The sequence below is a fragment of the Somniosus microcephalus genome, chromosome 8 (assembly GCF_052327205.1).
Source record: "Somniosus microcephalus isolate GS21.2 chromosome 8, FLI_Smic_1.0, whole genome shotgun sequence".
In the NCBI taxonomy this organism is placed as follows: Eukaryota; Metazoa; Chordata; class Chondrichthyes; order Squaliformes; family Somniosidae; genus Somniosus; species Somniosus microcephalus.
This window is the reverse complement of record NC_140994.1, coordinates 190743340-190887518: the sequence shown is the minus strand read 5'-3', so window position 1 is coordinate 190887518 and position 144179 is coordinate 190743340. Positions and strand designations below refer to the sequence as shown.

Sequence of the window (144179 nt, the reverse complement as noted above, 5' to 3'; positions counted from 1 at the left end):
TGCCAATGGATTTGCAGGATCATGCGGAGGCAGCGTTGGTGGTACCTCTCCAGTGCTTTGAGGTGCCTGCTGTACATGGTCCATGTCTCTAAGGCATACAGCAGGGCGGGTATCACTACTGCTCTGTAGACCATGAGGTTGGTGCTGGGTTTGAGGTCCTGGTCGTCAAACACTCTCTTCCTCAGGCGACTGAAGGCTGCACTGGCACACTGAAGGCGGTGTTGGACTTCGTTGTCAACGTCTGCCCTTGTTGACAGTAGACTCCCGAGGTATGGAAAGTGGTCCACGTTGTCCAAGACCTTGTCGTGGATTTTGATAATCGAGGGCCAGTACTGTGTGGCGGGAGCAGGTTGGTAGAGGACCTTTGTCTTACGGATATTTAGTGTAAGGCCCATGCTCTCGTACCCTTCGGTGAAGGTGTTGACAATGGTTTGGAGTTCAACCTCCGAGTGTGCGCCAACGCAAGCATCATCGGCATACTGTAATTCGACGACAGAGGATGGGATGACCTTGGATCTGGACTGGAGGCAACGGAGGTTGAACAGTTTCCCGTTTGTTCTGTAAATTAGTTCCACTCCAGCGGGGAGCTTAATGAGGGTGAGATGGAGCATTGCAACAAGGAAGATCGAGAAGAGCATTGGTGCAATGACACAGCCTTGCTTGACCCCGGTCCGTACATGAATTGGGTCTGTGGTGGAACCGTTGGTCAGGATCACGGCTTGCATGTTGTCATGAAGCAGGCGGAAGATGGTGACAAACTTTTGAGGGCAGCTGAATTTGAGGAGGACACTCCATAATCCCTCATGGTTGATGCTGTCGAAGGCCTTTGTGATGTCAAAGAAAGCCATGTACAGGGGTTGATGCTGTTCCCTGCATTTCTCTTGTAATTGACGCGCGGTGAAGATCATGTCCATTGTACGCCTTAGTGGACGGAATCCACATTGTGACTCTGGGAGGAGCTCTTCAGCCACTGGGAGAAGGCGATTGAGGAGGATTCTTGCGATGACTTTCCCTGTGGCAGACAGCAGGGAAACTCTTCTGTAATTACCGCAATTGGACTTGTCACCTTTCTTGAAGATGATCACAATTACGGCATCTCTGAGATCCCCTGGCATGCTCTCCTCCTTCCAGATAAGAGAAATGAGTTCATGAATTCGCGCCAGTAATGCTTCTCTGCCATGCTTTAGTGCCTCGGCAGGGATTCCATCTGCTCCTGAGGCCTTGTTGTTCTTCAGTTGTCGGATGGCCTTTTCAACCGCTTGCCAGGCTGGGGTTGTGCTGAGGTGGTGGCAGGTAGCATGCTGCGGGATGGAGTTGAGGACACTCGCATCGAAGACAGAGTCTCGGTTAAGGAGATCTTTGATGTGTTCCTTCCAGCGGGCACTGACTGCCTCCCTGTCTTTGATGAGTACCTCTCCGTTCTTGGCCCGCAGTGGGGTAGGACCGTGGGTGTTTGGGCTGTAGGTGGTCTTGACTGCGCTAAAGAATCCATGCATGTCGTGGTTGTCGGCTAGCTGCTGGATCTCCTGTCTATAACACACTCACTAATGCATCACTCTCTCTATAACACTCGCAATAATGCATCACTCTCTTAGTAACCCAGCCCTCTCTATAACGCTCTCACTAATACATTAATTCCTTCGTAACACTCACACTCATGCAACTCTCTATCGCATAGGCTTCTATAACACTCACTAATGCATCCCTCCTGTAATACTCACGCTGTAACACTCTACAATACAACTCTATTTATAACATTCTAACACATCTTTTCCTATATAACAGTCTATAACACAGTCCTGCCTGTAATGCTTTCTGTAACATTTTTTAATCCTCTTTCCCTAATAAACTATATAATACACACTCTCTATAACAAAGTGCTTACTATACACACTCCTCACTTTATTACTTTCCTTATGACACATTTAGGGTGATTTCATGTGGAGCATAAATCAGGCAGGTGCTGACTGGATGTACACAGTGTTCACTGAGAGGAGTTAGCATGGATCCAAACTATGCGCTTTCCAATAGACAGCTCGCCAATTTGGAGGTGGGGCAGCCGAATTTGAAGGATCTGCAGCAGCAAATTAAAGGAGTGGGGTAGAAGCATCAGGAATGACAGGAAGCACCACTTTACAGCAGCAGCTAACATTTATGCAGAACCCACAGCAGTAAAGATATTAATTGTGGAAGCCTTTAAGGCTTAAAACCCACAAGTGACTGCAGTACAAATGTGTGCAAAACCTGTATGCAGCGTTCTGTGACTGCAACTGAGAACCCCTATCTCCCAACTTGTACCAACCAATGATTGGTGGGCAGGAGCAAGAACTGGCGGTAGCAACGTGAGATTAGAGGAAAATTGGTGTCAGGGAACCATTTGACCCCGATTAGTATATACTGATGAGCCTCCCACCTGTCTTCAGTGGGCATTATGGCTGCCTGGATTCAGGCCTACCCGAATTTGGTGGTAAGTTGCCGCTTCTGTTGTGCGCGTTATTTTGGTCCCTCTGCTGCCCTGTTTTTAAGTGCAAATGGAGTGATAAGGACACAAAACCACAACTACACCCTGTGGCAAAACATTCAATGCTCCAGCAAGTCTCTGTGTAAAGAAATTTCTCCTGATCTCACTCTCTTATTGACAATTTTAAATTGATAACCCCCTTATCACTGACTTTGTAACCAGAGGAAATTGTCTTACCCTATTAGCCCTATTAAAACCCTTCATAATTTCAAAAACTTCTATTACATTTACTCCAAGCCTTCTCTGCTCCAATGGAAATAGTCCCAGTATCTCAAGTTTCTCCTCATAGCTATAGTTTTCTATCTCTGACATCGCCCTGACGAACTATGCTGTAAGCTTTACTGAGCTTTACAGCCCTTTCTACGATGGAGCACCGAAAACAGTACTCTAACTGTGACCTAACCATTGCCTTATACAAATTTATTATTTCTTTAATGTTGTACTCTATGCTGTCTTTGTAAAACACAAAACGCAACTGGCACTTTTTTTAATGGCTTTATCGACTTGCACTCGCACTTTCAGGATATTCGTAGAACCACATATCCATGGGTCCACAATGCCGTTGATTGCCCATATAATCAGGGCATTCACACAATGGAGTGCAGCCAACAGAGGGAGATCCACACAACAGTCTCCTGTTGACTGTACTCTTGCATATAAAAGCACCTTCTCTAAAGGGTATGAATGATGGCAGTGCTTCAGATTAATACTTAATGATAAAATAAATAAATCAGCATTTTGAGTAAATCCCTGAAATTGGTGAAAAGCATGATTTAACTATATTGCTTATCTGAATATACTTATCTCTTGGTGCGTGCACAGGCTGCAGATAGCTTTGGGAGAAGGTAATTTCAGGAGAACAAAGGGACAGAGCAGAATGGGTTTTAAGAGCATATTCATATGTATGGAGGGCAACAGCAAGAGGCCATGAAATTTTTCTTTGCTTTAAATGTAAGGCGTTAGCAGTGTTCTGTGTGTACATTAGCCCGCAGTTGTGATTCAGAGGGCTCTGGCTGGAATGCAGGGCTTGGAGATTACAAGCTGTCCCTCCTGTTTAAATAGACCTTCTGTTCACCGTGAACATAATCAGAGGTTTTAGTGGTTGAAAACTAGTATCTGTGACCAACCAATCCACCCTCCAGCTGAATGGTAGGATCTATGAGTTCCCCTCCACTACAAGCAAAATGATTGATGCTGTTTTTTTTGTTTATATGCATATATATTAGAAGTTATCCATTTGGTGCCCCATTAAACAGGGCCAAAAAATAGCAGGAAGCAGCTGGTATGCGCAATCCTCCATAAGCTAAATTCTTTATTTTTGTGCTTATAGAGATGAGGGATAGTGATGCTGGAAAATGTAACTCTTCCGATTTCAGGCATCCAATTTCAGCATCAAGCACTCACAGGCCAGCCATAGCATAGCTAGAAGCAGAGGAAAGTTCTGTTTATTCTTCCCCAACAATGTGCTCCAGCCCCAACCTCAGACGAGCGCTTTCTACTGTACCAGTATGACATTTTTTTTTGCCATGTCCCATGCCAGTCATTCAGCAGCCTCTATGAGTGAGACTGCCAATTTGAGCCTAATTGGGGAGGGCTTTGTGTTGTCGGCCCATGCCCATTGCAGAACTGGAATGAGGCTGCCCAAATTAATTTCACATACACACCTGAGTTCTTAATCTCAGCTGAGCCACTATGAGGAGATACTAACTAGAGTTCAGCTAATTTCCCACAGGAAGTGAAAAATCAGGGGCAGGGTCACCAGCGGGATTCATGTACCTACTGGTGGAATCATAGAATCATAGAGGCAGAGGGCATGGCTGAGGTACTAAATGAGTACTTTGCATCTGTCTTCACCAAGGAAGAAGATGCTGCCAAAGTCATAGAGGAGGTAGTGGAGATATTGGCCCTGAAATTAGGATCGGGAGCTTGCCGCACGTGCAAGCCCCCGATGTGCACTCACCCTGCGCGCCGACATCTGAAGCCCGGGCCTGCTTGCATTTCCTGTCACTGGCCCGGTTCCGATGTCGGCACGATGTACTTACCTGATCCAGCGGCGTAGTTAGTGCGATGTGCCGGCTGGGATCAGGTGAGCACTGTGCAGCCAATCAGGGGAGGGGAAACTCATTCATGAGTTTGACAGTAAGAACTGTCAAACTCACGAAAAGTATGGGCTGCCAAAACACTACTTAAACTTTAAATAAAATTTAAAAAAACATCCCACTGATTATATTAACTATAAATAAGTTTTAAAAAATGTTTTAAACAATTAATCAATTTTTTGAAAAAAATAAATTTTTAAAAAATAGGGTCTAAAACTAAACTTACCTTACTGTAAATTCTTGAAAAATAACAAACCTGTGGAAAAAAAAATTCTAAATTGTACTAAAAGCCCACTTACCTGTAAAACTAAGTACTTACGTCTGGTTTTTCCACGCGTAAAAACCGGAGGCCTTTAGACTCGGGCAACTCTGGGGGGGAAAAAAAGGAATTTCACTGCGCACGCGCTGCCTGTGCAGTTGCACGCGTTCTGCCTCTTAACCCCTTGGGTCAGAGGACAGGAAATGCCGGTTTTCAGCGCATGCGCTGTGCATGCTGAAAACCGGCAATTCCTCCGGTCACACGCGTGAGTATCCCATCCGTACTCACGCATTTTGACAGGAATTACTGGGCCAATGGATGAGATAAAAATTGATAAAGAGGAGGTACTAGAAAGGCTGTCTGTACTTAAAGTAGATAAGTCACCAGTACCAGATGGGATGCATCCTAGAATGTGGAGGGAGGTTAAGGAGGAAATCATGGAGGTACTGGCCATAATCTTCCAATCCTCCTTTTATACGGGGGTGGTGCCAGAGGACTGGAGAATTGCAAATGTTACACCATTGTTCAAAAAGGGTGTAAGGATAAACCCAGCAACTACAGGCCAGTCAGATTAACCTCGGTAGCGGGGAAGCTTTTAGAAACGACAATCAGGGACAAGGTTAAGAGTCACTTGGATAAGTGTGGATTAATTAAGGAAAGCCAGCATGGATTTGTTAAAGGCAAATCATGTTTAACTAACTTAATCGAGTTTTTTGATGAGGTAACAGAAAGGGTTGATGAGGGCAATGCGGTTGACGTGGTGTATATGGATTTCCAAAAGACATTTGATAAAGTGCCACATAATAGGCTTGCCAGCAAAGTTGAAGCCCATGGAATAAAAGGGACAGCAGCAGCATGGATATGAAATTGGCTAAGTGATAGGAAAGAGTGAGTAGTGGTGAATGGTTGTTTTTCGGACTGGAGGAAGGTATACAGTGGTGTTCCCCAGGGGTCGGTACTAGGACCACTGCTTTTCTTGATATATATTAATGACTTGGACTTGGGAGTACACTAAACTTGGAAGTATAGTGAACAGTGAGGAGGACACTGATAGACTTCGAGAAGACGTAGGCAGGCTGGTGAAATGGGCGGACACGTGGCAGGTGAAATTTAACGCAGAAAAGTGCGAAGTGATACATTTTGGTAGGAAGAATGATGAGAGACAATATAAACTAAAGGGTACAATCCTAAGGGGGGTGCATGAGTAGAGAGACCTGGGGGGTATATGTGCACACATCATTGAAGGTGGCAGGGCAGGTTGAGAAAGCGGTTAAAAAAGCATACAAGATCCTAGGTCTCATAAATAGAGGCATAGAGTACAAAAGCAAGGAAGTTATGATGAACCTTTATAAAACATTGGTTCAGCCTCAACTGGAGTATTGTGTCCAATTCTAGGCACCACACTTTAAAGAGGATGTGAAGGCCATAGGGAGGGTGCAGAAAAGATTTACGAGAATGATTCCAGGGATGAGAGACTTCAGTTACATAGATAGACTAGAGATGATGGGGTTGTTCTCCTTAAAGCAGGGAAGGTTGAGAGGCGATTTGATAGAGGTATTCAAAATCATGAGGGGTCTGGACAGAGTAGATAGCGAGAAACTGTTCCCATTGGCAGAAGGGTTGAGAACCAGAGGACACAGATTTAAGGTGATTGGCAAAAGAACCAAAGGCAACATGAGGGAAAACCTTTTTATGCAGCGAGTGGTTAGGGTCTGGAATGCAGTGCCTGAAAGGGTGGTGGAGGCAGACTCAATTGTGGCTTTCAAAAGGGAATTGGATAAGTACCTGAAGGAAAAAGAATTGCAGGGCTTTCCAAAGAGCAGGAGAGTGGGACTAGCTGAAGTGCTCTTGCAGAGAGTCGGCATAGGCTCGACTGGCTGAATGGCCTCCTTCTGTGCTGTAACCATTCTATGATGCTAGACCTCTACCCACTTCCACATCTCGGCCTTGAGATTCCAAAATTCTATAACTAAATCTGTGATCAGCAGGAGGCGGAAAACCCAGCTCCTTCCACGTCTCCACCATTAGATATTAGTGTTAAATCTGCTGTTTGCAGGACTCATCAATGAATCTTCACAGTAAAGTGGCTGAATCTGACATTGATTGTGCAAATACAGTCTTAAAAATATGTTTCACAGGCCAATCATGAGGAATGGTATGCTGTGAAGGGAGTATCAGTCTGAACTAGAGTAAGGGTGGTGATCAGTGGCCAAGGTTAAGATTGTGGGTTACAATCTTTATAGAACAACAATGAATGATCCGAATGTCCTTTTCACATTCCATAGCTTCTTAAGCAATTAGTTATATTGCGATATAGGTGTTTTACATTGACAGAGTGCCATTGACTACAGGCATGTGCTAATCCTGCAATTGACAGAATTCTTTAATATACTAGCAGATCTCTTGTCAAGTTGCTCATAGTGAGTCAGATGTTATGCTGTTGCTAGGGCGGGCGGGGGTTGTGGAGGTGTAGAAGTGTATATCTGCACTGAAAGAATTCAGAAAGAAATTTATAAAAGATTTTCTCAGAGATAGTGCAGTAAATGTTTTTGGTCAGCTGTGGCTCAGTGGTAGCACTCTGAGTCAGAAGATTGTGGGTTCATTTCCCACTCTCAGGTGAACGTAAAAGATCCCATGGGACTATTCTGAAGCAAAGCAGGGGAGTTCTCCCCAGTGTCCCAGCCTATATTTATCCCTCAACCAACAGCACTAAAACAGATTATCTGGTCATTATCACAGGGCTGTTTGTGGGACTTTGCTGTGCGCATATTGGCTCTCGCGTTTCCTACATTACAACAGTAACTACACTTCTAAAGTACTTCATTGACTGTAAAGTGATTTGGGACGTCCTAAGGTTGTGAAAGGTGTAATATAAATGCTTCTTTCTATCTAAATTATAGTGTAATCCTTATTTTGCAGGCAGTTAAATAAATTTGTTCCTGTTGTGTCTGTGTGTTGATAGAGACACTGAAGACAGGAGTTGGTTCATAGGTGTTTACTAAGCAAAGTCTGGAGGGAAAACTAACGGATATAACACAATATACAGGCCTATATAGCCCGAGTGGCCATTACCGGCATTACAGCACACATGGGGCTCTTAAAGGCACATACACTACAATTCCTCCCCTTTTAGCTAACCAGTACATAATATTTTAAGTAATTATTAATTACATGTTATAAGAAAAATAATATACACATTGCTGCAGTTAATTAATTATAAGTCAGTCTCTCTGGAGGCTTCCTGACTCGGTCCGGATAACGCCTCGGTGGTGTAGTAGTTTCTGGTGGTGTAGTAGGTTCTTTTGGCAAGGCTGATTCGGCTTGGGCAGCACGGTGGCATAGTGGTTAGCACTGTTGCCTCACAGCGCCAGGGACCCGGGTTCAAATCCGGCCTCGGGCGACTGTCTGTGTGGAGTTTGCACATTCTCCCCATGTTTGCGTGGGTTTCCTCCGGGTGCTCCGGTTTCCTCCCACAGTACAAAGATGTGCGGGTTAGGTTGATTGGCAATGATAAATTGACCCTTAGTGTTAGGGGGATTAAATACGTGGGGATAGGGTGGGATATGTGTTGGTGTAGGGGTTACGGGGATCGGGTGGGATATGTGTCGGTGCAGGCTCGATGGGCCGAAATGGCCTCTATCTGCACTGTGGGGTTTCTGTGATTCTGTGATTCTGTGAATGCCAGTGTTGGGTTCATCGGGTTCCAGTATCACCGGATCGGAGGTAGATATGGGTATCTCTACTTCATCGTTAGGCATATAGAGTTGTGGTGTAGGTTGTCCCTTTTCGGATGACTCTATGATTTGGTCAGCATGGCACCTTATTATGCTTTCTCCGATGTCCACGGTATACATCAGTGGTCCTAGTCATGTGCAGATAGTTCCAGGTTGCCATTTCTCGGTACGGTAGTCCCGGGCCAAAACTTGTTGACCTATCTGGAAGGTTCTAGTTGGCCTTTCATTCATGCCTTGAAATTGCCGGTTCTCCACGTCCCTTCTGATGTTGGGCTTGATCAAATCCAGCCGGCATCTTAGGCTTCTATTGAAGAACATCATGGCGGGAGTTTGGTTGGTAACCATATGTGTTGCATTCCTGTATGCGAACAAGAAGTTATCCACCTTGTGCTGAAGTTTTATGTCTTCATTACCCATGGCCTTTATGGCCTTCTTGAAGGTCTGGACAAACCTTTCAGCCAATCCATTGGTGGCGGGATGGTATGGGGTGGATGTGTAATGCTTAACCCCATTGTTTTTTAAGAACTTCCTGAATTCTTCGGACACAAATTGCGGTCCATTATCAGAACAGATCTGTTCCGGCAGCCCATTCCTGGCAAATATGGTCCTTAATACTGTGATGGTTTTTTCCATGGTGGTGGAGGACATCTTTATTACCTCCGGCCACTTGGAGTGTGCATCAACCGCGATTAAGAACATTGAGTCCATAAATGGACCAGCAAAGTCGATGTGTACCCTTTGCCAGGGAGATGAGGGCCACTCCCATGGATGTAGAGGAGCTTGGGGTGGAGCGTTTTGGACCTTCTGGCATCCTAGGCAGCTCTTGGTCATTTCTTCTATGTCTCCATCGATACCTGGCCACCATACAAACGCTCTGGCTAGGTTCTTCATTTTCACTCCACCCAGATGCCCCTCGTGAAGCTCCTTTAGCACTTTATCCTGGAGTTTGGGTGGAATCACTACTCTGGATCCACACATCAAGGTTCCTCGGCATACTGACAGCTGTTCTCTTCTTTGCGAGAATGCTGGCAACAGTGGTTCGCCATGTGCTGGCCATCCCTTCACCGTTAAGTCGTCGACTCGTGAGAGAGTCGGGTCATTTCTCGTTTCCTTTTCAATGGCAGAATTTGTTACTGGTAGACATTCCACTATGGTTGAGTGGAACATCTCCACTGGGTCTACTGTAGGTGCCTCTTCTACCGTTGGCAACGGTAGGCGCGATAAACCGTCAGCATTCCCATGCTGTTTTGATCCTTTGTATTCTATGTTGTATTGGTGTGCCCCTAGAAAAAGGGACCACCTCTGTAGCCTTTGCGCTGTCATAATGGGAACAACCTTTTTAGGGTTGAATATGGAGATGAGGGGTTGATGGTCAGTCAACAAGGTAAATTTTTGTCCGTGTAGGTAATGGTTGAATTTCTTCACTCCCCATACCAGGCTGAGTGCTTCCCTGTCGATTTGGGCATAGTTACGCTCAGCTGAGTTCAATGAGCGTGACGCAAAAGCTGTCGGCCGTTCCGAGCCATCAGGGAATTTATGCGATAATACTGCTCCTATGCCGTAAGGGGATGCATCGCACGCCAGTCTGATTGGCAGTGATGGGTTGTAATGAGCCAAAACTTCTTTGCATGTGATTAAGTCTTTGCATTTATGGAAGGCACGTTTACAGTCTTCGCTCCATTTCCAAATTACTCCTGTTTGTAGCAGTTCATTAAGAGGGTGTAGAAGAGTTGATAAGTTCGGTAAAAATTTATGATAGTAATTTATTAATCCCAGGAACGACCTTAATTGTGAAACATTTTCAGGTGCTGGGGCTTTTATGACCACTTCAATTTTTTCAGGTGACTTATGCAACCCTTCCTTATTTATTATGTGGCCACAATATGATATTTGATTTCGGAAAAATTCGCACTTGGGGCGATTTGCTCGTAGGCCCTGTTCTCTCAGCCTAGTGAGCACCTGCTCCAAATTGGCAAGGTGCTCGTTGTCGTTTTCTCCTGTTACAAAGATGTCGTCTAGGTAGCATTGAGTACCCGGAATCCCTTGGAGGACTTGCTCCATAGCTCTTTGCCAGATAGCTGGAGCGGATGCTACTCCGAAAACCAGTCGATTGTACTGGTACAGACCTTTGTGTGTATTTATCGTGAGATATTTTTTAGAGGCCTCTTCAACCTCCATCTGTAGATATGCCTGTGCCAAGTCAATTTTGGTGAAACGTTTCCCTCCGGATAGTGAGGCGAAAATATCTTCTATCCTCGGAAGAGGATACTGTACCGTGTGAAGGACCGGGTTTACAGTCACCTTGAAGTCTCCACAGATGCAAATTTTTCTCTGTTCTTCAGATTTATTATTATTGAATGCTTTCTTCATGACTGGAACGATGGGTGTTGCCCACTCGCTCCAATCTATTTTGGATAATACGCCTGCATTTTCCAAATTCTCCAGCTCTGCCTCGACTGCTGGACGAATTGCGTATGGCACTGGTCTTGCTTTAAAAAACTTGGGAATTGCTGCATCTTCCACTTTTATTGAGGCGGTGATGCCTTTCAAGGTTCCTAGTTTCTCTTGAAACACTTCTTTGGCGTTGGCCAAGATGTCTTTTAATCGTTCAATATGACGTCATCATCGTTTTTTTTCTTACTGGTCACCGTCAGTGCCTGAATGGAGTGCCAGTCTAAACGTATTTTCCTGATCTATTCACGTCCTAACAGCGGTGGGCCACCATCTTGTAGAATGTATAAATACAACTTTTGTATTTCCTTGCCGTTGTATACAACAGGCACCCTTATTTTTCCTTTGGGGTATACTTTCTGCCCCGTATATGTTTTTAAGATAATGGATGTGTCTGTTAAAGGTATATGCGGAAATAGCCTCTCGTAATCCCGTCGATTTATTACGGTCAGAGCTGATCCTGTATCTAGCTCCATTTTAACTGGGGACCCTGCTATCGTGAGGGTAACACAAATGGTCTGGTAATCATCTTTGGCAAGTACATTATGTAATTTGAGACAGCTTAGTCTCTTGTTTTCGGAGTCGCTATCGCTCTTCTGGTCTTCGGAGCTACTGTCCGTCATCATTTGTACCTTTCTGTACTTTATTGATTTTTTTTTTCCTGTCTGTGGATTTATTTTGTCCAGATCGGCATACCCGTGCAATGTGTCCAATCTTTCCGCATTGCCTGCATGCTTTGTCATGGGTGGATCTGCCGCAGCGATAACATCTCTCGAAACCCTGTGTCATTTCATGGGTGCCGAAGTCCTGTGTCTTTTGTTGTATTTCTGCAGCTCCTCTTGCGGCTGCTTCGTATGATACAGCCATACTGAAAGCCTTGTCCAATGTTAAATCTTTTTCAGAAAGCAGCCTTTTCTGTGTTCCTTCACTTAGGAGACCGCAGACGAATTTGTCTCGAAGATAATCTGATAGTCCTGCCCCGAATTGGCAGTGTTTTGATAGCTTTCTTAATTCGGTGAGGTAATCAGCGTTACTTTCATTCTTGTGTTGATTTCTCTTGAAGTATTTGAATCGTTCCGCTATCAGCAGCGGTGTTGGGTTTAAGTGCTCCTGTAGGGTATCAACAATTTCTTTAAAATCCTTGTCCTTTGGTTTGGCTGGAGTGATTAAATTTCGTAACAGCCCGTATGTCTTTGCACCCATTAGATTCAGCAGTACTGAAGCTTTTTTTTCATCTTCTATTCCATTTGCAGTGCAATATACCTCCACTCTTTCCACATATGTGGTCCAATCCTCTATCTCGCTATCAAAAGCATCAATATTGCCAGACTTAGGCATCTTAGAAAAGATATGGCGCTTCCCGCGCTTTTCTTTCTTTTCTGCAGAAAAGATATGGCGCTTCCCGCGCTTTCCCGCCGCTGCTGCCGATGACAACGCTGTTTCCCGCGGTTTCCGTTCTTTTTTTATTTATTTATTTACAGTTGGAGACTCGTTCCCGCCGCACTTTCTCTCTAGGTCTGAACGCCGACCTTTTTGCAGCGCCGGCCGTCTCCCGAGTGCTCCCTCCCCATCTGTTACTGCTTGCCTCCGCTTTCGCTGCTTGGCCCAGCTGTAAAAACCAGCCGCTGGAGCCCCAGCCTGATGCCCAGGAAGGATTAGCGCAGTACCTGCCACCAGCTTGGCCAGCTGGTGAAACCACAGCTTTTTTCACTTTCTTGATTCTTCTGGACGCCAGAGGAATCGATGTCCTTGAGGTGCTGCCGAATTGCAGGTAAGTCCGTTTCCACTTCGTCGCCACTGTTGTGTCTGTGTGTTGATAGAGACACTGAAGACAGGAGTTGGTTCATAGGTGTTTACTAAGCAAAGTCTGGAGGGAAAACTAACGGATATAACACAATATACAGGCTTATATAGCCCGAGTGGCCATTACCGGCATTACAGCACACATGGGGCTCTTAAAGGCACATACACTACAGTTCCCTCACAAATGACAGTTACGTAAATAAATAAATCTCTGCATGTAATATAGGGAGTAATTTTTTACCTTAACTATCCATCTGGTTATGGGTGTTTTTTTATAGAAAGAAAGACTTGCATTTATATAGTGCCTTTCACAACCTCAGGACGTCCTAAAGCACTTTACAACCAATGAAGTACTTTTCAAGTAACAACAGAAAATGCTGGAAAAACTCAGCAGGCCAGGCAACATCCGTGGAGAGAAAATAGAGTCGACGTTTCGGGTCTAACCCTTTTTCAAAACTGGAAAGGAAATGAAATAGATCGAAAGGCAGGGCTGGGAGAGAACAAAAGAAGTGAAGAGACATTAAGAGGTATTCAAAACGAGACGAGATGGTGATAGGACTAGTGGAGACAAAAGACAGCTCTAGATTAGGTGTGAAATGTTCTGGCAGAATAAGAGACAGCTGCCATGTGGGAGAGAATAAAAAAGGGGGGGGAGGAAAGGGCCAAAACAAAGATGTGGATAAAATATAAGCAAAAATGTAATGGGGGCCGAGGTTATGATCTGAAATTGTTGAACTCGATGTTGAGTCCGGAAGGCTGTAAAGTGCCTAATCGGAAGATGAGTACTTTTGAAGTGTAGTCACTGTTGTAATGTAGGAAACGTGGCAGCCAATTTGTTCATAGCAAGCTCCCACAAAAATGTGATAACGACTAGATAGTCTGTTTTTTAGCTATATTGATTGAGGGATAAATATTGGCCAGGACACCAGGGATAACTCCCCTGCTCTTCTTTGAAATAGGCATGTGGTATCTTTTATGTCCACCTGAGAGAGCAGATTTAACATCTCATCTGAAAGACGGCACCTCAGACAGTGCAGCACTCCCTCATACTGCACTGGCGTGTCAGCCTAGATTTTTGTGCTCAAGTCTCTGGAATGAGACCTGAACCCACAACCTTCTGACTCAGATACGAGAGTGCTACCAATTGAGCCAGAGTTCTGCAGTGGCATTTAGTGTTACTAAAAGTTTCTGCTTAAAGAAACCTGCTGAAATTCAGAACTTGTATTCAGAACATCCTTCCAAACCTGAACAAGGGTACAGTCCTTCCAGAATTTCCATTGTTTATATTCATCCTTTTAATTTTTTTTGAGTTCTGAGTTAAATATAAATGAAAGATAGACAGCTGATGGAAACATTTAGAGTACATAACTAAATATACAAAATAAACAAATTACAAAATGCACAGTTTCATTTGTCATGCATGTAATCTGCTAAATACACAAAATGGGCTGGGAAACCGGGTCCTTCCCCATCTCCCAACCAGCATTTTCATGTGGTAGGCAAGAAAGGAGCAGATAGTGGCGGTCCTGGCAGGGACTATTGAGGGAAATTCAGGTCAAGTGAAATTCAGGACAGTGAAGCAGTAGTAGGTCTCACTGTCCAATTTTGCACCTTTTTCCCAATGATGTCCCACCTGTTTCTGGGAGAATAGAAGAGGAAAATGCACATCGGGAAGTTTGCTAGACAAAATGTGCGCTTGAACAAGAATTTTGTGTGTGTACATATATATAAAAAATTGTATATACATACATATATATACACACGCACACATTCCTATACATATATACACACACACACACACACACACACACACACACACACACACACACACAACATATGGTGAGGCTCTCTGCTGAGAAATTGAAGTCAGAATTTTATCCGTATAATCTCCAGGATGAATTTTGCAATGACAGTGCATATCAGAAAATTGCAGAGGTTTGGTGTGGAAGTCTGCAAAATTGACCCTTCTATCTACTCAAGAAATGTCCCAACACGGATACCATCTAGCCTCCAATTGAAACTAAAACCAATGGGAATTACAGGAATGTTGGGCTTCATTAGGAGTGGCAGCAGGAAGGAAAGTAAATAGGGAAGAGTGGCACATTGTGAGTTGCTCTACCCTAGTTACTTTTCTTCCTGTCAACAGTCCTAATCAAGCCGAAAGACCATTTTATTTATACAATAAAGGAGGATATTACATTGGCTACCAGCATTCTCTTAAGAATGGCTAGGTGAGTCTTCACTTAAAAACAATATTAGAGACCTTTGAGCTTCACGTTGACCCAGCAGATAAACAATAACGTGTCATTCAATAACAAATTCCTTGCAGTCCTGTTTCTAAATAATGTCAGTTGGTAACAGTACAAACATTCACGGTCAGCAGACACCCCAGTCAACAGAACTGCAGCTGCTTGTGAAATGCAATGAGTAAAACTGGAACGTTCTTGAAAGTTTGCATACAAAAATAGGTTAAAGCTGAACCTGGCTATAGCCCAGTCCTGCAAAGGGCATAAATTCTGACTTACCTGCAACAAAAAATGAGGATGAGCAGCAGGGAATAAATTTGTTCCTCATCAACTGTGATAATGATGATGAAGCCTGCACCACACAGGAGTTCCTGGAGCATGATCCTGCCCCATGTTTGTTGAGTCTGAGTGTCCCAGATATGCTTATTCTAAATCACTGGACACAGACAACAAGAATAACTTAAACAGGTCTTTACTAATCGAAGGTCAGGGCTGAGCTGCTTAGCAAATTACTACACAGAGTTTATATACCGGTGTGGTCACCACTGGTACTACAATATACAGTAGCCAAGAGAAAGTAGTCCATCTCTTAAGGTAGTCTCTTAAGGTGGTACAGGTTACATACACCACAATTCCTCCCTTTTTAGCTTAACAGTGTACATCCCAATTTAAACATAACATGGATAACATATATACAACTTCATGCAAAACTGTTCAAAGATTCAGTCTCTGAGGAGGCCTCCTGATCCGAGTTGGATAACGCCTTTCAGGGGTCTCTGATTCTCGTTGCTGGGGTGACTCATCTAGTTGATCTCTTATGGATTGGACATCATCAGGTACATTGGCGTCTGAGGTAGATGCTTCAGGTTCACTAACTTCTTCCACTGGTGTCTCTGTCGTAGTCATGGGTTTGACCCTTGTTCTCGATTCTACAAGTTGGTCAGCATGACGTCGTATTACATTTTCACCAATATCCACCGTGTACATCAGGGGTCCTTGTCTGGCACGAATTGTTCCAGATTGCCATTTCTCATTCTTATAGTCCCGGGCTAACACTGGTTGTCCTATTTCGAAACTCCGAGTGGTCTTGTTATTTATATGCTGGAACTGTTTGTTTTCGACTTCCCTCCGCACATTTAGTTTTAACAAGTCCAACCTGGACCGCAACCTCCTGTTATAGAACATCATGGCAGGGCTTTGATTTGTCACTGCATGAGTGGCGTTTCGATATGCCATTAGGAAATTGTCCACCTTGTGTTGTAGTGGAATCTGGTCTTCGCTCATGGCCTTTATCGCCTTTTTGAACGTTTGTACAAATCTCTCGGCCAACCCATTTGTAGCCGGATGATATGGGGCAGAGGTATAATGTTTCACCCCATTCTTCTTCATGAATTTCTGGAATTCTTCTGACACAAACTGCGGTCTGTTGTCTGAACATATTTGTTCTGGCAATCCATTTCTTGCGAATATCGTTCTTAGAACTGCGATCGTCTTTTCCGAGGTAGTGGTCGCCATCTTAATCACTTCTGGCCATTTAGAATGTGTGTCTACCGCAATTAAAAACATGGAGTCCATGAATGGACCTGCGAAGTCAATATGTACACGTTGCCATGGGGTTGAAGGCCATTCCCATGGATGCAGTGGTGCAATTGGAGGTGCATTTTGAACTTTTTGGCACCCTGAGCAGCTTTTAGTCAGATCCTCTATTTGTTGGTCGATACCTGGTCACCACACATAAGCCCTAGCAAGGCTTTTCATCTTGACTCCCCCCAGATGACCTTCATGCAGTTCCTTTAGAACTCTCTCCCTTAATTTAGGAGGAATAATCACCCTTGTTCCATACATCAATGTTCCTTGACAGACGGACAGCTGTTCTCGTCTGGCTGAGAATGCCGGTAACAGTGGTTCACCATGAGCTGGCCATCCCTTCACTGTCAATTCGTAGACCCGAGACAGTGTCGGGTCGTTCCTGGTTTCTCTCTCAATACTTGCATTGGTGACTGGTAAACATTCGATGATGGTCGAGTGAAATAACTCAACAGGGTCAACTGTCGGTGCCTCTTCCACTGTAGGTAGTGGCAGGCGCGACAGCCCATCAGCATTACCATGTTGCTTTGTACCTTTGAATTCGATCTGATATTGATGTGCCCCTAGGAAAAGGGACCATCTCTGGAGCCTCTGCGCTGTCATCACCGAAACACCCTTCTTAGGGTTAAAAATGGAAACCAACGGCTGGTGGTCTGTCAGCAGTGTAAACTTTTGCCCTTGCAGGTAATGATTAAATTTTTTTACTCCCCACACAAGGCTGAGAGCCTCCCTATCTATCTGAGCATAGTTGCGCTCAGCGGAGGTCAATGATCTGGATGCGAACGCGACTGGTCTTTCCAAGCCATTTGGCAACTTATGTGAGAGCACTGCCCCAATACCATATGAAGAAGCATCACAAGCTAAACGAATAGGCAGCGTTGGGTTAAAGTGAGCCAACACTTCCTTAGAGGTGATCAATGCCTTGCTTTTGTGAAAGGCCCGCTTACAGTCCTCGCTCCACTTCCATGGCACTCCCTTCTGCAAAAGAGCGTTCAGCGGGTGTAGCACCGTGGATAAATTTGGCAGAAACTTATGGTAATAGTTAATCAACCCTAGGAACGACCTCAACTGGGATACATTTTCCGGAGCGGGAGCCTTCACAACAGCTTTGATCTTGTCAGGTGACTTGTGAAGCCCCTCCTGGTCAATGACGTGACCACAGTACGAGATTTGCTTCTGAAAGAACTCACATTTCTGGCGATTAACTCGAAGTCCATATTCTTTCAATCTGGTGAGCACCTGTTCCAAATTTGTAAGGTGTTCCTCATCATCATCTCCTGTAATCAGAATGTCGTCCAGGTAGCATTGTGTGCCTGGAATTCCCTGTAATACCTGCTCCATGGCCCTTTGCCAAATTGCTGGAGCCGATGCCACTCCAAAAACCAGTCTATTATACCGATATAAGCCCTTATGCGTGTTGATCGTGAGATACTGGCATGACGCTTCATCAACTTCCATCTGTAAGTACGCCTGCGCCAGGTCTATCTTGGTGAAGTGTTTCCCGCCAGACAACGAAGCGAAGATATCCTCAATCCATGGAAGCGGATATTGCACCGTGTGAAGCACCGGATTAACAGTGATCTTGAAATCGCCACAGATGCGAACCTTCCCCGGTTCCCCCAGCTTGTTACTCGATGAACGCTTCATGACGGGTACAATGGGCGTAGCCCATTCACTCCAGTCCACCTTTGACAGTACTCCGGAACGTTCTAGTCCCTCCAGCTCAGCTTCCACAGCAGGTCGTGTCGCATAAGGTACCGGTCTAGCTTTGAAAAATTTCGGGTTTGCATGTTCTTCAACCTTGATGTTTGCCGTAATTCCTTTCAGTGTTCCCAGTCCGTGCTGGAACACCTCTTTAGCATCGTCCAATATTCTGGACAGTCGTTTAGGTTTGACATTGTCCTTTTTACCGGAATCTACAGTTAGTGCTTTTAAGGAATGCCAGTCCATATTTATTCTCCTGATCCATTCCCGTCCCAGTAGTGGTGGCCCTCCCTCAGGTAACACATATAAGTCCATTCCTCGGCTTTCTTTACCCTTGTGGACCACCTTTACCTTTATCTTTCCGATGGGGTATACTCTTTGCCCCGTGTATGTTTTCAATACAATCTCCGTATCCCTTAGGGGAATGTATGGCAATAACCTTTTGTAATCTTGCTTATTCATGACCGTCAATGCCGTTCCAGTGTCCAATTCCATCTTCACTTGGACTCCTGCTATCTGAAGTGTGACCCAGATAGTTTGGTGGTCTGCTGTGTTACCCACATTATGTATTCTTAGACAACCCAGTTCCTTACTGCTGGAGTCTGAATCCGTCTTCTGTTCATCCGAACTGTTCTCTGTCACCTTGTGTACCTTTTTGCACTTTTCCTGCGGTGACTTTTTGTTGCTGGTCTTCTTTCCTGACCGGCATACTTTAGCTATGTGACCTAGCCTGCCACATTTTCTGCATTCCTGATTTTTGAACCAGCACTGGTTCTGATCGTGCGTTGTCCTTCCGCAACGATAACACTTTACTGCACCCAATGCCATTCGATTGGTGCTGAGTTCCGATGACCTTAGCTGCATTTCCGCGGTGCCTCTTGCTGCGGCCTTGTGCGATGCTGCAATGGTGACAGCTTTATCAAGCGTAAGGTCCTTTTCCTCTAGCAGTCGCTTTTGAGTTCCTTCTTTTAGTAATCCACACACGAATTTATCTCTCAGAGCGTCTGCTAGTCCTGTACCAAACTGACAGTACTTTGATAGCTTGCGCAGTTCAATTAAGAATTCAGCGTTGCTTTCCTCTTTCAGCTGCGTTCTTCTGTAAAATTTAAATCATTCCGCTATCAGCAGCGGCATGGGGTTTAAATGTTCTTGCAGGATAGTAACAATATTCGCGAAAGTCTGATCCGCCGGTTTATCTGGTGTTACAAGGTGCCTCAATAACCCATACGTCTTCGCACCCATTGAGTTTAATAAGGTTATTGCTTTCTTATCATCTGGTACCTCATTTGCTGTACAATAAACTCCAATGCGTTCTACATACGTGGCCCAATCTTCAACATCGCTATCAAAAGCAGTGATGTTACCGTGTTTAGGCATCCTTGAGAGTTTCTTTAAATATTTTATTTTCCCAAAATGGCGGCTTCCCGCGCTTGTCTTCTTCCCCCGCCTACTAAAATGGCGGCTTCCCGCACTTGGTGGCTTTTCCCGCGCTTGTCTTCTTCCCCCGCCGACTACAATGGCGGCTTCCCGCGCTGGTCTTCTTCCCCCGCTGGCTACAATGGCGATTACCGCGCTGTTGCCGTTCTCGCCTCCCAGCGGTTCTTAATTTCCCCGACGCTGCTTTTGTTCCCCCGCGGTTTTCGTGGGCATTAACGCTTCCCTTGTTGCTGCGCCTCTCGGCCCCGATTGCAGCCCGGCCCTTTACACCGGCTGCGGTCGAGTTCTCCGCCCTTTTTCCTTCGGTTTCCCTCCCCTTCTCCACTGACAACGCGGCCGACTTTCTGCCTGTGTCGCTAGATCGGCTTACCCACCACCGTGGTAGAAGGATGATCACTGCCTGTCGCTGATGGAGGACTTCGTGGTCAGTAATTTCAACCCGGGTTCTCGATGCCTCCCGTGCGATGCGGTGCTTAGCAGGCTGATGAGGGCGGATGCCTCTTCTCGACGCCCGTTCTGAGGACGAAGCTGCCTTGGATGCAAAACTGCCGCAGGGTAAGATCGGACTCGTCGCCACTGTTGAGTCTGAGTGTCCCAGATATGCTTATTCTAAATCACTGGACACAGACAACAAGAATAACTTAAACAGGTCTTTACTAATCGAAGGTCAGGGCTGAACTGCTTAACAAATTACTACACAGAGTTTATATACCGGTGTGGTCACCACCGGTACTACAATATACAGTAGCCAAGAGAAAGTAGTCCATCTCTTAAGGTAGTCTCTTAAGGTGGTACAGGTTACATACACCACAATGTTCTTCCATCCCAAACCCCTCAATGTTATCAACAGTGTCACTCACTTTCTCACTCCTACTTACCAGCTCAGATGCTTTCATGGGGGGTGGGGGAGGAGGGGGGAGAGGGAATTAGATAGTGATAGTAAGATTGTGACACTGGGTGATTCACAGAGCACAAGGGAGCTGGAGGAATGGGAAGTGGGTGAAGATGTGCCAACTTCCCAGCGGTGGCTGAATAGAAGGCTGTCCATGGATTCGGAGTCGTGGGACCCAGAACTTCTATGAAAAGAAGGATATTCAAGGAACACTATAACTATGTGCAGGCTCTGAGGTCCATCTCCAAGGATTTACGGCAACTGACAGGCGTGGCTCTTGAGGCTACAGCTCTCATTTGTGACAACATCAGGGAAGCTTCTTATTCATTGAGGACATCAATGGAGCATGTGGTAGCCTCATTGTGATCTTCAGCAGATCCAGACCTAGGGACCAGTGCACCTCCACGGTCCACCGCCACAGCAGCACAGATTGAAGCTCTGGTGGCAATAGGGGGCAGAATAGGCAACAGCCTGCAAACCCATTTCCATACTATGGCAGCTGCGATGCATGCTACTGTTTCTCAGGACTTTCAAGATGATAGCTACCATCAGATCAGCAATCCCGCTGATCAGTGGAGACACAGATCCTGTACCCAGTGAATGATGATGGTTGGTGTACACCTGCCCGATACTGTTCTCAGGACAGCAGCACATATCAGGCCTCCAGCATATCCACGCAGCACCGCACCCCCCCCCCACCCCCGCCCCCGCCCCAGCCTGACACCCCAGAGCACCACATCAGTGTAAATAAGGAGGCAACACTGGGCTGCCCAGGAATAAAATCCAGAGCTGCAGCCAGCAGCGTCTCCTTGCCAGGAGCCAGCTACCATGATGGGAAGACCATCTCTGTTCCATGACCCTTTTGTCGAACATGAGCAGCCAGCCATCTCTCACAATAAGGGCCCTCACCTTGTACCCATGAGAGAAACATAGAAAAATAGGAGCAGGGGTAGGCCATTCGGCCCTTCGAGCCTGCTCCGCCATTCAATATGATCATAGTTGATCCTCTATCTCAATACCATATTACCGCTCTCTCCCCATACCCCTTAATGCCTTTTGTGTCTAGAAATCTATCTATCTCCTTCTTAAATATATTCAGTGACTTGGCCTCCACAGCCTTCTGTGGTAGAGAATTCCACAGGTTCACCACCCTCTGAATGAAGACATTTTTCCTCATCTCAGCCCTAAATGTCCTACCCCGTATCCTGAAACTGTGACCCCTCGTTCCAGACCCCCCAGCCAGAGGAAACATTCTCCCTGCAGCCAGTCTGTCTAGCCCGGTCAGAATTTTATATGTTTCAATGAGATCCTCTCTTATTCTTTTAACCTCTAGTAATACAGGCTTAGTCGACTCAATCTCTCCTCATACGACAGTCCTACCATCCCAGGAATCAGTTTGGTGCACCTTCGCTGCACTCCCTCTATGGTAAGTATATCCTTTCTTAGGTAAGGAGACCAAAACTGCACACAGTACTCCAGGTGTGGTCTCACCAAGGCCCTGTATAACTGTAGTAAGACATCCTAGCTCCTGTACTCAAATCCTCTTCCAATGAAGGCCAACATACCATTTGCCTTCTTAACTGCTTGCTGTTTGCTTTCAGTGACTGGTGTACAAGGACACCCAGGTCCCTCTGTACATCAACATTTCCCAGTCTATCATCATTTAAATAATACGCTGCCTTTCTATTTTTCCTACTGAAGTGGATAACTTCACATTTATCCACGTAATTTACTGCATCTGCCATGTATTTGCCCACTCACTCAACTTGTCTAAATTGCCTTGAAGCCTCTTTGCATCCTCCTCACAACTCACAATCCCACCTAGTTTCGTGTCGTCAGCAAACTTGGAAATATTACTTTTGGTTCCCTCATCCAAGAGGTGCTAGAATAGGTGAAAGGAAAGCACATGTAGCCACCCAGAGAAAGCACTGTGTTACGAGTAGTTAGGCGTGTCTTCATTTTTGGAATTTGCTGCAATACAATAAATGTGCACTTACGTCACAAAGCATTGTGTGTGCCATTTATTCTATCCTGCACCATGGGAAAGTAAGCAACCCCATAAAACTGGGTAACCCTGCCTCACTGCTGCCTTGCTGTGATGTCAAATGTGATGAATTCCCCAGTCACCTGATCATGATCAAAGCATTCCTGTAATGCAACCTGGCTGATATTAGAGATTGCCCTGAGCCTGTGCCATAAAGGTTGAGTGTTATGGTCACCTACATGACCGCAGAGCTCTGGCTCAGTTAATAGCACTCTCACCTCTGAGTGAGAAGGTTGTGGGTTCAGAGTCCCACTCCAGAGACTTGAGGCCAGAAATCTAGGCTGACACTCAAGTGCAGTACTGAGGGAGTGTTGCACTGTCAGAGGTGCCATCTTTCGGATGAGATATTAAACCGAGGCCCCATCTGCTCTCTCAGGTGAACGTAAAAGATGCCATGGCTCTATTTTGAAGATGAGCAGGGGAGTTATCTCCAATGTCCTGGCCAATATTTATCCCTCAACCAACATCACTAAAATAGATTATCTGGTCATTATCACATTGCTGTTTGTGGGACATTGCTGTGCGCAAACTGGCTGCCACTTTTCCTACATTACAACAGTGACTACATTTCAAAAAATACTTCATTGGCTGTAAAGTGCTTTGGGACGTCCAGCGGTTGTGAAAGCCGCTATATAAATGCAAGTCTTTCTTTTCTTTTCAGAGAGAGCACTGTGGACAGATGAGTGTGGCTCCAAGTCCTGACCCAGTAGGTGACAGAGCTGCCCTATATCCTCTTTGGTGAAACGCATTCTTCTTGTACACATCTCCTCATTTAAGTTCTTTGCATGATCTGTGTTCCCTGTATATTGAGTAGAGTGGATTGGGAAAATAGATTAAAGGGTAAGACGATACATGATCAGTGGTGTACATTTAAGGAGTTATTTTACAACTTCCAAAAAAATATATATTCCACTGAGAAGAAAAGGGTGTAAAAGAAAAGACAGCCATCCGTGGCTAAGTAAAGAAATTAAGGATAGTATTCGACTAAAAACAAGGGCATATAAGGTAGCCAAATCTAGTGGGAGGATAGAGGATTGGGAAAACTTTAAAAGACAGCAAAAAATAACAAAAAGATTGATTAAGAAAGGGAAGATAGATTATGAAAGTAAATTAGCAAAAAATATAAAAACAGATAGTAAGAGTTTTTATAGTTATATAAAAAGAAAAAGGGTGGCTAAAGTAAATGTTGGTCCCTTAGAGGATGAGACCGGGAAATTAATGGTGGGAAATATGGAGATGGCAAAAACACAATGAATATTTTGTATCAGTCTTTACAGTAGAAGACACTAAGAATATCCCAACACTGGACAAACAGGGGGCTAAAGGGGGGGAGGAGCTAAACACGATCAAAATCACTAAGGAAGTGGTACTCGGTAAAATAATGGGACTCAAGGCGGATAAATCACCTGGACCTGATGGCTTACATCCTAGGGTCTTGAGGGAAGTGGCGGTAGGGATTGTGGATGCATTGGTAATAATTTTCCAAAACTCCCTGGACTCGGCAAAGGTCCCGGCAGACTGGAAAACTGCTAATGTAACACCCTTATTTAAAAAGGGCAGTAGACAGAAGGCTGGAAACTATAGACCGGTTAGCCTAACATCTGTGGTAGGTAAAATTTTGGAGTCCATTATTAAGGAGACAGTAACAGGACATTTGGATAATCATAATTTAATAGGACAAAGTCAGCATGGTTTTATGAAGGGGAAGTCATGTTTGACAAATTTGCTGGAGTTCTTTGAGGAAGTAACGTATAGGGTGGATAAAGGGGAACCAGTGGACGTAGTGTATTTAGACTTCCAAAAGGCATTTGACAAGGTGCCACACAAAAGATTATTGCTTAAGATAAAAAATCACGGGATTGGGGATAATATTCTGGCATGGATAGAGGATTGGCTATCTAACAGAAGGCAGAGAGTTGGGATAAATGGTTCATTCTCAGACTGGCAATCAGTAACTAGTGGTGTTCCGCAGGGGTCAGTGCTGGGTCCCCAACTCTTTACAATCTATATTAACGATTTGGAGGAGGGGACCGAGTGTAACATATCAAAGTTTGCAGATGATACTAAGATGGGAGGGAAAGTAGTGAGTGAGGAGGACATAAAAAACCTGCAAGGGGACATAGACAGGCTAAGTAAGTGGGCAGAGATTTGGCAGATGGAATACAATACTGGAAAGTGTGAGGTTATGCTGTTTGGCAGGAAAAATCGTAGAGCAAGTTATTATCTTAATGGCAAGAAACTGGAAAGTACTGAAGTACAAAGGGATCTGGGGGTCCTGGTGCACGAAACTCAAAAGGTTAGTATGCAGGTGCAGCAAGTGATTAAGAAGGCCAATGGAATGTTGGCTTTCATTGCTAGGGGGATAGAATATAAAAATAGGGAGGTATTGCTTCAGTTGTACAAGGTATTGGTGAGACCGCACCTGGAATACTGCGTACAGTTTTGGTGTCCATACTTAAGAAAGGACATACTTGCTCTCGAGTCAGTACAAAGAAGGTTCACTCGGTTAATCCCGGGGATGAGGGGATGGACATATGAGGAGAGGTTGAGTAGATTGGGACTCTACTCATTGGAGTTCAGAAGAATGAGAGGCGATCTTATTGAAACATATAAGATTGTGAAGGGGTTGGATCGGGTGGATGCGGGGAGGATGTTCCCGATGATGGGTGAAACTAGAACTAGGGGGCATAGTCTTAGAATAAGGGGCTGCTCTTTCAAAACTGAGATGAGGAGGAACTACTTCACTCAGAGGGTGGTAGGTCCATGGAATATGCTGCCCCAAAAAGCTGTAGAAGCTACATCATTACATAAATTTAAAACAGAAATAGACAGTTTCCTAGAAGTAAAGGGAATTAAGGGTTACGGGGAGCGGGCAGGAATTTGGACATGAGTCTAGGTTTGGATCGGTCATGGCCCTGTGGGTAGCGGAGCGGGCCCAGGGGCCGTGTAGCCTGATCCTGCTCCTATTTCGTGTGTCTAATTCTGTTAGATTCAGGAGATGGTTCTGTGATAGTGGATTGGCGGTTAGGATCAGATCAGCCATGATCTTATTGAATGGCGGAGCAGGCTCGAGGGGCCGATTGGCCTACTCCTGCTCCTATTTCTTATGTTCTTATGTTCTTATGTTCTTATATTCTATAGGAGGGGGAGCCATATCTGGTGGGGTCCATCCTCCTTAAATGCTGCCTGACTCTCCTTTGCTCCATCCTATTGCTACTGCTCCCCCTCCTCCATGATAACGGCATACAAGGGAATGCCCATAGGGAATGCCATACCTGCCCCTAAGAAGCCCTCACTTTTTGGAGGGGGTGAATATCTCCCAGTGGTATCACACTGTCAGAAGCAGTGAGAGCAAGGCCAGGTCTATGTAGGCAGAATCCAAAAGAAAATTGCTGCAGAATTCATTCCTAGTGGCAGAAATCACTACTAAAACTCTCCATACACTTCTGACTCAGAAACTCCTTACCTTCACCTGCTTCAGCTGATCCTGACAACCTGAGCCTAACCTACCCTGAATGTTATCAAATGTAATAGTGGGAAACTCAAAACCGCAGCACCACGGGCCCTTGTTATAATATAGGTAAATGAGCTCAGCTGGGACTCCACGGATGGATTGCGGGTAGAGCCAAAAAGCCTGAGGGAATTCAGGGAGACATTTTGTGGCGGCAAACCAGTGTAATCAGCCTCCGCCCCATTTTGATGCCAAAAACAGTGGAAGTTCTATAACAACTTGTTTCCAATTTTGTTCTGAGGAAGAGTTCAGCACCTGAATCATCGACTGACTCTATTCCCCCAACAGATACTGCCTGACCTGTGCTCCCTCGACAGATACTGCCTGACCTACTAAGTGTCTCCTGCGTTTTCTGTTTTTGTTTCAATTTTGCTACACCTACAAACCACAGTGCACTTTGCGCCTCTCCCCCCCCCGCCCCCCACCCCCCCAACCACCATTTTTTTTCTTGGATGGTCTTTGATTCTGGCTGAGGTGAGAGTCTGACATGACAGCATTAACATCCTGACGCCATGATGCATTGTTACACCAGTTTGGAGGAGGAAGAGCTGAGGAGGAATACCAGCATTGGCAGAGTGTTGGCAGCAATCGCCCAACTGGCTTTCTTATCCAACACAGGTGTTAAAAGGGAGGCAAGATATTGTAACAAAACAATAAGACATTCATATTTCATTCAAAGAAGTATATGAACTAAAATCTCTTCTTTGGTTGTGGATACTTTCAAATTTTGCTTTATTATTTTTTTCAAATTAGAGAGGAACTGAGTGCTGGAGTTGCTCAGTGATAAAATTGTGTCTTTAATTGGGGATGGCTTGCATGGTGGATTGTTTGGCAGCTACAAGACTCTAATCATGGAATGGCATAAAGGGTTTGTGTCCATGTTGCTCCACATCCTGATCTCAGCCACATAAAGGGATAGAGAATGAATGGGCTGGCTTTACCTAGCATTCCTTTGAGCCATTGGTTTGAGAGTAGCAGTGCAGAAGGACTGTGAGCAGGGCTCCCACCCATCGTTAGGTATGGGAAGATCCAGACAAAAGAAAGATGAGAAAATACTTTTTTGTTCAAGAGCTGTCTTAAATTAATGAGCTATAAAAAGAGCAAAGTCTTTTTTGTAGGTGAAGAATAAAGACCCCTGTGGAGGAAAAAGGTTACCACAACTCTCAAATGAAGGGCTAAATTTTATTTTTGAGGTGTGCATTGCTGCACTGTATCTCACAGTATGCCAAGGGCCTAACTTTTTTTGTTTGATACTGCTTGGGAAGTTTTACTATGTTAAAGGCGCTATATAAATGCAAGTTGGTGTTGTTTTGCATATTCTCTGTGTACTGATTTTTATGCCAGAATAAATTAAATTTCCAACAAGCTGCTACGATGGCTTTGTTTGATCAGCGTGCACTGAGCCATGTAGACGAGGAGAATTTTGTGCTGCTGTTAGCTGATCTCAACTAGGGTGGCCTAGGAGTTGCGGTAATGGTTTTGGTGCCCTTGGGCTTTGGGAGAGGAAAATCAGAAGGGTTCCATCCCAGATCAGGTTTGGCACCCAATAATCAAACGGCTTGTCGACGCTTGCTGTCGCAGCTCATGGATGAAGAATAGGCACTTCAGGGAGGCATTGCAGGGCAACCAGCACAGTGGAACAGTAACCTAAATGAATCAGCACCTTCTGGGAGGTATTGGAGAGCAGCCAGCACAGGAACTGGCACCTACAGGAGAGGAGGAGTGAAAATTGGAGGAAAAAGATAATACAAATTGCCAAATCAATACCTGTGATCAAGGTTCTGTTAAGAGTGGGAACTCAACCAGATTGTCAGTAAGAGGGGGCAGGGCTCAAGGAGGAGTGGGGCATGGGAAGGGTTTCCACATCGTCCAAACCAGCTTCTTGGCAAGAAGAGTAATGTGTGTGAGAGAAAAATGACAAAAAAGATTATTTATATTTTTTTAAAATGTCAACTTTCACTCACAGCTCCCCTTGAATACGAAAGATATGTGAAGAATTCCCTCTTTGTCAGTCTCTTTACTTGGAGGGTCCTAGTGTTTTATAAATGACTATGTACTGTAGCAGAAAGCAGTTGTCATTGTTGCAGCGAGGAGCCTGCATTGAAAAGGGTTAATCCTATTCTCCACAGATAGGACAAACGCTACCTTTTCTCCTTCTAGTGTGTGAAAGGATTTTAGTGCAGAGCTGGGGGGTAGGGGGAGGTGCCAGGGGATTGGAGCCACCCCCTCTCTTTCAGCTCTCTTTAAGAGCTATTGTTACCTCAGAGTGAGTGAGAGATAGAACCTTCCAGCAAACAGTGGGTGTAACGCGAGAGCTGCTAATTGAGATTTCTAATGCTGCTGACCCCTTCAGGGCACAGGCTTTGGCAATACTGACTCAGTCAGACAGTGTGCGGAGAGAAAGCTGAGAGAAAAGGCTGGGGAGCTGTGAGCTCTGCAGCTACCTCCTGTGTACAGTGCGAGTGCAAACTGAGCGCTTCTCTCTGGGAAAAGCAGTCCCATTACAGGAGCAGGACAGCTTTGTGCTATAGAGTTAGACTTAAAACCTTTTTCTTCTGTAATCCAAGTGCGTAAACAACCTTCTTCCCGCCTCGAACTTTGTGTTGTTTACTTTGGATTTAACTGTGTAGCACATTTGTGACCGCCAGAGTATGAAGTCTGAAGGCTGTAAAGGAGCTGCTATCAGGTGAAGCCGACTCCTGATTGTGCCAAAGGTTCACAAGTTGCAGCAGAATTATTTTTGTTGTAGCAATTATATTTCACAGGAATTGCTGGGACTGCCAAAGAGGAGTGAACTTTTCTGGGATCAGCCAGCTGGCATTAAGTAGAAGGAACCTTTCCTGGAGAGTTGGAGACAGGGATTGTAAACTATTATTGGAGCTCAGGTTCAATCCTTCAGCTCAAACTCTTCTTGGTGACTTTGTGCCCATCTCTTTTTGCAACGGTGACACCAGTCTCCCATTGGTGTAGATGACTCTCTTTTGATGTGTTTGAGACTGTGACTCAGACTGACTGGTGTACAGATACTTGACGAATTCCTGGAAGCCTCTTTCTTGTCAGCGTGTCCTGAGGGGAAGAACAATTGGTGGGGTTTACTTGTGTGTGAATTCCCTGCATCGTCACGCAAGCACCTTGATGGAGTGAGACATTGTATGGATCAACCAACCGTTCTAACCAAGGTCTGAGATACTGCTTCTACAGTTCGTAATTTTCCTGGGACTGCTCTGAAGATTCTCAAAGAGGTAGGTCTCCAGCAGTAAGCAAGCAGTGGTGATGATACATGTATATGCGTGTGTATATAATATATATTTGTGTGTGTGTGTGCGTATATATACGTGCGTGTGTTTGTAAATAAATCTGTGCAGGCAGAAGCCTCATGAATGCAGTGTTATAAACACCAGAATGCACACTCTCCTGCAACAGATTGTGACCAGCCAGCTGTGCTGTGGGTATATAATTCTCAGGGGTGCACTGGCCATATGGGAAATCGAAAGATTTGCCGAGTGCTTCTGTGAATGATTCCATAACTCTGCATTTTCGCCGTCCCCACTTTTTCCGTAAAAATTCAAAGAATCCCTTGTTTCGGGGGAGCCAGACCGCCCGTTAGTTCATTATTTCTTCTCTTTAGATAGAACACTTGGGAGAAATGTATTAATATTATGCCGTGGTTATCTGGTTTTGGGCACTCAGATGGTATTGAAATGGAATGAGAATGTCCGCAATTATACCGAATCCATGGGGTCCTCAAATTTGTAGGGCGCTTACGAGGAATTCCCCTGATGCATCACACAACAACACGATGGAACAGTGGAGATCATTGCACGGTGCATTAAGGGGCATGTCATCTAGGTCTTAAACCATTGGAAGGGCCACACCTGAGAAGACATCTTGACTGTTTTCTCTATTTGTAGCAATGTGGTTTTATTTATTACTTACAGCTACATGAAGATTCAAGATCAAAATAATGAAAGCAGTGAGGTACACTGCTTTCCTACAACCTGGTTGGTTTAGTATACAGCAGGGTAAAACAATCGGAATCCTGAAGAGATGACAGCATAAGATTTTGGCTGCTGTGAAAGTTTCCAGTGAAGTTGATCTTAAATTTAATTCTACAATAAATGTTGATTCTGGGAATAAGCGTGATTGCAATTAAGAATCCCTTCCAAACAGAACAAAATTGTTCACCCTACTGTCATCAGAATTAGTTTTTCAAGAAGTGTGCAGTCATTAACAAGAATGTATTTGTGGTATTTCTACCAGACCCTTTTCATTGATTCATTCTACTACTCAATGTTAATTGAAATTAACTTGCAGTGTTTTACATTGTAAAATGAGTTCCTATCTAGTCTTCTGCATGAAGGTGTCAGTGTGAAACAGCACGCTCTACCCAGGACAGCTGCTGTTGTTGGGGCTTGTATCTGAATGTTATCATTCACAGTGTTAAGCTTTCAAAACAGAAAAAAAGATGGGGAAAAGCTAGTATTATGTGTATTTACTGTAATTTCACAGAAGTAATACTTCCTGGTTGCACTTTCCTATCTAGCTTTCCCCTAGTTATTTTTATCAAACTGTAAATCCCACTATCCCACTTCTTATATGGGTCTCATTAGAAAATATTGCTTATATGCATCTGTCCCCATCACCTGCACTAATGCCCCCCTGTAATCTTACACAGAGATGCACTAATTCACAATCACCAGCTTGCATACACATTTATTGTCTTACCCATTCCCACCCTAATTCATAAGGACACAAATCTCGCTCCTTTCCAATCTCTACTTTAAGTCTTTACTTGTAGTGAGACTCTGAACCTTCCTACTTTCTGCCGGAGAGTTCTAAATGAGCTCTCAGAAATATCCTGCTCCCCTGCTCAGGAACTGTTGGTGTAGTTTTATAAAAGTCATTGCCTTGCATTGATAAGGAAATCCATATGGTCGGAATGAATTCAATGAGATTTGATCTTTTGGAATTCAGTGAGGAGATGGTTATAAATCAAAAAGTTCAAACTCATTCAGACTACTTTCAGAAAATCAACTTCCTTAGAGGAAGTGGATAGTTCCCGTCAGATGCCAGTAGGCTCCAGTTAGAGCTCGACATGAATGATGCTTTTTCCAATGCATATTAATTACTCTTTAAAGGTGCCTCCAGTGGAGAGGCAAGTACAGCAGAGCCCTCTTATCAATGTGAATGTGAGTGATTGTAGCGGGAGAGGTTGTTACTTGCAAGGTTAGTTTGTGCTGTTCCTAAATGAAATCAGTGCAATAAATAATCAAGCAGAGATATGCACTCATGGTTTTACAAGAAACCTCCTAATGTCTATTAAAATGCACCCAATGTATTGGAAAAGCAATTTTGTAGAAGGTGGGGAGGTGAGAGGCTGTGCTGTCGAAGGTTGGTGTATTCCCTCACTTCATGTTCCCCCTCACACCTAGCCTGGAGTACTTTTACTTAAAGTAAATGAAGGGGCTCCCTCAATAGCTCAGCTCATTAAGGTAGTGTGTATGTGGAACATATAGACCAGGAACGTCACAGTTTTGATTCCTCATCTCGGGTAGTGCAATAGATAATGTTTGGCTTCTGCGCCCCTGGGTTAAGGACAGGAAAATCTTCCAGGGTTCCTGCTCCTGATCCCCATCCCCTGACCCCAGACCGAAGTGTACATTTGTGGACATTGGGAAAATAACAATCTGGCAAGGTACTCAAGGGTAACCGGTACTTGTGAAACTGGGCTGAGAAAGGACTTCAGGAGGGGAGGTGAGAGAGTTTGAAGAAAAGAGGCATTTTTTTGAAGTGCCAGCTAATGTTGGTCTACATTGTGCTGACTGCGGGGAATAGATCAGTGCTGACCATGTTCCTCTTGCTATCTTTTTACAAAACGCATTGCAAATATCTTGGAATTATCAAAATTAAATTTGATTCCATGACTCAGAATGCTCAGTGAGTGAGTTGATGTTTAACACTTTTTAAATGTGTTCTAAGATTGTCTGTAATCTGGGTATCTGGCCTGCAATGACGGACTTTTAATCCAGCTCAAAGGCAATGCAATCACGCTGGTTTGTTTTACTTTGTTTGTACATTTCCTTTACAATGGGGGAATGTGGTTTGAGTGATAACAGAGAGAGATACCTAGACCTAAAAGATGATTGAGTACTTGTAATACTGCAGGTGTATGGTACAAGGGAATCTTCCCAGGCAGTTTTTTGAAGGAACAATGTGATCGTAAGCTTTAGTCCCAAGGTTGCTTGGCACTGGCAGGTTTAATCAGCATTCAATCAAGCTAGTGGATGGTATGCTTGATGTTAATGGTTTACGTATAGGTGCATGTGGGTTTAATGGTCACAAGATAATTACAGATGAGGATGGCAATTTTGCCCATCATAATTTATCCATCCAGAGAAATCCTAACATCACCCCATTGCAGTATCCAATTGTTTCCTGAATGATTCCAGGGATTTTGCCTCCCCTACTCTATTTGAAAGTTTATTCCACATGTTGATCATTATGCATGTGAAGAAGAATTTCCTTATATCAGTCCTAAAATTACTTTTTACTAGTTTGAAGCTGTGTGTCCTCTAGTAATACTCCTGCAGTTTAATTTAAAGTAATATTCCAGTTTATCTTTACTTGGGATATCTCTGTTTGGAGAGGGCATATTGCTCATACCTTCCCTGGGAATACTTGGAGAAAGTGTTAATTCAGAATATTTATGTGCTCATCCTCATAGTATAACCTATCTTACTGCACTGTATGCACAGCTCGCCCTGGCTGATTGTGGACAGGAAGGGGACTCTAGAATGCTCATTCCGTGTGCTAATCTGGCCCTATCTATTCTTTTCATTGTGTATGAGCCTGGGTTCTGTCTATTTTGCTCACTATCTGTGCCACTCTGGAGTCTGGTTGTCCCACTCTCTGTGCTAGTCTGGGTCTATCTGTTCCACGCACTCTGTACCTGTCAGGGTCTCTCTTTCCTACTCTATGTACCAGTCTGCCCCTATCTATCTGACTCACTCTGTGTGCTAATATGGGGCTTATCTGCCTTTCTCACTGTGTAGGAGTCTGGGGCCTGTCTATCTTGCTCACTCTGTGTGTCAATCTGAGTCTGCATATGTGCCAGTCTGGGTCTGTCTATCCTGCTCACTCTGTGTGCCAGTCTGGGTCTGTCTATCCTGCTCACTCTGTGTGCCTGGGTCTGTCTATCCTGCTCACTCTGTGTGACAGTCTGGGTCTGTCTATCCTGCTCACTCTGTGTGCCTGGGTCTGTCTATCCTGCTCACTCTGTGTGCCAGTCTGGGTCTGTCTATCCTGCTCACTCTGTGTGACAGTCTGGGTCTGTCTATTCTGCTCACTCTGTGTGCCTGGGTCTGTCTATCCTGCTCACTCTGTGTGCCAGTCTGGGTCTGTCTATCCTGCTCACTGTGTGTGCCAGTCTGGGTCTGTCTATCCTGCTCACTCTGTGTGCCAGTCTGGGTCTGTCTATCCTGCTCACTGTGTGTGCCAGTTTGGGTCTGTCTATCCTGCTCACTCTGTGTGCCTGGGTCTGTCTATCCTGCTCACTCTGTGTGCCAGTCTGGGTCTGTCTATCCTGCTCACTCTGTGTGTCAGTTTGGGTCTGTCTATCCTGCTCACTCTGTGTGACAGTCTGGGTCTGTCTATTCTGCTCACTCTGTGTGCCTGGGTCTGTCTATCCTGCTCACTCTGTGTGCCAGTCTGGGTCTGTCTATCCTGCTCACTCTGTGTGACAGTCTGGGTCTGTCTATCCTGCTCACTCTGTGTGCCAGTCTGGGTCTGTCTATCCTGCTCACTCTGTGTGCCTGGGTCTGTCTATCCTGCTCACTCTGTGTGACAGTCTGGGTCTGTCTATCCTGCTCACTCTGTGTGACAGTCTGGGTCTGTCTATCCTGCTCACTCTGTGTGCCAGTCTGGGTCTGTCTATCCTGCTCACTCTGTGTGCCAGTCTGGGTCTGTCTATCCTGCTCACTCTGTGTGCCAGTCTGGGTCTGTCTATCCTGCTCACTCTGTGTGCCTGGGTCTGTCTATCCTGCTCACTCTGTGTGACAGTCTGGGTCTGTCTATCCTGCTCACTCTGTGTGCCTGGGTTTGTTTATCCTGCTCACTCTTGTGTGCCAGTCTGGGTCTGTCTATCCTGCTCACTGTGTGTGCCAGTCTGGGTCTGTCTATCCTGCTCACTGTGTGTGCCAGTCTGGGTCTGTCTATCCTGCTTACTCTGTGTGCCAGTCTGGGTCTGTCTATCCTGCTCACTCTGTGTGCCAGTCTGGGTCTGTCTATCCTGCTTACTCTGTGTGCCAGTCTGGGTCTGTCTATCCTGCTCACTCTGTGTGCCAGTTTGGGTCTGTCTATCCTGCTCACTGTGTGCCAGTCTGGGTCTGTCTATCCTGCTCACTCTGTGTGCCAGTCTGGGTCTGTCTATCCTGCTCACTCTGTGTGCCAGTCTGGGTCTGTCTATCCTGCTTACTCTGTGTGCCAGTCTGGGTCTGTCTATCCTGCTCACTCTGTGTGCCAGTCTGGGTCTGTCTATCCTGCTCACTGTGTGTGCCAGTCTGGGTCTGTCTATCCTGCTTACTCTGTGTGCCAGTCTGGGTCTGTCTATCCTGCTCACTCTGTGTGCCAGTTTGGGTCTGTCTATCCTGCTCACTGTGTGTGCCAGTCTGGGTCTGTCTATCCTGCTCACTCTGTGTGCCAGTCTGGGTCTGTCTATCCTGCTCACTCTGTGTGACAGTCTGGGTCTGTCTATCCTGCTCACTCTGTGTGCCAGTCTGGGTCTGTCTATCCTGCTCACTCTGTGTGCCAGTCTGGGTCTGTCTATCCTGCTCACTCTGTGTGCCAGTTTGGGTCTGTCTATCCTGCTCACTCTGTGTGCCAGTCTGGGTCTGTCTATCCTGCTCACTCTGTGTGCCAGTCTGGGTCTGTCTATCCTGCTTACTCTGTGTGCCAGTCTGGGTCTGTCTATCCTGCTCACTCTGTGTGCCTGGGTCTGTCTATCCTGCTCACTCTGTGTGCCTGGGTCTGTCTATCCTGCTTACTCTGTGTGCCAGTTTGGGTCTGTCTATCCTGCTCACTCTGTGTGCCAGTCTGGGTCTGTCTATCCTGCTCACTCTGTGTGCCAGTTTGGGTCTGTCTATTCTGCTCACTCTGTGTGCCAGTCTGGGTCTGTCTATCCTGCTCACTGTGTGTGCCAGTCTGGGTCTGTCTATCCTGCTTACTCTGTGTGCCAGTCTGGGTCTGTCTATCCTGCTCACTCTGTGTGCCAGTTTGGGTCTGTCTATCCTGCTCACTGTGTGTGCCAGTCTGGGTCTGTCTATCCTGCTCACTCTGTGTGCCAGTCTGGGTCTGTCTATCCTGCTCACTCTGTGTGACAGTCTGGGTCTGTCTATCCTGCTCACTCTGTGTGCCAGTCTGGGTCTGTCTATCCTGCTCACTCTGTGTGCCAGTCTGGGTCTGTCTATCCTGCTCACTCTGTGTGCCAGTTTGGGTCTGTCTATCCTGCTCACTCTGTGTGCCAGTCTGGGTCTGTCTATCCTGCTCACTCTGTGTGCCAGTCTGGGTCTGTCTATCCTGCTTACTCTGTGTGCCAGTCTGGGTCTGTCTATCCTGCTCACTCTGTGTGCCTGGGTCTGTCTATCCTGCTCACTCTGTGTGCCTGGGTCTGTCTATCCTGCTTACTCTGTGTGCCAGTTTGGGTCTGTCTATCCTGCTCACTCTGTGTGCCAGTCTGGGTCTGTCTATCCTGCTCACTCTGTGTGCCAGTTTGGGTCTGTCTATTCTGCTCACTCTGTGTGCCAGTCTGGGTCTGTCTATCCTGCTTACTCTGTGTGCCAGTCTGGGTCTGTCTATCCTGCTCACTCTGTGTGACAGTCTGGGTCTGTCTATCCTGCTCACTCTGTGTGCCAGTCTGGGTCTGTCTATCCTGCTTACTCTGTGTGCCAGTCTGGGGTCTGTCTGTACCACCTACTCTTTGTGCCACTTCAGGGAGAAGGAACATTGTAGGAGGGCAACTACATATCCCCACATTGATGTTCTTTGGTTTGGCTGAGACGAGGTACCAATTCATCAATATCAAAGGGACCTGACCCACATGATCAGAGGAGTGAGTTTTTGGGTGTAAAGCACCAGTTTCACATTCTGTTATTTTACGTATTTCCCATCAGTTTTCTTTCCACCTCTCTTGAAGATGTTGACTCCTGGTATTGGTACTCTCCAGTAGCTTGTCCAAGTAGTCATTAATCATGTCTGAGACTCGATGTTAGTACTAGCAGACTATACAACTGTGGGAGGCATCACAGTCAAACTCAACCCTTGTCTTCACCCGACATGCACTCCAGAAGTTGGTCAAAATTTTCTTTTCTTCACTCAGACATACGGAGACTAATTGTAGCTCTGTTACTAGGCTGAAAATCAATTCTAGGATCTTTCTAATCTGTGTGATTCACTTAATAAACTCACTGAACTATCAGGGGAGCCTACAGATAAGTTCACTGAATACCAAAGTCCATGCCCACATCACTGTGGCACATGTTTGGTAAGGAAAAAGGAGAGTACAGAACACGCTACTAGCGGTTACGACAGGGAACCAGCTCGGAATGCCCTGTGGATTTTATCTCTAATTATTCAGAGAACAGCTTGCACAAGCTGACAAAAAGGGCTCTGTCTTATTCCACTTGACACTTGACAAATGCTAGACAAATGACAAACATAAGAGATAAACAACGAGTGTTGAGGTATCGGAGCCACAGGCTTCGGGGTTTCAGGAGGGGTTGGTGGTAGTTTGTGGATGGGTGTATGAAGGGCGTGGGGGAGAGGCGGGTGGAGGGATTGTGCTCTGAATCATGTTGGAAAGTAAGAGGCTTCTTTGTCAACACTGTGATAACAGCAGAATGAACAGATGGCCCTTGATGGCCAGACAAGTGAGAGCGGACGATAGAAGAATTACTCCCCTGTCTTGAGCAAAGCTCTTTCGGATCCTGACTTTAAAACAACAGGAAGAGAGAGTGAGAGAAAGACGGACACGCTCTTTTTGGTGGACAGAGGGCCCGCTGTTAGTTAAGATTGGCTGCTTTCACAACTGTTTGCTGTTGTACTCCCAAGTTAAAGAAACTAATCAAGCATACAGCATCTTTTCCTGTGATCTTGAGTCGGTGGTGGGCGGGTGGGGGGGATGTTGTCCCTTTCAAAACCAGGGCTGACTCCTTGAAGCCACTACAATGTCCAGTGAGTGAACATTGTATATGATATAGGGCCTTGTTAATAGGGGGAGGTGGCATCCATTTAATGAGCTGCATTAGCTCAGCCACCTGTGCAGTCCCTACTTTTGTACAGTGTCCCTTTTTCTCCAGTTTCCTCCCCCAGCTTCAGAGTCATGAGTTCCATGGGCGATAGTCACCCTACAATACCTTGCCCATGAGCCTCGGTAGTAAGTTCCAACAAGCTATTCAACTGTGTGGAGCATCGCAGCCGAACCAACATTTTTCTTAATTCAATATCAACATAAATGCACTTCCAAGAAAGAGTTGCTGGATAGTGGTCAGACATAGAAATCCAGGTTGGCTTTTCCTCTTCACAGCCAAGGACCAGTTATTGCTCCTGTTGCCCAGGCTGAGATTACCTAATTTAATTAATACAGACCAGGAAGTGAACTTCGGACCTTCCTGGTGTGTGCGGCTGAGTTCCACATTGGCCAATGTATTTGCCCACTAAACCATGAGGGGACTAACAGTGCCTTGTTAACAATAGGAGCATGCATTTAAAGAGTCCCTTTAAAACATCAATAAACAGAATGCTTTTCTGTCCAGGGTGAGGATCGATGGGGCTTTTGTCATGACCATGTAAAATGCTGTGTCCATGGACTTAAGGAACAGAATGGTGTCAGTGTACATTGCACTAGATTTTCCGACTTGAATTCAGTAATTAATTCTCCATGCCGACCCACGAGGTGAGAGCCACGGTACGTAGTACAGTACTGTATTTCATGCACATTTGCTAAATGCAAGAGTGTGAGCACGCCTCAGGATTAAGAGATTGCATGCAGGTATGTTTCATTGGACTTTCCAGACTGTTATCAATGCCAGGATTCACAGCTGAATTGGTAAATAGCTATGTATGTTTAGAGGACCCTGAGCAGCAAGCTCTGACCTCGTTGAACAGCAAGGGAACCAATTTTCCAAGTGATACAAGCTTATTTTAGCTCATTTTAATTTTGCTGGGGTTTTTTTTTAGAAGAGAATGGTGATAAAACATACAAGTCAGATTGGGAATGCGTGGGAACATTACGATTGTAGCACAGACTGGCAAAAGAGACACAAATAAAAATGTTCCTTTTCACATAATAATGATCAACCCTTGGAATGAACTTTTCGGTAGGTTACTGTAGGCAAAACAATTGGAATCTTAAGAAATAGATGGGTGCTTTGATGGGGAGAATGTAGGGTCTTTCTGAATGGATGAGCTAGGATGGGTCAACTAGACTTCCTTATCCATGTTAATCAGGTGATCCTACGCGCAGTAGGGTAGGACATAAGTTATAATGCAGAAATGTCCTTACTCTTGAGTTGAAAGTATGTTAAATATCTAGTACAGACTACAAAGGTCTTGTCACATGAAAAAAGCCACTATCAAAAGAGAAACAGGAGCTGAGAGAAATTGAGGGGTAGATTTTCAGCTTCACCGCCTGGGCAGTAATCCGGCAGGGTGGATCACACACCCTTTATAGAATCCCCCCATGCCCGCAATCTTCATCTTATTGATTTCAATGGAATAAAAATCAAGTGGGTTCTATAAAGGGTAGGTGATCTGCCCGCCACATTATCACCCAGGGCAGTGAAGATGAAAATCTACCCCTGAGGGTCAGTAATCGAGGTTTTGTTTAGCTTTGTACATCCTGCACTGGAGATGAATGCAGTGTTCACTGACGTCTACAAGATAAGGAACAGTTTGTGACAAAGTTGTGTGCAGTGTCAGACACACTTACTGATAATTTCCCCTATTTAGACTAGTCAGTGGTAATCTCATGTAGACACCAGTAATAAGAGAGAAGGGAGCTGAGCTTGAGAAGCCTTGATATCTTCTCAGGTATTCATAGAGACAAAGTCTGATCCCAATGAGATAAGCATGGGCCATGAAACAACACAAATTATTTCCTTCTCTTTCTTCTTCTTCCCCCATCCCGCCACCACCGCACCCCCCCCCCCACCCCCACCGCCAATTCAGTAGACAACCAGAGATCATGAATATAAACCTACTACTGTATAAGCCTACCAGGACCAGTTGGACAGACCCATCACTAAAACACTGCAGATGGGAGGCTCAACTGTTTCAGTCTGCGTGGTGTGCAAAGTAATGCTGCATTCACCTCCAAGGTACTTGGTGGAAATACCATGTTCACGGAGAGAGCTATTTATTTGGTACTGATCATTTTACGTTCTTTTCCAGCAGGCTGTCAGCAATTGAAGAACTGATCCAAAGACCCCCGCCAATGAGTGCACAGAACAGCTGAGATACAAAGAGTTGGGGGCCCCTCCATCCCCCAACACCACCAATGAGTGTCCAGAGCAGCTGAGATACGAAGATTTGGAGGGTTTATCATTCCTTTGATTTTCAACCAAAAGAAGAGGAATGAGCCACGCGCTGTACAAGCTGTGTCTCTACTTGTTCACCTTCATTACGCTCACTGTGTCGAGGCCCACGGTTTCGCAATTGGAAGAGAAGACCACTAAGCCAGGTAAGACCAATAGAATGGTATTCATTTAATATTAGATGGCAATGTAGATCAGGCTAATTCTCCATCAGAGCTCTCCCAATGGCTCAATGGGTAAATACACTATGTGGTATCGTACTAAGCCTTATAGACTGGGAAGGATTAATCTTAGTTAATTCTGACTTAAACTAGTTCTGGATCAAATAATGCTCCTTTACTGGCTGGTGAACTGGACTTCACTCCTGTACTGGCTGAGGTACGGTGGGTTGCTGTGGCCAGTGCCAACTCTCCGACACTTTCTCCTACCTCCACCTGGACCATGACCCCACTACCGAACATCAAGCCGCCGTTTCCAAGACTGTCACTGACCTCATCTCCTCTGGAGATCTTCCCCCCACGGCCGCCAACCTCATAGTTCTCCAATAACAACAGAAAATGCTGGAAAAACTCAGCAGGCCAGGCAACATCCGTGGAGAGAAAATAGAGTCGACGTTTCGGGTCTAACCCTTTTTCAAAACTGGAAAGGAAATGAAATAGATCAAAAGGCAGGCCTGGGAGAGAACAAAAGAAGTGAAGAGACATTAAGAGGTATTCAAAACGAGTTCCCCAACCCCGCACAGCCCGCTTCTACCTCCTTCCCAAGATCCACAAACAGGACTGCCCTGGTAGACCCATCATTTCAGCCTGTTCTTGCCCCACGGAACTTATCTCTTCCTATCCTCAATTCTATTTTTTCTCCCCTTGTCCAGCCTCTTCCCACCTACATCCGCGACTCTTCTGACGCCCTCTGCCACTTTAACAGTTTCCAGTTTCCCGGCCCCAAACGCCTCCTTTCCACTATGGACGTACAGTCCTTCTACACCTCCATCCCCCGCCAGGATGGCCTGAGGGCGCTCCGCTTCTTCCTTGAACAGAGGCCCAACCAGTCCCCATCCACCACCACCCTCCTCCGCCTGGCTGAACTTGTTCTCACATTGAACAACTTCTCCTTTGACTCCACTCATTTCCTCCAAATCAAAGGTGTTGCTATGGGTACCCGCATGGGTATGCCTGCCTTTTCGTGGGATATGTGGAACTCTCTTTGTTCCAGTCCTACTCGGATCTCCTCCCTCACCTCTTTTTCCGGTACATTGATGACTGTATCGGTGCCGTCTCCTGCTCTCGCCCTGAACTAGAAAATTTCATTCACTTTGCTTCCAATTTCCACCCTTCCCTCACCTTCACATGGTCCATCTCCGACTCTTCCCTTCCCTTCCTCGACTTCTCCATCTCCACATCTGGGGATAGGTTATTGACTAACATTCACTACAAGCCCACTGACTCCCACAGCTACCTCGATGCCCTCCGCCACTTTAACAGTTTCCAGTTTCCCGTCCCCAACTGCCTCCTTTTCACTATGGACTATTCACTATCCCACCCCGCCTCCTGTAAGGACTCTATTCCATTCTCCCAGTTTCTCCGTCTCCGCCGCATCTGCTCTGACGATGCCACCTTCCATACCAGTGCTTCCGACATGTCTTCCTTTTTCCTCACCCGAGGATTCCCCTCTACTGTGGTTGACATGGCCCTTGACTGTGCCCGTTCTATCTCCCGCACTTCTGCCCTCACCCCTGCCCTTCCCTCCCGGAACCAAGATAGAGTTCCCATTGTCCTCACCTTTCACCCCACCAGCCTCCACATTCAACGGATCATCCTCCGCCATTTCCGCCACTTCCAGCGTGATCCCACCACCAAATGCATCTTCCCTTCACCTCCCCTTTCAGCATTCCGTAGGGACCGCTCCCTCCGCAACACCCTAGTCCACTCCTCTACCACCCCCAGCACCCCTTCCCTTTCACCCGGCACCTTCCCGTGCAAGCGCAGGAGATGCAACACATGCCCTTAAACCTCCCCCCTTCCCACTGTCCAGGGCCCCAAACACCCCTTCCAGGTGAAACAGCGATTTATTTGTACTTCCTGCAATTTAGTATACTATATTCGCTGCTCACGATGTGGTCTCCTCTACATTGGGGAGACCAAACGCAGATTGGGTGACCGCTTTGCGGAACACCTCCGTTCAGTCAGTAAAGGGGACCCCAAGCTCCCGGTGGCCTGTCACTTTAATTCACTGCCCCATTCCCACTCAGACCTCACCGCCCTCGGCCTCTTGCATTGTTCCACGGAAGCTCAGCGTAAGCTCGAGGAACAGCACCTCATCTTTCGATTAGGCACTCTACAGCCCTCTGGGCTCAACATAGAGTTCAACAATTTCAGATCATAACCTTGGGCCCTATCATCACACATATATATATTTTCCCTTTTTTTTTAATCCACACTTTCGTCTGGGCTTTTTTCTTCCCTCCCACATGGCAACTGTCCTTCATTCTGCCAGGGCCATTCACACTTCATCGAGAGCCATCCTTTGTTCCTTGAATATCTCTTAAAGTCTCTCAATGTCTCTTAATCTCTCCTGCTTTCTATCCTATCTCTGACCTTCCCTTTTGTTCTTTCATCCCCTCCCCCTTTTCCCAGCCCCCACTTGCTTTAAAATCTATCCCTTTTCCTGCTTTTTTTCCAGTTCTGACGAAGGGTCTTCGACCTGAAACGTTAACTCTGTTTCTGTCTCCACGGATGCTGCCTTGGCCTTCGCTGAGTTTTTCCAGCGTTTTCTGTTGTTATTTCGGATTTCCAGCACCCGCAGTATTTTGCTATCGTATCGACGTTATATCATAATGTGAGTCATTACCTCAGGAAGGAGGGGCAAGAAAAGGAAACTGATCTGTGAGATTTTAACAAATGTTCTCTGTTCATTATAGAACTGCAACATATTAATCGAGCAGTTCGACAAGATATGAGCACATTGAGAGACTGCACCCAGAGAGAAAGGAACTCTCATCAATATTTTTTTCTTTCTCTCCTTTTGCCACCAGTTGTCTCCCCTCCCCACCTCTTTTCCTAAAAGTGCTGACTCCTCGTTGGGGTACGGCTTCATGGACACCAGTCACCTTTCAATAACTTGCCCAAGTGTTCATTCTTCATGTGTGAGTGAGTACTGGTGACCTATTTTACCATGGGGAGCACCACAGCTGTGCACTATTCTGTCCTCGCCTGCCTTCTACACATTTGCATTTCCAACCATTGGTGCTGGCTACCAATCAGGAATGGGAACCCTGTTTGATTTCACCTCCATAACCAATGGGCCAATTGTAGCACCACCACCTCCACTCTGACTTAAATAAACAAAACCAGCACAGACCAAGGATGAAACTCAAGGGTTAAAGGGTGAATATAAGCATGTAGTTCAGGATCTGCTATTCGAGATTCCCGTTCTGTGCTGATTTAGCTACTCCTGCTCTGTCTAGCTCAGCTATTTACAACCTTAACCAGGTGAATTATTAGAAGAGCCCCTTCTTAACATATTACAAAATATTAATTAATAAATAAAAATTAATATAAAAAAACACTCGGATCCTCTAAGTCCTGAATCTCATAAATGAAATGGATTGGTTAGGAGACAGCCATTTTAAGGTTGCTAAGGGAGCAGCGTGTGGTTTGTAACATGTAAATGTTTCTCGGCGAGCCAAGGGTTAAAGGAGGAATATCAAGACGTGGTGCGGTTACTGAGGGATTTGCTGCGTGAGATCTCATTAGCCTGTCTCACATGCTGCCCCCAAAGTCTCGACCCAGAGAGAGGCCTTTGTCCACAGAAATGCGCACTGTAATCTAGCCTGCTTTTGAGTGGTGGCCCAGTTATTGTCCCTGGGAACTGTGTACATTTGTGTATAAAGAGCACCCGCTCAGGCTCGATTCTGTGTGTCACTCTATCCTTCAGTGTTCCGGGCTATAATGTGAGATTGGTGGCCCCAGGCCAAAACCTAATGAAGGAAAGGGGTGGCAGGGGTGGGGGTGCTGGGGGTGGGGGCAATTGGCGGTGGGGGAAGGGAAGAGAAGCGGGCCTGCTACTCTGGAAAGGACAATCCAACCCCCGCCCCACTGCAGTCTGTGGCACCAGAAACAGAAGCTGTCAGTTTATTATGAATGGAGTGAGCGTCTCACACATAGCAGCCTAGACGAGGCGTGGAGTTCACACGGCCTGCAAGCAACTCTGCTCTGCTCCTCTTGAATGGAGGGCGAAGGAGCTTGGCTAATTTTCAGGAATATTTAATTGTTGCAGAAATGGAAGCCAATTAAGGGATGCTTGTTTAATGAATAGCTGGCTCTTGGTTGCAGAAGGGGTATCTCTGTCTCCTTCTACAGCTGCCCACCCCCCCCCCCCCCCGCCCCACAACACACACACACACACTTAGGCACACTGTTTTTTAAAAATTGTATAAAACTCAAAAGTACAATTTCTTCATATCGGTGAAAGTTTCAACACTGCACCTTCCAAATATGCTTTCATCTTAAATCTGTTCTACGGCATAAATGTCAGTAGGCAGTCTAGCCATTTTGTTATGCAGATTACGTTGGATTAAGCTAATTTATACCATTTACGTCGCTTGCACATTGTGTCCTAATTAGTAAAAGTACCACCAAACTGCGTCTAACGGTTAAACGTGCATGAAAACTATTTATGTTCTTATAGTCCAAATAGAATTTATTCATCTGTAAAATATGTAGTTTATCATCCTCATGAAGCGACCCACACACCTCACCAGTGACTTTTGTTGCTTACCAGTTAAATGATCCCTTTGCCTAAGGAATGTGTCCTACAGAGACCAGCTGAGCAGTCAGGCCCTCAGTTATTGTCAGCCATGCATAGTTTGTTCAACCAACAGAAAACAAGGTTCAATTTCAAATCCAGTCAGTCGAGACCCACTGAGTGACAATACCAGCAGCAGTTATGGGAGAAAGGTGTACCTGTGATACTAGATCTCTAACCGTGTCAGTATGTAACTGGTATTAGACCCACACACATGTCAATATGGGAGACTTGTGCATAACTGATGCTACATCCATACCTGTGTCAGTCTGAGTAAGTTGTAACTAAATGATACTACATGTATACCTGTGTCAGCATGCAGGAGTGCATAACTGATACTAGACTTGTACCCAAGTCAATATGGGAGAGTTGTACATAATTGATATTAGACCCATACCTGTGTCAGTATGGGAGAGTTGTACATTAAAGAAAGAAAGAATGATTTGCATTTATACAGTGGTTGTCTTTCACGACCTCAGCACGATCCAAGTGTTTTACAACAACAACAACTTGCATTTATATAGTGCCTTTAATGTAATGTCCCAAGGCGCTCATAGGAGCGTTATAAAACAACATTTGACACTGAGCCACATAAGGAGGTATTAGGACAGGTGAGGTCGTTTTTAAGGAACGGCTTAGAATCATAGAATGGTTACAGCACAGAAGGAGGCCATTTGGCCCGTCGAGCCCGTGCCGGCTCTCTGCAAGAGCACTTCAGCTAGTCCCACTCCCCTGTCCTTTCCCTGTAGCCCTGCAATTTTTTTCCTTCAGGTACTTATCCAATTCCCTTTTGAAAGCCACAATTGAATCTGCCTCCACCACCCTTTCAGGCAGTGCATTCCAGATCCTAACTACTCGCTGCGTAAAGAAGTTTTTCCTCATGTCGCCTTTGGTTCTTCTGCCAATCACCTTAAATCTGTGTCCTCTGGTTCTCGACCCTTCCGCCAATGGGAACAGTTTCTCTCTATCTACTGTGTCTAGATCCCTCATGATTTTGAACACCTCTATCAAATCTATTCTCAACCTTCTCAACAACCCCAGCTTCTCCAGTCTATCCATGTAACAGAAGTCCCTCATCCCTGGAACCATTCTTGTGAATCTTTTTTGCACCCTCTCTAAGGCCTTCACATCCTTCCTAAAGTGCAGTGCCCAAAATTGGACAAAATACTCCAGTTGAGGCTGAACCAGTGTTTTATAAAGGTTCATTATAACTTCCTTGCTTTTGTACTCTATGGGCAGGATTTTCATTGGGCCGTGGAGGCGGGATTGGAGGCATGTGGGGGGTTAAAATCTCGAAATCGGGGGGCACAAACCCATCCCGCCCACAACCCGCCTCCATGCCAGTTTCAAAGGAGGCGGATACCCGACCTGTGCTGGGACCCGCCTCCCCGAGGCGGGAAGGGGATTAGTGCCAATTAACTGCCTATTAACAGGTAGTTAACAGGCAGTTTTTAGCCTAATCCCTATTTTTATTGCTGAAGTGTGGGATTCCCGACGGCTCCAAACCACGCCAAGTTAGCGAGGCGGGCAGTTGGGCTAAAGGACTTGCAGGGTTCCAGATGTCCGGTGTTCAGGTGAGTGATGGGTGCATGAGTGAAGAGGTAAGTGTGTTTGGTGTGTGTAAAGTGTTTAAAGAAGCTCTACTTTACAGCCTTCCTTGCTTCGGGTCTCGGGAGTCCCTCATCTCACTGGCACAGAAAGCAGAATGGCCGCGAGGTGTCAAAAGTTGCAGCATTCAGCTTTCTGTTCTGGAGAGATCTCTAAATCAGCCTGAGAGGAAGGAATTAACTTGGAGTACAGATTGTCAGTGTTTGACAGCTTCAAAGAGCTGTGAAACGCGATAGTTCATCTGTCAAAAGTTCTTGACAGATAAAATGTCAATCTGTGACGTCACCTGTTGCCGGGTGGCCCTTAATTGGCCTGCTGAGCCAGCTGGGCGGGCTCAACAAGGTCAATCAAGTGAAAATCGAGTGGGTTGGCCACAACTCAATGGAGGCGGGACTACAACCCCGAAAGTTGTAGTCCTGCCTCCTACACACCTCCAGAATCAAAATCCAGCCCTATGCCTCTATTTATGAAGCCCAGGATCCCGTATGCTTTTTAACTGCTTTCTCAACCTGCCCTGCAACCTTCAACGATTTGTGCACATATACCCCCAGGTCTCTCTGTTCATGCACCCACTTTAGGATCCTACCCTTTAGTTTATATTGCCTCTCCTTGTTCTTCCTACCAAAATGTATCACTTCGCAATTTTCTGCGTTAAATTTCATCTGCCACGTGTCTGCCCATTTCACCAGCCTGTCTATGTCCTCTTGAAGTCTATCACTATCCTCCTCACTGTTCACTATACTTCTAAGTTTTTGTGTCATCTGCAAATTTTGAAATTATGCCCTGCACACCCAAGTCCAAGTCATTAATATATATCAAGAAAAGCAGTGGTCCTAGTACCGACCCCTGGGGAACACCACTGTGTACCTTCCTCCAGTCCGATAAACAACCTTTCTCCACTACACTCTGTTTCCTGTCACTTAGCCAATTTTGTATCCATGCTACCACTGTCCCTTTTATTCCATGGGCTTCAAAATTGCTGGCAAGCCTATTATGTGGCACTTTATCAAACGCCTTTTGGAAGTCCATGTACACCACGTCAACCGCATTGAAACATAGAAACATAGAAGAAAGGAGCAGGAGTAGGCCATTCGGCCCCTCGAGCCTGCTTCGCCATTCAATGAGATCATGGCTGATCATCCAAATTCAGTACCCTGTCCCTGCCTTCTCCCCCTATCCCTTGATCCCTTTAGCCTTAAGAAATATATCTAACTCCTTCTTGAATATATTTAATGAATTGGCCTCAACTGCCTTCTGTGGTAGAGAATTCCACAGGTTCACCACTCTCTGGGTGAATAAATTCCTCCTCATCTCTGTCCTAAATGGCTTACCCCTTATCCTTAGACTGTGACCCCTGGTTCTGGACTCCCCGGCCATCGGGAACATCCTTCCTGCATCTAGTCTGTCTAGTCCTGATAGAATTTTATAAGTTTCAATGAGATCCCCTCTCATTCTTCTAAACTCCAGCGAGTATAAGCCCAATTGACCCAATCTCTCCTCATACGTCATTCCTGCCATCCCAGGTATCAGTCTGGTGAATCTTCACTGCACTCCCTCCATGGCAAGAACATCCTTCCTCAGGTAAGGCGACCAAAACTGCACACAATACTCAAGGTGTGGTCTCACCAAGGCCCTGTACAACTGCAGCAAGATATCCGTGTTCCTGGACTCGAACCCTCTCGCTACGAAGGCCAACATACCATTTGCCTTCTTAACCGCCTGCTGCACCTGCATGCTTACCTTCAGCCACTGGTGCACAAGGATACCCAGGTCTCATTGCACTTCCCCTTCTCCCAATCTATTGCCGTTCAGATAATAATCTGCCTTCCTGTTTTTGCCACCAAAGTGGATAACCTCGCATTTATCCACATTATACTGCATCTGCCCAATCACCCAACCTGTCCAAATCATACTGGAGTTTCTCGGCATCCTCCTCACAGCACACACGCCCACCCAGCTTTGTGTCGTCTGCAAACTTGGAGATATTACATCTAGTTCCCTCATCTAGATCATTAATATATATTGTGAATAGCTGGGGTCCTAGCACCGATCCCTGCGGTACCCCACTAGTCACTGCCTGCCACTCGGAAAAAGACCCGTTTATTCCAACTCTTTGGCCTAGAAATTGAGTTTGCGCTGCGCCAGGGCTTTAGCGCCGGAAGTTAGTGCCGGCGCTAAAGCCCTTTGCGCGCGCCAAAAATTCAGTAGCGCCGCGCCCAAACGGCTGCCGGCGCTACTGAAGGGTTTTAGCACCTGAAAACTGGCGCAACGCGCCGCATTGCGGCGCTATTCCGGCGCTGCGGCGCCCGCTGCGGTGCAGCAGGCTCGGGAAGTGCAGGCCTCCTCCCTCCGTTAAGGAGGAGCTGCCTGCACCCGGCCGCGGCCCGCGCAAATCTCATCAAAAATGAGCCCGGCACCTCAGACAAGTGCCGGGCTTGCATCTGTTCCGGGGGGGGGGGGAGAAGTCCGGGGAGGGAGCTGCGGGCCGGCGGGAAAGCGTCCGGCCGCCGCGCCTCCTTAAAGCGCCGGCGCAGACTCCGGCAACACTCGTTTGCCGGAGTCTTAGTTGCGGCTGCCACTGGCGAGGCGGCCGCAACTGAATTTCGGCTTGTGGCCGGGTTACCACGGCAACCGGGATGCTGCGCACACCGATGACGTCATCGGTGCCGGCGCAGCGCTACCGGTCTACCGCCGCGGAAGGGCGCCAGGCAATTTAGGAACCGGCGCCAATTGCAGCGCTAAATCGGTGCTAAGGGCACTGAATTTCTAGGCCTTTGCTTCCTGTCTGCCAACCAGTTCTCTATCCAAGTCAGTACCTTGCCCCCAATCCCATGTGCCTTAACTTTACATGCTAATCTCTTATGCGGGACCTTATCGAAAGCCTTCTTAACATCCAAATACACCACATCCACTGGTTCTCCCTTATCTATTTTACCAGATACATTCTCAAAAGATTCCAGTAGATTACTCAAGCATGATTTACCTTTTGTAAATCCATGTTGACTTTGTCCGATCCTGTCAGTTTTCCAAGTGCTCTGCTATTACACCTTTTATACTGGACTCTAGCATTTTCCCCACTACTGATGTCAGGTTTACCGGTCTCTAATTCCCCATTTTCTCTCTACCACCCTTTTTGAATAGTGGGGTAACATTAGCTACCCTCCAATCCATGGGAACTGTTCCAGAGTCTATAGAATTTTGGAAGATGAGCAGCAATGCATCTACTATTTCTAGGGCCACTTCCTTAAGTACCCTAGAATGTAGATTATCAGGCCCTGGAGATTTATCGGCCTTCAATCCCGTCAATTTCCCTAACACCATTTCCCTACAAATACTGATTTCTTTCAGTCCCTCCCTCTCATTAGACCCTATGTTCCCCGACATCTCTGGGAGGTTATTTGTGTCCTCCTTTGTGAAGACAGAACCAAAGTATGTATTTAACTGGTCGGCCATTTCTTTGTTCCCCATTATAAATTCCCCTGATTTGACTGCAAGGGACCTACGCTTGACTTCACCAATCTTTTTCTCTTCACATATCTATAGAAGCTTTTAGTCAGTTTTTATGTTCCCTGCAAGCTTACTCTCATACTCTATTTCCCCCCTCTTAATTAATCCCTTTGTCCTCCTTTGTTGAATCCTAAACTGCTCCCAATCCTCAGGTTTGCTGCTTTTTTTGGCCAATTTATATGTCCTCTCCTTGGATCTTATGCTATCCTGAATTTCCCTTGTTAGCTACGGTTGATTCACCTTTTTTGTTTTATTTTTATGCCAAACAGGGATGAACAAATTCTGTAGTTCATCCATGCGATCTTTAAATGTTTGCCATTGCCTATCCACCGTCAACCCTTTGAGTAACATTCCCCAATTAATCCTACCCAACTCGCGCCTCATACCATCGTAGTTTCCTTTATTTAAATTCAGGACCCTAGTCTCTGAATCAACTACTTCACTCTCCATCTTAATGAAGAATTCGATCATATTATGATCGCTCCGACCCAAGGGGCCTCGCACAACAAGATTGTTAATTATTCCTTTCTCATTACATAATACCCAGTCTAAGATGGCCTGATCTCTAGTTGGTTCCTCGACATATTGGTCCAGGAAACCATCCCGTATACACTCCAGGAATTCCTCCTCCACAGTATTGTTACTAATTTGGTTTGCCCAATCTATATGTAGATTAAAGTCACCCATGATAACTGCTGTGCCCTTATTGCACATGTCTCTAATTTCCCATTTAATGCCATCCCCAACCTCCGCATTACTGTTTGGGGGTCTGTATACAACTCCCACTAACGTTTTCTGTCCCTTGGTATTTCTCAGCTCTACCCATACAGATTCTACATCATCAGAGCTAACATCCTTCCTTACAATTGTGTTAATCTCCTCTTTAACCAGCAATGCTACCCTACCTCCTTTTCCTTTTTGCCTGTCTTTCCTCTTTCCTGAATATTGAATACCCCTGGATGTTGAGTTCCCAGCCCTGGTCACCCTGGAGCCATGTTTCTGTAATCCCAATCATATCATATCTGTTTACATCTATTTGCGCAACGAATTCATCCACCTTATTACGAATGCTCCTCACATTAAGACACAAAGCCTTCAGGCTTGTTTTTTTAACACTCTTAGACCTTTTAGAATTATTAATCACTGTGGCCATGTTTGATTTAAACCCTTGATTACTCTGACTGCCACTTTTGCTTTTCTCCTTCCTGTCTTTTGCTTCTATCCTTGCCCTCATCAACTCTCTCTGTTACCGCATCAAAAAACTCAATCAAGTTAGTTAAACACGATTTGCCTTTAACAAATCTGTGCTGACTTTTATTAATTAATCCACACTTGTGACTGTTAATTTAGTCCTGGATTATAGTTTCTAAAAGCTTCCCCACTACTGAGGTTAAACTGACTGGCCTGTAGTTGCTGGGTTTATTCTTAGACCCTTTTTTGAACAATGGTGTAACATTTGCAATTTTCCAGTCCTCTGGCACCACCCCTGTATCTAAGGAGGATTTGAAGATTATGGCCAGTAGCTCTGCGATTTCTACCTTTACTTCCCTCAACATCCTAGGATGCATCTCATCTGGTCCTCGTGACTTATCTACTTTAAGTACAGCCAGCCTTTCTAGTACCTACTCTTTATCAATTTTTTTTCGCATCCAGTATCTCAACTACCTCCTCTTTTACTATGACCTTGGCAGCATCTTCTTCCATGGTAAAGACAGACGCAAAGTACTCATTTAGTACCTCAGCCATGCCCTCTGCCTCCATGTGTAGGTCTCCTTTTTGGTCCCTAATTGCCCCCACCAATCCTCTTACTACCCGTTTACTATTTATATGCCTATAGAAGACTTTTGGATTCCCTTTTATGTTGGCTGCCAATCTATTCTCATGCTCTCTCTTTGCCCCTCTTATTTCCTTTTTCCCTTCCCCTCTGAACTTTCTATATTCAGCCCGGTTCTCACTTGTATTCACAACCTGACATCTGTCATATGCCCCCTTTTTCTGCTTCATCTTACTCTCTATCTCTTTTGTCATCCAGGTAGCTCTGACTTTGGTTGCTCTACCTTTCCTCCTCGTGGGAATGTACTTCAACTGTACCTGAACCATCTCCTCTTTAAAGGCAGCCCATTGTTCGATTACAATTTTGCCTGCCAATCTTTGATTCCAATTTACCCGGGCCAGATCCATTTTCAACCCACTGAACTTGGCCTTCCTCCAATTAAGTATTTTTACTCTAGATTGCTCCCTGTCCTTTTCCATAGCTAATCTAAACCTTATGATACTATGATCACTGTTCCCTAAATGATCCCCTACTGACACTTGCTCCATTTGACACACCTCATTCCCCAGAACCAGAGCCAGCAATGCCTCCTTCCTCATTAGGCCGGAAATGTACTGATCAAGAATCAGCCTTAAAGGAGGAGAGAAAGGTAGCGTGGCAGTGAGGTTTAGGAAGGGAATTCCAGAGCTTGGGGCCTAGGCAGCTGAAGGCACGGTCACCAATGGTGGAGCGATTAAAATCAGGGATTACATAGGATATACAGCACAGAAACAGGCCATTCGGCCCAACCAGTCCATGTCGGCGTTTATACTCCACTTGTGCCTTCTCCCGTCTTTCCTCATCTAAATCTATCAGCATCATCCTCTATTCCCTTTTCCCTCAGGCTTGTCTAGCCGCCCCTTAAATGCATCTATACTTTTCGCTTCAACCACTCCCTGTGATAATGAGTTCCACATTCTCCCCACTCTTTGGGTAAAGAAGTTTCTTCTGAATTCCCTATTGGATTTCTTGGTGACTATCTTATATTGATGGCCTCTAGTTATGCTCTTCCCCACAAGTGGAAACATTCTCTCTGTATTCACGGTCAAAACCTTTCATCATTTAAAAGACCTCTATTAGGTCACCCCTCAGCCCTCTTTTTTCAAGAGAAAAGAGACCCAGCCTGTTTATCCTTCCCGGATATGTATACCCTTGCATTTCTGGTATCATCCTTGTAAATCTTCTCTGCACCCTCTCCTGTGCTTCTATATCCTTTTTATAATACAGGTATGGCGATCAGAACTGTACGCAGTACTCTAAGTGTGGCCTAACCAAGGTTCGATACAGGTTTAGCATAACTTCCCTACTTTTCAATTCTATACCTCTAGAAATAAACCCTAGTGCTTAGTTTGCTTTTTTTATTGTTGGAGGTGCTGTCTTTCGGATGCGATGTTAAACCGAGGCCCTGTCTGCTCTCTCAAGTGGATATAAATGATCCCATAGCACTATTTCCAAGAAGAGCAGGGGAGTTATCCCCAGTGTCCTGGCCAATATTTATCCCTAAATCAACATAACAAAAACAGATTATCTGGTCATTATCCCATTGCTGTTTGTGGGAGCTTGTTGTGCATAAATTGGCTGCCACGTTTCCCACATTACAGCAGTGACTACACTCCAAAAGTACTTTATTGGCTGTAAGGTGCTTTGAGACTTCCGGTGGCCGTGAAAGGCGCGATATAAATGCAAGTCTTTCTTTATGGCCTTGCTAACCTGTGTCACAACATTTAGTGATTTGTGTATTTGTACTCTGAGATCCCGTTGTTCCTCTACCCCACTTAGACTCGCACCCTCCAAGTAATAAGTGACCTCCCTATTCTTCTTGCCAAAATGTAGTACCTCACATTTTATTTGTGTTGAACTTCATTTGCCAATTATGTGCCCATTCTGCAAGTTTATTAATGTCCTCCTGTAATTTGTTGCAGTCCTCCTCAGTATTGATTATCCCCCCTAATTTGGTGACATCCGCAAATTTAGAAATTGTGTTTTTGATTCCTAAGTCTAAATCATGAATATAAATTGTGAACAATAGTGGTCCCAGCACTGATCCTTGTGGAACACCACTATCCACCTCTGCCACTGTGAATAGCTACCTTTTAACCCATCTCTCTGCTTTCTGTCTTGAAGCCAGCTAGCTATCCATTCTGCTACTTGTCCCCTGGCTCCGCATTCTCTGACCTTGTTCAGCAGTCTATTATAGGGTACCTTATCAAAGGCCTTTTGAAAATCTAGATAAATTATATCTACTGCATTACCAATGTCTACTCTCTCTGTTACCTCTTCAAAAAATTCAATGAGGTTGGTCAAGCAAGACTTTCCCTTTTGAAATCCATGCTGACTATTCATTACTATGTTTTGGTTTCTACATGTTCTTCTATTTTCTCCTCTAGTAGGGATTCCATTATTTTTCCTACCACCGATGTTAAGCTGACTGGTCTATAATTCCCTGGACATTTCTATCCCCCTTCTTAAGTATAGTTATTATGTTAGCTATCTGCCAATCCTCTGGCACTACACCTTTTTCTAACGAATTATTAAATGTGTGTAGGATGCACAAGAAGCCAGAATTTGAGGAGTGCAGAGATCTTGGAGGGTTGTAGGGCTGGAGGAGGTTCCAGAGATAGGGAAGGGTGAGGCCATGGAGGGATGTGAAAACAAGGATGAGAATTTGCAAATCAAGGCATTGCCAGACTGGAAGCCAATGTAGGTCAGCAAGAATAGGACAGAGTCAGCATGGTTTTATGAAGGGGAAGTCATGTTTGACAAATTTGCTCGAATTCTTTGAGGACGTAACATACAGGGTGGATAAAGGGGAACCAGTGGATGTAGTGTATTTGGACTTCCAAAAGGCATTTGACAAGGTTCCACACAAAAGATTACTGATCAAGATAAAAAATCACGGGATTGGGGGTAATATACTGGCATGGGTGGAAGATTGGCTATCTAACAGAAAACAGAGAGTTGGGATAAATGGTTCGTTCTCGGGCTGGCAATCAGTAACTAGTGGTGTTCCGCAGGGGTCAGTGCTGGGACCCCAACTCTTTACAATCTATATTAACGATTTGGAGGAAGGGACCGAGTGCAACATATCCAAGTTTGCCGATGATACATAGATGGGAGGGAAAGGAGTGAGTGAGGAGGACATAAAAAACCTGCAAAAGGACATAGACAGGCTAAGTGAGTGGGCAGAGATTTGGCAGATGGAATATAATATTGGAAAGTGTGAGGTTATGCACTTTGGCAGAAAAAATCAAAGAGGAAGTTATTATCTAAATGGAGAGAAACTGCTAAGTGCTACAGTACAAAGGGATCTGGGGGTCCTGGTGCATGAAACACAAAAAGTTAGTATGCAGGTGCAGCAGGTGATCAGGAAGGCCAATGGAATCTTGGCTTTTATTGCAAGGGGGATGGAGTATAAAAACAGGGAAGTCTTGCTGCAGTTATACAGGGTATTGGTGAGTCCACACCTGGAATACTGCGTGCAGTTTTAGTTTCCATATTTAAGAAAAGATATACTTGCTCTCGAGGCGGTTCAGAGAAGGTTCACTCGGTTGATTCTGGAGATGAGGGGGTTGACGTATGAGGAAAGGTTGAGTAGGTTGGGCCTCTACTCATTGGAGTTCAGAAGAATGAGAGGCGATCTTATCGAAACATATAAGATTGTGAGGGGGCTTGATCGGGTGGATGCGGTGAGGATGTTTCCACTGATGGGTGAGACTAGAACTAGGGGGCATAATCTTAGAATAAGGGGCTGCCCTTTCAAAACTGAGATGAGGAGAAACTTCTTCACTCAGAGGGTAGTAAATCTATGGAATTTGCTACCCCAGAGAGCTGTGGAAGCTGCAACATTAAATAAATTTAAAACGGAGATAGACAGTTTCCTAGCAGATAAAGGAATTAGGGGTTACGGGGTGAGGGCAGGGAAGTGGACGTGAGTCTAGATTCGGATCAGCCATGATCCTATTGAATGGCGGAGCAGGCCCGAGGGGCCGTATGGCCTACTCCTGCTCCTACTTCTTATGTAGGACAGCAGAGATTTGGGTAAGCTTAAGTTTATGGAGGGTGGAAGATGGGAGGCCAGGGGATCTTTTATGTCCACCTGGGGCTTGATCCCACGACATTCTGACTCAGAGGCAAGAGTGCTATGATTGAGTCACGGCTGACACTCGGTCTCAGCATGGGAGAGTTGTACACAGCTGATACTGGAAGTGCACCCATGTCAGTAATAATAGTGAGGCAAGAGGATAGTAATTGACTTAACCAGCTAGTCAAAGAGTGCATATTGCTGTTGTCACCTGAAATTAAAATTTATAAAAATAAAGACCATGAGAATGGAAAGAACAGAGACAAAATTAGGAGATGGTTCAGCACCAAGCTGTGAGCAGGCTGAAGAGGTCGATGGAAGGCCTTGTCCACACAGGTGGTGTGTGAAGATTAAAAGCTGTTTACAAAGAGCAGCAGGAGGTAATGAGAGGATGGGCTAATAATACAGCATTATTCAAGAGCCACACAGAGGAAGACTCCTGGGGGTAGGTAGTTGAAATTTCTATTTTAATTAATTAAAAAGGTTATTGTGGGGATTAACACCATTTTCAGCTCTTGTCACTCTGCGTTCTGTACAATCAAAAAGATTCCCTTCTGGTGGATGAGGGTAAACTCCCAGGTTCTACCCTGCTCTGCCTGATGTCCAGGAAAATATACACATGTTGTGAGGTTTCCTTTTGCTGTTTATTCAGTCAGCACTTATTTAATGCCAGTCTGCTTCAGCTGAAAGGATGAGCTCTTGCTGGGATATGGCACTGAGTGACACCAGTCCTTCTACTAAATCCTTGTGCGAGCTTAGACAGTGAGTTATGGTAGGCTATTGGACCAGCCCAATCCTGTGCTCAACCAACATCCACACTCACCTGCTTCCTAGCAGGAAGCACACTGGATCTTTCCCCTTTACTAGATCCCTGCGTCAAGAACTTCGGGTTTTCCAGCCTTCAATTCAAATCAACGGAAGTTAATGGGGATTCCCTTGCACGAACTGCTGTGATGTCAACAGGCTGTCTAAGCAACCAATCAAAAGGCAGAATTCTCACAGACAGCGAACAAGAAAATGAGTAAGCCCTTAAAATTCTAACTTTTTAAAAATGTTGGAGAGAACAAAACAAAAATTGGGGTTCCTACATGGGGAAAAGGCAAACCTGAAATAAAGATGGACAAACTTAAAAAAAAAAATGTTAACATTTTTTTGAAAGGTTTCTTAAAAAATTACATTTTTATTAAATTGGACAAGTTTCACATTGCACAAAATTAAATTTAGTTTTCCAGACCCTTAGCATTTGTTTAGCATTAATAATGCTGTAAAAAACCCAGTTACGCCTAATCCCTTTGTATCTAACTTTTAGTGGTGAATTTAACAACCACGTCTTTCACTACCACTGGACGTCTCAAAGCGCTTTACAGCCAATGAAGTACTTTTGAAGTGTAGTCACTGTTGTAATGTAGGAAATGCAACAGCCACTTTGTGCACAGCAAGGTCTCACAAACAGTTATGTGATAATGATCAGATAATCTGTTTTTTGTTATGTTATTGAGGGATAAAAATATTGGCCAGGACACCAGGGATAACTCCCCTGCTCTTCTTCGAAATAGTGGATCTTTTATGTCCACCTGAGAGAGCAGACGCGGCTTCGATTTAATATCTCATCCAAAAGATGGCACCTCCGACAGTGCAGCATTCCCTCAGTACTGCACTGGAGTGTCAGCCTAGCTTTATGTGCTCAGGTCCCTGGAGTGGGATTTGAACCCACAACCTTCTGTCTCAGAGGTAAGTGTACTACCCACTGAGCCACAGCTGACACTACAACAGAAGAGTGGAAATTTCCATCAGTTTCAATTATTTGGCTGATTACACAGATTGCAAGCTCTGTGGGTGAGGGTGATGGTGAGGGTGGGGTGGGAGGCGGGGTGGCACAGCACAGCCTGTTTCGGAGATATCAATGACAGGTAGCAACTTCAGGATTTCCGCATGCACCTGCGCCAAATCCCGAAGTTGCAGTCTGTTTCAACGCAGCCAGTTCACCGTCACCCCAACCGCAAATTCCAGGCCATTAAATAAATGCCAGCTGAATGCCATCAAGGCAACTCATACAAGAGCTTGTAACGAGCTAGAAATGCTGACTTCCCATGTTGCGATTGAATGACATATCTCTCCTAACATTTAGGAGAAATGTTTTAACAACAATAATATTGTTAAGTGCACAGGAGGGGACAAAACTACTTTGCATGGTCATCTCTTTTTTCCCTAGAATATCTTTCCCCCTGTAGGAGCCTCAGGCAACTCATGAGGCTAAAAGGCAGGAATCACCCCTCCAAAAAGAGTTAGTAAGTGTTGTGAGTGTATGTGACCCTGCTGTGGGAAAGGAGCTGAGCCATTCGCTATAACCTCAGAACAGGTGGGTCTGTATCCTGCTGCAATGGAGCCAATGTACCAAGTAGAACGTTAGAGTAGGTGGGTCTGCACCTTAGTGCAAAGCAGGAGCAATAACTGAAGGGATGATATTGCTTCAGTGGGATACTTTCTGGGTAGTCTGAGGTACTGAAATGATCAGAAGCAGCTGCTGCAAAAATGTTATCGCAGTGCCACCATGTTGGATGCCTCATTGCAGGTGCTATTCATGATACAGCAAACACTGTTTTTCCAAAGTGTTTTAATTTTTTAAATTTAACTTTCATTAAATCTATCATTTAAAAAAACTTAGTGATGGCAGACACAATGAGAAACCGCAATGTCAGATGCTGGCCCATTGCACGATCATGCTCTCCACTACTTCTATATCCTGGGTAAAGTATCTAGCAAAGGATCAATTTTGAAAGATGCTGTGCTTTCACACTTTTTAAATTTCTTTCTCCATATTTTCACTTTCTTTTCCTGTCTTAGTCTCCTAGTTTTTCCTCGTGTTCTCTGGAAAGGTTTTGAGCTTTTTCAGTTACCAACTTGGAGTCTCCAACCTGAAATAGGGAATACTATCAACACGCTGTGGAGTAGGTATCAGCCTCAGTCTCAGGAACTGTGGTCGATCACCGAAAGCACCAAGTATCTCTCCCACATTCTCCCTGTGCTCCTGATTAGCACAATACACAGTACAATAGTGAGTGTCAGCTATGGCTAAGTGGGTAGTACACTCGCCTTTGAGTCAGAAGGTTGTGGGTTCAAGTCCCACTCCAGAGACTTGAGCACATAAATCTAGGCTGACACTCCAGTGAAGTGCTGAGGGAGTGCTGCACTGTCGGAGGTGCCATTTTTTGGATGAGACGTTAAACCGAGGTCCCATCTGCTCTCTCAGGTGGGCGTAAAAGATCCCATGGCACTATTTCAAAGAAGAGCAGATTATCTGGTCATTATCACATTGCTGTTTGTGGGAGCTTACTGTGCACAAATTGGCTGCCGCGTTTCCCACATTACAACAGTGACTACACTCCAAAAGTATTTAATTGACTGTAAAGCGCTTTGAGATGTCCAGCGCTATATAAATGCAAGTCTTTCTTTCCATCAGCCCAGGAAGCCTAGCATTTTAGAGCAAAGTCTGTGTTTTCTATTGGGCAAGTTAAAAGGCACCATGAACAGGTTGCATTTTATTCAGTCTGCATCTCTTTAACACAGCTGGAGATAAATGACATCTTAATAAACTTCTTCATGTGTCAGGGTTGGAAGAAGAGGTAGCTTTGTCTGCTTCCCAGTATGGGACTCAGTCTCTCTGTCATTTTGAGAAGGAATCAGGGAATTCCAGGCTAGTGCCTATGGAGAAAGGCGGGCTGGCTTTGAATCTTGTGTTTGTTGTTGCCATGCTCCCAGAGGGCAAGGATTAACACTTGGTGACCCAAGAGAGGCCTGTGTTTGCTGCCAGCTGGGATAGCAAGCAAGGAAAAGGCAACAGCTCCCGAAAAAAAACCTGAGACTAAAAGTAACTTCTAATTTGAAGATACAGGCAGGAGGCAAGGGAAAGGCTTCTGACAGGAAGCTCGGACAGCAGTCAGCTGGAAAGCACAGGAAGGAAGCAGTCTTTCAATCCATTTTGCGAAAGACAATATCCATGTGGGAAAGCATGGATGAGATAAAGGGACAGTTGAGAATACACAAGGAGTTCCCTGATCACAAGACATGATCTATTTATGCAAAATGTCTCTTTTTACAAAGTGTCAATATTAAATCAATTTTTTCCCCGAAATTCCTTTCTTCCAATTTTTGCCCCTCTGCTCCCAAAAGCATTGACTCATTCATGGGCACCAGCTGTCTTCTCATACCTCATCCAAATGGCCATTATTCATTTGTGAGCCTTGCTAGTGAGTGACAGCAGTTTATCAGATTGTAAAGGATATTACAGCACAGCTGAAATCTGTCCTCGCACAGCATCCAAACACTAATTTCTTAACAGCAATCACTGTGTAGCATTCAGGAGAATGAATCCTGGCTGATTTCGCTATCCTTAATCCCAGGGCACTGAGGCTAATTGTAATGCCTCTACCATAGGCGCAGCTGAGATCAGCTAATGAAAATCGAATCTGGGACAGTGCTAGTCTGTATGGCTCAGAGTTGATGACTTCACCTTTAAACCATTGGGACGCTTTATCCAGTCAATTTCCTACTAAAATCCAAGATCTATCAATTATAATAGTGCTATCCAATAATTAATTTAATCCTATTGTTTCCTTCTCTAACAACCTCTCCAATTTTATCCCCTCACTATTCCTCTCCTAAAGTTGATAACTCATGCAAGAATATGGGGATGAAAATTGCATTGCTCCCACTGGCAGCTAATATTGCAAGATTGCACGCTACTCATCTGCGAATTTGCATTTATTAAAATTAACGGATGGGAAATTGTGGGCTGGGATTGCGCAATTTTGCAATACGAGTTCCCAGGAGCAGATACAACAGAATTTTTACCCCATGGTTCCATGGATGGCAATTCTCCAGCACCTCACCCAAATAGCCCTTCTTCATGAATTAGCCAAGGCAAATGGGTATTAGAGGGCTATTAGCTGATATCGTCGAGTCCTCTCATGTCCTTACATCAGAGGTCACAAAACAGTGATCACAAATATAAATTTGGCCAATCTTATTCCTCCCTAGCTCAAGAATTCTGAGACTAGTTCTAGTACCCTGCTGTGCTGGCTGACAGCAGTTTGCACAATCCAGAACAAATCTGTATGGCTTAGCACCAGACCATGCAGTACATTTGCCAACTGAGTTTTGAGAGGATAGGATCCTCATCAAATGTACTGCAACAGTAAGGTTGAACACTTAATCAGCTCCAAGAGTAAAATCCTGGATCCAATCAATTCCATCAGAGCCTAACCCTTTCCATGAAAGTTATACTGGGATGTGACTAGTTTTTATTCACTATGGGCAAAATTTTTCAAGACTAGTTGGACCTTGAGCACAGCGGGCAGCTTATCGGAAATTGTGGGTGTACTGGCCGTGATATTCCATCCATTGATTTCTATGGATGGGAAATCACAGGCAATGTGGATCTCAGAAAATGTTATCCTATATGTACAATCCTGGCACTAAGCATAGCAATCTATAGGTTTTAGTAGAAAACACAATGGCCCAGGTTTTGCTGAAGCGGGTCATCTTGTGGCGTACACCATTAGTTAGACTTTTTCCTCCACCCTTCAACTCAAAATTTCTTTGTGCTGTAACTTGGAAGTGCAAGTTTATAATGCATGGTGAGGCCATAGGGCCATCTGGGAACGTAGTGAATGGTGGGACCAACTGTGTATTTCCTTAACTAATGAGATTTAAGGATTGAAAAAGAAACAGAAGAACAAGAGAGAGTCAAATCAGGTACAGAAAGAGAAAAAAATAGGAAAAGAAAGATTGGATTAGGGGAGCGAGAAAAAAGAGGCAGAAAGGAAAAGTAAGAAAAAATTTAAAAATGTAAAATTTGACATTTTAAAAATTTCTAACAACAATTTACTACATGTAGGAATGAGAATAAACAGATTAAATTGTTCCCTTTCTGGGCCAGAGAGCTTTGATTGGCATTGTATTGACAATTATCATGTTGTTAATAGATACATATGCTGTTAAATTCCAACCCTAACTTTCCATGGCAAGTTTAATGGCCAATTAATGTGCAAATCTAGCAAGTTCTTAAAGATAACGTGGAGGCTAAGGGTGAGATGCCATTTGTAGGAAGCAAACGGCAGAGCGGCATAAATTGACCAGCAAATTCTGGAGATTCACAACTCACAGCTTATCTCTTAATCCCCTGAATTTGCTGGCCCATTTGCGTGTTAACACACCGTTATTTTTCCAGCAACATTCGGCCCAATATATTTCTCAGTGGGGCACAGGAAGTGCTGGACACTGGGGTTGAAGGCCTTCGTTCATATTTAGCAATTTTTAAACAATCCAACTTGTGTGGTATTGCCATGGCTACAACACCAGAAACTTACTTCACTAAACATCAGGTTAAATATTAAAAATTTAATATTTTTAATACCTAATCTCACTGGTACACCCTTCAAATGCACCATCATGATTGCCTGTATATGACTGATATAAACCAAACCAATAAAACAACAGAAAGATTGCTGTGAGCAATCAGTTACCACAAAAAGTGGGGTATCTCTTTAAATGTTTTAGTTCTTGGAGAAGCAGGCTGTTGATGAGAATTGATAGCTTTGGGTCTAGCTGCAATGATACTTATTTTGCTATTATTTCTATCCCCAATTGTTGTTCTTCCCTTGCAGGTTGAGCACTGTGCTATTTTGCTCAGAATATGGCCGAGAAGTGACTTTTGGTCACTTTGAAGCCACACCCTGAAGTATTCCACCCAAAGGCTTTGACTTTAAGCTCTGTCAGAGGTTGACGTGTTTGTCAATGGAGTTGTCAGGTTTCCTAGTGAGTGACCTCTTCCCCTCCAAGACACCCGCAGAGTCTCAGCCTCCCACTGCACCCATCCTATAGAGTAACGTACTTTTGTCCTTGTCACTGTGGGGTTGTTGGCTAAGGTTGAAAGGTCATGCCTCAGCAAGCAGCAAATCATTCCTTCTTGTCTTCCCATGTCAGGTACTGGGTCGTGACCCTGGGGGGGGCGGGGGTGGCCTGGGGGGGGGTGGGAGGTGGAGGGAGCTTGATGATGAAAAAGACATTGATTTTCAACAAAAAGCACTGCTGTATCACATACATTTGAAGGGATTGAGCTTCTTCCGACCAGAGCTCTGTATAGAATGCCCAATCTAAGCGTTAAACTATAGAGTCATAGCTGCTCTTTAAGTAGAAATGTTAAATACCAAAGCGTAAGTATCAGAGTAAGAACATCTCATTATGTGTTAGGAACTCACACTCACTATAGAATATATGTTTTGAGTACACTGGTGTGGGCACTGACATCTTTGTGTCACCCATTCACTGTTTGGTGCAGTCAAATGGATATCTGTTTCATTTAAATGAATGCCTGTCACACATTTGTAATGGCACAGTTAAAGAAAGAGGCATTATGGCCATTTCATCTCCAGGGATAAAAATGTAAAAGAAGACAATTGTTATTAATAAGATGTAAAGATGATATAGAACATTACAACACAGAAACAGCCCATTCAGGCCCATCAAGTCTGTTCGATCATTTTCCCTAGGAGGCACGTGTCTAATCCCACTCTCCTGCTTGCTCACCATATTTCTCTTTTTCAACAAGCAACTATCTAATTCTCTTTCAAAAGAATTTTTGGACTCTGCTTCAACAATAATTTATGGCAAAGAATTACAGATTCTAACCACCCTCTGTGCCAAGAAACTTTTTATAAACCTCCCTTTTTTTGCAACTGTTTTGAATTTGTGCTCTTGTTACGATCTCAATGGCCAGTAGCAACAATTTATCACTATTTACCTGATCATAATCCTTCATAATCTTGAAGACCTCTATCAAGGTAGAAACATTTGCAGGGCAATGGGGAAAGAGCAGGGGAGTGGGACGAATTGGATAGCTCTTTCAAAGACCTGGCACAGGCACCATGGGCCGAATGACCTCCTTCTGAGCTGTATCATTCTATGATTCTAGGTTCTGGTGAAAGAAGACCTACTTCTCATGTCCCTCTTCATAACAGTAATATCTCATTCCTGTATAATTGTTGCTGGGACCAGCATGAAGGAAGCTTGCTGATATTGCTACAGTATGAAACTGATGCCTCCCCAGACTAAGTATAGCGGGGTAGGTTGTGCTGGTTTTTCTCGCACAATTTGCCCAAAATTGGCCAAATCATCGCAGAAGATTGAGGAATTTTAAGTGCAAGTTACGTCCAGTGCAAATCGAGATTCTGTGATCTTTTGCGCTGGTTTAAAAAATATCGCACTGAAAACCAGCCCTGCCCACAAAACTGGCCACGCCGCCAGTTCGAATTAATCACCATGGCAAGTTTACGCTAATTGCGCCCATTTGCGGGTCTTCAAGGAAGCTCTTAAAATTAAGCTTTTTTTTAGGAGCAAGGGCACTAATAGGCACCTTTTTAAAACTTTTAAATATTAAAAAATATTTAGTTTACTAAGAAACTGAATACTGTACACCAATGAAACTAATAAAAGGTTATATATAGGTTTTTTTGAAGTCATTTTCAGTTATTTAAAACCGGTTTACTCACAGGTGGTGGACTAGACACTCTTATTAAAAATGCTTATTTTTTGTGATAAACCTATTTTCAGCTGTATTAATAAAACTGCACCAGGTTACTACTACTTAATTATATCAAGGAATATTTTTTAATGCAAGGAAAAAAAAATGATTACATTTTGAACCACTGTTCGATTGTGCTGGTTCATGGAAGATTTTTCGTTTCTGATAATGCAAATGAGTTTGAGCCAGCACAATTTTGAGCGCAATTTGCGCCCGCATTGCGGAAACTCTTGTCCAATGTCTGTGTCCATAAGATTTTTATCTCGCTCTGACGTTATGAAAATAAGTGACCATGGCTGCAATCCTGTAACTAAAATAAAATCAGGCCAGTGTCATCCTACAGCCTCCTAACCAATCCCAGCTGAGAAAAAGTCGAATGATCAGAGTAAAGCCCTCAACAGAGTTTAGTGCACCTTGAAATGTTTGTACTCTGAAGGTCAGTGTTATCTCAGGAATGCTGGGCAGGATCGATAAGGCTGTGATTGTGTCCCAGGCCTGTTGTACTCACATTCAAATGCCCCTTTGGTGTCTTTTGCTTTTTATTTTTTGCTCAGTCACAAATCTGGCTCACTTTCACTGACTATTAATTGGAGTTAACAAACAATCCAAACTGTTTTATTTCATGAGTATGCATTGAAACAACTAAATCAAGGGAGAAATTTAGTTTTGTTTTCACGATCTAAAATTGGAAAAATAACTGATTGCAAGAATGTTTAAACTTTAAATGGGACTGCTTGAGAGAGAAGTGACTCTTGAGTTTACACATATAGCTTATCAAGGAGTGGGAGGTGATCCCTGACTTTATATGCGATACAGGGATAGCAGAGATTGAGGAGAGGGCTGTTTATATGTTGAAGGATGACTCCTAACTTCAGAATGACATTCCTCATAGAAATGATGAGAACAGGATACTGTACAGCTTATACAGATAGGTGAAATACAGGGAAACACAGGACAAGGTGATTACAATTAGCACTACTTGTACATTATCAAGCTGTTGAACTGGGGAAGAGAAGGGAACCTTCAATATTTTACCATTACAGAACATGAGCTAGAATTAGCTTGGAATTGGCTGAGATTTGATGAATTCACATCTTCCCTAATAACCAAGTCTTTTCACAATCTTCTTCCTTCTGTACTGTCTTGGCTAATCCGATGCAGCTGTAAAATAGAGTTACAGCTTCCAGCCCGTCACACAGCGCAGCCAACATTACATAGTCACTAACTGTTTTGTGTTTGGTACTTAGGAGAAGAATGACTTAAAAAAATCCCAAGATTTCCCTTAGGAATTAATGTCATCTGTTTGGGTGGAATGGTCCCATGCAGAATGGTGTTTGTTGTTAGATTTGGCTGATGCTTCATTATCCCTCAGCCTCATTACTGACCCTAGTGCAGATAGAATCACCGGTTTTGTTACTACAGTATAATTAATCCAGGATAATAGGGACCAGCTACACAGAGCAAGGCTTTTTAGTCAAATCTAGGAGCAGTCTTCTTCTTCCAGAGGATGTATCAACTCAGGCATTCCCTGTGCCCAAGCTGGTATTGTGCTATTTCAAGCATTCTCAATATCCTGTCTGGTATTTTATAGGCTCAAGCATTCATTGTGCCCAGTACTTTACATGTTCCCTGCGTCCGTGCTGCTATTTTACAGGATTGGGTATTCTGCCCAGACTGTATTATACTAGATTAAAGTATTCCTAAGGTATTCCTAGCCAAGCCAAATGTGGTAACATTTAGAGCTCTCAAGGGTGGTTTCAAACATGGCCAGTGGATGCTCCAAAATGCTTCTTGACCTTTGTGAAGAAACCATCTTTTAATCCTCCCTCATTGCACACAGTAGGTCTGGTACACTTTGGAGTACTTTGGAGATGGCTTACATATTATCCAGGCAATGAGGCCTGTTTATTTCATGAAGTAAAATCATTGGATGGGAGAACAGTATTTAAGGGATCGAGATGTGTGTGTGTGTTGTTCACTGTGCCAGAGGATATATTTTATAATTTTTATCTCAAATTCAGAACATTTAATAAGTCAAAAACCATTTTTATTAAATGGTATTCTGGGATTTTTAACTGATGCTTTGGGGAATGAATTCTATGATTCTGTTCATTATTGTGAAAGCTATAAATGAATGACTAAATATTTCAATACTTATATATTTAATTTTATCCATTGCCATTTTTAAAGCTGAGCATGCACCACAAGATGGTATGCGTGATACAACAATTGTAGGTAGATATCTGATTATAGCAGTACTGGGAAGGTGGAATGTGTTTAGCTGCATTTGGGGGCAGTCCTGGGTTTTGTTAGCACAAGGGAATGTTCATAGGGTATGGCAGAAATGAAATTGGGATCCTGAAGTTTGACAGAACTGCAGTGAGGCTGTGGGAGTTTGACGGTATGGAAGGTCCATCTGCCGTCACTTTAGAGGAGTAACCTATGGTCTGGTATAACACTATAAGGCAAGCCTGAGGGTTACCACAACTGGGGATGGAATGTGAGGTTTGGCTCACTGTTGGATTCTGGTGTTTATTAGCAGTGAGGGGAGGGGAAAGATATGGCATAGACAGCACTGGGTGGGAGGGAGGGCGTTTAATCTCACATTTGGCAACACTGGTTTATGACTTTCTAAGAGATGTTTCTAGACATCAGATTTAGTGTTTAGTGATTGGTTCCTGGATGTCTGACTCGCTGGCTCTGCCTCTCACCACTATAAGAAAATGTAAACATGCCAAACACTATTAACACAACACAGGTGATAATTAGAGCTTTCAAAATTCAGCTCAGTTGTTTTTTAATTTGGAAAAAAAACCTCCAAATTAAGATGAAAAAAGACACCTGGGCATAGAAAATACACTGGGGTGCAACTGGGGTGCAATCCCAACACTTAAACAAAGATGACATCTGTCATGGAATTCTGCTACTGACTGCGCTAAAATTCACGGAGAAGAGGGAGAAACCTAGAGGAGCAGGCCTTGAGCGCACATCTGTGGTGTCCCACATCAAAGATCCCAGACACACTGGGGGGTAACTGGCTTGCCCAAAGGGGGGTTTCTGTGTTCTCCCCCTCAAAGACAGACTGGGTGCAGATAGCAGGCCCCTTAAAAAGGGGCCATTTAAAACCCCCCAAAGGATTTTGATCTTTGGGGATACAGGCTCCGACCACACCTTGGAACCCTCAATGGCATTTTGATCGATTTGTAGGGAATAGATAATATAGTGGCAGCTGGTGGCCATACTATACAATTACAGGGTGACAAGTTTGCATCTGTGGTTTCTGTTATAAAGGTGGGTGTACAAATTTATAATGGAAAAAGTTGAAACAAAACTGTGATAGAAAAAAGTGACAGCCAAAAGTAATTTTTTCTTTAGAAGTGATTTTCTAAAAGATGTCTCTGAGTGCAATACATTTAATAAGATATAGATAGATATATAAGAGACAGAGAATTTGAATCAACCTAACATGTGTCACATCATTATATTTAAATTTTCCTTGTTCTGTCTCTACAGTGTTGTTTGGCAGTGAAACTGCACAGCCCCAGGACCATATCCTCCTGGATATTGGTGATGGGCTCAAGTTAACATGTGACACCAACCGATCTGTGAACATTAACTGGTACAAAGAAGACAAGCCGATCCTGTCTGGTGACAAAGTGCACATAGCCCGGAAGGTTCTGGAAATTGTAGAGATGACATACGATGATTCCGGCCTGTACCTTTGTGTGGTGCGTGGAACAGGCGAGATTCTAAGAAACTTCACAGTGACTGTAGCAGGTGCGACTCTATTAATTCTATTCTGTAAAGTCTCTGAAATCTAAGCCTGGTGCTAATATTCATGCAGCAAATGTGTTTATGCTGCACAGAATGTAGCACCATATTCTGTGTATGACTTTGTGCACTGCACTTAATCACTACTTCTTGTTCTATCTAAGTTTTCTAATGCTTTTCAGTCTTGATGATGATCTGCATTATAGGCCTTAGCTCTTCATCTAAGCGCCCCAATTAAAAAAATATAGATGCAGCATGATGCTAAGAAGGGTTTCTGACTTTGTTAACACAGAATACGAGGTACCATCATTGAATTATTGTTAATGTCTAGGATTTTCATGGGCCTGAACCATTGAGATGCACATTTCTCCATCTGAGTGGACAACAAATCAATATAAATACTGGAGAATATAATTAAAATCTCCTTTATTTTAAATACAGATCCTCCAATCTGGAATAAAATGGCCTCCTTAATTTCTGTCTATTTTGACCCAATACCCTGGCAGGTACAAAAGCATGCTCATCATGTGCACCGTTTGTTTGTTTATTCGATGGGGCTAAAAGTGCAACCTTCAGATGTTTAATGGAATGCCAATTTAGGACTCAATACTGAATATTGTGTTGGTATAGGAATTGCCTCTTCTGTGAAAAAAATAACTAACGACAATTGATTATTGGCAGCATTTGACACCCGCAATGTTAGAACTTGGCAAATGAGACACAGCCCATTACTGTACTGATCTTTAAGGCAACGGTTAATATACTTTTTGAAATGAGAAATCTCATAGGGAGTTGATTACAGGTAATTGGTGTTTTCAGTGCAAGATGCAACGGATGTACCAATTTTAATAATATATACATAGATCATATTCGATCACAGTACTTAAATTGAATATGTGCAATATATTGAGTGTACAGTATGCATTGGTATGGTATAATTATATATTCAATACAACTGAGTGGAAACTGCTAGAAGCTGAGGAAAATTATTCCACCAGTACATCTGACTAAACAGTACTGATGCATCCTGGAAAATTAGGTACAATGCACATATTGAGACTGTACAATTCAAATTCAGCTCACAGCTTTGCGCAAAAATGCCAAGTCCAATACCAGTGTATTGTAAGAATCTAATTATATATTTGGTACAGTACAATTAATACAGGATATACAGTATACCCAGTACAGTAAACCACCCCTTCTGTAACGTGCATGTATGCACAAGTACGGTGAGGACAGGAATAAAAACAAAAATTGCTGGAGATACTCAGCTGGTCAGGCAGCATCTGTGGAGAGAGAAACAGTGTTCTGACGAAAAGTCATCTGCCAGAAACGTTAACTCTGTTTCTCTCTCCACAGATGCTGCCTGACCTGCTGAGTATTTCCAGCATTTTCTGTTTTTATTTCAGATTTCCAGCATCTGCAGTACTTTGCTTTTGTATAGGTGAGGACAGGATATGGCTTTGAGCTGTGATGTGCATCCCAATCGAACAGCACTCAGACCCTCACTTCCTACACACATGTATGAAGAATGGCCACTTGGACAAGTTGCTATAGGGTGCCTTAGTGGGCACTCATTACTGGAAGAGGGAAATGTGCTCCCCTCCAGTAACAGACCCCTTCTGGAGTACGAGATTAAAACTATTGTGTAGTCAATACAATATATTCAACACAGCTCCTTCGTTGCAGTGTTACTACAGTACATTCAGTAAAATCTAGACTGGAGTGAGTACAGGTAAGATTCCAGGTCGAAGTTTATGAGGCCTAATGTCCCCTACTTTAATTTTTTCAGACTCGTTGTCCTCCGGTGATGATGATGAAGACGGTGGATCTGAAGATTCAGCTTCAGAATCCAATGATGGTCATACTTATCCTCAGAAAGGTCAGTGGTTTCGTTCAGCTCCTTTTATTTCGCTCTCTCTCACACACACAGTCTGAATGGGAGTCCAGAAAAGATTTTGTATTTTTTCAGGCATAGCATGATCTACATGCATTTAGGAGCCTGGGTGGCTGGTGTATAAAGCATATATTGTGAGTGGTATATCAATCACATTGTATGTAGGTGTATCAAGTTCAATGTGGCCTGTATATTAAGCATTGCCAGAGAATAAAGCACAGTGTGGGCGGTTTATAAAGCACAGTGCGAGTAGTGTACACACCACTTTGTGGATGGTGTATATACCACAGCATGGATGCTGTACACACCACAGTGTAGATGGTGTATATACCACAGCATGGATGCTGTACACACCACAGTGTAGATGGTGTATATACCACAGCATGGATGCTGTACACACCACAGTGTAGATGGTGTATATACCACAGCATGGATGCTGTACACACCACAGTGTAGATGGTGTATATACCACAGCATGGATGCTGTACACACCACAGTGTGGATGGTGCCATACTCGGTATAATGCTGCCATGATGTCAACTTTCACTCTCATCTGGCAGCCCATGCCTGGATCATGGCCATGATGGGGTCTGGAGCCAAGTGGTTCTGACACAACCTGAGCTGAGCATCATTGAGCAGGTTATTGGTGAGTACGTGTTGCTTGATAACATTATTGATGACTTCTTCCATCACTTTGCTGATGATTGGGAGAAGGTTGATAGGGCTGTAATTGGCTTGGTTAGATTCACCTGCTTTTTGTGGCTAAGACACACCTGGGCAATTTTCCACATTGTCGGGTAGATGCTAGTGTCAAGCTGCACTGGAATAACTAGTTTTGGCTTGCATATTGATTAATAGCTGAGTTATGAGTATATTAGAACAATGAGACAATGTGATGTTGACCTACCCACCATACAGCCCCTTTGTTGGCCACACATGTATGTATTAATTTAAATCAGCTCTTTGCAGTGCTGCACTCTAGCGCTGTTCAAGACATTCAGGACCCTAACATGTCTCTGATTTGGAGAAGCAAGTGTGTGACTCTAGAGCCGACCAGTGAGCTCTCCAATTAAACTGCTCTGTGTATTTTTGGGCGACAATTTGTCTTTGCTCTAATTGTTCAGGCTCTGAGGATTCAGTCTACTGCTAAATGCGTAGCCTAATTACCACAGGAGCTCCCTGTCCAGCTAATTAGCTCAATTACTGGAGAGCCGATTAGGCAGGAATGTTTAGGAATGTCCAAGCTCTTTGGGGAGTGTTTCAAAATAGTTACTGTTTGATATGTTACTGTTGAGTTTCATTTATACAGAGTTCATAAATTCAGGTTAAAACAATTGACTCAGGTTGGCCAGTATGTCAGATATTTAGTGATTCTGGAGTTAATTCAGATATTTACCCTAAGTACCCCTCCCCGTCTCAGGTTTAGTTGTGTTCATTGCCAACTGATTTCAGAATTCTTCCACATAAAATCAATGAGAAAATGTTGATTGGAGTTCGTACTGGAATTAGAATCATAGAATAGTACAGTATAGAAGGAGGCCATTCAGCCCATCGAGTCTGCGCCAGCTCTTTCGAAGAGCAATACAGTTAGTCCCACTCCTCAGCTCTTTCCCCATATCCTTGTAATTTTATCTCCTTCAAGTATTCATCCAATTCCCTTTTGAAAGCTACTATTGAATCTGAATTCATCACCCTATCAGGCTGTGCATTCCAAATCCTAACCACGCGTTGCGTAAAAAAGTTTTCCCTCATGTCGCCTCTGGTTCTTTTGCCAATCACCTTAAATCTGTGGCCTCTGGTTATCAATCCTTCAGCGACTGGAAACAGTTTCTCCATATTTACTCTATCTAAACCCTTCATGATTTTAAACACCTCTATCAAATCTCCTCTTAGCCTTCTCTGCTCTAAGGAGAACAACCCAGCTTCTCCACGTAACTGTAATCTCTCATCCCTGAAACCATTCTAGTAAATCTCTCCTGTACCCTTTCCAAAGCCTTCACATCCTTCCTAAAGTGCGGTGCCCAGATTTGGACAGAATAATCCAGCTGGGGCCGAACTAGTGTTTTTTAAAGGTTTAGCATAACTTCCTGGCTTTTATACTCTATGCCTCTTCTATTTATAAAGCCCAGGATCCCATATGCTTTATTAACTGCTTTGTTAACCTGTCCTGCCACCTTCAAAGATTTGTGCACAAACACCCCCAGGTCTCCCTGTTCATGCACTCCCTTTAAAATTGTATCATTCAGCTTGCATTGTCTGTCCTAATTTTTCCTACCAAAATGTATCACCTCACACTTTTCTGTGTTGAATTTCATCTGCCATGTGTCCACCCATTCCACCAGCCTGTCCATGTCCTCTTGAAGTCTATTACTATTTTCCTCACTGTTTACTACACTTCCAAGTTTCGTGTCATCTGCAAATTTTGAAATTGTGTCCTGTACCCCCAAGTTCAAGTCATTAATGTATATCAAAAACAGCAGTGGTCTGAGTACTGAGCCCTGGGGAATACCTCCCTCCAGTCCGAAAAACAGCCATTCACCACAACACTCTGTTTTCTATCCCTTAGCCAATTTTGTATTCATGCTGCTACTGCCCTCTTTATCCCATGGGCTTCAATTTTGCTAACAGGCCGATTAATGTGGTACTTTGTCAAATGCCTTTTGAAAGTCCATATCCATGTATGTCCATATATGTCAGCTGTGGTTCAGTTGGTAGCACCCTTGCCTCTGAGTCAGACAGTTTTGGGTTCAAGTCCCACTCCAGAGACTTGAGCACAAAAATCTAGGCTGACACTCCGGTGTAGTACTGAGGGGTGCTGCATTGTTGGAGGTGCCGTCTTTCGGATGAGATGTTAAACCAAGGCCCCATCTGTCCTGACAGGTGGATGTAAAGGATCCCATGGATCTATTTCAAGACGAGCAGGGGAGTTATCCCCTGTGTCCTGGCCAATATTTATCCCTTGGTCAATATTACTAGAACAGATTATCGGGTCATTATCACATTGCTGTTTTTGGGAGCTTGCTGTGTGCAATTTGGCTGCTGCGTTTCCTATATTACAACAGTGACTACACTTCAAAAGAAGTACTTCATTGGCTGTAAAGCATTTTGGGACATCCTGAGGTCATGAAAGGCGCTATATAAATGCAAGTCTTTCTCTCTTTTTACACAACATCGATTTGGCAACTCACTACCGACAATTCACCACTCAACATACACATCATAAACCACAACAACACCAGATGTAACGCAAACATATAAGTGGCATCTTAGCTCAGTGGTAGCACTCTTGTCTCTGAGTCAGAAAGTTATGGGTTCAAATTCCATTCCAGGACCTAAGCTCACTATATAGGCTGACATTTCAATGCAGCAACGAGAAAGTTGCTGCATTGTTGGAGGTGCCATCTTTTGGATGAAATGTTAACCATGCCCTGTCTGCATTATCAGATGAAGGTAAAAGATCCCAAGGATAGCAGGGAAGTTCTCCTGGCTCTTGGTGAGCAGGGAGTTCTCTTGATCTACTGGCCAACATTTATCCCTCAATCAACACCTCCAAAAACAGATTAACTGGTCATTGATCTCATTGCTGTTTGTGTGAGCTTGCTGTGTGCAAATTGGCTGCCATGTTTGCCTAGATAACAAATTATGTCATTTCAAATGTAATTCATTGGGTGTGAAGTGCTTTGGGATGTCCTGAGGATGTGAAAGGTACAATATAAGTGCAAGTTCTTTCCTTTTTTGCATGGTAGGTTTGCTGTTTTGTGTGCATTTATTGAAAAAACGTGCCACAAATAGATAGCAAGTTCTTTCCTTCTACTATAAATAAAGGGTTTCCGACCACTTCAATCTATCCTGAGCATCAAGTGAATTGTTTAAATAGACTGTCGCACAAATGTTTTTCATACCATATCGGATAAATTCACTGATGTGCTACCAGCATGGAGCCCTGTTGAAAGTGAGCACAGGTCAGAGATACAGGTACAACACTTGATGCCAATTCTCCAACCTACATTCCCTTCAAGTAGAGCTCTCATGAGGAGTGCAGGATCAGTGAATGTTCCCTCTTGTCCACAGTTTTATAGAGATGCTGGTCCAGCTCTAAAGTTTCTTACCAAATAGTTGCTGTGCTCCACATAATTCTAATTTAAATATGTTGCATATTTCTCATTGGTAGAATAGATCCAGGTCTGTTATTGTCCAATTAATTACTCATTGCTAACTGAAGAGCTTTCCTTCCTGGTTTCCCTTCTCACACACAGGAGCACCATACTGGACACACTTTGAGCGTATGGAGAAGCGCCTGTATGTGGTTCCAGCTGCGAATACAGTGAAATTTCGCTGCCCAGCTGCTGGAAATCCTATTCCCACCATACGCTGGCTGAAAAACGGCAGGGAGTTCAGGGGAGAGCAGCGGATCGGAGGCATTAAGGTATATCTCACATTCACCCACATACCCCATAATGCTGATGATGTGTTCATTCAGATTCATAAGGATCACAATTCAAACCACACAAATCAGTCTGAATTTAAATAAAGAGGTTAGTAAATACTCTCTCTAGATCACCAGGGACCTAAACAGGAGTTGGCACCAGACTACCAGGGATTTGACATATACACATCACAACTAGACCAGTCAGAAATAGATACTTTCTTTCCCAGGGCCACTAGTGATCATACACCTATCCTTTCCCCCTAAACACCAACCATTTAGCCAGGTATCTGCCCCACTAGAGATTTAACATATCTTGGCCAACCCCATAAGTCCATCAGTGATCAGGTGCATAACACTTCCCCCAACTAATCCATGAAGGAAAAGGATGTGAAGGCCACTAAAGCAATACTATTCTAACGCCTCTTGTTCTCTTAAATGTACTGCTTTGATGAAACACAACCCTGAGTAATTAATATTGTATTTCAAGCCAGCTGAGTGTTCCTACGTTACTACAACACTGAAACTGGCAATGCAGAGTTAGCATATAGCTAAGCTCCAGTATAAAAGGTTCTATCATCTGAAAGACAGACCTGGGAAATTGCCAGCAGCAGTGTGAATAACACATTAAAGAAAGTGGTTTATATAAATAATAAATTATCGAAAAGACAGAGGTGTGTGAGTGATATATGATGCTTTCCTAGCATGTGGAAGTCTGCCAGCAGAGGAGGAGCCATAATCAACAAAAAGAGCGAGAGTTCGGCAACTTCTATAACTATGTTCAGATTTCTTTTTTTTTTAGGAAGTTAAGAATCTATTTGAGTTGTGTTTATGGGCAAAGTCTTAAAATAAAAGTTGCCATGTTTGACAGAATTGGCAGTGTTGCTTTAAGAGTGTTCTAGGATCATTGCATTCTGTCTTGATATATAAATCTACAGGCTTTGCTTATAAATATATAACTTGTTTAGTATCCGCTTGGCTCAGTTCGAAGTACTCTCACTGGTGAGTCCTAAGGTCAGGCGTTCAAGCCCCACTATGAACTAGAGCGCATATGGTTGACACCTAGGCGCAGTACTGAAGAAGTGCTTCATTGTCAGAGGTGCCTTATTTCAGATGAACATTAAACCAAAGTTCGTCTACCTGTTTAGGCAAAGTAAAAGATCCAGTAACACTATTTGGAGAACAGCAGGGAGTACTTTCATTCAAGAGACCACCAAAAACAGATAACTGGTTACTTATCTAATTCGCTATTTGTGAGATCTTGCTGTACACAACTTGGCTGCTGTGTTTGTCTACATTTCAGAAACGAATTCCTTTGTTGTAAAACACTTTGGGATTCCCTGAAGACAAGATAAAGCACTATATAAATGTAATTTCTTTCTTTGGAGAGAACAAGACCAAACCAGTTGTTAAGTGAATGCAGAAAAGCAGAATTAAATATCCGGCATCTATAGCCCCAATTTTAACCCGGAGCAGGAATCGGGTAGGTGGGGGCCGAGGCGAGCGCAAAACCCTCCTGACCATGAGGCCCGGGAGATTTTAACTGCCTGCCTGTCTCTGTTAGCCTCGGCCTCTGTCTGTTTCTGAAATTAGTAACGGCCATGATGCCTCAGCAATACCGATGAAGCTAAAGGGACATTGTCTTCATGAAAAATTGTTTGGCAAATCTAGTTTACTATATAGCACCTGAAAACATATGATCACATCACTTACACATGACATCATCATGACAAACATGGTTGTACACAACCCCAATAAGCATTACCACATCAAATATAACAGTGGTTAGATATTAAGCAAAGTTCCCTTGGCATTGACCCAACAAGCACTTGCTAGTCAACTACAGCATTACCATGTGTAGAATAACCCTTCCTGATCAATCTGCCTTAACCCAAACCTCAAGATCCCCCAATGGCTCAGTTGGTAAAGTGAACTTTTAGACAAGCCTTACAGTCCAGAAAGTCCTAGAATGATTCCTGGTCTGTACTCAATTCACTGCTTTTTAGTGCCTTCCATAAGTTTGTTTGCCTCTCTTTTAATTTCATTTATCCTTTCAGCTACGCCATCAGCGATGGAGCCTGGTGATGGAGAGTGTTGTACCATCTGACCGTGGCAACTATACCTGTGTGGTGGAGAACAAGTATGGCAGCATCAACCACAGTTACCAACTGGAGGTGTTGGGTAAGGCTTGAGTGATTCAGAGAGATGCAAGCTGATATTGGAATTGGGAGAGATAATAAAGAATAGGTTCAAATGATATCTAATGAATTTTATTTCTATAGATTGTGACAATTAGGTTGCAATGTTCTAAAGCTAGAAATGACTCAAAATGTTTGTGTTGCATTGCTCTAAAATAAATGCTTTATGCTTCCATTAAAATCATGAACAGAGGAATGTCATAAGAACACATTAAGCATTTATCCACTAGTATCGGCAAAAGTAATTTCTATGCTCTAATCTTATGGGGTCTGTTGTACATATAATGGTTTGGATTTTCTGCTTTAATGCTCCTGATGAACACCAGGAGTACATGTTGGGAACTTTTGCACTCCCAACTCGTGATTTATCTGAATATTAAAATTGTGGGCTGCAAATCCAAGCCAGTATATATAACAAAGCCATATTAGGGCCCGTTTGTTTCACTCACGATATTCAAACTAAGCATTGTGCCACCAAAATGGAATGAACATAATTGCATGAAAAATAATCTTCAAATTAGAGTCAGGTAATTATAGGCAAAAGGGCACCAATTGTTATGATTCTGATAATGGCAGATTTTTGCTTTTGGAATATAGGTTCAATTATGTCTAAATTCCAAATGCTGATAAGAATCAAACAGAAGTAAAAGTCTACAAATGATTCGAAAATTTCTGTGAAAGCCAGGTGTTTTTGTTGGACTTGGTTGTGGTTGACTTTGGATCTGAGCCGATATGATGTTTCTGGTTGACCTAAAATGTTATTAGTGGTGCAATTAGAGTCAGTGTAGGGTTTGACCACGATCGCTGTGTACAACGAGACTTCAAAGGAACATCAAAGGTCACAACACTGTTAACTGTAATAATGAAATCCATTATGAGCTGTTCTGATCGTCCATGTTACATTGCTTGTTTATCTGTCTACCATATCTATCTACCATAGGGAATTGGGAATTAATGTTGACAATTTCTGCCTGGAAATTATTTGAAGAATGGAAGGAGTGAGCCAGGTTCTGTTACGATTGGCAATACAAATAAACAGTAGACAAGAAACTGAGAGTGCTGCCATTTTCTTCCTGTTAGAGATGTCTGAGGATGACTGAGGACAATCAGCTAAACAAATGCAGAGGCAAAAATAAATAGGGCCTAAAGTATCGGTAGCTCCTAAACTGTATATATAAATAGATTCTCAAGGTTGCAAGGCTATTCATCCTCAAGTGCAGTATTCTAAATTTTTATTTATTGTAACTTCTTCTGCCCATAGAACGGTCTCCTCACCGACCTATCCTGCAGGTTGGGCTGCCAGCTAACAAATCCGTGGTGGTGGGCAGCAACGTGGAGTTCCATTGCAGAGTTTTCAGTGATGCCCAGCCTCACATTCAGTGGCTGAAACACGTGGAGGTGAATGGCAGTAGACATGGGCCAGATGAGGTCCCATATGTCCAGGTTTTAAAGGTATGTACATGGGCCAACAAATGAATCATTTTAGGGACTATAACCATTCTAAAGTTGTTTATAACCAGTCAATTACAATACACTTAGTGGACAAGCTGGTTCTCAAATAACCTTTACAGTGGCGTGCCATTGTTACTTTTCTGGCACAAACCGTGCTATTATAACTTTGAATAACCCAGTTATTTCCTGTTTCATCTCTCTGTAACCCAATATTATGCACCTGCAGAACGCAGTTTATACACATGTTGCCCTCTGCAGAACATTATTTCTAAGCCAGTTCATGTATTTTTCCTCTCTTCACAGACTGCTGATATTAACAGCACTGAAATTGAAGTCCTCTACTTGCATAATGTCACATTTGAGGATGCGGGGAAGTACACCTGCTTGGCAGGCAATTCTATTGGGATCTCTTACCACTCAGCATGGCTGACAGTTTTACCAGGTGCGTGCTACTGTACCTACACGATGGGGCCAATGTCAACCGGTTAAGACAGGAGGTGAACACTTAAGTGTGTGCTTAAAATATTGTGGGGTCAATTTTAACTCCAGGTGCATTCAGGCCAGACGGGATGTGGACAAGAGGGAAACCCCCGCAAAGACTTCAGCCTGATACCCAGGTCATTTTAACTCCCGAGCCTCATTTAAATACTGAAACACTGTCCCCTGCCAGAAACCGGTGGGAGTGATGTCAGGGCCAGCGCAGCGGGCGGTAGTAGAAATTAGGACATGAGCCCAAGGAAATGGTCTCGGCACAATGTTAGTGCTGTGGGTGGGGGGTTCACACAGGCGATGCTGGCATTGGGTGGGAGTGACAAAACTGGGGCTAGGGAGATCAGAGGCCTGCTTGCATGGTCCGGGGGAGCACGAGTAATCCGCAATAAAGATAAATTTAAATACTTACCCTGGCCTCTTCTGGCCTCTCCACTGACTGCCGCCACATCCTGCTGTCAGGTTTGGTCCTGAGTGGGCCGCCTCAGTTTTAGTTAAAATGATGTTGTGATGCTGGTAACATCATCGGGCCATGACTTTTGAATGTAAAGTAAACCTCCACCTGCCTGGGGTGGGCATTCCTCCCATGGCTGTTCTGAGGTGAGGAAACATGCGTAATCACCCCAGCTATCTTAATCTTCCATCCATACCATTCCTGCTAGACAGGCAGGTTGAAAATAGATGCTTTTTTGAAGATAATGTGGTCTTATATAAAAGAGAAGTGCTGACCACTGATCTGTATGCTATCTTTGTTGTTGTCTGGGTGGTGACAGACTGTGATTTATGTGCCGGAGACACACCGTTTTTGCATGCTGTTTCACATACCTTCAGTGCTGGACTCAATAATCTCTGTAGTTATAAATGTAAGTTGTAAAGAATATTCACGAGAGTTGTTCTATCTCTTATTCCATAGAAGAAGAACCCCTGAAAGCAACTGACTCCTCTGGGGCCAAATACACCGACATCTTGATTTATGCTGCTACCTCTCTCGCCATCATCTTGTCAGTGGTCATCGTTATACTATGCAGGATGCAGGCAAGGTCCACTAAAAGGGCCTTTGACCCACTCCCTGTGCAGAAACTCTCAAAGTTCCCTTTCAAAAGACAGGTAATAAAATTACAAATAATATTTAACAGTTAAAAAAATTAAGAAAAATGCTACTGTCTTTCATGAATGCACCAACACTATCATAGTACAGTCAACCTGCACCAACACTATCACAGTACAATCAACCTGCACCAACAATATCACAGTGCAGTCAACCTGCACCAACAATATCACAGTACAGTCAACCTGCACCAACACTATCACGGTACAATCAACCTGCACCAACAATATCACAGTGCAGTCAACCTGCACCAACAATATCACAGTACAGTCAACCTGCACCAACACTATCACGGTACAGTCAACCTGCACCAACACTATCACGGTACAGTCAACCTGCACCAACAATATCACAGTACAGTCAACCTGCACCAACACCATCACGGTACAGTCAACCTGCACCAACACTATCACGGTACAGTCAACCTGCACCAACACTATCACAGTACAGTCAACCTGCACCAACAATATCACAGTACAGTCAACCTGCACCAACACCATCACGGTACAGTCAACCTGCACCAACACTATCACGGTACAGTCAACCTGCACCAACACTATCACAGTACAGTCAACCTGCACCAAATATCACAGTACAGTCAACCTGCACCAACACTATCACAGTACAGTCAACTTGCACCAACACGAACACAGTACAGTCAACTTGCACCAACACTATCACAATACAGTCAACCTGCACCAACACTATCACAGTACAGTCAACCTGCACCAACACTATCACAGTACAGTCAACCTGCACCAACACTATCACAGTACAGTCAACCTGCACCAACAATATCACAGTACAGTCAATTGGCACCAACACTATCATAGTACAGTCAACCTGCACCAACAATATCACAATACAGTCAACCTGCACCAACACTATCACAGTCAACCTGCACCAACAATATCCAAGTACAGCCAACCTGCACCAACACTATCACAGTCAACCTGCACCAACAATATCCAAGTACAGCCAACCTGCACCAACACTATCGCAGTACAGCCAATCTTCACGAAAACAAGTTGGGTCTTGCTGGAGATTAGTGGGTTTGAAGTGATGTTTTATGTATGCCTACACTCAGTCTAATGATTCACTTTATTTCATTTTTAGTTTTCACGAGAATCAAACTCTTCAATGAAGTCAAACGCCTCTCTGGTGAGGGTGGCACGACTATCCTCCAGTGGCACACCCATGTTGGCAGGTGTTGTGGAGTTTGAGCTACCAATGGACCCAAAATGGGAATTCCATCGAGATAAGTAAGTGTGATGGGGAGAAGTGGGTAGGATGGGACTTCAGACGGAATATCAAACTTCAAACCTCGTAGGAATCTGGACAGGCTGCAGATGGCCCAAAGACAGATGGACCTAAATAAGACATGAATCAACAGTCTTCCATATAATCTGCTGAAACGCAGATCAGGGGACTGTAAAATCTTGTGTTAAATGGTCAGTGTTAGGGGTCTGCTATTTTATCTCATATTAACTGCTGTCATCTGTATTTCAAAAAATGGAATGATTTTCCTGAAAACTTATCCAGAAGATTCATCATATGGAAAATAATGCTTAAAGAATTCAGATGGTCAGCCTTAAAGTAATGTAGAAAATTCACAAGCATGCTTTGTGTATACCTCTGAACCTTCAAAGAGTTTTATTGCTGTTTCTTTTCCAGACTGATACTAGGGAAACCCCTTGGAGAGGGTTGCTTTGGACAGGTGGTTAAAGCAGAGGCCTACGGGATTAATAAGGACAACCCAGACAAACCGGTTACTGTGGCGGTGAAATCACTGAAAGGTGAGCAAGAAGCAGTTTCCACAAAATCTGAAACCTTGTAATCCAGGTTGTTCCTTTGGTGGGTCCAGTAGAAAACCTAATAGTCCAGTCTACTCTCTAACTGACCCCAGTAGGAGAATTAATAATTCACCCTGTTGCCTAACCAAGTAGAATATTCCAAATAACTCCAGGTGACTGTTCTCTGACTGATCGCAGTTGGAAATGGTAATAGTTCCTCTCAGTTGCTGAAATCAACCTGAAGGAAGCTGTCAAAATATAACTTTTAAAATTCTCATCTCTAGATGATGCTACAGAAAAAGACCTGGCAGATCTTATCTCGGAGATGGAGATGATGAAGATGATGGATAAACACAAAAATATCATTAACTTGCTGGGTGCCTGCACACAGGATGGTGAGTGTATGGTGGATACAGATACCTGACAACAGTAAAGGAATTTCATAACACTGTCAGTGATTTAACAAGTGTTAAGAAACCCAGGAGTGCAGTGTTACATGATCCAGTATTACACAACATCCATTGTGTGGCGTACACACAAGAATATTAAAATTGAATAGTTTTATACATACACTATTTGTTCCTTTGGTGGGTCCAGTAGAAAACCTAATAGTCCAGTCTACTCTCTAACTGTGTTACATACATACAGAACTCAGGAATGCACAATGCAATATTACACAAATACATACAATAGTATGACATATACTGCAGCATAACATGTTGCAATATTGCATCCACAATGAAATACACATGACAGTATTGCTCTGATATGCTTAGATGCATCAGAGTACCCACCAGTGCTATATATTGCAGTATCAATCAAATACACTGTGCTCCACTGATTGCCTATGAAATGAGACTTTCCAGGTGCCATTGCTAGTGTGTTATGCTTGTCACTTTAGCATGGGACTGGAAAACTTCCGCCAGCATTAAAAACACTGGCCCAGTGCACCACTGTGCCGATCTCCGCTTGTACAGCAGCCAGGCTCCAGAGTCATCTTTGCTGCCCCTGAACTAGAGAGATTTTTAAAATTCAGCAAGATTTCCCACTCCAGAATACCATCCAGTGATCCCCACTGAAAAGCGTGCATGTCTGCACTGAGAACAGGACTGAGCTTAGCTGTGATACCTTTCATGTTCAAATAGCCTGCTAAAATTTACCATCTAAGCTTATACATGAAGAATGGTCACTTTGATGAGGCACTGGAGAGCTACTGGTCCTAATGTAACTATACCACCCATAAACGCAACTATTTTCAGGAAAGGAGGGAACAGAAAACAATCACACACTACAGTACAGACTATTATATTACACAGTTATATGGGACTGTACACTTTCACACAGTGTGAGGGGCAGCACTATTTGATTATATTGCTCTTATACCTTGCATGCAGCGCATGGCAATACAGTGGGTATAAGGTTTATATAAAGGCAGCTCATTCTGAGGACACAGTTTCTGTATCATGATGGGTACAAGCGAATTATAGTGCAAATGTCATGAAAGTTACAAGAGCTGCTTCTGTTTGCTGAGAGTTCAATATTTAAATCTGCTATTCATATCTTAGGTTTGCTGTATGTAATAGTGGAGTACGCAGCAAAAGGTAACTTACGGGAATACCTCAGGGCCCGGCGGCCACCTGGTATGGATTACAACTTTCAAATCACAAAGGTGCCTGAAGAACAGTTAACATTTAAAGATCTGGTGTCCAGTGCTTACCAAGTGGCACGGGGCATGGAATATTTGGCATCTAAAAAGGTAAGTCATCAACTAATTTAGCTTTCCATGTGATATAACGGGACAGAGGCTTTATAGGTAGCTTGTTTGGATGAGGCCCAGGTGGATTGTTCATTTAACTTAGGGGGAGTTTGGGTATGTGCATTGGCCCCTTGGGATAAGTGAAAGGTCATGTGAACTGAGCAATGTGGGAAGGGCACTGTCTCACTTTTCCCATGTTCTACGAGTAAGATGATGGTTTAAAAACAACATCCACCCCTCACAAGCAAAGGGGAATGAGGCTCACATTACAGTGACTTAGCAAGAGCAGCTATGAAGGGCGGGAACTAGATTTTTCAGGCTTGTCAGGTAGCCGTCCATCAGCAGGATTTTCATCTGACTGCTTACTGAAGGAGAGCTGCTGGAGTGACATCTTAGACACTCAGACTGCAAATAAGTGTCCAGCTGAGTAACGTGTTGAGCACCAATGTGCAATGTTAAAGAGTACTATCTCAAGTAGGCACTATACTATCTGTCCTTGTAACACTGCACTGTGTCTGATTTTCTCTATGCTACTGTACTCCTTTACTTCCCATCACTTGAAAGCTTGTGCTGTGGTACAGAGATGTGAGTACACTAAGTACATTGTTTTAATTCCTTCTACAGTGTATCCATCGCGACTTGGCAGCCAGGAATGTGCTGGTAACTGAAGACAATGTCATGAAAATTGCAGACTTTGGTCTGGCACGAGGTGTGAACAACATCGACTACTACAAGAAAACCACCAATGTAAGTAGCATGGTGCACTGACAATCACAGACAGGGGCTGGACTTTCTCCAGAACCAGATAAGCACAAAATAATAATACAGGAAACTTTGGTTTATCCGGAGGTTGTATGGCCAGAAACTTTGCTCTAACGGCAGAAATCAGCAGCCGTTTTAGTTCGTTTTTTCTTCTTCTCCTAGCATTCTGTTAACAGGCAGGCTCGGGAAAGCGTCTTTGGAGCTTCGCAACAGCTTCAGAGACGCTTCAAGGCACGGGCCGAGTGTTTACAAGCTGTTGCTGAGCTACAGTGTTTGTTGTCAAATACGGAGATTTTCATCTCCGTATGCTTCAACGTTGACTTTGCATGTCCGGCACTTTTGATAGATCAGCAACACGCCGGTCCCGTCGGTGCCGGATATCAGAACTTTTCCTGTACTGCTAAGCAACGGGCCTGCACCTACCCTGGCTAGTTTAACTCATTCTTCAGAGAGGTGAGGGGGTGAACTCCCATTGAAGACTGAAATGAGGCAAACGGGTTGGGGATTTATCCAGGAAAGCCTGAAAATCAACTGGGGATTGAAAGGGCACTTGAATTGCTGAGGACTGAAAGGGTCAGACACTAAACAAGTTTTAAGACTATGTTGGAGTCGCTAGAAATCAACAGGCTCCGAGACTTTTGTTGCAGCAAAGGCAAAACGCGTGTTACTTTATTCACACTCCATGAGGACTGAGGGTCTCAGCCTCGTTGCAGGGCTATGATGTCATCACACTACCGATGCATGACGTCATCATGCTACCGACACTCTTAAAGGGACCCTGCCCCGATAACCCAACCAAGTACGTGCATATAACAACATTGGCTATACATAGTGAATTGTGTTTAGGTACATATAACAACATTGGCTATACATTGTGAATTGTGCTATTGTCCCTATGTGGTCTCCGCCACATACGTCCCCCCAGAATTCACTAGCACTGGCAATGTCAGTCGTTGGGGGGGCCGGATCACAGGGTCGGAACAGCTCCTCAATTCTGGGGCAGGGACCGGGGGGTTTGTCGGAGGGACCTCGGGCGCTCGGTGGTGGACTGAGGGTGCAGAAACTGGAGGTCGGCCCCGCCTCGGGGGCTGTGCCAACTCAACGGGTCGGTCCAGATCCAGGTGGGCTGACTTAAGACGGTCCACGGAAATGCAGTCCGGCTTACCGCCGACATCCACTACGAAGGTCTTGTCCCCGGTTTCCAGGACGCGGAATGGTCCATCGTAGGGTGGCTGAAGAGGTCCCCGGTGGGCGTCGTGGCGGACGAAAACGTACTCCGCCGCACGAAGGTCGAGCAGAACGTGGGACTGCGGGAGGCCGTGCTGCGACGTGGGCACCGGCGCGAAAACCTTGGCGTTGTCCAGAAGGTCGGACCGCTGACGGGCTGCGGACCAAGGTTCCGTTGCGTTGGGGACGAAATCCCCGGGAACCTGCAACCGCTGTCCGTAGACGAGCTCGGCAGACGAGGACTGGCGGTCCTCCTTGGGGGCGGTCCCGAGTCCCAGCATGACCCACGGGAGTCTGTCGATCCAACTGTCATCCCGGAGGCTGGCCCGGAGCACGGCCTTCATGGAGCGATGAAACCGTTCGCACAGTCCGTTAGCCTGAGGGTGGCATGCTGTGGTGCGGTGGAGTCTCAACCTGAGGCCTCGGGCGACAGCGTTCCAGAGCTCCGACGTGAACTGGGGCCCCCGGTCGGAGGAAATATCAGATGGGGCGCCGAACCGGACGACCCAAGAGCTGATGAACGCCCGAGCCACATTGGCGGACGTCGTTGAAGACAGCGGGACAGCTTCCGGCCATCGGATGGTTCTGTCAACCATTGTGAGGAGGTGGGTGAACCCGCGGGAGGGTGGCAGGGGCCCCACCAGGTCCACGTTAACATGGTCGAACCGCCTTTCAGGCACCGCGAAAGGCGCCAACGGGGCCTTAGTATGGCGATGCACTTTCGAGCGTTGGCATACCACGCAAGTGCTGACCCAGTCACGAACGTCTTTCCTGAGCCCGTGCCAGATGAACTTAGCCGCCGCCAGCTTCTGTGACGGCTTCCTGCCCGGGTGGGAAAGATTATGGATGGCGTCGAAAACTTGCCGTCTCCACCCGTCGGGCACGATGGGACGTGGCTGTCCAACGGAGACGTCGCACAGGAGTGTGGTGCCGGCATCGTCGAAAGCGACGTCCGCTAGTTGAAGGCCCGTGACCGCCGTCCTGTAGGCCTGGACATCTGGATCGGAGGCCTGGTCGGCTGCCATGCGGGTGTAGTCGATGCCGAGGTGTACGGCACTGGCGACGGCTCGAGAGAGAGACAGTCGGCGATGGGATTGTCTTTCCCAGCCACATGCTGGATGTCCGTTGTGAACTCCGAGATGAAGGCCAGCTGGCGTTGCTGACGGGCCGACCACGGCTCGGAAGCTTTGGCCATGGCGAAGGTCAACACAGCGTTCGTGGACCACAAACCGAACGGGCGAGCCTCCAGTAGGAAACGGAAGTGTCGGACGGCAAGGTAGAGGCCGAGAAGCTCGCGATCTAAGGTGCTGTACTTCCGCTCGTTGGGGCGGAGCTGCCGGCTGAAGAAGACGAGCGGCTGCCAGGTGCCGTTCACCCACTGTTTGTGGATGACGCCGATCGCATAGTCCGAGGCGTCGGTGGTGAGAGCGATCGGCGCATCAGGTAACGGATGCGCCAGCATGGTCGCGTTAGCCAGGGCCCTTTTCGTGTCCGTGAAAGAATTGGCCATCTTCTCGGACCAGTCGACGGCGAGCTTGTCGGGCTTGCCTTTGAGGGCCTCGTAAAGGGGCCACATAAGCTGGGCTGCTCAGGGGACGAAGCGATGGTAAAAGTTCACCATGCCCAAAAACTCCTGCAGGGCCTTCACGGTGAAGGGTCGCGGGAAGTCCATCATGGCCTCCACTTTCGATGGCAGTGGCACCGCCCCGTCCTTCGTGATGCGGTGCCCGAGAAAGTCGATCGAGGACAGCCCGAACTGGCACTTGGCCGGGTTGACGATTAGGCCATGCTGGCTGAGGCGTTGGAAGAGAGTCCGAAGGTGCGACACATGCTCCATCCTGGAGGCGCTGGCGATGAGGATGTCGTCCAGGTATACGAACAGGAATGTCAGGTCCTGTAACACGGTGACAATTAGGCTTTGAAAAGCCTGGGCGGCGTTTTTGAGGCCAAATGGCATGCGGAGGAATTCGAACAGCCTGAGCGGGGTGATCACCGCAGTTTTCGGGACATCCTGCGGCCGGACAGGGACCTGGTGCTAACCCCGGACGAGGTCCACTTTCGAGAATACCACTTTCCCGGCCAGGCGGGTGGAAAAGTCCTGGATGTGTGGAATCGGGTAGCGGTTGGGGGTCATAGCGTCGTTGAGGCGCGGGTAATCGGCGCACGGGCGCCACCAGCCGCCTGGTTTCGGAGCGATGTGGAGGGGCGAGGCCCACGGACTGTTCGACCGGTGGATGATGCCGAGGTGCTCCATGGTGTCGAACTCGGCTTTAGCGATGGCAAGTTTTCCCGGGTCGAGGCGCCGGTGGTCGAGATATGGTGTTCTACCCCGTGTTTGTTGGCAGCGGACGAGAACGTGGGCTTCGTGAGGTCCGGGAACTCGGCGAGGAGGCGGGAAAACTCGTCGGAGGCCGAGAGTGCGCTGGATAACTTCGTCGTGCTGGACCCGCTGAGGGAACACGGGAGCGAGCTGAAAGTCTCAGCATGGATGAGACGTCGGTTCTTGACGTCCACCAAAAGGCCATTGGCGCAGAGGAAGTTAGCGCCGAGAAGGGGGGTGGACACTTTTGCTGTGACAGTCCCAGGTGAACCGCTGCCCGCCAAAACAAAGCGCCACGCTCCGTTTCCCGAAGGTGCGGATGGAACTGCCGTTGGCGGCTTCGAGGACGGGGCCGTGGTTCCCCCTTGCATGTCTATGGTTGACGCGGGCAGGACGCTCACCTGGGCACCCGTGTCACAAAGAAAACGACGTCCGGAGTCGGTGTCCGTAATAAATAACAAACTGCCTGAACGGCCGACAGCCATAGCAGCCGGCGAGTGGTTTTTCGTTTGTTTCGACGCGGGAAAACTGCACGGGGGCCGGCACTTCCTGGCTTTGGGGCCAAACTGCGCGTGGTAGAAGCAGAGGCTTGGGAGCCGCCGCCGTTGGGCTGTATCGGTGGGGGAAGGGCTCCGCGTGGCCGCGCAGTACTGTTGCCCGGCGGAGAAAAATTTGTTGGCCTCCTTGGCCAGGTCGCGGAAATCGGTACTGGAAGAGTTGGCTAAAGCCGACCGTACCTGACCTGGCAGCTGTTGAAGGAACAGTTCCTTGAAGAGGAAGCACGGCCAGCATGTGGTCCATCAGCTCCGAGGGCTTGGAGTTGCCAAGCCCGGGTAGAGAGAGAAGCCGGCGTGCGCGCTCGGCTTCGGTGAGTCCAAAAGTTTCTAAGAGGTGCGTTTTCAGCGTTTTGAATTTGTTGAGCTCCGGGGGGTTCTCGAGCAGGCTCACGACTCTGGCCGTGGTGGAGCTGCCGAGAGCAGAGACGACGTAATAGTACCTCGTGTCGTCCGCGGTGATGTCCCGGAGTGCAAATTGAGCCTCGGCCTGGGCGAACCAAGCGGCAACCTGTCGTCCCCAAAACTCAGGTAATTTGATGGAAACGGCGTTTGTCGCCACTTCGGATGAGGTCTTTGGAATCGTCCAAAAGAGCAGCAGGGTCACCAATGTTGGGGTCGCTAGAAATCAACAGGCTCTGAGACTTTTGTTGCAGCAAAGGCAAAACGCATGTTGCTTTATTCACTCTCCATGAGGACCGAGGGCCTCAGCCTCATTGCAGGGCTATGACGTCATCACGCTACCGACGCTCTTAAAGGGACCCTGCCCCGATAACCCAACCAAGTACGTACATATAACAACATTGGCTATACATAGTGAATTGTGTTCAGGTACATATAACAACATTGGCTATACATTGTGAATTGTGTTTAGGTACATATAACAACATTGGCTATACATTGTGAATTGTGTTATTGTCCCTATGTGGTCTCCGCCACAACTAAAACAGAAAAGCAGGGCTTATTTTGAGGACAAAATTAACAAACTTCAAGTGAGATGGGAAACAGGAAGAACATTCCCACTAAGTAGAGGATATATAGGATAAACTCAGTTAAACAGAAATCAGTTATGGGGCGCCAGTGACCTGAAAAGTAGTAAGTAAGCTCGTTTTGTAATGTTTTGCAAGCAAAGTCAGAATTCATGCCAACCCAGACATGCAGGTCAATTATACTGCCCTCCAGCCTAGCTGAGATCAGCAGGCTCAGCAAACCAGCTCTGGGATCTCCCAAGTCTGTGAGCCTTAATTTAATTCTAATTATTTAAATAAAGTCACCATATTCTTGGGAAAACTGCTGGAGTGCTGCTCGCACACCCAAATTTCAGGAAAGGAGAAAAGTAGCAAATAAAAATAAATCTAGTGTTGTAGGCCTAACTAAGTAATGTGCTCTGGGCAGTTCCTGTGCCCACAGTTTATTGTAATGTTTGAAACCCCGATGCCTGAGCCTATGGCTGATAGTTTGTCGTGGTTGCTACAGGTAGACTACCCTTTATCCGGACTTCCGAAAACCGAAACCCCCTAAAAACCGAAGGTTTTTTCGTTCAGCGTAAGTCGTGCGTACGACTTACGCTGAACGAAAAAACCTTCGGTTTTTAGAGGGTTCCGGTTTCGGAAGTTCGGATAAAGGGTAAGTCGTGCGCACGACCCCCCGCCGACCTCCCCGCGGACCCCGCCGGCCCCGACAACCGCCGACCCCGCCAGCCCCGACAACCGCCGACCCCCCCGCGGACCCCGCCAGCCCCGACAACCGCCAGCAGGACTTGGTGTTCTGATTTTGAATTTTGCGGTTTATGCAACCCCACTAATCTCAGATCCTTTGCAGAAATGTATTTACTCACTGAGTCACCTGGGTTACTCCAATCACTTTTCATCTCTAACACTGTTTGTGATGAGGACAAGAATTTGCAAGATCAGCGTACAGTTTTGAATGCACCACGGCCTCTCGGACAGTCAATTTCTCACATCAGGCATGACGTGCACTCCAAAGCTCAAGACTAATAGGATCCACCTTCCACAAAGATTTTACATTTAAACCAGATCTCCAGGACCATGGGCAAGTCATATACTCACAGTGTGTCAGAATGCTAGATTAAAAGGAAACCAACCGCCGGCCCCGACCCCCGCCGACCCCGACTGACTTACGCTGAGCGTCAGCGTAAGTCGTGCGCACGACCCCCCGCCGACCCCCCCGCGGACCCCCGCCGACACCCCCGCCGACCCACCTTCCGAAATCCGAAATTCTCCTTTTATCCGAAACTCGGCTGGTCCCGAGGTTTTCAGATAAAGGATAGTCTACCTGTAATGTGAAAGTACATTGAACTTGTCAAAAGGTGATATTAGGCTCACTGACGATGACTTTTATGTTTCATTCCAGGGTCGCTTGCCAGTAAAGTGGATGGCGCCAGAGGCCTTGTTTGACAGAGTATACACGCACCAGAGTGACGTGTAAGTACTGATCATGTTTAAGTACTCTTAAGTATTGGATTCCCCTCGCTCAGTCTGAGCACTGTGTAAGAAAGTTACAGTCTAGATGATTGACAGAAGCCTGCCAGTGCTCTGTCATTACACCCTGCACTGAATGGATTGACAATGTTAGACATTCTGTCAAAATATTAACTTGCTTTTCTGATTGAAGCTCCTATTTAACTTTGGATAGAATTTATTCTGGATGCGATAAACATTGTGGAATCCACTGTAATTGAAGGGACCATTTCAGGTTACTGTATAGTGTGGGTGTAAGTGTTAAAGTCCTGCTGCCAGTGGGCAGGGCAGCTGGACTGCTATCTGTTTGCTGCATACCTTCATCTGGAGAAGGCAGGATGATCTGAGCTGCTTGTCATCTACCTTATATCATCCAGCAAGCAAGGTGAGATAGTCTGAATGCATTGTCCTATAGTGGGGAAAGAGGGAGCGGATGCGGAATTCTTGTTCTCAGTCACCTAGCAGCTAGGAAATGAAGAGATCTGAGTCACTCACTACTGATAGTAGAAGCCATGCCTGCACCTGAACAAATTATATCCACCCAAGCCACCGATTACTGAGCCTATGTTACCCAAAACGTATGAGCTCTCCGTTTAATATCACTTATTCCATTTTCTATTAAAAGTGATACATAGCTCCACACAGAAGCCTATTCATTAGACTCAGTGGGCCGAATGGCTCCTTCTGCACTGTACTATTCTATGGCCTGCAAAGGAGGCAACTGAAAGGTAATGTTAAGGATATTGAAAAAGTTAACCCAGAATATTACTTTAAATTAAACTGTGGAAGTCGAACTAGGGGACACAAGTTCCAACTAGAGAAGGTTACTTTTAGGATTTATATCAAGATATTTTCTTCAACAAAGAGTGGTCAACATGTGGAATAAACTTCAAGATAGAGTAGTGGAAGCAAAATCCTGGAATCATTTAAGAAACAATGGGGTGCATGGTTGGATGAATGGCCACCTTCACTATCCGTAATTATCTTGTGATCTCGTGAAATAAATTGAGGTTTATTTTAAATTGCACTGAATTATCAACAGTATGATTAATCCAGCTGTACTGTACTAAGAAATTGCACTTGATGCCGTTCTCATCATTTTCATGAAACATATTGTGGATCATTTGTAAATTCTCTCAGTCACAATACTAATGATGATGACTCCCTTGAGTGTGCTTAAGTAATTAGATAACAGAGTGAGTGAACTGAGTCCTTGATTTGTTCCCACCCCAATGCAGATGGTCATTTGGAGTCTTGATGTGGGAGATCTTCACACTTGGCGGCTCTCCCTATCCAGGAATCCCTGTAGAGGAACTCTTCAAGCTTCTCAAAGAGGGCCATCGAATGGACAAGCCTTCCAACTGTACACATGAGCTGTAAGTAACTCATCCGCATTGCATTGGGTATATACAGATACACTTGCTAGACTTTTCTTTACCTCTTTCAGCTATAAGTTTTTTTTTAAATGGCAGATTCTGCACTCCCAGCATCCTCTGTGAATGCCGCTCCCCACCGGGAGTGTGAAATTGACTCTTAATGACATAAAGAGTAGGAAAAGTAGGCTTGTCTTGAACTTAGATACGAGTTTTTAGTGATGTACCTTTAGTAGCATTTCTAAGGGACCTAGAACAGTTGAATATCTTCCAGTAGTATATACTTAATGGTGAATAACAGGGGAAATACATTTTGTAGTTTCAACCAGAACTCCATTGCAACAGGATGCCATGTTCTTTCAACATGTCGGGGCAACAGCTGTGATCAGTTGAGGCACCTGAAGACTTAAAACCCACACCCAGATAAATGTGCTGTACAGGGTTGGCAGAGGCACCTTTAGAAGGGGTAACTGTGTGTGTCTTGGGATAATTGTGTGTGTCTTGACACAAGGATTTTGTTTGGACTGTTGCAGGGCATCTCATTGAATATACTCCATGCAAAGGAATTCAAAATAACAAAGCAAGTCTGCTCTTGAAATGTTTGTGACAGTATGTGTGATTTGAGTGAAACTATTGTCATTGGATCCTACAAATTATCTTTCTTTCAGGTATTTGCTGATGAGGGAGTGCTGGCACGCAGTGTCTTCCCAGAGACCAACATTCAAACAGCTGGTGGCAGAACTTGACAAGGTCTTAACTTCAATATCAGATGAGGTCAGTGCATCTACTATATGCTGTGCTTTCAAGTTTTCTCCTCTACACAGTTTTCTTCCTCTGTGCACCCTTACTGTACTGAAATCAAAACACTTTGTACAGGCTACTACAGTAAACCATTCTTTCCCAAAAAGATCTCAGAACTGGAACCCAATATTCCCATCAATCTGTTCTTCCTGGTATCATCAGGCATTTAAAACCTAAGTTTGGCATTACCGAATCTCTATTTCCTGATTTTATGTTGCTTTTTCTTTTGGACATTGGTGGTGTCCTGCACGATGGGCCTTGGCTCATCACCTTTGTCTCTGAATAGTAATAAAAGTAATTGCACTGGGATTAGGTCAATGGAATTTCTTGGGGATCGGAAATCTGATCCCTTCCAAATGTACCACAGGCATCATCTAGGGACTTGGTTAGCTAGTTACACACAATATGAGTAGAGATTACTGATTCAATGATTAATCATTCAACAGATGGGAACAATGTTATCCCAGTGATGATGAGTATTGTTGATGGCCCTGAGTTTGAAGTAGAGCAAATAGTCACTGAAGTACAAGATAACCACCCAAAGAGCATCTTTTATTTGATTCTCCTTAAGGTAGATGACAATGCTCCATGTGGTTAATGTCCAATTGATTATATCAACATTAGTGCAATCTATATAAATTGTAGCATAGGAAAAGGAAACTTGAAGCAAAAATTTGTTTTATTTTCCTATTTTTGATGAATTTATGTGCCCAACAAGGTGAAAGATGCTCATGATATGGAATGCAAAAACTCCTGTGTCTGGTACATAATGGATAAAATGTTTCACCAATGTACCTTGACCCCCAACCTTAAAAGAGCACTTCTGCTACACCAGTATAAATATTTCTATTTCCTACACCAGCTGTTTTAGCAGCCTCTGAGTGAGGTTGCCAATTTAGTGTAAATTTTAACTTAATTATGGTAGTTGTGTGTTGGTACCCATTCAAAACTGGATTGAACTTGCTCAAACTCATTTCATTATGACATTAGACAAGGAAACCTTCATTCTATCCGTCTGGAATGGATCGGAACCCAAGCCTGAGATGTAAAAAGACAGAGTAATAACCAAATGCACCACCCAGTTCCTCTATTACAGAGGAAACTTTCATCCCAGCTAGGTTATGTAAAAGTCCAATGATAAATTTGTTCTTAATTAATATTGTATTTTGTAAATGATTGTGATGCTTCTCAGATGTAGTAAGTGTGTCTGAATTTTCTTCCTCAACAGTATTTGGACCTCTCAACTCCTTTTGAGCAGTATTCCCCCTCGTGCGAGGACAGCAACAGCACATGCTCTTCTAATGACTCTGTCTTTGCCCACGAGCCTTTGTCTGATGACCCTTGCTTACTCAACTACCACGACTGTAACACTCGAATCAGGACTTGAGAGAAATGTCATTCTGGAACCGTTGCTCAATATTGTTAATTTCCCCAGTAATTTACCATGGCGGTACTTTGGGGATGGTCCAAAACTGGAGAGAGACTGAATTTCCTTAAGATCTGCTTCTTCCTGAAAGATATTAAATATATTTTTGCAGAAGAAACTCCCTTCACACAGCATGGCTGTGTAAAACCATTAAGGTCTTCATTGATTCTGACTTATCAAAATTCTTGCCATTTGAGATTGATGATTTTTGACAATGAAAGCCATATTTGAATGGAGAGAAGCTCTGTGTATTCAGGCATGGGGCAGCAGCAGAGCACCCTACCAATGGAGCTCTGTGCTTTACCCTTTATGGCGATCATAATGATTTTGAGCTTTGCTTCGAGACACTAACACTGACCTACGGCATTGAAGGAGCATAAACTCAGCTACACCAGAGACGATTAGAGAATTTACCAGGAATAGAAATCTGCCTAGACTAGAAGAAGAATCTGAAAAGCAATTACACTCAAAGGTGGCCTCTTGTGAAGAATCAACCAGTGAAAAAAGTAAATTTACCGTACAGAAATCTTACCGCATGCTTCAACCTTTATTGTGGTTCATCGCAAACTTCAATGATTGGAACAGATCAAGTAAAAGTGTGTTAGCATGAAATTCCTGGACTAACATTCTCAGTAAAAGGATCAAGTCTATCTTCTTCAACAACAACAACAACATGATTAATAGCACTGCCCAGTACACTCAATGTCCAATGAGATCACATCATTTAGCATCACAGATTTAAAAGAGTTCAATTTTGCTCCCACTCATTGTTGCAGAAGGAGTACAAAGCTATTGAGATGATGCAGTGGTTTAGATAACAAATTCACCTGGCCTTGATGGCATGTTCTTGTCAGCTACCCTTGAAATGATGATCCTACCATAACCAAATCCCATAGTGATGCGCCATTCTGGAGTATATGGAATCTTAAGGATGTAATAGTTCGATATCCCATTTTAAAGAGCAAATACCCTTGTAAGCAAATAGCTATAAGAATAATTGTGATATAAGTCAAATTTCTGCCAGCCTTACAGAGCTGGTACTGCAAGATTAGGGTATTTTCAGGGCTGGCTCGTTTCCTGGAACAGCCTGCTCTGAAGATCCAGTGCCTGAGCTCACCACAAATGTCCATGGGAAGATTTGTGTGTTCAGTTCAAGTTTAATTGTTTTTTAAATGTTTAATTTCAAAAATATTAGATTTGAAGCTCCAGACACGATTGGCGATATAATGACATAATTATTTATCCAACTGCGCCACTGTATTCACCTTCGCCTATAAACACAGCAACTAGTCTCACAAGAGCCATTACAATAGCAACTCTCCTTTATAGAAAATTGAATTAATTTTTCTGTTGTGAATAGAACAGTCTGGGAACAACTGGTACAGCTGTTTGTAGCACTACTTATCCAGATAATTATCAGTTTACTGTTTTAAACCTTGCAGAAAACTGTAAAATAGAAAAATATTTGTATCTGAAATTTTTCTTTAAGTGGCATGTCCAAACTTATTGGCAGTCGTACTTCCTTTTCTGGTTATTAGTGTCAATATTTTTGTGGTCTGGAATTATTTGCAGTAGCTATTGGAGGCATCTGTGGAAAAAAAATTCAGATTTTGTGTTTTTTTTCTTAAGAGTAAGACTCCCTGTTTTTTTTGTTATTTACCCATTCCCTGGTCTCCTATACCACACATAAATGGTTGCTGTGAGGAGAGAGAACTACCAGCTCCCAAGGCGTGAAAGTATGAGTAGCTTTCACTCCAATTTTACCTCTCTCCTACTGTGGGAGCCCTCTGAATTTTGCTCCACACACTGAGGTAGCTCAAATTGGCAATCTGGGGAAGTGGGGGTGGGGAGGGAGAGAATTGCAGTATTGAATCCATATCCTGCTGATCCAGAGGTTAATTCTCCAATATGCTTCGGCTGAAAAGTTTTCCTACCTTGGCATTCTGGGAGACAGTGGGATGCAGGAATGTTGATACAGGAAACTTTGGTTTATCCAGAGGTTAACTGTCCGGAATGCTCGAGCCACCGGCAAAAATCAGGAGCCGTTTCGTTAGTTTTTTTTTCTTTTCGTTGCTTTTTTTTCACCAGTCAGGCTCTGCAAGGTCTCGCTGAAGCTGTTGCTAAGCTACAGAGACGCTTGCAAGGTACGGCCGACTGTTGCAACAGGGTTTGTTGCCAGATACGGAGCTCAAAATCTCCGTATGTTTCAACATTAGCGCTGGTTTGTCCGGCAGTTTTGATGGGACGGCAACAGCTCGGCCCCGTCGGTGCCGGATAGCACAAAGTTTCCTGTAGCTGGCTTATATCAGGGATAATGTTTCTTCAGGGAGCATCACCACTACGGTAATCAGGCTGCCAGTGGCTGTTGCCAAGGTAGAGATGACGAAAAAAAAACAGTGCTTCTGATAGGATGCTAAGCTGCTGCTGTTTGTCAAGTTCATGTATTATTTTAGAGTCAGTCATTGATGTGTCAAAACTCAGAGACCGATGAGAAGTTAGCTTTGCTGCAGTATTTGTAAATAGGGCGCCATCCGACGAGGTAAGAATGAGACTTTAGCATTATGGGTACAAATATGACCTCAGAACCCTTGACCATGTGACCAACAGAGTCACCACATAATGCCTGAACTGTCCTGTCCTCTTCTATCAATCACATTTCTTGTAAATAAGATTGAATTGAATGTAGTTGTACAGAGTGTCTTACAAACAAATTGTTGCCTTTTTATAAATTATTTTTTCATAAACAATACTACAATGAAGGTGCCTTTATTCAACAATACTGTTGAAGAATTCTGGGATTTACTGTTGGCAGGGCAGGGATTTACAGTAATTGTGCATTTTATTGTGCACAATTTTACCAACAGTCAAAAAAAGGCTGAAGCACAAGACTAAAAGCTTCTTGCCTCTGTCCATTATGTTGCTAAAGGTTCCTCAATTTCTGGATGACTGATGTCTCAGTATCAACAACACTTTGTAAAATTGAATGCTGGTTCTTTCCTTTCCCCTTTGTTTCGTTATTTCTCTTGGAGCTGCTTGCTGCCTCAAAGCCTGCTGTGGACTGACATAGCAGTTAAAGTGAGGTGATAAGAAGATGGATCTGTACTTAAAGTCAGGACTGGTATAAAACAAAATAAATAAGATGAGACAGCATTCCTGTACATGTTCCACCTTGAGCAGGCAGGACTGCAATCCACCCAGAGGAAGCAGGACTGCCTGCTTGCATGCTCCACCCCTAAGGTAGTGGGGCTGTGTGTCATCATAGTGTAGGCAGGATGCTGATTGAGAATTAAACTACAAGGTGCAATGGTCATCCAGTTTCTGGTTTATTACTGCCTGATTACATCCTGACATTCATATTGACATTTACTGGTAAAGGACCATCGCTGTCACTGATGGCACAAAGAAGAATGGCTGCTTACATTTCCCCACCATTTATAGAAGCCAATTCATTTAAATCACCTCTTTACCACCCAAAAATTTTCATTTCTTATTCCTTGCTAATTTTCTCCTCTTCCCTCATCCACTCTCTTGAAATTGGCTCAGCTACTGAATGGACAAACTTGCTGAGCCATGCAAACTAGGGATTGGACCTGATGTACATCTCTCAGTTACAGAATAGATAGATTCACTGAGCCTCTTTCCAGTCTTTTCAATAGGAGATTCATGGTTTTGTTGTTGAAAATTGGGATTTTTTTTCTTCTCTAAGAACAGTACAGGGTAAAGGCAAAACCCAGAGAGGGGATGGTCACTGAGGTATTGAATAGTATTGGTTTACTAGCTGTGAAGTATTTTCTTTTATTCCTCCTCAAATCTTGGCTTTTTGCCTAGTTCAAAGCCTAAACTGAATTAATGGGAAAGCTCCATGAAAACCATGGTGTAAGGCAACTGGAAGGATTTTCATATGAGCCATTACCTCATGTAGGAATTCCAATGGCATTAATCTAGACACTGAGGGGCCTTCATGCTAGACAATCCATCAGGTTTCCCCAACACATCTGGTTGGTAGTGCTACTATGTGGGATTTAGCTCATCATGCTACTGTGGCCTGGTCTTACCGAGGATGATGTCTGCCAATTACGGTGCCCTGGTCCTACCGAGGCTGGTGCCAGCCAGTTACTGTGCCCTGCTCTTACCGAGGCTGGTGCCAGCCAGTTACTTAGTCACATTGCTGTTGTGACAATGCCAACAACATTTTGGAAATTATGACAAGGTGTACTGGGAGGAAAGAATCAGCAGTTCGAGAAATAATGTCATTTAATTAACCTATATTTTTGTACTACCTTGAATGGAATTTGTCATTGCAGGCTGATTGCATTAAAATAACAATCCTTAGATTAATAATTTTATCAGTAATATTGTTTAAATATTAATCAAATATATTGTAAGTAACTTGTACACAAGAATACTTCTACAATTTCTTTTGTGACTGTCCATACATTTTTAAAAGCACACAGCGGGGTTTTACAGCTTGTCTGTGTGGTCTTGTTTGTAATTCTCCTACCATGGAACAGAGCGGAGAATCATTCAGAATCACTGGCCTCAACATTGTGAACTCTGATATCAAACAGATTGTGAATGTACATAACACCTAATTTATGTGATATCTATATACAACAACCAACCTATTTTCTGTCACATAATCCCATGTCACAAACACAATGCCCTTGTCTTTCACAGATGCCTACATACTCAACATGAATGCTCTGTCTCACACACATCCATGGTGACAGCCTCTTATATACAGCACTGTTCCCTTGTCATATATACATGCCCTTGTATTCACACGCGCGCACACAAACAACACAATCTCCTTGCCGCAAGTGTGCATAAGTACTATGCATCACATAGATGCATAGTACTTATCCCTTGTCACAGCAGCTACAACAGCTATTTCCAAACTCTGTGGTGTTCGGTCTGAGCCCCAGGGTACCTGTCACTCGAATCTCCTTGCTGCTATTGCCAGGATCAGTCCTTGAGACAGCCAGATCACCAGCTGGAATATTGTGCTATATCAGTCGGATATTCCACCAGGGGCAGGGTGAAGGAGGCCGATTGCCCAGCTACAATTTGATGACGAAAACCAGAAATGGGAATTTCTCCCAATTGGAACATTTTAACCCAAAGTCGGTGAGTTAACTCATTGTTGAGAACATTCCAGAAAATGAGTAACTTTTCAATCAACTTGTAAAATTAAAATGTGTTTTTGCAATTCACAGAATTACATTTAATTTATTGATTTTTATGAAAGAAATTATATATTCTAGTTGAAATGTTTGAAGGCCTCGTCTTCCCTAAGATTGTATTTGAAGATGTTTGAAGGTCGCACCACAGCAGCAACCTGTCACTTGCTGTATTTTCAGAGTTACATAGATAATTGAAATCAATTAGAGCCAATTAAGTAATTCCTGCCTTTTTCAACGTTGATTTAATCTGTGGAAAATTTCCTCGTTTATCCTGTTTTATGTAAAAGGTCATTGAACCAGACTGACCGAGTGAACCCTGTCTGTGTACCTCATGTATTCAATAATAAACTGTCCAGTTTTAGGGCCAAATAAAGACATTTAAGATGAAATCAGCTTTGTGATGTTTGTCTCTTCCTGTGCAGTAACAATCCCAGTTTAGCAGAAAGGGAAGGTGCTGCAAAGCAACACAACAGCTTGCATTTATATAGTACCTTTAAAGTAAAAACATCACAAGACACTTCACAGACAAGAATTAAATGGATACCGAGCCAAAGAAGGTGCTGTTAAGAGGGGTGAATAAATATTTGGTGGGTTTTCAGGTTGATCTCAAAGGAAGAGTGGTAGAGCGATTTAGGGAGGGAATTTGAGAATGTGGGACTGAAAGCAGGGCCGCCTGTGGGCATCATCCACTACTCTAGGATCAGCCTGGAGGGTAAAGATAACCTCAGGCTCCAGTCACCGAGAATCATGTTCAGGACTTTGGTTATGGCCATACCAGTGTTGTCGGAGGGGCAGAAACCTGATGGGAGGGACCCAAACAGTGGCTTGTAGGAAAGACAGGCACAGATCTAGGAGGCAACAATATGTTCAAGGAATTTGGAGAGGACAGAGAGGTTAGAAATGGGACCGTAAATTGCAAAGACAGAGGAATTGAGGTTAGGTTTTTTGAGGAAGGGGTGATGACGGTGAATTTGAAAGGGAAGAAAGCAGTATCTGAGGAGAAGGAACTGTTTACTATGAAGGCCAGGAAGGAATGTTGGGTGGTCAGTGATTTAGTGGGAATGGAGTTGAGGGAGCAGGACGTGGGTCTCTAGGATGAAACGAGCTTGGAGAGGGTGTGGGGGAGATGGAGAGAAACGAGAGAGGGGACTCAGGGCTATTGTAGGATGAGGGCTGAGGGAAGTTTGCTGTGGTGGGGAAAGTGGGGAAGCAGCAGAGATAGCTGAACAGAGGTCTTTTATCTTGGTGACGAAGAAATCGATGAGCTCATTGCACTTCTTGGTTAAGGTAAGGGTGGAGGAAACAGGCGGAAGGGTTTAAGGCGGCAGGTGTAGTGGAGAAAAGGAGCCTGGGGTTATCTTAGCCATCTGAGAAGGGCGGGTGCAGAGTAAAAATGCCTGGGTTACTTACCTGCTCTGGTGATGCTGGGAGCTGATGGTTCCTGATTTTAATCTACGCAAGTGAGCAGGCGGCAAGGACACCAGTACAAAGCCGGCAGGGTCCATTTTTACGTATGCATATTGGGTTTTGATGATGTAATTGGGACCTGTCTGCAATTTTAACAAGGCGGCCGAAGTGAGAGCTGCAGTGTGTCCCACCAGTTTAAGACAACGGAGAAGATATCTGTCCCAAAGAGGCCCAGAAAGGTAAGTTTAAAAAAAAAAATTTTACTTGCCCTGTGGGGCCCAGAAGAGTACCCCACAAGGAAAGTTTAAGCCTCCCCTGCCGTGGACTCGCCCTCCCCTTCCTAATTGTGACTCCCCAGCGTGACAACCCCAGCAGCTGATTCTGCCACTTAACTGGTCTTGGCGGGCTGCCTCTGGAGTTCCTGGCGACTTCCTGGCCTCATTTCTGGAGTAGAGGGTGCGTTTCTAGCTCACCTGCCCAAAACTGTCCTGGAGTTAAAACTGGGCATTAATTTTATTACGAAAACACTCAAATGATTGCAGCAGTTCTCTACTGAGGCTCTTATGTGGAAAAAAATGTAGGCATTCTAAAAGCATAGTAGGTATAGGGCCAATATTCCATCTTATTTTTTTTGGATGCACGGCCCCTTTAACGAGCTGCGCAGCCCCTTTAACGAGCATGCGTGGGTTTTCCATTCAAAAGCCGGTGACCGGCCTGTGCGGGACCTCCAGACTGTTGAGCGGCCGCACAGCTTAGCGGGAACACTGTATAGGGTTGCAGCTATTTCACTTGAGAAAGATCACAGGATGGCTGGTATGGGAGATGGAAAGATGTTGCAGTGGTGTAGTGATGGGCTATTCTTCTGAGGTTGGTGCCGAGGTACACTGTTGGAGTAGAGTGGAGGGAGCTTTACTCTGCATCTAACCATGCTGCACCCACTCCAGGTGCATAAAATGGAAAGTGCTCCACGCCCCAGCACAAACATCCCTCACCTTGATGAGCACAAAAGCTAAAGTTAAATAATAGTATTATCTTAGACAAAATAGTGGTAAGCTAGAAAAAATAAACATTCATGTTCCTTGCACTTTGTATACTTTCAAATTATTCTACAAAATCTACAAGTTATAAAATATATTTTTATGGGACATTTGGGGCTAGGTATATAATTCCTGTTGAATGTTGCGATCTATGGAGATATTCTGGTGACCCCCATGTCCTTTATCCTGAGCCATAAAGGGGCCTTTGGCAGAGTTTTTAATTCAAGGAATGGCAGACTCCAGAAATCATGTATTAGAGTTGCTGTACTTGCTGCTGATTGGCACGTTTGTGGCACAGCACAATTGTACTGCTAATTTTGTGATGTGGTTTGTGTTGGATTGTGCTAAATTTGTTTTGTGAGACTCATGACATCATTCGATGTTCATTGCGCCACCATTGGTGGCCAAGCTTTTGGTCAACTCTCCTAATATTGACTTAGGTAGCTCGGTGTCAAATTTAGTTTGATAACGCTCCTCCGAAGCGCCTTGGGAAGTTTTACTATGTTAAAGGTGCTATATAAATGCAAGTTGTTGGTTGTTGTATGTATAAATGACACCATTGCAAATCTTTAAGTATGAATTTTCTTTTTACGGGTGAATATTCCAGTATAGAAGAAATAACAACGATGTTTAAAATTGGCTTTTTTCTTCTGCGTTAAGATAAACAATAAGTTAGCACCAAATGAATAACGCAGAGTGAGTGTGTATTGACGGTAGCCAAACTACAAAGCAGAAAGCAGTGAACCATTAAGTCCAATATCTAGAGCTGCCAACTCTCACTTATTTACATATTTAAATAGGTTCCCATCAGTCACAATCCTTCCATTTTCTCAAGTTCTGTAGAATAATGGTTTGCTAGAGGGAAATGTGATAGGTCTTGGTGACGTGTACAGTCAGAACAATTATCAAGGCTGACAGAACAACACTCAACAAATCCTGCATGTACTTTTTCTCCTTCACCCACCTGGACATGCACTAATCAACAATGTTCAAAGATAAACAGCCCCCTCTGCGTTTTGCTCTTGTTCCTCTGTGCCTGTAAACAAGGACATCAAAGTCAGCAATTATCAGACTTGCTCAGGGTCCCAGAAGAGTTTGGTAGTCTGTAACTAGTGCCATAAGTTTGTACAAGCAGGGCTTAGGTCTTCATTCCTTGATCACTAACTGGTATGTGGGTGTTTGATTAATAGTCGCAGTGCAGTGATACAGGGTGGCTCCATTACTGATAACCTTTATTCTGGTGTTATTGTTTGTGGTGATTCTTTGCTGCCCTGTCTAGAGCAGATCACAGATAAGATACAGTCTGACATCACTGACACCACTGTTTCTAAGATTATTTGTCTGTGTTAGAAACAATGTCAGAAAACAAACACAGCTGGCTCTGCCAAACATTAAGTGTAACATGATGGGTACTTATTACTGTACTAACTGAAGAAGGCTACCATCACAACATCCTTTCCAGGCCAGTCCTGTGGAGACTTTTTATATTTACTTGTATACTAGATGATCTACTGTGTTGTTGTCATTGTTGGACATGGCAAGGTGTAGAATATAGCCTCTCTTTTACCTGTCTCTGCTGTCTTCATGTTATTGTTTGTCCCTCCTCCTGTGGTTCTGCCTCTCTATCTTCTCTTATGCTTTTCTCCTGTTAATTCTTCTTTTTCCTTCTCTATCTTTTAATTTTCTTTCCTTTTGGGCGGGAAGTGGTGGCTGCCATGGCATGATGTGGCAGGCAAAGGAGACACCAACAGCTGCCAGCTACATTTGGGGTGGGGGGATGTGGGAAGAACATAGCCCTGAGTGGCTCTCTTTCCACTCCCTCCTCCAAGCAATTGTTTCCTCTCATTCTCGTGTCCCATACCTCTTCACCTTCCCACTACCCATTCTCCTCCTTCTGACACCCTCATTCCCATCACTACCACACCCTCACTCCCACTCACCTTCTTTATCCTCCCCTCTCCCTTGCTCCACTGTCATTCAGCTCACCCATAACTCTCAATCCATCCCCCATTCCCATTCGTTCCCCCAAGGGCAGGTAGCAAGATTCCAGAGGCCCCCCAGGCCTGATCGTCAACCAGGTTCCATGCTCTCATCCCCTACCTATCTTTCTCTCTATTTCTGTCATTCTCTATCTATCTATCTCTTTCCCTCTATCCCATAGCTGTTAGACATTAGAATCACTGTCTCACAGTCCTTCATATTGAGCATTTCTGTCACTAAACACAGGTGAGGCAATTAGCTGACTTCAAAATTCAACTGCCATTTTATTTTGAAATGGAAGTAACATTACATGAATAAAGACACCCTTTCTCCCCCTCACCCCTCTCTCTCTCTCTCAGTCTCTCACTTTCACTTTCTGAAGTTTGTATAACAGGTGTGCAATCAGAACACTCAATTTTTTTCTCTTTCTCACACACAGCTTCGTGTTATTTTTAAATATGAATTTTACCTCAGTAATGCTTTTGAAATTTTTCCTCTAGTTTTTCTTCAAATAATTTTGATTTTTTTTTAAGCAGAAACTGCTAGAAGTTAAAGGAAAAAGTGTTCCTCAGTACTGCTGACTGAACAGTACTGATGCATACTGGGAAATTAAGCACATTGCACATGCTCAGACTGCACAATCTAAATTCAACTCCCAGGGTCACAGCTCTGGGCAAAACTACCAGGTCCAATCTTTAAGAAGAGGCTGAGGCCTTCAGATAAAAACTTTAATGAAGGCATTAAAAAACAATTTAATCGATAAATTTAATCATGTTGTTGTGAAATATGTAATGTTTGGTGGACAGGTGGAAGGAGCGGGAAGGAGACGCAGCAATGTTGAATGAGGAAGCATTGGGTGGCATTGGGGCACTGGGCCAATTTTCCTCTCAGTGGAGAGAGGGAGATACACTGGCCCAGAGTCCTATTCCATCGCCAAGGAGTGAAAGGAGCATTTTGCTTCTTGTGTGTGTGGAGAGGAGGTAAGTTTTAGAATGTAGGTTTTCTGCTCAAGGTGCATGGTGGTGCTGAGCTTCTTCTGGGTGAGGGACTGGAAGAGGCATGACTTGTTTCTCATGGGTGAGAGGGTGGATTTTGCAACTCATAGAATCATAGAATGGTTACATAGGAACTGTGATGAAATAACTCTGCGTCCTGGCATTTGTATTGTCTTGTTGTTGTACTTGTTAATGTCTGAAATGTTCTGCAGGTGTAACCACTAATGCTCCTCCCTAGCCCCGCCCCTCTGGATCCTCCAGATTGGTGTGAGTCTTACTTATAAGAGCTGGGTCTTACTCATAAGGGCTGGGTCGATGATGAATGATGGTTGCCCTGTGTTAACTTGATGCTATGTTCTTACTTAATAAAAGCCTTTCGTTTTAAGCTTTAACCTCTTGGATTCAGGCCGTTATTTGGCACATCAATTTTATTAAGTAACAACTTTTGGAAGATGGATCGATTTTTTTAAACCAGAGCGTCTGGATATCGATCCCCATTCGGCAGACGCGTCGAAGAAATTTACGCATTGGCTTCAATGTTTTGAATACTTCATCACATCGTTCAATCCGACGGTTAACAAGTTGGGTCTTCTAACCAACTTGGTAAGTCATCAAACTTACTCTAGAATTGAAGATATTACTACATATGAAGAGGCCCTCGCAGCCCTTAAGGCCCAGTACCTTAAGTCGGTTTACGAAGTATACGCCAGGTATCTTTTGTCTACTCGCAGGCAATTACCCGAGGAATCCCTGGATGATTTCCTGCAGGACCTTAAGGCTTTGGTTAAGGATTGCAACTACAAGGCTGTCTCTGCCATATTGTAACAGGAAGAAGCCATCCACGATTCTTTCATATCTGGCCTCCAATCTAATTATATTAGACAGAGACTCCTCGAGAACGACTCGTTAGTTTTAAAAACGGTCGTCGCTACTGCTCGATCGTTAGATGTAGCCCAGAAGAATTTAGAAGTGTATGCATCAGCCCATGTGTCTTTCTCAGCCTTGTGTGTTCCGAGTATGGAGGCATCCATAACACCAATGGAGCCTCCACTTAATCCTATTGTTGCGGCTGTACCCCATGGGTCTAAGTGTTATTTTTGTGGCCAATCTAAACACCCCAGGCAAAGATGCCCAGCCAGAGAGGCTACCTGTTTTAAATGTAAGAAACGGGGACATTTTAGTAAAGTGTGTAAGGGTAATCCTGTACCCGATGTCTTTTCTGCTGCTGCCTATCGTTTTACTCTAACCTCGGTTACGGTTGACCAGACCATACCGTGTACCTTGTCAAAATCTATGATGGACATTAAGATTAATGGTCGTCCTACTGGGTGTTTGATAGACTGTGGTAGTACTGAAAGTTTTATACACCCCAACCTTGTTAACTCCTGTTCATTGAAGGTGTATCCTACTCGAAGTGAAATCGTGATGGCGTCCAAGTCCCTTACTTCGGAGGTAACTGGATATTGTAAAGTCACATTGACCGTTAAGGATACGGAGTATAAGGATTTTAAACTCCTCATATTACCTCAGTTGTGTGTGAACTTAATTTTAGGCTTGGACTTCCAGAGTCAGCATGAGAGCGTTACCCTTAAGTATGGTGGATCCCAGCCTCCGCTCACAGTCTGCGGCCTTTCTACTTTAAAAGTAAGTCCGCCTTCTTTGTTCGTGAACCTTGCTCCTAATTGTAGACCTATAGCGACTAAGAGTCGACGGTATAGTTCAGAAGATAAAAAATTTATAAAAGAGGAAGTGGAAAGGCTTCAACGGGAGGGAATCATTGAACACAGTAATAGCCCGTGGCGTGCCCAGGTGGTGGTAGTTAAAACTAATGAAAAGAAAAGACTTGTGGTCGATTATAGCCAGACTATAAACTTGTATACCCAATTAGACGCCGATCCTTTGCCTCGTATTTCTGAGATGGTGAACCAGATAGCTCAGTACCGCATGTTCTCCACCATTGATTTAAAGTCTGCCTACCATCAACTCCCCATTAAAATAGAAGACCGACCTTATACGGCCTTCGAAGCTAATGGGCGCCTGTATCAATTTCTTAGGGTGCCCTTTGGAGTGACGAATGGGGTATCTGTCTTCCAACGGGAGATGGATCGTATGGTGGATGGATACACGTTGGAAGCAACATTCCCGTACCTGGACAATGTTACTATCTGTGGGCGCGACCAACGGGAACATGATCAAAATCTCGCGAAGTTCCTAGAGACTGCAAAGAGGTTAAACCTGACCGACAACGAAAACAAGTGTACCTTCAATACTACACATTTGTGTATTCTTGGTTGCATTGTGGAGAATGGGGTAATCGGGCCAGATCCTGAAAGATTACGCCCGCTTAAGGAATTAACTTTACCTCGCACTGTAAAAGCTTTAAGAAGGTGTCTGGGATTCTTCTCGTACTAGGCCCAGTGGGTGGCTAGCTACTCAGATAAAGTCCGACCTCTTATTAAGTCGACGTCTTTTCCGCTATCGGCGGAAGCTCAGGAGGCTTTCTTTAATATCAAACGGGACATTGAGAAAGCAGTGCTATGTGCCGTGGATGAGAAGATCCCTTTTCAAGTGGAAAGTGATGCATCTGATTTTGCGTTGGCAGCAACTCTTAACCAAGCTGATAGACCAGTAGGTTTCTTCTCTCGTACATTGCAAGGACCAGAAGTTCGACATTCTTCAGTGGAAAAGGAGGCACAGGCGATTATTGAAGCAGTCAGGTATTGGAGAAATTATCTCGCTGGCCAACGTTTTACGCTCGATACTGACCAGCGATCTGTGGCCTTTATGTTCAATACTAAGCAGAGAGGCAAGATCAAAAATGATAAGATTTTAAGGTGGCGAATAGAACTGTCAACATATGACTATGATATTCAGTACAGGCCTGGAGTATTCAATGAGCCATCGGATGCTTTGTCACGAGGAGTATGTGCTAGTCTAGGTATAGATAAGCTTCAAAGTCTCCACAACGCACTCTGCCACCCTGGGGTTACCAGAATGAACCACTTCATTAAGTCCCACAATCTACCCTACTCTATTGAGGAGGTCCAGACAATGACCAGAACCTGTCGTGTTTTTGCAGAATGCAAACCCCGCTTCTATAAGCCGTCTGAGCCAGCTCATCTTATTAAAGCAACTCGACCATTTGAGCGTTTGAGTCTCGATTTTAAAGGTCCCCTTCCATCGAGCGACCGTAATGTCTATTTTCTTAATATTATAGACGAGTACTCTCGGTTCCCTTTTGTTATCCCCTGTCCGGATGTGACTAGTGCTGTTGTAATTAAATGCCTCTGCCAACTGTTTTCCTTGTTTGGCATGCCTAATTATATACAAAGTGATAGGGGTTCTTCCTTTATGAGCGAAGAATTGCGACAGTTTTTGCTATCGAAAGGGATTGCAATGAGTAGAACTACCAGCTATAACCCTCGTGGTAATGGGCAGGTCGAGAAAGAAAATGCGACAGTGTGGAAGGCTATCGTACAGTCTCTGAAGTCAAGTGGCCTGCCGACCTCTCGCTGGCAGGATGTCCTGCCAGACGTGTTGCATTCCATAAGGTCTCTTTTGTGTACAGCGACGAATGCCACCCCTTATGAAAGGATGTTTAGTTTTCCAAGAAAAGCTACTAATGGAGTATTGTTACCCACATGGTTGACGACCACGGGCCCTGTGCTGTTGCGCAGACATGTGAGAGGCCATAAGACTGATCCACTGGTGGAGGAAGTACAACTCCTCCATGCTAATCCCCAGTATGCGTACATTCAATATCCGGATGGGCGAGAGGATACGGTCTCTATTAAAGATCTTGCACCTGCTGGAGCTCGAAAAGAGTTCGACTCTGAGAGTAGAGTTTTCAATCGTGGTATTGGACCTTCAGAGACACAAACCCTCAGTGTGGAAAACACTGATGATTCTGGGAATTCGAATGAACCGGAGTTAGTACTCCGGGAGGAGCCTCAGCAAGAGTTATGTCATTCCCAGAGGACTAACCGACCTCCTGACAGACTGAAACTATAGCAGGGGGTGAATGTGATGAAATAACTCTGTGTTCTGGCATCTGTATTGTCTGTTGTTGTTGTACTTGTTAATGTCTGGAATGTTCTACAGGTGTAACCACTAATGCTCCTCCCTAGCCCCGCCCCTCTGGATCCTCCGGATTGGTGCGAGTCTTATTATAAGAGCTGGGTTTTACTCATAAGGGCTGGGTCGGTGATGAATGATGGTTGCCCTGTGTTAACTTGATGCTATGTTCTTACTTAATAAAAGCCTTTAGTTTTAAGCTTTAACCTCTTGGATTCAGGCCGTTATTTGGCACATTAGGAACATAGAAGATAGGAGCAGGAGTAGGCCATTCAGCCTCTCCAGCCTGTTCTGCCATTTAATGAGATCATGGCTGATCATCCAAATTCAGTACCCTGTCCCTGCTTTCTCCCCATATCCCTTGATCCCTTTGGCCTTAAGAAATATATCTAACTCCTTCTTAAATATATTTAATGAATTAGCCTCAACTGCCTTCTGTGGTAGAGAATTCCACAGGTTCACCACTCTCTGGGTGAAGAAATTCCTCCTTATCTCAGTCCTAAATGGCTTACCCCTTATCCTTAGACTGTGACCCCTGGTTTTGGACTCCCCCGCCATCAGGAACATCCTTCCTGCATCTAGTCTAGCTACTCCTGTTAGAATTTTATAAGTTTCAATGAGATCCCCTCTCAATCTTCCAAACTCCAGCGAGTATAAGCCCAATCGACCCAATCTCTCCACATATGTCATTACTGCCATCCCAGGTATCAGTCTGGTGAATCTTCACTGCACTCCTTCCATGGCAAGAACATCCTTCCTCAGATAAGGCGACCAAAACTGCACACAATACTCAAGGTGTGCTCTCACCAAAGCCCTGTACAACTGCAGCAAGACATCCTTGCTCCTGTACTCGAATCCTCTCGCTATGAAGGCCAACATACCATTTGCCTTCTTAACCGCCTGCTGCACCTGCATGCTTACCTTCAGCGACTGGTGCACAAGGACACCCAGTTACATAGAAACATAGAAGATAGGAGTTCTCGTTGCACTTCCCCTTTTCCCAATCTATTGCTGTTCAGATAATAATCTGTCTTCCTGTTTTTGACACCAAAGTGGATAATCTCGCATTTATCCACATTGGGCAGATGCAGTATAATCAGCCAACCTATCCAAATCATACTGGAGTTTCTCTGCATCCTCCTCACAGCTCACATGCCCACCTAGCTTTGTGTCATCTACAAACTTGGAGATAATACATCTAGTTCCCTCATCTAGATCATTTATATATATTGTGAATAGCTGGGGTCCTAGCACCGATCCCTGCGATACCCTACTAGCCACTGCCTGCGACTTGGAAAAAGACCCGTTTATTCCAACTCTTTGCTTCCTGTCTGCCAAACAGTTCTCTATCTAAGACAGTACCTTACCCCCAATCCCATGTGCTTTAACTTTGCACGCTAATCTCTTATGCGGGACCTTATTGAAAGCCTTCTGAAAGTCCAAATACACCACATCCACTGGTTCTCCCTTATCTATTCTACCAGTTACATCCTCAAAAAATTCCAGTAGATTAGTCAAGCATGATTTACCTTTTGTAAATCCATGTTGACTTTGTCTGATCCTGTCACTGTTTTCCAAGTGCTCTGCTATTACATCTTGTATACTGGACTCTAGCATTTTCCCCACTACCGATGTCAGACTTACCGGTCTATAATTCCCCATTTTCTCTCTACCTCCTTTTTTAAATAGTGGGGTTACATTAGCTATCCTCCAATCCATGGGAACTGTTCCAGAGTCTATCGAATTTTGGAAGATGACCAGCAATGCATCTACTATTTCTAGGGCCACTTCCTTAAGTACCCTAGGATGTAGATTATCAGGCCCTGGGGATTTAACGGCCTTCAATCCCATCAATTTCCCTAACACCATTTCTCTACAAATACTGATTTCATTCAATTCCTCCCTCTCATCAGACCCTATGTTCCCCGACATCTCTGGGAGATTATTTGTGTCCTCCTTTGTGAAGACAGAACCAAAGTATGTATTTAATTGGTAAGCCATTTCTTTGTTCCCCATTATAAATTCCCCTGATTCTGACCGCAAGGGACCTACGCTTGACTTCACCAATCTTTTTCTCTTCACATATCTATAGAAGCTTTTACAGTCAGTTTTTATGTTCCCTGCAAGCTTACTCTCATATTCTATTTTCCCCCTCTTAATTAATCCCTTTGTCCTCCTTTGCTGAATCCTAAACTGCTCCCAATCCTCAGGTTTGCTGCTTTCATAGAATGGTTACGGCACAGAAGGAGGCCATTCGGCTCGTCGAGCCCATGCCAGCTCTCTGCAAGAGCACTTCAGCTAGTCCCACTCTCCCGCCCTTTCCACGTAGCACTGCAAATTTTTTTCCTTCAGGTACCTATCCAGTTCCCTTTTGAAAGCCACGATTGAATCTGCCTCCACCACCCTCTCAGGCAGTGCATTCCAAACCCTAATGACTCGCTGCATAAAAAAGTTTTTCCTCATGTCGCCTTTGGTTCTTTTGCCAATTACCTTAAATCTGTGTCCTCTGGTTCTCGACCCTTCCACCAAAGGAAACAGTTTCTCTCTACTCTGTCTAAACCCCTCATGATTTTAAACACCTCTTTCAAATCTCCTCTCAACCTTCTCTGCTCTAAGGAGAACAACCCCAGCTTCTCCAGTTCATCCATGTAACTGAAGTCCCTCATCCCTGGAATCATTCTCGTAAATCTTTTCTGCACCCTCTTTAAGGCCTTCACATCCTTCCTAAAGTGCGGTGCCCAGAATTGAACACAATACTCCAGTTGAGGCTGAACCAGTGTTTTATAAAAGTTCATCATAACTTCCTTGCTTTTGTACTCTATGCCTCTATTTATGAAGCCCAGGATCCTGTATTTTTTAAACTTTTTTAACTGCTTTCTCAACTTGCCCTGCCACCTTCAACAATTTGTGCACATATACCTCAGGTCTTTCGGTTCATGCACCCCTTTTACGATTGTACCCTTTAGTTTATATTGCCTCTCCTTGTTCTTCCTACCAAAATGTATCACTTTGCACTTTTCTGCGTTAAATTTCATCTGCCATGTGTCCGCCCATTTCATTGGGTGGAGGATTAATTACTTCTGACGAGGGGCAGGAGTAGGCTCGAATTTGTTCTAAGCATAATAGGGGCGAGCAAGCTTCTGCTCAATGGGCTATTTGTTTTTAGTGGGGAAAAGGGGAAGGCCAAGTTTGTGCTCAGTGTTGGGGAGGTAAGGTCTAGTTTTTCCTCTGTGGAGAGAGAGAAAGCTGAATTTTTCTTCAGTTTTAGGGGCATGGTTATCTCTGATGGTAGAATGTGTCCAGTCTTGGATGAGCTGCAATTTCCTTTAGTTAAATATCAATAAGACCAAAGCCATCGTCTTTGGCTCCGCTACAAATTCTGCATCCTTGCCACCATTTCCATCCCCTTCCCTGGCCACTGTCCCAAGGTGAACCAGATTGTTTGCAATCTTGGTTCACCTTGGCATACTATTCGACCCTGAGCTGTGCTTCATCACAAAGAAAGCCTACTTCCGCCTCCACAATATCACCTGCGTCCACCCCTACATCAGCTCGTCCGTAGCTGAAACTCTCAGCCATTAGTCACCTCCAGTCTGGAGTATTGCAATACTCTCCTATCTGGCCACCCTCCCATCTTCCACCCTGTGTAAACTTCAGTCCATCCAAATCTGTATTGCCCGTATTCTCTCCTGCATGAAGTCCCACTCACCTATCACCCCTGTCCTCACTGACCTACATTAGCTCCTGGTCCCCAATGCCAACAATCTAAAATATTATAACGAGGCTGGAAGCCTCTTTTTTAACTACCATTTTGTTTTAACTGCATGTGGAAGGGTTTTACACAATTCGTAAAACAAGGCGAGGACAGCAAAGCAGGGACTGCTGCATCCCGAAGGCCTTCATACCTACCTCATCGATTCAGAGTCCCTACCTAACCCACTCTCTGCGAACGAAGACCCCCTCACGAGGCCTATGATCACCCCCCACCACCACCTCCCAACCAGCCCCCACACCTCCCCCTCCTTCCACTGAAAATGTTGAGGCCGGCCACGATCTTCACTTCACCCACCCCGGTCATCTGGTCCCGATTCTCTCTTCCACCCACCCCACTCCCTCGATTGTCTGCCCAACCTCCCCACCCCACCCGATCCTTTTAACGGCCGGGCCTGACCCCCGATCGTCTGCCCAATGCACCCCCCACATTCCCCACCACGATCCTTTTAATGACCCGGCCCCAACACGAACCCTCTCTCCCTCCACGTGTGGTCTAGTGCTGCAGGGCTACCCATCCACAGCCAGCCAGCCTCTCATTCTGGCTGGCTGCGGGTGGGAACCAGGGCCTCGAATGCAAATCAGGCTCTGCCGTTAAAGTTGGCAGGGCCTGCGGGAAACCTGGAATCCCGGGTTTCCCGACCGTGTCAGAACCCCCCCCACCCACAAACCGCCCTCCTCCTTAAAATCAAGCCCAACGTTTCAGGCCGGCCACAATCTTTTGTTCCTCCCCTCCCCTGCCCCGGTCCCTCTAAGGCCCCGATCTTCCTACCGAACCCCCCCATCCCTCAACAGCCCCAATCTTCCTGCTCTCCCCCATGCCCACCACCTCCCTCCCCGGCCTCTCAATGGCCCAGATATTCCTTCTCCCCCACCCCGATCTTCCGGAGGCCGGCACCAGCCCTCACCCGATACCTCCCTCCTTCCTCTGTGTGGCCCAGTGCTGCAGGCCTACCTGCCCGCAGCCAGCCAGCCTCCCTATCTGGCTGGCTCCGGGTGGGAAACAGAGGCTTCAGATGCAACTCAGGTCCTGCCGTTAAAGAAGGCACGCCTTTTTTTCTTATTCGTTTATGGGATGTGGGCGTCGCTGGCAAGGCCAGCATTTATTGCCCATCCCTAATTGCCCTTGAGAAGGTGGTGGTGAGCCGCCTTGAACTGCTGCAGGCCGAGTGGTAAAGGTACTCCCGCAGTGCTGTTAGGGAGGGAGTTCCAGGATTTTGACCCAGCGACGATGAAGGATCGAAGATATACTTCTAAGTCAGGATTGTGTGAGACTTAGAGGGGAATTTGGAGGTGGTGGTCTTCCAATGTGCCTGCTGCCCTTGTCCTTCTAGGTGGAAGTGGTCGCGGGTTTGGGAGGTGCTGCCGAAGATGCCTTGGTGAGTTGCTGCAGTGCATCTTGTAGATGGTACATGCTGCAGCCACGGTATGCCGGTGGTGGAGCGACTAATGTTTAAGGTGGTGGATGGGGTGCCAATCAAGCGGGCTGCTTTCTCCTGGATGGTGTCGAGCTTCTTGAGTGTTGTTGGAGCTGCACTCATCCAGGCAAGTGGAGAGTATTCTATCACACTCCTGACTTGTGCCTTGTAGATGGTGGAAAGGCTTTGGGGAGTCAGGAGCTGAGACACTCGCCGCCGAATACCCAGCCTCTGACCTGCTCTTGTTGCCACAGTATTTATGTGGCTGGTCCAGTTAAGTTTCTGTTCGATGGTGACCCCCAGGATGTTAATGGTGGGGGATTTGGCGATGGTAATGCCGTTGAATGTGGTTAGACTCTCGCTTGTTGGAGATAGTCATTGCCTGGCACTTATGTGGCGCGAATGTTACCTGTCACTTATAATAATAATAATAATTAACTTTATTGCCATTGTTAGTGCACAAGTGCAGTACAACGAAATGTAGGCTTGCGGCTCCCGAGAGTGTACATTTAGATTAAGACATTTAACATTCAACATTCATTTGGCTTGTAATACATAAACATAAACATAATAAAGTGCATTGGCAGATGTGCAGGCTTTAGAGTTTATTTGTAGAGTTCAGTAGGATGACAGCCCTGGGAAAGAAGCTGTTCCTAAATCTGGTCGTTTGGGTGCGAATGCATCTGTAGCGTCTCCCAGATGGCAGGGGGGCGAACAAACTGTGGCTGGGGTGGGTAGGGTCTTTGATGATGGACAGTGACCTCCGTAAACAGCATTTCTGGTAGATGTTCTCTATGGTTGGTAGCCGGGTGCCGGTAATGCGTTGGACAGTTTTGACTACCCGCTGCAGGGCTTTCCGGTCATAGTAGCTACAGCTGCCATACCATACTGTGATACAGTTCGTCAGGATGCTCTCTATTGTGCAGCGGTAAAAGTTAGAGAGGATCAGGGGTGACAGGTTACATCCCTTCAGCCTCCTTAGGAAATATAGGCGCTGCTGGGCCTTCTTCACCAAAGAGGAGGTATTGAGGGACCAGGAGAGGTCTTCCGTGATGTGGACTCCGAGGAACTTAAAGCTGTCCACCCTTTCCACCACAGCCCCATGGATGTGGATGGGGGTGTGACTTCCGCCTTTAGACTTCCTGAAGTCCACAATGATTTCCTTGGTTTTCTTGATGTTAAGGGCCAGGTTGTTATCGGCACACCACTTCACGAGATGCTGGACCTCCTCCCTGTAGGCTGACTCATCGTTGTTGGTGATCTGGCCTACCACCGTGGTATCATCCGCAAACTTGATGATGGTGTTGGAACCATGAACAGCCACACAGTCATGGGTGAAGAGGGAGTAGAGGAGGGGGCTCAGCACACAACCTTGTGGGGCCCCTGTGTTCAGGGTCAGCCCAAGCCTGAACGTCGTCCAGGTCTTGTTGCATGTGGGCATAGACTGCTTCATTATCTGAAGAGTTGTGAATGGCACTGAACACTGTGCAGTCATCAGTCATCAACATCCCCATTTGTGACCTTTTGTTGGAGGGAAGGTCATTGATGAAGCAACTGAAGATGGTTGGGCCTAGGACCTTGCCCTGAGGAACTCCTGCAGCAATGTCATGGGGCTGTGATGATTAGCCTCCAACAACCACAAACATCTTCCTTTATGCTAGGTATGACTCCAGCCAGTGGAGAGTTTTCACCCCGATTCCCATTGACTTCAGTTTTACTAGGGCTCCTTGATGCCACACTCGGTCAAATGCTGCCTTGATGTCAAGGGCAGTCACTCTCACCTCAGCTCTGGAATTCAGCTCCTTTGTCCATGTTTGGACCAAGGCTGCAATGAGGTCGGTAGCCGAGTGGTCTTGGCGGAATCCAAACTGGGCATCAGTGAGCAGGTTATTGGTGACTAGGTGCCGCTTGATAACACTGTCGATGACACCTTCCATCACTTTGCTGATGATTGAGAGTAGACTGATGAGGCGGTAATTGGCAGGATTGGATTTGTCCTGTCCTTGTGTGGCGCCAATGCTACCTGCCACTTATCAGCCCAAGCCTGAACGTCGTCCAGGTCTTGTTGCATGTGGGCATAGACTGCTTCATTATCTGAAGAGTTGTGAATGGCACTGAACATTGTGCAGTCATCAGCGAACATCCCCATTTGTGACCTTATGTTGGAGGGAAGGTCATTGAAGAAGCAGCTGAAGATGGTTGAGCCTAGGACACTGCCCTGAGGAACTCCTGCAGCAATGTCTTGGGGCAGGACATACCTGGGCAGTTTTCCACATTGTCGGATAGATGTCAGTGTTGTAGCTGTACTGGAACAGTTTGGCTAAAGGCACAGCTAGTTCTGGAGCTCAAGTCTTCAGCACGATAGCCAGGATGTTGTTGGGGCCCATTGCTGTATCCAGTGCGTTCAGCCATTTCTTGAGATCACATGGAGTGAATCGAATTGGCTGAAGACTGGCTTCTGTGATGGTGGGGACCTCAGGTGTAGGCCGATATGGATCATCCACTCGGTACTTCTGGCTGAAGATGGTTGCAAACGCTTCAGCCTTGTCTTTTGCACTCACGTGCTGGGCTGCACCATCATTGAGGCCTGCGGGAAACCCATTCTCCTGGGTTTCCCGCCCATCTCGGAGCACTCCCACCCCGCCCTCAACCCATGAAAATCCAGCCACAAATAGGACAAAGGATTTGAGGTTTGCTTATCAGAGTTTGGGTCCTTATGTGGGCTACAACTCAAAACACTTCTAACATAAGTTACAGCACAAACCAGACACAGATGCACTGTCCCAATAAAATGCCTTGATTAGAAATGCAGGAAAGAGTCTCCTCTGTGCCAGTTTGATTTTTTTTTTCATTTCTCATTCATTTATTTAGAGCTGTTTTTGAATTCATAGAATCATAGAAATTTACGGCTGCAAAAAGAGCGAAAAAAACCTAATCCCACATTCCAGCTCTTGGTCCGTACCCTTGTAGGTTACGGCACTTCAAATGCATATCCAAGTACTTTTTAAATACGATGAGGGTTTCTCGCTGATGAGGTCACCGAGCGCTGGGGTGATGGATGAATGGGACTTGATGTGAATCAGGACACGGGCAGCCGAGTTTTGGATGACCTTAAGTTTACACAGAGTAGAATGTGGGAGGCCATCCAGGTGCATTGGAATAGTCAAGCCTAGAGATAACAAAGGCATGAATGAGGGTTTCAGCAACAGATGAGCTGAGGCAGGGACGGAGACGGGCGATGTTACATAGGTGGAAATAGGTGGTCTTAGTTATGCTGCGGATATGTGGTTGGAAGCTCATTTCGGGGTCAAATATGACAATAAGGTTGCTAACAGTCTGGTTCAGCCTCAGACAGATGCTAGGGAACAGAAATTGTGGCAGGAACCTAAGGCAATGGCTTCGGTCTTCCCAATATTTAATTGGAGAAAATTTCTGCTCATCCAGTATCAAATGTCGGACAAGCAGTCTGACAATTTAGAGACTGTGGAGGGTTTGAGCGAAGTGGTGGTGAGGTAGAGCTGGGTGTCGTCAGCGTACATGTGGAAACTGACGCTGTGTTTTCGGATGATGTCACCAAGGGGCATCATGTAGATCAGAAATCCTCCTACTCTTTATGTATTTATAAAACATCTTTAGGTTTACCTTGATTTTACTTGCCAATATTTTTTCATGCCCCCTCTTTGCTTTTCTAATTTCCTTTTTAATTTCACCCATGCACTTTCTATACTCCTCTAGGCTTTCTGCAGTATTTAGCTCTCAGTATCTGACACTGTCAGCTTTTGCGGGGCGCTATGTCAGCTGTTTTTAAGGTGCTGACCAGCGGTTGCTAGTTTTCTGGTTGGCATGTATGTAGCTCACTTGTGGGCAAATTGCCAATGTAGGTTGGCCAGTATCTGTGGAACTGTACCCTGGCATTAATTCTTCAGTAAAGGGGTGGAAAAACTGGAGGAAAAAGAAATGAAGAGACATTCATTCCCTCTATCTGGGCTGGACTTGAACCAGGTTTCAAAGGTGAGACTACAGTGTCTACAACTCAGTGCATTACCCATTCACCCGTCTCCCTCCCTTTTAACTTTTTTTGTTCTTCTGTCCTTTATTACTGTTCTTAAACATAGCTGAGATCATGATCTGTATAATCCTTCCACTCTGCCTTGAGGTATGGTGGATAGGGTGAGTAACAATAGACATATCTTGAGCTACCATACTTCTTCTTCTTAGGTCTTCTTAGGCAGTCCCTCGGAACCGAGGATGACTTGCTTCCACATTAAAAATTAGTTTTCAGGTGACTGATGAGTCCAATGCGGAGCCTACAGTCTCTGTCACAGGTGGGGCAGATGGTGGTTGAAGGGGCGGGTGGGTGGGGTGCTTGGGTTGACGTGCGCTCCTTGCGCTGCCTGCGCTTGGCTTCCGCTTGCTCCCAGTGAAGAGACTCGAGGTGTTCGGTGCCTCCCGGATGCTCCTCCTCCACTTTGTGCGGTCTTGGGCCAGGGATTCCCAGGTGTCGGTGGGGATGTTACACTTTTTCAAGGAGGCTTTGAGGGTGTCCTTGAAGCGTTTCCTCTGCCCACCTGGGGCTCTCTTGCCATGCTGGAGCTCCGAGTAGAGCGCTTGTTTTGGGTCACATTGTCCGCATGACCGACGAGTTACCATATTGGTGTAATTGGCTACAGAAGGTTGGTGTAATAAAGGGAATGAATGTTCCAGTGAAACATTTCACTTTTATTTTGAGGATCCTGTTAATACAGGTAGACTATCCTTTATCCGAAAACCTCGGGACCAGCCGTGTTTCGGTTTTAGGAAAATTTCGGATTTCGGAAGGTGTGCGAAAACACTTCGGTTTTCAGAGGTAATTCGGTTTTCGGGAGTGCGGATAAAGGATACACTATCCCTTATCCGAAAGGGTGGGATAAATAACGACTATAAATACTGTAGTTACAAGGATAAATACTGTAGTACAGTTTATTTCGGTTTTCAGAAGTCATGCTTTGCTCCACTTTCGGCTTTCAGAGGTTTTCTGGTTTCGGATGTGTGGATAAAGGCTGGTACACTTACGCTGAGTGATTTCGGTTTTCAGAAGTGTGGAAAAATGCTACACTATCCCTTATCCGGCTAGGCCTGTAAGTCGTGCGCCACTCTGGTCATGTCGTGCGCACGACTTACGCTGACCGAAAAAACCTTCGGTTTTTAGAGGGTTTCGGTTTTCGGAAGTCCGGATAAAGGGTAGTCTACCTGTACTGCATTTAACTGTATTCCAGTTAAACCAGTGTGTGATTCTAGTACTGATTCCACTGTTCGACTGCTTGTTGCTTCCATATGGAAGTGTGTTGTAGCAGTTACATGCGTGTCGGACAGTTTTCAGGCTATTTTTGACAAGAAGGGCTGACATTCGTTGATAGATGAGATTGGAACCCCTCATTAACACTGAGTTATTTAGCGCACAGAGGCACACACACGCATGGAACCTTCGCCCCATTGCTTTCACTGATACCATCTCACTTTCTATTGAAAGTATGGCTTCAACATTCCTTTGCCATTCATGGAACAGTTTTACCACAAGAGTAAGACAAGGGGTAACTAAAGTATGTGTTTGTTTTTCCAAGAGGTCATCTGACCCTCTCAGTTTATTCATAGTCAGGACATTCCTTTTTCCAAATGAAATACCTTTATCTACAAAACAAACACCTGGCATTAGGCTTTTCAGTATAAAGAGGGTCTCAAGGAAAGGGGAGTTAATTATTACTAAACACATTTTAACACCTGTTTATGTGTCAAGTGTGACATATTAACAGAAGAATATTACTGTGTGTATCTTTCACAAGAAATTGAGCTACTATTGTTTTTTGATTTTTAAAGTTCTGTATCTTACTAGAAAATGGCTTCTGTCTCCTAAGTTTTTTTTAGCATTAAACATAGTTCTTTTTACTGTCAAAAAGTAATTGCAATAGGAAGCATTTGAATTTGTTATGCTACTTTGCTAAATAATAAATAAATACTATCTGTTTCATTACTAGCTTGTAGTCACAGTCTATGCTGGAAACCACTTTCCCTTCCACGGCATGCATATCCAATTGCTGCCAAATAGGTTTATTCATCCACCAAATAAGGACTGATCCAGACTGGAGGGAGAACCAGTTTCCCTTGCGTAGAGAACATTTTAGATGGTGTTTGCCTGTTCACACTGGTATTTCTATAGCATCTGAGAATTCCACACTTGACTTTCTCTAAGAGGCTGTCTTTAACTACCTTACAAAAAGCATGCTACAGCAAGGTGCATGATACAGAGGGAAAAGGATGCAGAAAAACTCGGTACTGAGACCAATATGATATAGAGAGGGATATGGTAAAGACAGCAATACAGACGAAGATTCATAGTAAAGGATGTTTTACAGATTTTACAGCGAGAGGCTTATGATAGACAGGTTGGTACAAAAAGAGGTATAGCATATCAGTGAATGTCATAGAGAAGGATGTGTATCGGTATGTGAAAGGGTATTTAAGGAGAGATGTGATATACAGAGAGTGCTGTAGAGAACAAAATGATATATCAGAGAATATTATACAGAAGGATATGAATATCAGAGAGTGTTAAAGAGAAGGAGGTGGTATATCAGAGGATGCCATGAATGTTATATAAATGTATGTGGCAAATTAGATTATTGTAAACAGAGAAATGGTACATGAGACAGTGTTATTGAGAGGGATATGGATGGTTATAGAAAGATCTGACATGTAAACTGTTCAATGACAAATATAATCTCATGCTTTATATCATTAAACAATGTTAGAAGGATCAAAGGCAAAGAAATGTAAAGATATCATGATTCTGTTTACAGTCTTATTTTCTATATAATTTTACTCAGTTTAATTCATTTTAGAATTTGATATTTTATATAAATCGCTGCTGTCAACCCTATCCATGTGATATAAATACTTGCAAAATCTCTTCCTAGTGCAAGTACAAGTATTCTCCAGTTAGTGAAGCTGTAGTGTGCTGAGAACACTGGTGTTGTTGTGACACACAGTAGGGGTCGGGGTAGAAAATATCTTAGGATCTTGTTTACAATACCCACAGGTGCAAGGAACATATCCTCCTATAACATGTGCATTGTTGTGCTCATGCATTTGTTTTCATCAAAATAAGAAATGATAGTGCTGGGACAGTGGAATTTATTTTCCTGTACACCCAGTGTCTCCAGCAGTCCTTCCTGCTCAAGTGCAGCACAGACTTGAAAGAGTTCCTGTACATTACCTTGAGAAAAAAGTATCAACTGATTGCCTCAAATACTCTAAACCAGGTGTAGCAAAGGGTGGAAAGCGCTCCTATACATTACTCTAGCAAGACACATCCTGTAATTGCCCCAAGTGCTCTTGGCACTTACAAGCTACAGCACAGGTTAGAAAGAGATCTCATACATTATACTGACAATGTGTATCCACTTTATACCAGATGATGATATACCCAGCATCAAGTATTCATTCTCTCCTACTAACTTTCTTCCCATCATTAAACAATGTTAGAAGGATCAAAGGCAAAGAAATGTTAAAGATATCATGAAATTACTATAACACCAGTCTGTTTCATATTTCTATTTCTATTTCTCCTCTGCATACTACCCCTCGGCGATATCATCCGAAAATACAGCATTAGGTTCCACATGTACACTGATGACACTCAGCTCTATCTCACTACCACCTCTCTGGACCCCTCTGTTGTGTATGTACCTTTAAGAGAATAACTGGTCTCAGACTGCAGTACCGGCAGTGACCACCCCTGTATAAAAGGTGCTAGTGAGCCCTCTGTTGTGTTCAGTTTCACTATTGACTTCCATCAGTAAAGACTTGTTTTGTTCAACTCCTGCTGTCCGTGTCTCAATCATTCACGGACGTAATACCCTCCACTGTTTCTGATTCATCACACTGCTTGTCTGACATCCAATATTGGATGAGCAGGAATTTCCTCCAACTAAATAGTGGGAAGATTGAAGCCATTGTCTTTGGTCCCCGCCACAAACTCCGTTCCCTGGCCACCGTTTCCATCCCTGGCAACTGTCTGACATGGAGCCAGACCGTTCGCAACCTTGGTGTTGTATTTGACTCCAAGATGAGCTTCCGACCACATATCCGCTCCATCAGTGCCTACTTTCACCTCCATAACATTGCCCAACTCTGACCCTGCCTCAGCTCATCCGCTGCTGAAACCCTCATCCATGCCTTTGTTACTTCCAGACTTGACTATTCCAACGCTCTCCTGGCTGACCTCGCATCTTCCACCCTCTATAAACTTGTGCTCATCCAAAACTATGCTGCCCATATCTTAACTCACGCCCAGTCTTGTTCACCCATTCCCACTGTGTTTGCTGACCTACACTGGCTCCCGGTCCGACGTTGCCTCGATTTTAAAATCCTCATCCTTGTTTCCAAATCCCTCCATGGCCTCACCTCTCCTTATCTCTGTGACCTCCTCCAGCCCTACAAGCCTTTGTGATCTCTGTTTTTCTCCAATTCAGGCCTCTTGCACATCCCCGATTTTAATTGCTCCACTATTAGCGAGCGTGCTTTCAGCTGCCTTGGCCCTACACTCTGGAATTCCCTCCCTAAACCCCTCTGCCTCTCTACCTCTATCTCCTGTTTTAAGCTGCTCCTTAAAACCTACCTCTTTGACCAAGCTTTTGGTCACATGTCCTGATGTCTCCTTCTGTGTCTTGGTGTCAGAAATGTTTTTATTGATTACGCTCTCAAGCTACTTGAGACGTTTTGCTATGTTAAATGTGCTATATAAATGTAAGTTGTTGTTGTTAATGACACATGTTTTGCCTTCGACCTTCAGAGTTTATTCTAATTTCCTGTTAAGATATTGTTATAATAATAATAGTTGCATTTATAAAGCACCTTTCATGTCAAACCATCGCTCTATGCTTTACACAATGAACTTCTTTTTGAAGTGCAATGACTGTTGTTATGTAGACAATCTTATGTACAGGATGAATAGTTTGTATAAGATGCAGTTCAAACATCTCCCTAGCATGCTCCAATTTTCAAAGAGCATCCATTACTACACCATTATTACATTTCTGATTCCCACATTTAATCATTAACTCTATGAATGAGGCTATCAAATAAGGCCATTGAAAGTCAAAGTGGGAACAATTTTCTGTTATGGTTTCCAGATCCAGATTAAGAATTCTCAGGGCCCTGAGCACCAAGAACATCTGGACCCTCTGCATTCCCAGAGTAAAAGGGTAGTGCTCTAATTCCCTGTTTCACCTAGGTCTCTATCAGAGAAGTCATCACTCTGTCTGGGCTAGATTTGGGTTAAAGTTGCAGAGGTAAGAGGAGAGAACTGGAGGTATTTGTCCCATTCAATCTCCTTAGAAAATTTTAAATCTAAGAAATAAAAAGTTGTTCATTCGGAGTCAGTGCGAGTGCTGCGACTCCAAGCAATACACGGTTCATGAGGACACCTCAAACATTCTACTACTGGCAGCTGGTGATGCCAACGTATGTTTTTTTCAATTATCATTTCTATTCTTCATCAACCAGTTTAGTGTGTGCTGATCACAGGAACTGAGCTGCACGCTCTCCTAATATCAATGTTGATAACCATCATGTAATTAGCAGCTGAAAGAAATGCAAATCTTTTGGTATTGAAAAGGTTAATTCCAGTCTGTCAGGAGCCTAAAACAATGGCAATCTTGTCATGTGTACCCTTTCGCTACAGGCCTTCCTTTCAGTTAGGATCTTAATGATATTTTGTCAATAAACTGGAAATACTGACCTTGACGTGGCAAATGCACCTTGAGTAATTAGATAGCAAATGTTGTGTTGACAAAGAACTAAAAAAAATGTCACTGGAGTGAGAGGCAGACACAGAATGACGAGTCTTGTGATAATATTCAGTGAGAGTTGTAACCAACATAAAAGTCGCGTTTAAATTCAGATGCTTTGTCGGCAGCTGTTTCATATTAGTTCTGCAGTTACCTTCAATAACCATGACCACAATAAACAGCAGTGACCTGAAAATAATCCACAGAAAGGCTTTCTGTGCCTAGCCTGTACCCGTGTTGGGTTTCAGTGTGTATGGGGGTGTATCAAGATACAATTGGCATCCAAAATTGATTTATATTTTTTGAAAAAAATCGTTAAGAGGGAAAAAAACATTGTGTTCCCACTTCAAGCAGAATGGTCTGGTGGAACAACAGTCAAAATATATTATTACCATATATACGATGATGAACAGCTGTAACCCATACTAGCCAACAGCATCAGGTTTCATTTTTTAAAAACGGGGTGGAGGGCGAACCAGCGCGCCCTCAGCCAGGGTCAGTGGGTTAAACATTACAGAAATAAAGCTCAGTATATTGGAGAAATCTTGATTGCCAGGATGTGTTTTGTATTGCTGGGAAGACATGCTAGATATGGAGTGAAACCACAACAGTGTTGTTCACTACAAAGTTCTCTATTAATGTCCCCCTCCCCACACACAATAGTGCAGCATTTATCACTGTTGAAAATATTGAATGGAGTACTCAAAGTGAATATTTGTGATCAGAAGTTCAGGAACTCTTTATTATCTGCACCCATTGTATTCACTCCTGTAAGAACATAAGAACATCAGAAATAGGAGCAGGAGTAGACCATTTAGCCCTTCGAGTCTGCTCCACCCTTCATCAAGATCATGGCTGATCCTTTACCTCAACTTCACCTTCCCGCACTATCCCCATATCCCTTAATTCCCTTCGTTCCCAAAAATTTATCGACCTCTGTCTTGAATATATTCAACGACTGAGTATCCACAGCCCTCTGGGGTAGAGAATTTCAAAGATTCACAACTCTTTGAGTGAAGAAATTTCTCCTCATCTCAGCCCTAAATGGCCTACCCCTTATTCTGTGAGTGTGACCTAAATTTCTAGGTTTCCCAGCCAGGGGAAACATTTTCCCAGCCAGGGGAAACATTTTCCCAGCATGTCAAGGCGCTTAAGAATTTTGTATGTTTCAATTAGATCACCTCTCATTCTTCTAAACTCTAAGGAATATAGGCCCAGTCTACTCAATCTCTCCTCATAGGGCAATCCCCTCATCCCAGGAACCAGTCTAGTGAACCTTCACTGCATTCCCTCTATGGCAAGTATGTCTTTCCTTAGGTAAGGAGACCAGAACTGTACACAGTACTTCAGGTGTGGCCTCACCAATGCCCTGTATAATTGTAGTAAGACTTCTTTACTCTTATACTCTAATCCCTTTGTAACAAAAGCTAACATACCATTTGCTTTCCTAATTGCTTGCTGTACCTGCATGTTAACTTTCAGTGATTCATGTACAAGGACACCCAGGTCCCTCTGAGTGCAAACATTTCCCAGTCCCTCACCATTCAAAAAATATTCTGCATTTTTTTCCTACCAAAGTGGATAACTTCACACTTCCCTCACATTGTATTCCATTTGCCATGTACTTGCCCACTCAGTCAACCTGTCTATATCTCTCTGCAGCCTCTTTGCATCCTGCTCACAGCTTACTTTCCCAACTAACTTTGTATCATCAGCAAACTTGGATACGTTACGCTCAGTCCCTTCATCTAAGTCATTAATATAGATTGTAAATAGCTGAGGCCCAAGAACTGATCCTTGCAGTACCCCGCTAATTATAGCCTGCCAACCTGAAAAAGTCCTGTTTATTCCTACTCCCTGTTTTCTGTCCATTAACCAATCCTCAATCCATGCTAATATATTACATCCAATACCATGAGTCCTAATTTTGTGTAATAACCTCTTGTGTGGCACCTTATCGAATGCTTTTTGAAAATCCAAATACATTACATCCACTGATTCCCCCTTATCCATCCTACTAGTTACATCTTTGAAAAACTCTAACAGATTTGTCAAACAGGATTTCCCTTTCATAAAACCATGTTGACTCTGCCTAATCATATTATGGTTTTCAAAGTGCCCTTTAACCACTTCCCTAATAATAGATTCTAGCATTTTGCCTACTACTGATGCCAGGCTAACTGGCCTATGGTTCCCCATTTTTTCCCTCCTTCTTTCTTAAAAGAGGCAAAAGGGAGAGAGGAACTTAAAACAATCAGTATCACTAGAGAAAAAGTACTAGGCAAACTAATGGGACTAAAGGCTGACAAGTTCCCTGAACCCGATGGCCTGCATCCTAGGGACTTAAAAGAAGTGGCTGCAGAGATAATGGATGCATTGGTTGTAATCTTCCAAAATTCCCTAGATTCTGGAAAGGTCCCAGCAGATTGGAAAACCGCAAATGTAACACCCCTATTCAAGAAAGAAGGGAGACAGAAAGCAGGAAACTATAGGTCAGTTAGCCTAACATCTGTCATTGGGAAAATGCTGGAATCCATTATTAAGGGAGTAGTAGCAAGACATTTAGAAAATCATAATACAATTAAGTAGAGTCAACATGGTTTTCTGAAAGGGAAATCGTGTTTGACAAATTTATTAGAGTTCTTTGAGGATTTAACGAGCAGGGTGAATCAAGGGGAACCAGTAGATGTAGTGTATTTGGATTTCCAAAAGGCGTTCGATAAGATGCCACATAAAAGGTTACTGCACAAGATAAGTGCTCATGGTGTTGGGGGTAATAGAGGATTGGCTAACGAACAGAAAACAGAGAGTCGGGATAAATGGGTCATTTTCAGGTTGGCAAACTGTAACTAATGGGGTGCCACAGGGATCAGTGCTGGGGCCTCAACTATTTAATCTATATTAATGACTTGGATGAAGGGACCGAGTGTACTGTAGCCAAATTTGCTGACGATACAAAGATAGGTGGGAAAGCAAGTTGTGAGGAGGACACAAAGGCCTAGAAATTCAGTTGTTTGCGCCAGCCGCTAGCGCCTTAGGAGGAGGAGATGTGGGGCGCTAGGCGGCTAGCGGCCGGGCGCAGCGCGATCTGCGCCTCTCCCCAACTTCAGTAAAGATTTAGCGGCGGCGCAAAGCCTTTGCGCGCGCTCAGCTGCGCGCGCAGATCCTGACGTCATTTCATCGTGCAACGCCCTTTGTGCGCCCCAAACCGGAAATTCAGTGGCGCCGGCCTATTGTGCGCCTGGCACCCCTAGCGACTGGTAGAGGGGAACGGTTCCCAGTCGGCGCGGGGGGCGCAAATTAAAGGGCACTCCTCCTGCAGTAGAAAAGGCAGCCATTTTGCAATACTCCTTTGTGAGAGACGGATCTTTGCAGAGAGACAAAGGTAGAGAGCTTTCTGGTTTGGCTCAACACTCGCACAGGTACTTGTAGCTTCAGGCCACAGCTTTGCACTTGTCTTTAACTTCAGAGCCATCTCATTGATTGGAAACATATAATGGGGGCTGCAATGGGTGCAAACGTTGGCCTTCTCCATTGCATTCAAAGGGCTCAGAGACGCCGTGAGAGAGTGGCAGTCATGGCCAGACGGAGAGGGGGCAACAGGCATCGGCAAAGGAGGCCTTACCCACCCAGGATATACCGCCAGCAGTTCTCATATCTGAACATGTCTGACGAGCAGTGTGTTCGGAGGCTGCGATTCCGAAGGGCGGTGGTCACTGAGATCTGCCACCTGCTTCGCGGAGATCTGCAGCCACATCTGAGGAGAAGGACGTCTCTGTCGGTGGCAGTGAAGGTGACGGTGTCTCTCAACTTCTATGCCACCGGCTCCTTCCAATCCGCTGCTTGGGACATTTCCAACATCTCCCAGTTTGCCGTACATTGCTGCATCCGCCAGGTGACCAATGCCCTTTTCAGAAGGAGACGTCAGTTCATCTCCTTCTCCATGGCCCTTGTCAAGCAGCAACAGCGTGCAATGGGCTTTGCAGCATTAGCGGGCTTCCCCATGGTGCAGGGCGCCATTGACTGCACACATGTGGCTTTGCGGGCACTAGAGCATGCCGAGGATCACCACAACCGGAAGGGCTACCATTCGCTCAACGTGCAGTTGGTGTGTGACCACAGGCAGCTCATCCTAGCTGTCAATGCCCGCTTTCCAGGCAGCAGCCACGATGCCTTCATCCTGCGCCAGACTTCTGTGGCAGACATGTTCCAGGCCCAGCCTCACCCACGAGGATGGCTTCTCGGGGACAAAGGCTATCCTTTGTGCACCTGGCTGATGACCCCGCTCCGTGCGCCCAGCACCCTTGCTGAAGAGGGATACAATGACAGCCATCAAGCAACCAGGAACCTCATTGAGCAAACAATCGGCGTCCTGAAGCAATGGTTCCGCTGTCTGGATCGTTCCGGAGGAGCCCTACAGTACTCGCCTGAGCGAGTCTCCCATTTCGTGGTCGTGTGCTGCATGCTGCACAACCTGGCTATCCGCAGGACTCAGCCACTGCCACCAGACATTGGAGGACCACCAGAGGAGGAGGAGGAGGAGGAGGACCAGCACAGGAGGGAGGCAGAAAGTGCAAGGGCCGCCCGTCGGCAGCTTATTGAACGTCGGTTCTAGGCCCCCTCTCAGGGAATGGCTTGTGCCAATGGCACAAGATGAATGTAGCCGCTCCACAAGCCCTCAGCCGAGCAGGGCAACCAGGACTTCCAAAAGAAAGCATGGACAGTGCGATTTAAGAACATTTATTACTTTGATACCTCTGTGCCCTTCCCACATAACAAACTAACGGAGAGAAGCCCCCCCAAAAAACACAAATCGAGCAGTCTCGGCCTTTCAAAAAACACAAATACACCAGTCTCGGCCTTTCAAAAAAACAAATCCACCCTCCCCCTTTAAGAGCTCACTGGCGCCAGAGTGTCTGCTGTCAATCAGCAGCTCGCCGCACCCGCCCTCGGGGGTTTCGCCCCGGGCCGCCGACTTAGCGCCCAATGATAGTCGTGCATCGCCTGTTTTAGCGCAGCAGCAACCTCTTGGGGCGATGCCACTGAATATCGGCGAAGGTGGCGCGAAGTTGCGCCGGGCGCAAACATTAGCGGCTGCCCGGCTGTAGCGCCCCAAACGTGGCTATACTGAATTTCTAGGCCAAAGAGTCTGCAAAGGAATATAGATAGATTAAGTGAGTGGGCAAAAATTTGGCAGATGGAGTATAATGTGGGAAAATCTGAGGTTATCCACTTTGGTAGGAAGAATAGGAAAGCAAAATATTATTTAAATGGAGAGAAAGTACAAAATGCTGAGGTACCGAGGGATCTGGGGATCCTCGTACATGAAACACAAAAAGTTAGCATGCAGGTACAGCAGGTAATTAGGAAGGCAAATGGAATGTTGGCCTTTATTGCAAGGGGTATGGAATATAAAAGTAGGGAAGTTTTACTACAACTGTACAGGGCATTGGTGAGACCACACCTGGGGTACTGCATACCGTTTTGGTCTCCTTATTTAAGGAAGGATATACTTGCATTGGAGGCAGTTCAGAGAAGGTTCACTAGGTTGATTCCTGAGATGAAAGGGTTATCTTATGAGGAAAGGTTGAGCAGGTTGGGCCTATACTCATTGGAGTTTAGAAGAATGAGAGGTGATCTTATTGAAACCTATAAGATTCTGAGGAGGCTTGACAGGGTAGATGCTGAGAGGATGTTTCCCCTCGTGGGGGAATCTAGAACTAGGGGGCATAGTTTCAGGATAAGGGGCCACCCATTCAAGATGGAGATGAGGAGGAATTCCTTCTCTCAGAGGGTCGTGAATCTTTGGAATTCTCTACCACAGAGAGCTGTGGAGGCTGACTCAGTGAATATATTCAAGGCGGAGATAGACAGATATTTGAGCTACAGGGGCGTCAAGGGTTATGGGGAACAGGCAGGAAAGTGGAGTTGAGGCCAAGATCAGATCAGCCATGATCTTATTGAATGGCGGGGCAGGCTTGAGGGGCTGAATGGCCTACTCCTGCTCCTATTTCTTATATTCTTATGCTCTAAATAGCAGGGTTATGTTTGCTACCTTGCAATCCTTAGGGACTGTTCTAGAATCTAGGGAATTCTGGAAGATTAATATCCACTATCTCTGCAGCTACCTGTTTTAAAACCCCAGGATGCAGGTCGTCAGTTCAGGGGATTCGTCGCCACTTAGTCCCATTAATTTCTCCAGTACTATGTCTTTTCTTATGCTGAAGTTCCGCATTCTCTCTAAACCCTTGGTTCCCCATTATTTCCAGAATGTTTTTTGTTTCTTCTACCGTGAAGACAGATACAAAGCATTTGTTTAATGTCTCTGCCATTTCCTTATTGCCCATTATAATTTCTTCTGTCTCTGCCTCTAATGGGCCCACATTTACTTTCACCAATCTCTTCCTATTTACATACCTATAGAAACATTTACAATCTGTTTTTATGTCTCTTGCTTTTTTCTTTTTTCTCTTTCTTATCAATTTCTTGGTCCTCCTTTGCTGAATTCTAAAATCCCCCCAATCCTCAGGCTTACTACTCTTTTTGGCAGCATTATAAGCCTCTTCCTTTGATCTAATACTATCTTTAACTTCTCTTGTTAGCCACGGTTGGACCACTTTTCCTGTGGGGTTTTTGTGCCTTAAAGGAATGTATATTTGTTGTAAATTATGTATTAATTCTTTAAATGGTAGCCATTGCTTGTCTACCATCATACCTTTTAATGTAGCTTCCCAATCTACCGTAGCCAACTCGCCCCTCATACCTACGTAGTTTGCTTTGTTTAGATTTAAGACCCTAGTTTCGGATTAAGTAAATCACTTTCAAACTCAATAATAATTTCTATCATATTAGGGTTACTCTTCCCTGAAGGCCCCTTTACTACAAGATTATTGATTAACCCTTTCTCATTGCACAATACTAGATCTAAAATAGCCTGTTCCCTAGTTGGTTCCTCAACATACTGATCTAGAAAACTATCTTGTATACATGCCATGAATTTGTTCTCCACACTATTACTGCAAATTTGGTTTGCCAGTCTATATGTAAATTAAAGTCCTTTATGATTACTGTATTACCCTTGTTACATGTGTCTCTAATTTCCTGATTAATACTCTGCCCTACATTACTGAATGGTTTTATCTATTTACTCTTATTACCTCATGCTGCGATTACACTGACCAGTTTCCAGCCTGGCATATCCAGTCACGTTCTATATAAAGCAATATTTGATTGGTATTATTTCTTCAATTGATGCAGCTGGGTTGAAATAACTTTTATAAAACCATCTACATTTCAGACAGGATTCTATTACAGCTTAAACTGTGTTATCCTAATAAGTGAAAAAACTGTTTTTGCAAACAGGCTACAGAACAGGGACTGGCTGGACTGCACTGTATGTGTCACAGCAGATATGAAAGCAATGTAACTTCACTGTGACACTCTGGGCATCTCAGAGCTCTGTCCATATCAGTCTGAGCCTGACAGCTGCAGAATAATCAACATCTATGTCCTTTCTCCAATGGCAATACAATTCAATATCAGGTGAAGATGTGCTTTGTTGAACAGAGAGATCTTTCCTGCTGATTTTTCCTCCCCGATATGATCTGTTCCACCACAACAAATGGCTCCATCAAGTGGCCAGGAGCAGGTGGCACAATGGATTAGCACAGGAGTGTCCAACCTTTTGAGACAGTGGCTGGATCTTCAGGACACAACTAGTGAATAGGCCTCATTTTATTAAATTGATTTTGAGTCCTAACTAAACATGGGCCTAGAAATTCAGCATAGCCACGTTTGGGGCGCTACAGCCAGGCGTTCGCTAAATTTAGCGCCCGGCGCAACTTAGCGCCACCTTCGCCGATATTCAGTTGCATCGCCCCAAGAGGTTGCTGCTGTGCTAAAGCAGGCGATGCATGACTATCATAAGGCGCTAAGCTAGCGTGCCGAGGCGCTAACACCGAGGGCGGGCGCAGCGCAGGTGCGGCGAGTTTCTGAATGAAGGCAGACACGCTGGCACCGGTCAGCTCTTAAAGGGGGAGGGTCGACTTGTTTGGCTGCCATGCCCTGCACACTGCAGCCCTGAAGCAAGGCCTGACCATTGCTGGTTCATCAGTTCTACGCCCTGGACCATGGGGAAGCCCGCTATTCTTCCAAATCCCATTGCACGCTCTTGCTGCTTGTCCAGGGTCATGGGGAAGGAGATGTACTGACGTCTCCTTCTGAAAAGGGCATTGTTCACCTGGCGGATGCAGCAATGTAGCGCGAACTGGGAGATGTTGGCAATGTCCCCAGTAGCGGATTGGAAGGAGCCGGTGGCATAGAAGTTGAGAGCCACCGTCACCTTCACTGCCACCGACAGAGACGTCCTGCTCCTCAGCTGTGGCTGCAGATCTCTGCAAAGCAGGTGGCAGACCTCAGTGACCACCTCCCTTCTCAATCGCAGCCTCCGAACACACTGCTCCTCAGACATGTTCAGATATGAGAACTGCTGGCGGTATACCCTGGGTGGGTAAGGCCTCCTGTGCCGACGCCTGTTGGCCCTTCTGCATCTGGCCATGACTGGCACTCTCTCACGGCGTCTCTGATCCCTTTGAATGCAATGCAGAAAGCCAACGTTTCCACCCATTGCAGCCCCCATTATATGTGGCGACTCAAGGCTATGGCACTGAAATCGAAATCCAAGTGCAAAGCTCTGGCCTGAAGCCAGAAGTACCTGTGCGAGCGCTGAGTCAAAGCAGAAAGCTGTCTGCCTTTGTCTCTCTCCAAATATCTGTCTCTCACACAGAAGGATTGGCACAAAATGGCTGCCACTTATAATGCAGGAGGAGTCCCCTTTAAATAGTGCCCCCCGCGCCCCGCAGCGACTGGGAACCGTTCCCCTCTACCAGTGGCTGGGGGCGCCAGGCGCAAAGAAGGGCGGCGCCACTGAAGTTCCGGTTCGGGGCGCACCAAGGGCGTTGCACCATGAAATGACATCACGATCTGCGCGCGCAGCTGAGCGGGCGCTGCGGTTTAGCGCCGCCACTAAATCTTGAGTGAAGTTCGCGAGAGGCGCAGATCGCGCTGCACCTGAGCGCTAGCCGTTTAGCGCCCCACTTCTCCTCCTCCTAAGGTGCTAGCGGCTGGCACTAACAACTGAATTTCTAGGCCATGGTGTCCAACTTCCAATCTATTCTGCATATCTTGAAATCTTTGGGCCACTTCGGTCCTCCTTTCCCTTTCTTTCCCTCTTTTGTCATCACTTGTTTCCGCCTCACAAGATAATTACAGATGTAGAAGGTCATTTGGTCCCTTTTGATTCATCCATCCAGAGAGATCATAATATCACCCATTTTTTAAAATTTGTTCCTGGGAGGTGGGCATCGCAACAAGGCCAGCATTTATTGCCCATCCCTAATTGCCCTTGAGAAGGTGGTTGTGAGCCGCCGCCTTAAACCACTGCAGACTATGTGGTGAAGGTACTCCCACAGTGCTGTTTGACGCAGTGACGATGAAGGAACAGTGATGAGTCACTCCGCCGAATACTTAGCCTCTGACCTGCTCTTGCAGCCACAGTATTTATGTGGCTGCTCCAGTTAAGTTTCTGGTCAACAGTGACCCCCAGGATGTTGATGGTGGGGAATTCAGTGATGGTAATGCCATTGAATGTCAATTTGTAGCATTGAATTGTTTCTTAAATGATTCCAGGGTTTTGCCTCCACTACTCTATCTGGATGTTTATTCCACATGTTGACTCTGTGTGTGAAAAATATCCTGATATCAGTCCAAAAAGTACCCATCCCTAAACTGAACCTGTGTTCCCTAGTTAACTCCCACAGTTTAATTTAAAGTAATATTCTAGGTTAACCTTCTCTATACCCTTAACATGTTGGGTAACATAGGGGGTGATTTTCTCAGCCCCGAGGAGGCGGGTATGGAGGCGGGACTGCTGGGAAAATGGCAGAATTTGGGGGCGGGTGGCAAACCCGCCTCCATGCCATCTTCCCAGGAGGTGGGTTGCCATCCTGCGCCGGGTCCTGTCTCCTTGGAGGCGGGAAGGGATTGAAGCCTATTAACTGCCTGTTAACAGTTAGTTAACAGGCAGAAAATAGGATTATCCCCTTTTTGCCCTCACAAGTGTGGGCTTCCCGAAGGCTCCAGAACACGCAAGTTCAGCGAGGCGAGTACTGGGTCTACGGGTGTCAGGGGGGTGCAAAAGTGTGGTGTGAAGGTAAGTGATGGGTGCAAGAGTGGAGAGGTGAGTATCTGAGGTAATTGCAAAGTGTTTTTAAAAGTGAACTTACCTTTGTTTATCTTGAGTATTGTGTGCAGTTATGGTCGCCTTACCTGAGGAAGGACGTTCTTGCCATGGAAGGAGTGCAGCGAAGATTCACCAGGCTGATATTTGGGATGGCAGGAATGACGTATGAGGAGAGATTGTGTCGATTGGGCTTATACTCACTGGAGTTTAGAAGGTTGAGAGGGGATCTCATCGAAACCTATAAAATTCTGTCAGGCCTGGACAGACTAGATGCAGGGAGGATGTTTATGATGGCCGGGGAGTCCAGAACCAGGGGTCATAGTCTAAGGATAAGGGGTAAGCCATTTAGGACTGAAATGAGGAGGAATTTCTTCACCCAGAGAGTGGTGAACCTGTGGAATTCTCTGCCACAGAGGGCGGCGGAGGCCAGTTCATTAAATGTATTCAAAAAAGAGTTGGATATATTTCTTAAGGTTAAAGGGATCAAGGGATATGGGGAGAAGGCAGGGACAGGGTACTGAATTTGGATGATCAGCCATGATCTCATTGAATGGCGGAGCAGGCGCGAAGGGCCGAATGGCCTACTCCTGCTCCTATCTTCTATGTTTCTATGTTTGTTTCTTCCTGCAGGCTTCAGTCGGTTTGTATGCAAAGAGTCTCGCACCTCCGTGTTGCAGATGAGAGATGGCTGTTGCATTCTCAGATGCAACAAACATCTCAATTCTGTAAAAAAAAAGAAGGTTGATGAGGGTATTGTATGCAAGACCTCATCAAACTGCAGAGATTGTCGCTGTTTGACAGCTTCACAGAGCTGTCAAACGTTGACAGATGACACGCCATACGTTGATGTGCTCTGCAACAGGGCTTAACAAGGTCAATCAAGGGAAAATAGCATGGGTTGGTCACAACTCAATGGAGGTGTTTCATAGTTATGTTGGGACTACATTGTACAAGTGTACTAACACTCAAATCAAGTGTAGCAGCACTACGATGCTGGGAAAGTAGTGCGCAGGCGCCGCACAGGACTTGAAAATATCACCCCGCACCATGCGGCAGGCAGCCATTACAACACAAATAAAACAGTAGTTATAATTACAAACTACCGAGTCCAGAGTCGTCTTTACAAAGCACTACGAGCGCTAGATGGTGGCAGCGGTATAAGTGAGTAAAACTTACGCAAATAAAAACGATATCAGATCGAAGAAAGAAATTTAAAAAGTAAACTCTGCAGCGTTGTAACCGCGAATCGTACAGGCAGCTAAAATGGCGGCGTCCAATGCACTGACCGCGAATATGCTCCCCATCATGAACTGGGAAGCCGACGATATCGTGGAAGCTTTCCGGAAATTTAAGCAAAAATGCGAGCTTACATTTAAAAGTTTCCTGAAAGGCTCCTCCGACGAGGAAAAAGTCAGCTACATTCTAATGTGGGCGGGAGAAAAAGGCTTAGATCTCTATAACAGCTGGAGTTTATCCGAAGAGGATAAAACGAACCCTATGGAGATTTATGAAAAGTTCAGTAACCATCTCAAGCCTAAATCAAACCACCGCATACACAGGTATAAATTCCAAAGCTTAAGACAGGAACCTGGTGAAACGGCTGACAATTTCCTGACGAGATTAAAAAATGAAGCCAGCAAATGCAAGTTCACGGAACTAAAAGAAAGGCTGGTAGACCAATTAATATGGGGATCAGCACATACAGAAGTGCAAAAAGAACTAATAGGAAAAGAAAAGCTCGGAATATCAAAAGCCATAGATACAGCGAGGGCTCACAAAGCCACAAAACAACAGATGAAAACGCTGAATACTCATACGGCTGACGTGTGGACAACTCCCGAACCGGATCACAGAGTAGATGCAGTGCGCGAAAAGCACAGCACACAAAAACAAGTATATGATAGCGGGAAGAATACGTGTAGAAACTGCGGAAGAAAACACGACTACACAGACAGAATAAAATGCCCAGCGTATGGAACAAGCTGCAACACGTGTGGTAAGGCAAACCACTGGCAAAAGATGTGCAGAGCTAAAAGAGAGGGGCTACACGCCAAAAGCAGAGGTGGGCAGCAGAACCAACAAAAGAAAAACAAAATCCATACCATGGGTGAGCAAGATGACGAAGACTGCGTGTACGACAAAGCTCTGAACATTGAAACCATAAAGGTTCTCTTACACGAAACATCCAGAGCGGAAAGCACCCCAAAGAAAGAATGGCACACTATCATCCAGGTTAAAAAGAGGATCGAAGGACAGCCCACAACCGTCAATCTAAAAGTAAAGTTGGACACAGGACCTCAGAGCAACATCCTTCCACTGAGGCTATACCAGAGGATCTTCCCCGAAAACTTGGGCAAAGATAGATACCCGAAAAGAGGATGTTTAAAAGCAAACAACGTCACGCTGACAGCGTATGGGGGGAGTGAGATCAGACAACTCGGAACAACCTATATAAAAGGAACACACAAAAGCAGAAACATCAACTGCATGTTCTATGTGACCGACTCCGAGGGACCGGCGATCCTGGGATTAAACAGCTGCGAGAAGCTGGGGTTAATCTCGGTAAACCACGAACTAACAAAAACATCACTGAAAGTCAACAGCAACACCCCACTGGAGAATCGTCCACAAATCATGGACACGAAACATGATGGACATGTATCCAGAATGTTTTGATGACACTGTAGGATGCTTCGGGGAGTTCAAGTACCATATAACAATAGATCCAGAGGTAAAACCCGTCATCCATGCTCCAAGAAAAATACCCATCGAGCTAAAAGAAAAATTATACACCGAACTAAAAGAAATGGAAGAGAAAGAAATAATCGCAAAGGTCACTGAACCCACAGACTGGGTAAACTCGATTGTGGTACGGGAAAAGCCGAACGGGCGGTTCAGAATCTGTCTGGACCCCAATGACTTAAACCAGGCAATAAAGCGGGACCACTACCCCACACCAACATTAGAAGAAATCACACCAGTACTGGCAGGAGCCAAAGTCTTCTCCAAACTGGATGCCAGAAACGGCTACTGGAATGTAAAACTGGGCGAAGAATCAACTAACCTGACGACTTTTAATACACCATTGGGGCGTTATAAATTCCTGCGGCTGCCATTTGGGTTGAAAGTCAGCCAAGACATCTTCCAACAAAAGATCGATGAAACATACAAAGGCTGTGAAGGAGCCATTGGAATCGCTGATGACATCCATGTTTACAGATCAAATGAAAGAGACCACGACGTGCACTTGCACGAGGCCATGGAGCGCACCAGAACGGCTGGCATCAAGCTGAACGCCAAGAAGTGCATCGTTAAAAGTACGAAATGCAAATTTTTTGGCATGATCTACACACCGGAGGGTGTCAAGCCTAATCCCGAAAAGGTCGAGGCGATAGCAGAGATGAAACCTCCAAACGACAAGAAGGAGCTGAGAAGCTACCTCGGCTTGGTCCAGTATATGAGTTCTTTCATCCCGAACATTTCAGACTACACAGCGAACCTAAGAGAATTACTAAAAGAAGACACCGAATACCAATGGTCAGAATCCCATGAGAGGAACTTCAAACACCTAAAGAAATTATTATGTAAAGAAACCAGCCTGTCTTATTACGATAGAAAAAAACCTGTCACCTTACAGGTAGATGCCTCTACCAGGGGGCTAGGGGCAGCCCTCGTGCAGGAAGGAAAACCAATAGCTTTCGCATCAAAGGCATTGACATCAGCAGAGACAAGATACACAAACATCGAAAGAGAGCTATTGGCAGTAGTATACGGATGCGAAAAGTTCCACACCTACTTATACGGAAGAAAATTCGAGGTAGAGAGTGACCATCGTCCACTCGAACAAATTTACAAGAAAAACCTAAGCAAGGCCCCAGCAAGACTGCAAAGGTTACTGTTAAGACTCCAAAGTTACGACTTCGAATTAAAATACCGGCCAGGGAAAGAAATGGCACTGGCAGATGCATTGTCTCGATTGTCACCACATGAAAAACACGAGATGAAGGGCCTGACAGTAAAAATACACCACCTCGTAAATGTTACTCCCACAAAGCTTAGCCAAATTCAAGAGGAGACTGGTAAAGAAGAGGAGTTGCTACTACTCATGCAACAGGTAATACAGGGGTGGCTGGAGAAGATCCAGCAGGCCCAAAACCAAATCCGACAGTGCTGGACAATCGGAGACGACATCTCGGTGGAGGACGGTGTTCTCCTTGCTGGCTCAAGAATCATAATACCAAAAACGATGCAAACGGAACTTCTCCGCTTAATACGCCAAGGCCATATGGGGATGGAGAAATGTAAACTAAGAGCCAGATCAGCTGTGTACTGGATAGGCATGTACAAAAGCATAGAACAAATGGTCTCCACATGCTGCATATGCCAGAAATACCGAAACACACAGCAGAAGGAGGAGATGATTCAAATGGAAGTACCCCCGAGACCATGGCACACGGTTGGAACAGATCTGTTCCTGTGCAACCAGGAGTGGTACATCATAGTAGCAGACAACTACTCAAAATTTCCTTTTGTCAGAAGGCGAAAGCGTGGGTTTTCGCGTGGGTTGATGCGAAAGCGTGGGTTTTCTCCGGGTGCTCCGGTTTCCTCCCACAGTCCAAAGATGTGCGGGTTAGGTTGATTGGCTATGATAAAATTGACCCTTAGTGTAAGGGGGATTAAATACGTGGGGTTACGGGGATAGGGTGGGATATGTGTTGGTGTAGGGGTTATGGGGATCGGGTGGGATATGTGTCGGTGCAGGCTCGATGGGCCGAAATGGCCTCTATCTGCACTGTGGGGTTTCTGTGATTCTGTGATTCTGTGAAGGATAAACGACATGAGAGCCACAACAATCACAAAAATTGCAAAAAACTTATTCGCAGAACAGGGCATCCCAGAGAAGGTCATCTGCGACAATGGGACACAATTCACCTCCAGCGAATTCAGAGCACTGGCTGGAAAATACGGATTTAAAATAATTACCTCATCCCCACATTACCCAAGGGGACATGGATTTATTGAAAGACAGATCCAAACAGTCAAAAGAGCTCTCATTAAAAGCAAGGAGATGGGCGAAGACCAAGACCTCACCCTTTTGGCAATCAGATCGACACCTTTGAGAGCAGACTCGAAATCACCAGCAGATCTACTAAACGGTAGAAAATACAAAACAACTCTACCAGCAAAGGTATATCCTCCCCAGGACCAAGAGGACGTTCGGCAGAAGCTGATGGAAACACAAGCTACGGGGAGCACACACTATAACAAGCATGCAAAACCACTACCGGAGCTGCTAAATGGGCAATCAGTGCATATACAAGATCCGTTGTTGAGAACATGGAGTCCAGCCAAGGTTATTGGGAAAGCTGATACTCCAAGATCTTACTTGGTAGAGACAGAACCTGGAAACCAATACAGGCGAAACAGGATCCATATCAGACCCTCACCTGAAGCTGCCAAACAGCGGACAACATTAACAGCAGTTAGGGTACCAGACACGGAAAACAATATAACGCCAGAAACAAACACCTCAAACACAACAACTGCAAACATGCACTCTCCAGAGCCAAACACGACAGCACCGGCAACAGGAAAAGAACACACCAAAACACCGCAGAAAGGAATAGTTACAGCCAAGTCCACAAGATGGAGGCGCAACATACAACCACCTGAGCGGTATCGCGAATAATTATAAAGACAATTATAATTCGCACAGAGCAGTAAAACAACATGGACAAATATCTGTATATAAATTGAGCAAAGAAAGTTCACGTTCTGTATTTTGTTAACGTTATTCAACTGGAAACATTGTAAAATAGAAAATTGATGTAATTAGTTTTGTTGGGAAAGAGGGATGTTACATAGTTATGTTGGGACTACATTGTACAAGTGTACTAACACTCAAATCAAGTGTAGCAGCACTACGATGCTGGGAAAGTAGTGCGCAGGCGCCGCACAGGACTTGAAAATACCACCCTGCAACATGCGGCAGGCAGCAATTACAACACAAATAAAACAGTAGTTATAATTACAAACTACTGAGTCCAGAGTCGTCTTTACAAAGCACTACGAGCGCTAGAAGACATAACAGGAGGCGAGACTGAAACCCGACAAGCAGCAGTCCCGCCTCCAACCCGCCTCCATTCACAAAATCGCCCCCATTATTTCTCAGTCGTCTCCTTTCCAGGCGGCAAAGAGCAAATTTCTCGAGTCTTTCCCCAGAACACAGCCCCCCGATACTGGAGATCAGCCTTGTGGCTCTTCTCCACACTGCCTCTAGCACTCAACTGTCTCTCTTGTTTCTTGGAGTCCACAACTGGACTCAGTATTGAAGGTGAAGTCTGACTAGAGAACTATACAGTTTGATCATTATCTCCTTGACTTATATTCGACTGTTTTGGCTATTCTAGTTCAACATCCTATTGCTACACTGCATTGATTGGACATGCTTAACGTTGAGTCTACTAAAACTCATGTCTCTTTCAGCTTCATGCTTAGCAATTTCAACACATTCATGGAATACATGGGGGAAAAATTCAGTTGGTAGCACCTCCTGTTAGCGCCTTAAGAGGGCGCTAAGTGGGGCGCAAAGCAACTAGCGCCCGGGCGTGGCGATATCCGTGCCTCTCGCGAAATTGACCGGACATTTTGCGGCAGGGCTAAACAATACCGCCCGATCTCCTGCGCGCAGATCTTGATGTCATTTGAGAGTGCAACGCCCTTGTGACGCCCCGGACCGGATATTCAGTGGCGCCCCCCTCCTGTCCGCCTGGCGCAACCAACGACAGGTTGACTGGAACGCTTCCCAGTCACTGTGGGGCTGGGGGCGCTATTTAAAGGGGGCCTCTTCCTGGCTTTTGTGTGGTAGCCATTTTTGCACCACTCGTTCTGAGAGAGAGAGAGAGAGAAAGAGAGACTTCTGCATTGAGTCAACGCTGTCTGAGGTAGTTTTGGCTTCTGACCATAACTTTGCAGGTACTTTGCTTTTTGACCTTCATAACTTTGATTGACCAGATACTATGGGGGCTGCAATGGATGGGAACGTCATCCTTCTCCATCACATTCGGAGGGCACAGAGACGCAGAGAGAGTGTGGCAATCATGGCCAGACGGAGGAGGGCCAACAGGCCTCTGTACAGGAGACCTTACCCTCCCAGGGTTTTTCGCCAACAGTTCTCCTCCTACATTACTATGTCTGAGGAGCAGTGTTTGCGAAGGCTGCGCTTCAGCAAGGAGGTGGTCACTGAGCTCTGCCACCTGCTTCAGCCAGATCTGCAGCCTCAACTGAGGAGCAGGACGTCTCTGTCAGTGGCAGTGAAGATAACAGTGGCTCTCAACTTTTATGCCACCAGCTCATTTCAATCAGCTACTGGGGACATCGCCAATATCTCCCAGTTCGCGGTGCATTGCTGCATCCATCAGGTAACAAATGCCCTCTTTAAAAGGAGACGAGAGTACATCTCTTTCCCCATGACCCCAGACAAGCAGCAAGAACATGCAACGGGCTTTGCGATGATAGTGGGCTTCCCCATGGTGCAGCGCGCCATTGACTGCACACATGTGGCTTTGCGTGCACCGCAAGAGAATGCCGAGGATTTCCGCAACCGAAAGGGCTTCCATTCCTTAAGCGTCCAGTTGGTCTGTGACCACAGATAGCTGATACTCGCTGTCAATGCCCACTTTCCTGGCAGCAGCCACGATGCCTTCATCCTGCGCCAGACTTCTGTGGCAGACCTTTTCCAGGCACCGCATCACCCAGGAGGTTGGCTTCTCGGGGACAAGGGATATCCTCTGTGCACCTGGCTGATGACACCGCTCCGTATGCCCAGCACCCCTGCTGAGCTACAATACAACGAGAGCCATCAAGCTACCAGGAACATCGTTGAGCACACAATCGGCATGCTCAAGCAACGGTTCCGCTGTCTGGACCATTCTGGAGGAGCCCTTCAGTACTCGCCTGAGCGAGTCTCCCACTTCGTTGTTGTGTGCTGCATGCTGCATAACCTGGCAATCCTCAGGACCCAGCCAATGCCACCAGACATTGGATCACCAGCAGAGGAGGAGGAGGAAGAGGAGGAGGAAGATGAGGAGGATGATCATCAGCAGCACCAAGGCGGGAGGGAGGCACACAATGTACAAAGTGGAAGGGCCGTCCGTCAAAGGCTCATAGCAAGTCGCTTCTAGGCCCCCTCTGAGGAAATGGCTTCTGCCATTCAAACAACCTGAATGAAACCATCCCGCAACCCCTAAGCCGGTCAAGGCAACAATGATTACAAAGACCAAACATGTACATTTTGAATACAGACACTTCTTTATTTGACAAACTCTGTGTGTCTCATTTCCGCATGACAAACTAATAGAAAGAAACACAAAAAAAAAGCAGTCATTTACATAACTGGCTCTCACAACCTGGAGACAATGTCCAAAACAGTTACAAAAATTTGACCACGAACCTCGGCCTTCAATAAAACAATGAAAAACATTTTGTCACACCTCCTACTTTTTGCCCTTCGAGGGTGATCTCCTTCCCTTGCGAAATTCCCCCCTTCCCACCCTGCAGCTCCTCCGTAATGGGACCCCAGTGGCTGGAGCAAGGCTGGGGGAAGGCTGCTGATTGTCACAAACTGAGACTGCAGATGCCCTTGAAGGATGGCCTGGACCAGCTCTGGGCCTGGAGGGCCCAGCTGCTGACTGCACCAACTCTGTATGGGCAGCAGCAGTCTGTCCTACAGGTGGTAACAACTGCAGTGGAGACGTGCCAGTGGTGGCAGCAGGAATGCTGTCATCTTGAGAGAGGACAGCAACTCCCTGCTCAACCGACACACTGGCACTCCCACGGGGCAGCACTTCAGCATCCGGAGCAATCTGATGGAGCACATGGAGCGCCTGGGCGCTCATTTCAGCGAGGACCCGCTCCTCCTCTGCGTCCAGTGCAGCAGGACTCGAAGCCATACCCTCCCTCCGGGGAGAAGGCCCCCGAGCTTCCCTACCCCCATCGCATTGCTGCAGCCCGCTGGGTCCTGGAGCTTCACCCTCATCAGACCATTCCGCCCTGCTCCCCTCCAGGGAAGGCGTGTTCCCAGTGTGGGCATGGGCTGCCTCGGTAGAGGGTGGTGCTGATGCTCCGGCTTCCTCTTCCTCCTCGCCTTCAGCTTCACTGGCAGCTTGAGGGCCCGTCTCCTCACCTGGTGAATCACCATCTGAAAGCAGGGAGGTACAAGAGTGGCTTTAGCGTGAGGACAGGGTGGCAGCAAGGGAAGCATGAGTGTAGCGATTTAGTGATTTGGATTGAAAGTGTCAAAGGCTGCTGTTGTGAGGAACAAGTGGAAGGAGAGAGGACAAAAAGGTGATGACCTTACCATTGCTGTCCAGAACCGGGTCGGCGTCGCCAGTGGCGATGGGACCAATCACCCGGCTTGCCACAATCCTGTGGACGCGCTCCTCAAGATCGCTGAGGGGTTGCAGCTGAGGCCACCCTCCACCAGTCCGTTGCTGCTGTCTCCTATTATGAGACAGCTTGGCCTGTAAGAAAAAGGACGGCCATGGTCTTGCCTGAAATGCCTCCTATGTTTGAATAGCCCTTACTGTATGCAGCCATGGTCTTGCCTGAAATGCCTCCCATAGTTGAATAGCCCTTACTGTATGCAGCCATGGTCTTGCCTGAAATGCCTCCCATAGTTGAATAGCCCTTACTGTATGCAGCCATGGTCTTGCCTGAAATGCCTCCCATAGTTGAATAGCCCTTACTGTATGCAGCCATGGTCTTGCCTGAAATGCCTCCCATAGTTGAATAGCCCTTACTGTATGCAAAGTGTGGAATGTGCGTGTGTGTTTGATGAAAGGGCCATAGGTGTTGGATGAGTGTTGGGCATTGGGGCTTTCAAGACCCTCTGGCCATAAAGTGAGGTTGAGATGGAGGGATGGAGAGGTTTTGAAAAAAAGGCACTCACCCTGATGACCCGAGTGAAGTAGTTGAACTTTTTCCTACATTGCACATGGGTCCTGGGCACCATGCTGCTTGAGGAAAGGATTTGAGCCACCTCCCTCCACACTCTTCTGTACTCACGTGGCAAAGGCCTCCTGCCACTCTCTGGGTACAGAATGGATCTTCTGCGCTCCACCGCGCCAACCAGAGCCTCCAAGGTCCGCTC

General features: G+C 45.0%; 1 protein-coding gene across 1 annotated transcript; it reads left to right on the top strand.

Moving 5' to 3' along the window:
* The first annotated feature begins 28651 nt into the window (after nt 1-28651).
* Nucleotides 28652-99672, top strand: LOC147113977 (fibroblast growth factor receptor 4-like). Its single transcript, XM_085995441.1, has 18 exons — nt 28652-29530; nt 39732-40020; nt 67781-68044; nt 69831-69920; nt 74192-74361; nt 76419-76542; nt 77821-78011; nt 78315-78453; nt 79414-79607; nt 80725-80870; nt 81283-81404; nt 81686-81796; nt 82967-83157; nt 83782-83904; nt 90394-90464; nt 91739-91876; nt 92542-92647; nt 93903-99672. The coding sequence occupies exons 2-18, from the start codon at nt 39915-39917 to the stop codon at nt 94059-94061; spliced, it is 2445 nt and encodes an 814-aa protein (XP_085851567.1). The 5' UTR covers nt 28652-29530; nt 39732-39914; the 3' UTR covers nt 94062-99672.
* The last annotated feature ends 44507 nt before the right edge of the window (nt 99673-144179 follow it).

Bases quoted from the DNA above. Each gene is read 5' to 3' on its own strand.
- LOC147113977 (XM_085995441.1), top strand. From the start codon at position 39,915: ATGAGCCACGCGCTGTACAAGCTGTGTCTCTACTTGTTCACCTTCATT. The intron at 69,921-74,191 runs GTCAGTGGTTTC...TCTCACACACAG, and splicing joins TCATACTTATCCTCAGAAAG to GAGCACCATACTGGACACAC. The intron at 78,454-79,413 runs GTGCGTGCTACT...CTTATTCCATAG, and splicing joins ATGGCTGACAGTTTTACCAG to AAGAAGAACCCCTGAAAGCA.